Here is a 137,716-nt window from a genome sequence, read left to right as displayed (position 1 = left end):
CGTGCCACCTTCTGGACAGGGATGGGCAGAGCCATCTATGTGGCAGATCTGCAAATAGAAAGGCCATGGCTTATGCAGCTGTGAGCAGAGGTCAGCATTGCATTCCTCTTGAAGGTGAGACAGCCACACATTGGATCTGCACAAGGAGGAGGTATGGCCAGCACGTCAGCAGAAGTTCCTGTGCTCTCCTGAGGACAAAACTAACCCCACAGTTGGAGCAGGGTATGGCACCCTTGGGTCACATCCAGTACAGCTCCATGCTTATGGGAACCTGAGCTCCACATGGGCATCCTGAGCCCCACACCACCTCACTGCTTAGCAGCCTTCGCGAGAGTCTGCCCAGACATTTCCCTAAGGACACCTCCAGGTGTCCACTGCCTCCAAGACACCAGAGGATTATGGACTTCCTTTTCCATATCAGATTATTCATGACCAGTTAACTTTCATTTCTTCATGTGCCATGTGCTGAGGCAGCTTTCATCCATGGCCATCTTCCTCTGAAGTTAAGCAGTTTTCCATGGCTGTCACAGGGCTGCCCCTCCCACACCATGCAGTCCCTGTCCTCCTGTATTACTGTTAAGATGGGAACTGTCATCTTTATGTCCAGTAGTAGCTTGGTTTTGTCACAGTTCATCTCCACTTCTATTTCTTTGCTGTGCAACTCTAAGGAGAGTCCAGCTTTCTCATGTCTACAGCCCGTCCAGGGGACTCAGAATCACTGCACAGGGTGAGACTCAGAATCACTGCACAGGGTGACTCACTTGGCGAATGTAACAGTCATGCCATCACAGCCTTTATCTCACTAGGCTGAAGAAGCTGGGTTCATTGCTCAGACATGTTCCTCACCACATCTCATCCCAGCAGCATCTCAACACTCATCTCTGTACATCCTTAATTAGACTGCCCTGCTTCACAGTCATGTCAAGGCCACATGTAGAGGCACTTTGTGATCACCATGTGAGCACCACCTCAGTCCTCATCTTTGCATTTCACACTCTGCTAGTAAATATGGGAGAACACCCCAGCCATGATCTAAGAGTAATGAACCTGGTCTGAGGTGCATCCGAGGTGTTCCATCAAGAGCAAAAGGAGACAGGGCTCAAGACATGGCCACAACAGACACAAAGGGTCCATCCAAGAGACAGAATACCTACAGCATGGTGCCAGGGTCTATCCAGAAGACAGGGCTGGAGACAAGCTGTCTAAAGCCCAGGTCCAGAAGAGAGAACAGAACACAAGTACACCTACAACAGGAAGATTCTGAAAACCCAGGGATGAGCTTAAACAGTGCTCCGGAGCCATGCACAGCCATGTGGATGGGGCCCATGTGTTGCTCATCAGGGAAATTAGGGCTATTAGTACCCTTAGGGCCCTGCCTCCCTCCAGACACAACCAGGAGTGATGGGAGTGCCAGAAAGTTGCTTTGAGGAAGGCACACAAACAGAAGCTGAAAGAGACCTCAGGCAGCGTCTGCTTTTCTTTCTTTGCCTAGGGGGTTGGGCTTCCCACATTGTTTGTACCAGGGCATGGTCTGAGGTCTTCATCCATTCCATTCAGGGCACATCTTGTGCTGTCTTGGCTTGGGCTGCTGCAGAAATACTGTATGAACTCCTCCATAGAGCTCAGGATAAAACCAAAGGTGCTTGGACATCTGCAACTGCAGGCTGCCCCCATCGATTGGTTGTCACCTTTTCCAAGGACATAAATCCTTGGTGGAAAGAATAAATCCACGTGCTTTCACCTCCAAGAGGTGACGGGGAATCAGTGGTCCTGTTCAAGATGCCAGAGCCAGCAGTGTCCCTGGGCACATCCTGGGCAAGGCCATGGAGATGCTGCAAGAACCCTTGTTTATGGCTCCTCTTCTCTCTCCTCTCTTCTTTCTCATTTCCCCTTCCTCTGTGTCCAGCAGGTCAAGGGAGGGCATTCTGCACTCTGGGGAGATCCCCTCTGCAGTTCTGCATCCAAAGGTGGCCATGGAGCTGCTGCGAGGGCTGGAGCAGCTCTGCTCTGGAGCCAGGGGACAGAGCTGGGCTGGGGCAGCCTGGACAAGAGAAGGCTCCTGAAGGGGAGACCTGAGAGCAGCTCCAGTGCCTAAAGGGGCTGCAGGAAACCTGGAGAGGGGCCTGGGACAAGGGATGTAGGGACAGGCCAAGGGGAATGGCTTGAACCTGCCCCAGGGGAGACTTGACATGAGATATGAGGAAGAATCTCTCCCCTTCCAGTGTCCCAGGAATGTGGGGAGCGGACCACACAGATGCTGTGTTCCCACATGGCAGTGGAGGTCCATAAGTTCTTCTCATGCCTCTTGCTGCCTGATCCATCCCACAGTGTGGACAAAAGACTCTGGAAAAAGGAGGGGACACCCCAATTGTGTGAAACCATTCCTGCCACCACGTGCCTGTCCGCTTTCCACCTCCCATGTCCAGCTCCACAGCATAGACCTTCTCCTGGCCCTTCCCTGCTTTCAGTGTGGGACTCTCACAGGGAAACATGGACATTGCACTGTCCTGGTGACTGTCAGTGGCTTGCAGCGAGCATCCAAGCAAAGGAGCAGGGTAGCTCAGGCAGCTCTGGGTGTCCACAGAGACCAGGATGCACCCCACAGTTTCACCCTGAAATCCACTCCCACTGATCTTGATCAGAGCAGGAAAGCAGTTCCTTCTCCCGCTGCTCACTCCTGCATCTCTGACAATGCAACATCACAGCATGTGAGATGCAGGGCAGGAACTGTGCTGTGCCTGGTGAGCAGAGCTTCAGTCTCACACTCTCCCTCTACTTGCACAACCACAGTAAACAGCTCCCCATATGAAAAAGTTGTGAGAAGCATGAGAAGAGAGAGGAGCTGTTTCTAATTCTGGGCCAGTTAAAACTCTCCCTTGCTGGAATGAGGAGGAAAACATGGTCTTGATCCTGGAGATAAGGGCAGCAACAGTCAAGATGTGAGATGTCCAGAAGGATTTTGTGCCACTGTGGTCACCGCAGCGGAATGAGGATGTCACCAACACAACCGGCACAGATCAACCAACAGCTCAATGGCTGTGATGGATGCTCAGGGTGACACCTGCTCCCTTCCAGCACTGCAATGGAAAGGTGATAGGATGGCAACTTTGTCCAAGAGGTAGAGAAACTTGAGCACAGGAGAGGCCTGAAGGTGGAGGGTTTATTCTGTACTGCTAAGGGATGCCAGGCTCTCCTCGGGCAATGCCAGGGCTCTCTTTCAGAACCTCTCTTCACAAACTGAACAAATGCTAAGCATGCAAGCACGGTGACCAACTTTCCTTCTTCCAAATCTGAGGCATCTCCCAAAGCTCTTGTCTCCAGGCTGCAGCCCTGGCGAAACTTAAGAAGAAGGCAGAATCTCTGTGGCCATCCTAGAGCCAGGAGCACAAGGCTCCTCCCAAGCAGCAGCCCACCATGTCACAGAGGGAGCAGACCATCTGCTGTCCGGGCTCACCCAACACAGGGGCACTTCTCTGCAATCTGACAGAAGTTCTGTGTGCTGTTCAGTGGTGGAACAATCAGAGCCAAAAGTGTAGGGAACAGCAGTCTTTCTCCATCCATGGCTCTGCCAAACTATCCACAGCTGTGGTACAGGCTGAGAAATGGGTTTTTTCTTGATATTCTTTTATCAGAAAGCCATAGGATCAGGGAATAACTTGGTTTTGGAGACACATACAATGTCTCTAGTTCAGTTGTGCTCAGAGCATGGTTAACTCCAAAGCTGTGGAGACAGTGTTCTCACAGGAGAATGGATATTTGGTACATGAGCTCTGAATAACTCCGAGGGATACAGCAAGGCCGTGGGAGGCCTGAGGAAGCCTAAGCAAGCAAGATAAGAAGAAGCTGGAATTCACTGAGTGATGAGAACTGTGGACTGTTGGCAAGTGTTCGAGGTCAAGTTCTCACACCTGTGCTTAACCAATTCTATGTTAGTCACTAAGGGTCTTCAAGACAAGTATCCAATCATGATATGCCAAATTGCTGTAGGTGTGTGTAAGCAATAGTATATAAGGAGTTAATGTTTTGCAATAAATGGCTTTTTGTCTGATCATATTGATCTCTGACTGAGTCCGTTCCACAGCACAAAGCCCAATCAATTTGTCTGTGATCAACCTGCCCTGGCCCCTGTGCTAGGGCTGCACAACACATTTTTTCTTGTGTCCAGTGGTACCTTCCTTGCTTGCAGCTTCTGCCTGTTGCCTATTTCCCCCTTATTGTTCACCTATGAGAAAAGTCTGGCTCTGTCCTCTCTACAGCTTGCCTTTACACAGAGGGAAAGGCAGTCAGATCCCCCTTTTGACCTCTCTCCTCCAGAACAAGTGACCCCAGCTCCTTCAGCCTCTTCTCATACACCTTCCCTCCAGATGTTGGATAAGCTCTTGCTAACAGAGCACACCAGTTTGCTTTCATTGCATGGAAAGCACACTGCTGATTCATGGTCAACTTGTCTACCCAGTCCTTATGTCCTTTGTGGCAGAGATGCATCCAACCTAGTTGGTTCCCAGCCTGTCCTGACGCATAGGGTTGCTCCATCCAAGATACAGGACACAGTATTTGTCTCTGTTGAGCTTCATGAGGTTCCTATTGTCCCATTCATCCAGCTTGTCAAAAAGACAGAGGGACCTCGAGGTCCCTCAATGGGCTCTATCTGAACCTCAATGCCTGTTTCCTGCCAGTGAGTTTTCCTAAACAAAGAGCTGCTGAACTATTTGCAAGATCATTGCTGCCTCCATTTTCACAGACCAGTACAACATTCGCTCCCACTCCAGACTTACAGACAGCAGTAGCTTTAATGCTTCATTGACAGAGCAGCTGCTACATTTTTTGCCTCCCTGAGCACTCTCAGCTCTACCATGTGAATCTGGAGTTTCTTTGTTAACATATTGTTTTGTTCCAGCACTTTTTCTTCTACTAGCTCGGGACTAAGATATATGTTTGTGCTGCAAACATCTGGGATGGGTTAAGAATATATTCCTTCTGGCTCATCAGATGGATCATGGAAGCACTCTATCTGCTTCAGTGCAGTCACCTAAGTTAAGTTGAATTGTCAAAAGGCAGTAGTTGGGTTTCCAGATGCCTCTGCTGCCAGGAAAACCTAGAGGTGTTCACATGTCCTCTTCTACTGCTGAAGTTATCGACAGGATTCTCCAGTGGAGTGAGAAAGGAGGAAGAGGCAAATTTTACCTAGATCTTGTTATGACTCCATTTCATTCCTGGGCAGTGTTCAACACTCCTCAAGCTAAATCATGACCCTGGGGATGCTGGTTCCTCACCAATGCAGGCAGCCTAGAGGTGCTGCAAGGTTTCAGAGTAGATCAGAACCTCTTGCATGTCCAAGTGATACCTCTGCTCCAAGGAGCTGTCCTGGGCTCACACTGGCTCCGGGAGGCTTGTGGTATCCCATTGGAGACACTGAGATCTCCCCTTGACTCCTGGTTCCTTTCACTGCTCCCCTGCCTCCTCTGGCCCTGACAGGCTTAAAGTGATTCTTGTTCCTTCCCTCTTTCTTCACTCAAATTTTGGGATCCCTCATTGGCTTGTACAGATGCTGAAGCAGCCTCTACATTCATCTGAAGGACTTCAATTTAATTCCTTTTGTCCTTTGGGCATTTTTATCAGCTTCCTAATTCTCTTGAAAATCCCCCATCTCAGAATGATCCTCTTTTTTTCTCATGGTTTCTCCACAAAACATTGACACAATGTTGGAATGTCTGTTACTTGGAGCTCAGTTTTCATTGCTATAGCATTTTGTCTGTAGTTACTTGAATGTCATAGTTAACAACAGCTCCATAGTTAAGAGTCACCACTTGGACAGACTTCCCTTGGTTTCTGTAGGTTCTGGATCAGGAATGACATTCCAGCCATTGCCAAATATTCAGGTATGTAACTCCTCCTGACACTGGAAAAAGGTGAGCACCCAAGTGTCTGGGAGACCACCTCTCCTCCAGGGCACATCATGGGAGGGAACATTACTTCTTCATTCCTTCATGCAAGAGGAAGTCCTGCGAGCGCATGATCTGCTGGACCAAGGCATCACTTCTACACTGACTTCATGAGAAACCCTTAACCTTGGACCATGTTATTCTCCAGCCTTGGAGTTGTATTCCAAGGATATTTCTGTATTCACGTCCAACAGCTCTGCCCCAGCCTGGTGATACTGGCACAAAGTCTGCTCATCCACCTCACCATGACCGGGCTTCCTTCTACAATGACCAACACCTATCACCTCTTCACCTGGCCAGATCTTGAAGTGGAAGTCTCTCCAAGACTGTGAGATCTCACTCACTTCTCTCCTGAAAACACAATCCACCAACTAACGGGCAAGGGCACAGCACAGGGAGCAGCTCCAGCACCGCCTGCAAGGTAAGTGTGCAGTGAAACACACACAGTCTCTGTTACTCCTTATACTCCTTTTACTGCATGGTCTGTGCAACAGCATAGTACTTACCCCTGTTTGCACAAATACTTATGGCTCTTTTCCACATCCTTGTTCAATATCTATTTATTTAAACCCTCTGGCCAGCCCCTTCTTGCCAAGCACTCTCAGAAGGTGCCCAGTGCCAAGCTGTGGCCTGAGGCCCCTGGAGATCACCTTCAAGGACATCAAGGTCTGCACATAAGAGCTGTAGTCCCTTCTGGTTTCCTTGTTCCCTGAGGGGGTCTTGTCCAGCTGATGAGCAGGCTGGGTCCTCCTTGAGAGTGAGGCATGGGCTCAGTACAACACTTCCAAATCATGAAGCTGATTTGGAGCTAACAACTAGCAAGGATGAGAAAAATGTTTGAAAAGAGGAAAACATAATTATTCTGGTGCTTACATAACAAAGGAACAGCTGAACGGGTTTTGTTCAAACCATCCCCAAATAATTTTTACTTTTTTTGGGTTGAGATCAAGCACGAACAAATTTAATCCAAAAGGATATTTTTTGAGCGATGTATAAACAACTGAAAATAGGGGTTTCGGCTGGAATGTGTGTCTCAGCCGTAACTCGAGTGTTGCAAGAGCGGTTCGTCTGTGCTTCTCCGGGGAATGCGGTTTGGCTGCAGTGCACAGGACTTAGCTCTCCAGTCTCTCATCCTCCCCTATTGGAGAGGGCTCCTTTACTCTAAACTTAGAAGTATCTTACGGGATCTGTTCCACTCCTGATGGGGCCTCACTGGCAAGCAGCTCCAGTGTGTAATTGTCCTGTCTGGTAGAAATGTTCCCTGTGTTTGACTTCAGACTGGCCCCTGCTCCATGCCAGCATGTTACTGTGATGCTGTCTGCAGCCTCCCCCGTGAGCAGCACCCGGCTGCATCCTCATTGCTCGCCTTTTTTTACACTGACTTCAGATTTCCCTTCACCCTCTCCCCGTGTTGGCCACTATCCAGGTCATGGATTATTCCACTCCCAGAGTCCCTGCTCCTAAGCAGTGAGGCTGAAGCAGGCAGACAGGACACATTAGAGGGCAGGAGTTTGGGCCACCTGGTTCCTTGCAGCCAGCCTACTGCCCTCCTGCCCCCAGCACCAGTGCAGGGAGAGGCTGATGGGGCTGATGCATGATGGAGGAGGTCCCAAGCTGTGGTCCTCTGCAAAATGGTCACCAGGTTGTGGTTGGCCATGAGCTAGCCCAGAGAGCATCTGACAGGCAGGAGGTCACAGCATTGTCTCTGTAAGTCCTTCTTTATCTCACTGGAGTCCCAGGAACCAAACCAGTCCACCAATCCCTCTGCTAGGTCATTCCATTTCTTTAAACCTGTGAAGGTCCTGGCCAGGGCCAGCTCTGGTGGTCACCAGTGCCCAGCATGGCCCAGCACAGGCCATGGGCTGGGGCCAAGCAGGCTCCTCTGCCTCTTCCCTAGAACAAGCACAGAATGGTCCCGGCCACAATATTTTGCCTGGCATAGACATGCTCTAGACGAATGCACTTGTTATTTCTGTCTGCTCATCCTGACTTTGTAATGATGACTAATGCTTGTTCTGGCTGGGATAAGGTTTAGGGGCACGTTAGCAAAGTGACTGCAAGGAAACTGGCATCTCCTCTAATCCCCCATCACTGGTGACACCATTTGACCCATTTATCCAGACAGGAGGGATCTGGTCACTGGTCTCATTGTGGGACCTACAGAAACCATCATCTGGGGCACAGTAGGGGATATGGCACCCCTGACCTGGCAGCTGGTTCGCATGGGGCAGCCTGCCCTCAGCAGCGTGTCCAGGCAAACACTGCACTCCTGCATCTGGAAACCTTCCGATGCATCCAAAGAGACCAACCATGGTCTCAGTCCAACACCAAGACCATGCTGGAGCCCATGGGCTGAACACAAGGCACATGTAATAAACAATTCCAAGGAGAAACTTGAGGTAAAGTGCTGGAAACACTCAGAGCTCTCGGAGCTGCCTCCAAGTCCCGTGAAGGGGCTTGGCACAAAACCTGCCAAACCCTGGCACGAGGTGGGGAGGATGGGAAGCCAAGAGGCAGGATGACCAGATGACCCCAAGCTGTATCTTCCTCCTGTGCCCTGAGCTGCACTCTCTCAGCCAAGCTTGTGTTGGGAATGAGCAGTACACATGGGGCAAGGAGAAAAGGCTGATCCAGGCAGAGCAAGTCTGGTGGCAGGGTGTCTGTCTGTCAGCAGTGTCCTGTCATGAGTAGGCATCCCAACATGGTGAGGAGATCAGATTTCTTTCAGAACTTGGCCTGAAACAGTGACAAACATGAACTTTTCCACTCAGAAGACTGCTCAGCACCACAGGATAAGGTGAATTTGGATGAAATTCAGGAACTAGGGTCCATTTCCCCCTTGGACAGTGGTGCATCCTCTGCTCAGAGGTGGTGCAGAGGAGGTGGCATAGGGGACTGCCAGCTCTCAAACCAAGGCTTTTCCAGCAAGCAGAGACATAGTCTTCTCACATGGAGGGCAAAAGACAGATTAGTCCACTGTCTGCAAGGTACCTCTGCAGGCAAAGACCATGGCACAAGTGTTTTTCGGACTCCTCATCCACAGCCCAATGTGTTCCCCAGTTCTTGCTGGCTGGAGGACCCGCAAAACCATTGCAGCAAAAGCAGATACTTCTGTATTGTCTGCCAGGATCCTAAAGTCTGTAGGGACCCAAGAGTGACAGTTGTCCTCAGGCTACAAGCAGTCAGGTACTGCCAGTCAAGTCACCTTTCCAGTGGCCGTCCCAGCTCACATCCTGGCTTGGCTGGTTTCTGCCTCCAACACGTCTGAGGTTGCTCTGCTGTCAGTGTGGCCTCCACTGGCTCCAGATCACCGCTTCCATTCCCAGCTCCTTCTCTGCAGAGGCCCACACTGGAAAAAGCCCTTGGCTCAGCAGCTGCTTTGGGTTGTCAGGAGTGTGCTCCAGGACGTAAGGATACAGAGGTCAGGATCTGCACTGCTGCCTGATTTCCAGGGATTTTGTTCAGGAAAGCAGCAGCCCTTCACGTGTCATAATCCAGCCCAAGCTGCGAATCCTGCAGCCCTCCTGCCCAGCCCAACTCTTGTGGGTCTGTGCACCTCTGACCCAATCCCTGCGAGTGGGGAGGTCCATCCCTATTGGAGACAACCTGACAGCTTCCCCTCTTGAGACCTCTCCTCCCCATCACCTTGGAGTCAACACCCAGCCAGGCTGTTCGCACCTCTCTCCTCCTTGCAAAGCAGCCCTGTGCCTGGCCTGCCATCATGCAAGGCCTCCACACCCTCAGAAGATGGTTTGAGTGATGCCCCACTCTTTCTCCCCCAGGTTCCTTTTGGCAGCTCCAGATTCATCCCTCTCATTGCAGAAGTGTTTGGGATTCCTCTCATCTCTGAACATGAACTGCATTCATGTGCAGGAGATGTCATTTGATTATATTCAACTCAAATTTAATCCCTCCGTATAAAGCCTCTGTTGTGTTCAGTCTGTACTGTTGCCTATGTTAGGATCTTTTCTGAATTTCATTAGAGGAAAGACTTGCTTAAGCAATTTGGGAAACAATTTGGAAATACTTTTACTTATAAAAGCAGTGATTTCAGCGTGCTGTCAGTCATGGATTTATATCGCCTTTGTTTGTGAGCATCCAGATGGTATTCTCTGACTATTAAAATGCTTTTCATGATGTTCACAATGATTATTCACTTAGAAATTCCCACAGGAAGCTGACAACCCACAGTCTGTCAGTCTCTTTGAAAAGCCTCAGCCTGTCCGACAAGGGGCTGAAACCAACCCCAGCCCTGCAGGTGTGACTCCTCTCGCCCAGCAGGGACCATACAATGCACCTCACAGTGGAGCATCCCCCAGCAGCAGGCACCACTCCGGCAATTCAGACAACAGCCAAGCAGGTGATGCACTGGGTTCCCCTAGATCCCATCTGGACGTGTCCCCTGCGAGCCACAGCCAGTCCCACTGCAAGCCTGGACTCTGTGGTGGCTCCGAATTAGAGCTGGCTTTACAGAAAGCCTGGCCCTGGCTGTGGTGCTGAGTGCTGGGAAACCTGGCACTGAGCTCCTCTGAAATCTGGCTCTTCACACTTGACTTTCTCTCCTACAACGTGCTCTGTTATTTAACTGGGAATAAAAGTCGGATGTTGATTGCCAGGCTCACTCTCTGTCCTTCGGTGTTTCTGAAGCTGTTCTGCATCAGCATCCCTCCCACTTTCTGCTGGTTTTGCCATTGCTCATGATTTTACAGCAGTGTAGTGATGAGTTCCTTGGGCAGTTTCTGTGCTCCTCTGATGCCTGACCCCAGCCTTAATGAGCTGCACTGGGATGGTTTGTCCACCATCTGTCTGGTTTGCTCTCTGAGTCAGGACAGCTTGATGCCAACCAGACCTGTCTGTGAAGCACAAGAAGGTGTCACATTGAGCAATTGCCCTGTTCCCCATCCTGATCCAGGCACAAGGAGCCGATGGGTTCCCTTATTGCTCCTGCCAGAGCATGGTATGCTCCTGTGGCTGAGCCACCTCTGCCTGTCTGCATGCCTCATGTCTGTCTGTGCCACTTCCAAGGCCCCATGCTGTCAACCACCATTAGTGCCTGATACCTGGGGACTCACCGTGCCCCAGACACAGGGAGCAGGGAGGCTTTGTGCCCAGTGCTTCTCTGCAGCATGCAGGAGTGGTGGGAGGCTTTTTCCAGGGGTATTCAGGTGCATACCCACTTCCTCTCCCACCCTCTCCCCTTTGCCTCTCTCCCTGACTGGGCTCAGGATGGCTGAACTTTCACCAGCACTGGAAAGCAGCTTCACCGCCACAGAGACAGTGTTTCCTCCCCTCCAAAGTGCTGTACAAACAGCCGTGAGCTGGCTGCTCAGCTCACAGACTGGCCATTTCTGCCCAAGACCCATGCGTCCACATGTGCTGCGCTGAGATGCCATGCGCTATAGCCTTGCTGCCCTTCATCTCGCTCCAAGCATCCCTGGACCATCCGGTCAGCGCGCTGGACCACCCTTACTTCCTCCTCAGGGGAAAGCAAACAGCCCAGTGACTGCACATGGGCAAAGTGCAGCCTCAGGTGCCGCGTTGTTCTGCCACTCACTGGGCTGGGAAGTGGCTCCAGGTGGTTTTGCTCAGGTCTCTGGTGCAGGAAGGGATGCTGTGAGGCAGCGGCTGTCTGCTGGGCCAGCACACATCACACTTCATCAGCAGCCCAGGGAGCACGGCGCCGTGGGGGACTGGCTTCCCCCTTCACACATCCCGGTCAGGGTCAGCTTGGTGGAAGGAGGGAGCAGAGACCACCATCCTAGGAACAGCAGCCACACATAGAAAATGGTTTTCAGCCCTAAATGCGTGTCCAAAATGAGAACGGGTCCTGCAGGGAGCTGGTCACATTGCCATGTGAAGGTGTGCACATCACGGGTGGTGCAGGCACGCACAGGCATCCCCTCGTTGCTGAACACATGCCCCGTTATACAAACAGCACTTGGACAGCCAAGGAACACAGCACCACTGGCCGCAACATGCCAGAATGAACACACACGTCGCGGAGCACACCTCATTTACAAAACAGCCCCAGACACACACTCTAAACACAAACCACATGTTGGCCGGTGCGTGCCCGCCCTGGGCTGATCCCCAGACGTGGGTCCACACGTGCTGCCCCACGAACTCACCACAAGCACACGCTGTGTCCCTGCAAGCCTCACCGCCCCTGGGACATGCACACCTCTGGCCAGCCCCATGCTGATGGTGGAGATGCTCACCTTGTGGGGACATCTCCCATCCTGCCCAGCTCCCCCATGGTACCACTACCAACAGCCAGGGATGGGAGAGCTCTGGGTGTCTCCTGCTCTCTGGTGTGCTGTTGTGGTAGGAATCACCCATCCTTGGGGTGAGGGACAGCAGCTCACACAACCTCCAGGCATCAGGGCACTCTGCTCTGCTCTTCTGCCAGTGCCACAAGTGACAACAGGGGTGAGAGATATCTCTGAATGACCTTGAGGACCATTGGAAGCTCTCAGCAGAGGAGGAAATCCCCAGTCCCTCTAATGTGCATGCAGAGGAGCTGATCCTACAGTGGGAAACTGGAGCAGGTCTACACCAGAGAACACCCCAGCACCACAGCACCAGGAGCTGTCTTGCTGTAGACAGGGCATCTTGTCCTCCACATGTCCAACACACCTCACCTGGGTCTCATCTGCTTCTGGGCACCACCTCAACTCTCTTTGGTCACATGCACACACACACCAAGCCCAACCTCAGGGCTCCTCAAGCTTCGGTCCATGCAGCCCTCCACTGCAAGAAGAGCTGGTGGAGCTGCTCGAGTCCCAAGGCACACGCACCATGTACCCACCCAGAGCTCCTCAGGCAGCTCAGCATTGGCAGAATACTCCTGATGCTCATCAGAACCCAGGTGGAGAGTCTGGACCTGGGCTGAGCCAGCACAGTCACACCTACAGCATCCCTGTGCCTTTGAAGAGCTTTCTCCTTCAGCAACAGTCAGGAGGAACAGTGAGAAAGCCGCCGCACGAGAGCTGGTCAGAAACATTTAGACAAGACATTTCTCCATTGGAATGTGCTGGCTTATGACAGTGTTTTGTGGAGACAGTTTGATTGCCGTTGAACTCTGCCAAGAAACTGCCAGACCTGCTGCCTGGCAATCCTCTGCCTCCCCATGTTCCTGAGCAGCTGCCTGGGGCATGGGCAGCAATCCAAGAGCCTCCAGAGTCTGCAAGCCCCAAGTCCCCACTCACAGCTCCATGAGAAGCTCAGCTTCCATGGCTGGCCTGGGTTTTGGCTGCAGGACAGAGCAGCAAGAGGAGTAGCGTGAAGTCAGAGTTCCCAGGAATTCCCTGGGCCTGGGCGTCAGGTCCAAGCCCCCCACCTCTGTAAAGGAATCTGTTGACTGCAGAAGTCTGTGCCTTGGGTTCATTCTATGTCCAAACGAAACCAGATCTCCAAATGGCAGATTTTGGGGGTGGAAGCAGACTTGTTGCTGTCCCTGGACCCAGCTTCTGCCAGCGATGTGCTGGTACCAGGGCACAGGAGCTCCAGATCCCAGGGCAAAGTGTACAGACCCAATAGGAGAAAGCTGCCGCCTGTGTCTGCTAGCTGAAGGGGTGACAGTGCTCCCAGGCAGGCTCAGAGACAGGTTTTGGATAAACAGTACAGAAAAGCTGTGCTAAGCATCAGCTACATTCATACATCCTTCTGATTTGAAGAGGTAAAGTACCTGTGTTGTCAAGGCACTGAAACCAGGACTGGATCCTCAGCCAAAAGTCCTTTGCAGCAGAGGAGAAAGAATTCCCTTCTCTTGGTAGAAAAGCAGAGACCGTGCATGTTTTTGGCCAGGATTTGGGGGTGTTTATCCCTGTGGCCAAGATGCAATATTGAGTCTGGGAAGGATCCCAGTGTGGGGACAAGCAAAAGAGGTGGTGAATCTCCACTCCTGGAGGCTTTCAAGCCTCAGGCAGACAAAGCCACATCCAACCTCACTGAGCATTGAGGATGGTCCTGCTGCGTATCAGGCTCCAGAGAACCCTCCCACCAAATCTTGGGGTTTCTGAGAGAACCACTCCAAGAGGATGCTTTCAAAGGTGAGATCTTTCCTGATGGGAGACCCAGATGCTCTGCACGCAGCTGAGGTCCATGTTTCTCCACCCCTGCCAACCTGACTTCAGTAATGGGCAGCAACAAGAGAGGCAAAGAGACTGTGATTCATGAGACACGCATGGACATCTGACAGGCTCCAAGCCTCTGCACAGCTGCGGGTGAGGGATCCTCTCCAGCAAACACGAGGGTTCTGCAAGGCTCTTCTGAGGCAATAGTTGTGTCCAAGCAGTGCACTGCTGTGGGACAGGTAATTCAATCCGGCCCCAGACTTCAATTAGAGACTAAACAATATAAAAGCCACATGGCATACATGAAATGTAATTGAATGCTGGCTGGGGGACAGCTCTCAGGAGCAGCTGAAATGAGGCCCATCACTTGCGAGTGAGTTCCTGCAGTCCCAGTCCTCTGCTGTTTAATGTGAAGACAACATGATCACAAGTGATTAATGGATGGAAAACATGATTAATGTTGTCTGGAGATGGCACAGGCTCTGGTGGGAGACAGCAACCACTGTGCCCTATGAGAAGCAGCATGTTTCCAGACGTGTGGAGCTACTCTGGCAGGAGCAGAGCATGGACCAAGGGCTCTGGCCCCGTATTGCAGACCAAGGGTCCTGACAACCATTCCCAGCAGTTGGGGGGCTTCCCCCCAAAGGGAGCTTGGGCATCTGGAAGCTCATTTGTGATGAGTCTGCCCAAAGAGGTGACACATGGGAGCTGGAGTGGAAAGGGTGTGAGTGTCCTGGTGTGCCCGCACCAGGGGCTGTGCTCAGCTCACACCCATCACAGGGGACACTGGTGGGATGATAGGTCAGGGAACAGTCACAAAACATTACAGAGAAGAAAGCAGAGGGTGTCAGGAGTCCCTGAGCTGCAGGGGACTGAAGGCTCCATGGCTTTATTCACAGTCATGTTTGCAATCCTTTCAGAGACCACTTGCATTAAGCAGCCATTCTTGAGGAGTGACAGGGAGGGAAGGTCCCAGGTAGAGGAGGATGGGCATGATCCAGCATCTCAGCAGTGAAAGGACAGTTCTCCATGGTCAGCTTCCACTGCTGAAACCCTCATGAGGTAAAGGGTACAGATATGGAATCAGAGAGTTCCAGCCTGGTTTGTGTTGGAAGGGACCTTAAAGCTCCTCCAGCTCCAACCCCTGCCATGGGCAGGGACCCCTTCCACTGGAGCAGCTGCTCCAAGCCCCTGTGTCCAACCTGGCCTTGAGCACTGCCAGGGATGGGGCAGCCACAGCTGCTCTGGGCACCCTGTGCCAGCGCCTCAGCACCCTCACAGGGGAGAATCATGGAAAACCTTTGGATAGACCAGCAGGACAAGTATTCGGAGAGCAAAGTGAGTTGTGTGAAATGCAACAGCTTTTCACCCAACAGTGCTGAGGTATCTGGCAACAGGCAACTCCTCCTGGGAGCACTGGGTAAGTCCCAGTGCCCTGCAAGTGGTCTAAGCAAGGGAACTGGACCTGCACAAAACTCCAGGCAGGACCCTGCAGCTCTCCTCAAGTCAGAGACCCCTGAAGAGCAAAGGCCACCCTCCAGCACCCTACAGCCACCTGGGTGCTCATGCTCTGCTCCCCCAGGAGTGAATGGGACCAGCAGTGACTGTTCCACAGGAGGTGGCCTTAGGGCTCAGCAGCATGTACCAACCATGAGTGCCACAAGGGCAGTGGGAGAGGCTTTACCGGCTGCCCCATAGGGGTTAGCGTGACTGAGTGGCACACTTGGACAAATATCTTCCCTGCAAGAACAGTGAGCTTGGCCAAGGCTTGCCACATGGGGGGCGCATGGCTGGGGGTGCATGACCTCACCTGGAGCATTGTGTGCAGTTCTGGTGTCCTCAACATGAAAAGGACATGGAACTGTTGGAACAAGTCCAGAGGAGGCCACGAGGATGATCAGGGACTGGAGCAGCTCCTGTATGAGACTGAGCTGAGAAAGTTGGGGCTGTTCAGCCTGGAGAAGAGAAGCTGCATGGAGACCTCATAGCAGCTTCCAGTGTCTGAAGGGGGCCTACAGGGATGCTGGGGAGGGACCCTTCATTAGGGACTGTAGTGACAGGACAAGGGGTAATGGGTTGGAACTTAAACAGCAGAGGTTCAGATTGGATATAAGGAAGAAATTCTTTACTGTGAGGGTGCTGAGGCACTGGAATGGGTTGCCCAGGGAGGTTGTGAATGCTCCATCCCTGGCAGTGTTCAAGGCCAGGTTGGACAGAGCCTTGGGTGATATGGTTTAGTGTGAGGTGTCCCTGCCCATGGCAGGGGGGTTGGAACTGGATGATCATAAGGTCCTTTCCAACCCTAACTATTCTATGATCTATGATTCTATGGCTGCCTGAAGGTCGTACATGGCTCCCTGTCCCCAGGCACCACTGGCACCCACAGGAAACAATGGTGTCACTGGTGCTCATGGCTCTGTTGACAAGAGGTAATTATGAGCAAGGCTGGAGGAGAAGGAGGGTGACATAGGATCATTTGGGCTATAAGGGAAAGGACAGGGTGTGCTGAAGGGCCAGACCACAGCAGCTAGCAGAACTCCTTACAAAGCCAGGTCATCAGCATCCGTGAAGAACAAGAGGCACAGGAAGGAATATGGTGGGTCAGGAGGCTTCGGAAGGATAGCACATGGGTGACATTGAGAACTGAAGTAGAGAACATTGGTGTAGTGTGATGCTGCAAGAAGATTTTGCACTTAAAGCCATCCATGGGGCTGTTCCATAAGAGGTGACTTTGTCTGGTGGAAGCCCCCATGCCAAAGACAGGCTGCAGAGGTCAATCCTAAGGCAGCAATGTGAGTGACATGGCTGCGACAAGAGGATCAAAGGGTCAAAAGAATCCTGAGGTTATTGAAGTTGGGCTCCTGGGATGAAGAAGATGAGATCCTGGGGGATGGGTTCTGCCACCTCTGTACAGCCACTTGTCCAACATGCATCCTGGTCCTCTCCCTGTCCTGGGAAGCACAGACCAGAGTGAAGCTATGCACAGGCCTCCATTCCCTGAGGTCCTGGAGACTGGTCACTATCTCGTGGCTATCCCTGCCCAGCTGCTGATGCTGGAAACAAAGGTCTGGAGCACCCAGGGAGGACAGAAGTACTGTGTGGGCTTGGCTCACTGGAGGCATCTGATGGCTGGGGTTTGATCACTGCTTCCAAGGAAATGAGACCTTGGCAACTGCCAAGGGATGAATCAGATGGGGGATAGGCACCTTTCAAGTGTCCATATGGAACTGGCCCATGGGATGGGCTTCTGGAGGATGCACACTGGGCATCTCAATCACATGGTAGGGCCGAAACAAGCTGGACTGCTCCTCAGTCAGGGGAGACTAAAACAGGAGACACTTTGCTGCGGAAAGGACTCAGTCAGAGAACATTTTCCTGTGAGAACACTGTCTCCACAACACCTGCCTGTATCCTAGTCAGAAGGAAGGCTGTGAGAACCCAGGTGTCCCTGCCCATGGCAGGGGGTTGGAACTGGATGATCTTCAGGTCCTTTCCAACCCTAACTATTCTATGGTTCTATAACCCACCTTGCTGCTGGGAGGTCAAGAGGGCACAGGACATGAGAGAAAGCTACAGGGCTATGAGCTAAGGGGCATATCAGCCACAGGACATTCTGGGTAGCAGGTATCCCAGCCTGTACCTGGGACATCTCCCAGGTGGGGAGCGGGGCCAGCCAGACCCAGGGCTAGGGATGGGGAGGGTGATGGCAGCAGTTCTGGGCCACACATCTGCCAAGGCAAAGCCTGGGTGAGAGTTTGCTTTCCTTTGGGAGGTGAGCTCACGGTGCCGGCTGCACACACCCTGTGCCCATGGCAGAGCACACCCTGTGCCCATGGCAGAGCAGCCATCCCTGCAAGGCAGCCCATGGCAGGGCAGGAGCTGGCACGGGGAGAAGCCTTTCAGGAAGGCTCACCCGAGCTGCTCTCCAGGACTCACGCTCTGGCGCCAGGAGCCAACTTCCAGGAACTCCTGGCTGCCTGGGAAAGCCTCGGCTGCCTCACGTCTCCAGCCTTTTAAGGAGCTTGTCCTCCACAGCTGAACTGCCCCTGCGCCCCTGAGAGCATCCCTGATGGCATGACAGGCACAGCCATGCGCTGCCTGCATGGGGACCGGCTGCCTGCACTGCCATGGACCCAGGCTTCAGAGGCAGCAGGTGGGAAAGAGCCTGGCAGGGATTTGAGGGCTCTCTGGATGTGAGCACAGACAGTGTTAAGGTGCATCACCATGTGATGTTAAGGTGCATCAGTGTAGTGCCCAGGTAGAGCAGACAGCATCACTCTAGTGCCCAGGTAGGGCAGACAGTCACTGCATTGGGGCTGGGTGTGTAGGGACAAACGCAGTAGGTGACACAGCAGGAGGGCATCCGTGCCTGTGCACACACTGCTGCACCTCCTCTGCACATGTGCATGTGTGTGGACGTGGTCCCACTCGTGTATGTCTGCCTGGTTGCTTTGATGCACAGTCCTGGTCCATGTCTGTGTCCTGAGATGTGCACAGCTCATACCTGTGCTCACATGCATAGCCCTGTCTTATGTCTGTGTTCACACGTGTGTCCAAGCAGGTACATGCGTGCAGCTGTGCATGTGCAGCTCTGCCATCACTGTGGCATGGGGCTGCACAAGGGGAAGGGGAGGGCACAGCTCCTGCTGGGCTGGTTGGGACCGTGCTGGTCCCCGTGGGCAGCATCATCCCCTTCCAGTTGTGACTTCCAGAAGAAATCCCAGGGTTTGCTGCAGGACACGGCTTCCTCCAATTGTCCCCTGAGCAGCAGCACTGGGCTGGGCACAGGGCTGCGATTAGCCCATGACCTTGGCACTGGGGACACCAGGGCCAGCACTGTGCTAGGTGGGGCAGCAAGATAAGGGGCCCAGATGCAAATATCAGCAAAGCCAGGCTGCCAAGGCACCAGGATGGGAGATTTCAGTACACACACCTTCGGAAGGGGCACCTTGTCCTTAACAGGGAGGTCATGGCCAGGGAATGTGTGCTGGTGCTGTGTGTCCTGCTGATGCTGTAGGCTGCAGAGCAGGGTTAAAGGGTGGGGGACAGTGGAGATGAGAAGCAAGAAGAAGCCATTGCCACTGGCCTCTGCCTCCATCTGGGGCACAGACCCCAGGGCTTGGCACTGGGGTGCAAAGACACTGGGTGCAAGGCACCAAGTGGGGTTTGGAGGAGGGAGGAAGCACTGAGTGGGCTGAGTCCTCTCCAGCCATGGGAAGACTGGAGCCATGGGAAAACCCTGTGGTTTTCCTAGCCAGGGAGAGAGGCTGGGTCTGTGCTTCTTGCTCCCAGGAAAGCCCATACCAGGCTGGCATTGCCCCCCAAGCATGTGCAAAGGGCAGCAGGCACTGTCAGTGTGCAGGCAGTGCTGGCCGAAGCCATGTGCTGAAAGCAGCCCCATTGCAGCAGGCACAGGTATCGCTCTGCTGCGTGCCTCTGGAAGAAGCTGTTTGAAGGCATTGCTCATGTTCCTAAGCATGGCCGTGCATTGCTGAGATGCCTGGACCCCCTTGTGCCCTGTGGAGCCTGCCTGCTGCTGAAGCTGGGGTCACATGCTGTAATGAGGAGCAGCCAGGACCCAGCAGAGGGCTTAGGAGGGCTGTGGGCAGCTTGCCCCTTCCTCTATCCCGTTCTGACCTGGCCAAGGACCCAGTGAGCAAAAGGGGAAGGCTGCAGGGATCTGATGAAGAGTGTGGACACAGGGATAGCTCCAGGCTGTCCAAGCTGAGCTGCGGTCACAGCCGGGATCCAGGGTTGGCAGCAGCTGATGGATGCTGAGGGGCACAAGGAGGGTGGCTGGGGCATAGGCACAAAACTGCCTGACTGGCAAAGAGGGACCATGGTGTCCTCAGCCTGTAGGGATGGTGTCCCTGCAGCCAAGACGAGCTCAGTTGCACCTGCACCAGTGCTCAGGTCCCATGAGCGGTCTGTGCTTGAGACATGAGGATGCCAGTGCAGAGGAGCTGTGCTCTGCCAAGGCCACCTGCACATTTGCTCTGTCCTCCCTCCCTGCTAGTAGGGCCCCATCGTTTGGAGCTGCAAAAGGCTTTAGCTGGAGCCTGGTGGTCTCTGGGCTGTCTAAGACACCTGAGTCAGAGGCTTCCTCCTGATACCCTCTAAATGTGTGCCCAAGATCATCCCCATCCCAGCACCATGCTGCCTATGAGCAGTGGCTGGCCAGCTAATCCACCACTAGTTGCATGTACTTGAACCTTCACTCCAAAGGCAAGGGAATGGTCTGGCACAACCACAGTTGGGTTGCGTGTCTCAATTTCCCCACCACCTTCGACATGGGCAGATGGGACACCAGAGCTTGAACATGGTTTGTGTGGCCTGAGTAGAGCAGGGCTGTGGGGTAAGGCAGTGGTATGAGACCCACAGCACATGGCAGTGAGACCAGAGCCGAGATGGCAACCAGTGGCTGGCAAGTGGGATGATGCTGGCTGGTGCCAGAGCTGTGGGCAGGGAGTTGTGGGGCAGTGCTGTGCCCAGCCTGGTTCTGGCTGCTAGATTTCTGCCCCTGTGCTTTCCATGGTGCCATCCACTGGTCAGACCATGAGCAGGTATGCTTGTCCTGCAGATTCCAGCACCTTGTGCTTCCCTGTAGAGCATCCCAGAGGATTTCCTTCCCCATGGTGCCCTGGGGATCCAGCCCTGCTGCCAGACAGGGTCTGCTCAGGGCTGCTGCTGGGATGTGCCTGATGCTGCACTGCAGCACCTCTCATCCCCACTCCAGCAACCAGAACAGACGGCGCTTTCGGAGCCTGCCCAGCCCCTCTGTGACCCAGACAGGCCCTGCTGCAAGGGAACAGGGGGTCAAAGGCCACACAAACATCTGGAGGGTGATGCAGCCCTTCCCACACCCTCACAGGGGGCTCCCCACGGACATGGGGACCAGCAGGGTCCCAAGGGCTGTGCCTCCAGCCCCTTGCTGTGGCCAGGGTGGGGGGCAGCATGCTGGCAGCGTTCTATGGGCACAGCTGGTCCAAGGGCTCCCAGCAGCAGCTCACATCTGGCTCGCTGGCCACCAGCACGTCTGAAGCTGCTCACACTGCGGAGTGCATGTACAGCAGCAAGAATAGGACAACACCTTGATGCTCTGCATCAGGCCAGGCCAGGCTTGGGGCAAGCAGGGTGACACTGCATCCCATAGGGCTGCTGTCCCCACTTGCTCCCTTGCTCCAGCCCTAGAGCATCTCCTCTCTTTGGCCTGGCTGATGGCACGTGAGGTTTGGGCTGCAGGGACCGGCTGAGCTGCAGAGCCAGGGAAGGCTGCTGCAGGAATGCCATGCCAGCTGTCTGTCCAGGGGAATGGGCTGCCAGCACCCCCTTGTCACCCACAGGTGTCTCCTGGAGGGACAGAGAGGGTGGATGGACAGGAACAAGGGACATGAGCAGACTGCCAAGGGAGGCAGGAAGGTGTGCTGGGGTGAGCTGCCCCTTGCCTCTGTACCTTGGTGTTAGTATCTGCCTATGTCTTTTGCCTGGGCTTCCTGCATGCTCCCAAGCAAGGAGCCAGGAAGATTTCAGTCAGACTTTGGAACATCTGTAAATGGCCATCCTATGGTGAGGGGCCATGTGGGTGAGCAGGGCCACCAGGACAAGGGAAACTTGTCCCAGACCCACTCCTGCCCAACAGCTCCACCAGCAGCCCAGTGGAGAGCCCCACCATAGACCTCCTGCTCCACCATCTGCTTCAGAGCAAAGGGTCTCAATCCATGTGGTTTCTCCATGACAACTCACTGTGCCTGTGCTGCCTGCGGTGGCAGCGGGACCACCTCCAGAGCATCTGCTGAGCCAAGGACCCACCCCTGCCCATGGAGCTGTCAAGGGAAGGGGAGTGGTGGCCCAGTGCTGGAGTACAAAACATTGTTAATGAAGCATCAGTAGCGCAGCAGGGGAAAGCAAGGCTGTTCTCAATTAGTTCAGATCTAGATTAGGCAACAGAGGTGAGTAAGAGAGTGGGTTGGACCAATGTAAGGTTTTGGCTCAAATAGACTGAAAAAATAAACAAAACAGAAAAAAAAGGGAGAAGAAATACCATATTCAGGTTTGTTTATTCAGAATAGAGAAAATTAAAACATAAGTACTAGGACAAAACATGCCAGCTCTAAATTCTGCCTGAAATGATGATTTTATTAGCAAAGAATCTGGATCTCAAGTTATGTCTCAAAACAACACAAAACCAGATGCAGAGGTCAGTACTCTCATCCCTAATAATGCTTTCAGTGACATCCTTAAGGAAGAGATGGACTCAGAATTGCAAGAGACTTTTTAAACCAACTTGGACAGCAAAGACAGCAACATTTTGCTATTAGAATCTGCAATTTAGATTGAGACAGAGCATAATGAAAGATCTGTTCCAAATGCAATCCCATGACATCACTAAGAGTCAACAATTAACATCAGCTGCTTCCCAAGTAGTTTGAAAAATGGAGATAAATTTGTAACTCATCAGCTAAAGTCATCCCATAAGAAAAGTCAGCAGCATCCTGAAATAAAAAGGGGGCATGAAGTCTCAACCTAAAGCCATTTCCAAAGGGAATAGCAGTAAAACCAGTAAGAAATGAAGTGTATGTGGAAGTCACACAACTTGAAATGTTCACAATAGAACTAAGACAAATGTAATAAATACAAAACTCTTTCAGCAGGATCAAGTTCTCTGGTTGAAGCACTCTGCACCGAAGAAAAGATGCTTTGAAGGTCTCTAGGAGCAGATCCTAACTTGCCAGGTTTGAAAGATCTACCCGCTTCCAGAGAATAACATGGGCACGAAAACAATGTTGTTTGCGTTAAAAAATATATTAAAAGAAACCCCAAAACCTAAAGATTGTCACAGAAATGGTTAAGAAACCCTACAACAAAAACTGGGGCACTGGGACCAGATGGCATCTATTATCTGTCTTACAATCTTTTCATTGCACTCATTTGAGTGCAAAACCTTGCAAGCAGTCCTGCAAGGAGGAGGTTGCAAAGTGACACATGGGAGGTGAGAGCTGATGCTGGAAAAGGAAGATCCGGGCAGCGATGTGTCTGCCTCCCAAGTGTTTAAGAGTTGGGATTGACTGTATGGGAACTGTGGCCACTTTGCAAACACCTGGGAACACAAATGGAGACTGATGAGCGAGACACTCTGCAGATCTGGTTGCCTGTCAAATGCAGCAGCTCCACATGGATGTGACACAGGTGTCCACTCCAGCTCCACTCCTATGGATGTAAGAGGCCCTGCGAGTACTGCCAATGGTATTATAGCTTGCTTTCAGTGAGCCAGATCTCTAATCCAAAGCTGCAATCTAGACATGGCTCATGTCTGGCAGAGTCTCCCGAGAGGACTTTTTGGCTTTGCTTGTTGTTATCTGTCCTGGAGGAAAAGTTGATGAGGCTCCACCACAAAAATGCCACTATTGGTCCCAGCTCAGTACTGGCATTTAAGATCCCATAGCAACATGCCAGTTGGAGAAGATACTGAGACCTTTTGTAGTTTGGAATGGACAAACACGGTAATACAACTGTTATAAAGGTGCTCAGTGGGGGTGGGAACAGAGAACAGAATGGGAAACCCTCTCTTATCTTTAATAAAAACTACAAATAGATAGCATCTGGCATTTTAGATAATGTTTAACAACAATGCTGGTGGTAAAAAGAAACTCCTTTCACTCTTGAAAGCCAAAAGTGGGGAAAAAACCATTTCAGGCACTTTGTATTGCTCTCCCACTTGCAGCCCATGTCCCAGGAGCCTGGCTCTGACCATGTCCTTTCTAACAGATATAAAGTCCATAGGAACTTTTTCCCACCTTAAAGATACTGATACTTTGCCTGGGGAGGGAAAGGAGCTATGAGATGATCACTGACCTGGTTGCTTGGCTTCCTGGAGGCAAGCAGGCAGCTGATGAACACAACTGAGCAAAAGCCAGCAGCAGAGCTCTGTTACCATGCTTGCAGATGCACCACATTTATGGCAGGAGACCATAAATGTGACTTGAACATCAGGGGCCTGACAAAGCTGCCCTGTGAGCATTGAGATAAGGAACTATCTTTTGGCTTAAGATTCTGCACCAGAAAGCCTGCATGTGGCGATAGAGAATCCAGCCGCTGCCCTCTGCAATTAGTTCCAGTCATGGTCAGTTATGAAATACATGCTAGTCCACCTTTAAGCAGGTCTATTGTTAACTCCCAGCACTTGGCTCTCGTTATATTATTTTCTCTGCTAAATAAAAGAGCTCCTGAGTGGTATGTTGTGTTTTGATTTTGCAAGGAAGCAAACCTTACAGAGTCATATGTCTGCTCCTCATATCTTCCTAATGTGTGAAACCAGTCTGACAGACAGCTAGTGGCCTTAGGAGGTAGCTATTAAGGCACATGTGTGGGAGAGAAGCTCTGCTGATTTCTCTCCCTCCCCATAAAATTCTTCCAGAGCAGAATGTGGAAAAGGATTTCATTGGTATCCACATCCTCACAGAGCAGATGATCCGGGAGGGAAACAATTACTCAGACCTCCATTATCTCAGTTAAAATGTTGATCATTCAGGAGATATCCCCTTGCAAACCTTGTGCGTGAAACAGGGCATCCACTCCAAGAGTTGCTCCTCACCAGCCACTCATCATCCTTCTCCCACTCAGCCCAGGCTCCAGCTGCTGCCTCCGGCTCCTCTGTGCATGGTCCTAGGGAAGCACTCACACCCGGGACAGTCTCAGTGCTTGCACAATGCATGGATGCTCCATGTGCATGAATCACCACTCGTGCAAAGGAGATTTTCCAGGATAAACAGTTGAGATGAACTCATGGAACAATGTGGTTGGTTAACCCTGGTTTGCAGCCCGGGAGCTCCAGGTATCCCTGCAGGGACAGCCTGGGTCAGGTTTGTAGGGAGTGCTGCTGGGCATGAGGTGCAGGTGACCAAGGTGCTGGTGTTTGAGGTGGTGGTGGGGCTGGCAGGGCTGGACATCTTGTTCTCCAGTCTTTCAGCTGAGTTAACATCACCTCGGAGGATGAGATCATCATAGCAGCCAGACAGTCTGGGAAAACACTTTCACAGCTCCAGGAGGATTTCCTTTTTCCTCTTTTCCATTGTTCCTCTGTGCTGCCTCCCTCCCCCATCCATGTCCTCAAGCCTCCTTTGCACTTGTGAGCCTGCTGTGCTCACACTATTCCAGGAGGCAGCCACAGCCTGCGGGAAGGGGCATGGGTGCTGGGGAGACCCTGCCTGCTCTGCCTGTGCTGTTGCATGGCTGTGGGAAGGAGGCGGCTGCAGAGCTGCCCCTGGGCAGCCCCAGCAAACACGTCCCATCCCTGAGAGTGATGGGAATGACAGGGCCAGTAGCTCTGTTCTTATCCTCTTCTTTGTCACCTGTTTAAGGACAGTGGTGTCTGCTCAGCGTGACGGGCAGGAGGACCTCTGTATTTTGCAGCCCACGGAATGGTTGGTTTGGAGCACTTGAAGGACAGTGTTTGAAGAGCTCATGGCTTTCCAAATGATCAGACTCTCACTCTGGGGCACCTCTTCATTCAGATATTGAAGGGGAACACACAGTGTGGCAAAGACACCGAGTAAGAGGGACCCTTGGGGTTTGGTATCCTGCAGCTACCCATGGGCAGAGAAGGTTCTGACACACTTGGGCTTTGGAGGGTAGATGTGCCTGCAGAAAAGACCATGTCCCACAGCCATCATCTGATGGTCTATAAAGCATCCAGGGAAAGCAGATCTCCAAATTCACTTCTCCAAAGGAGCTGCCAGAGCTGCCCATGGCTCCACCATGGCTCTGGGCTCTTGCACTCAGTGCTGCCTCATGCTTTCTGCACAGTGTTTATCCCCATCTATGTCCACCACCTCTCCTCACCTTGGAAAGTGCTCCCATATGCAGCATTGCTTTCCCTTCTACCTCACTGCCTACCCTCTGCTCACAGCAAGCATTCCAGGCAGAGTTTGCCAGGCTGCTGTCAGACATGACCTCAGGCCAGTGTGCAACATGCTCCAGAGGTGCTGTTTTCTTCTGGGGTGAATCCACAGAACAGCTCAGATACAGGGATACACAAACCCCTCTGATACAGTCAAAGAATTGCTGAGCATCTGTAAGGACAGGGAAAGAAAAACAAACACATGGATGAAAGGATTCCTGGAACATGACAAAGAGGAAAGAAAAGGAGACAGGGATGAATAAGGCCACCCAGACAGTTCTCAGGTTTTTATAGAGCCCACCATCCCCTTGTAGAGAGGTACCTCAGCACTTGCTCTGTGGTCACTGTCCCTTCCATTCCTCCTCTGAAACATGCAGCCAGACAAGCCATTTGGTGCAACATCATCAGTGAAGAGCTGCTTTCTGCAAAGCAGGGACATTGCTCCTTCACTGTCCAACCTCTGCCTTGATCACCTGGAGCAGTGAATGGTTCTGCAGCTACTGAATGCGCCTCCTGTCCCTTTTGTATCCTCCCTAAGGAATCCTTCTTTGCCCTCTCAGCATGAAACATGCAGCCCAGGGCAGACTTTTCTTACTGCCCTTGCCACCAGTCACACCAGACGCATCCATCCCTCCTCCAGTCTTCCAGGGCTCACTCCTTTACTACTCAGAAGTCCCTCAGATATTGTTCCACTGCTCCTTTTCCCTGCCCCCATATCAAGCACATGGTTTCATCCATCCAAAAGAGGGCAACCTGTGGTCTTCCAGAACAGCCAGAAGACCCACAGCTCTAGCTGTACCCAAGGAGCCCATTGGAGGAGAATCCTGAGAGCAGTTCACATCCCTTAGGAGATGCTCAGAACTGGTCCACAAACTCCATGGTGCAGTGCTGATGTCGCAGCCAAGGGTAACACTCCAGTTCTTGTGCTGTGGAAACCCCCATGGTCCCACGAAGCAGGGATGGGGCTGCAGACTTCTCAGACAGCCTGAAGTCCTGTGTGCCCTATGGACCTTCCACCTGCAGCTTTCCCCACAGGGCCCAAACACTGCTGAGGCAGGGATGGGTCTACTTGGTATCCCCTACTCTCAGTTGTCCTTATCCCTTGGATTTGAAGCACTGAGAGCCATTGCTCAATGGTGTGAGGATCAGGCCCACAGTAAACATCTGGCTCGCAGAAAAGGGAGATGAGAGACGGTTGCCCCCTTGGTCCCCATGTGCAGGCAGCAGGGCTGCAGCCAGAGACTGACCACGGGGACAAAAACAGGTCTGCATTGCCCACAGCCAATGCTGCCTTCATGGACAGAAGCAGAGCATGGGCACGACTCACTCACTTTTGCAGTGCACGCACCTCTGTCACATTAAGGATGCTATTTTAAAGCACTGTCAGTGCTTAATTATGCCAAAAATGGGAGCTGAAAATGGGAGGTGAGCCAGCAGGAAAGGTTTTGCTATGAGGACTGGTTTTCCCCTCACTATCTCAGTGTTCCATCAGACAAGGAGGTGCAGGTGGGGTGGATGGGAGGCAGTGGGGAAACAGGTCTCCAGGCAAGGGAAGGAGACAGACCCTTTTCGTGACTTTAGGCTTTGGACAGATTTTGCTGTCTCATAAAACAAATCAAAATGGGCTTAGGGGATCTGTCAGGTCTGGACGAGTGTTCCTTGAGAGAACCCATGGGAGACTGGAAAATGGGACCAGAACAGTGGAAAAGAAAGAGAGGAAGGAACCAGCACCAGTGGGACACTGCCTGATCCTGAGGGGCTGAAGGCTCTGGGGCACATGGAGAGCTCAGAGGCACATAGGCAGCTCTCTATTTCCCATGTGCAACCCCAGGGCTAACACCAGGTCCAGGTCCATGACCAGGTTCAGGTCCAGCTACTTCTCAATGCATGACTGGATAGCAGGTGCCACTGGAAAGGGAGCACAAGGCATAGCATGCCATTGGAACCTGGCTAACATGGGGATAAGAGGATGATCCTGGCAAGGAACCTCTCCCCACCACTTCTGGCCCATGTGTCCTCTCTACAGGGATACCTCAAGCACTCCTGTTCTTATCTGCTCACTGCCCACAGGACCTAGCCCCTGCCCTTGTCATTATCCCACCACTGATGTTGGACTGATGAGTCCAGCAGTGAGCTGCTGTCCAGGGAATGCTGTGTGGCACCAAAGCCTTTTCTGTTAGGCTGGGTGCTATTTGACCTCATGAAGATGAGATCTCCTTGGGTCCTTCCCTGAGAGGGATGAGCAGGAATCATGCCTTGATGTCATGTGCAATGGCAATACCAGCTTATGAGGACAGAAAGCAGGGCACAGGCAGCACAGCACACAGACTGAGGCTCAGCATCACTTTCTGGGCTGCACAGAAACTCTTGCTGCGATGTCCCAGGCTGAGCTCTCGAATCAGCAAGCACCAGGACCATTAATAGTGCAGTGACAGTGTTTAAATTGGAGCTGCCACAGTTGCAGACACAATAACTCCTCAAGCCCAAGGAACTGATTAGCAACAGTCCCATGCTGCATTTTCCATTACCCTCTGCAGAGCAAGTGAGGGATGTGGCTGGAGCGGAAAGGGTGCGAAGGGCTATGGCCCACCCTGTCATCACCCTATAGCAATACCTCTGCACCCTCTTCCTCATGTCCAGCAGCTGGAGCCCCTTCTGCAGAGCTTCAGGGCTGCACTGCAACTTATTGTCAAGTGTTTACTGTCATTGCCGGGGAGACATTAGTTCAGATTATGTCAAAACAAAGTTATTCCAAGCTCAATCCTAGAGAAAAATATTATTGTAAGCGCTGATTGGCGAGGGGCAGTGTGTCTGCTGCCAGCAATCCCGAAGCCCAGGGGGTGGGGGGAGATAGGATCTTTGTTTTCAAGCCAGGCTTGCAGCCAAGAGCAGCCGAAGCTGAGGTAGAAGGGAGATGTTGTGAGGCAGCCAGAAATTCAGGTCAAATCTTTGTTTTCTAACAAAAAAAAAGCTTTTAAACTGTAAAGAGAAAATCCTGTTCCAGCCTCAGCCTTGGCCACAGACCATGTGTGCCATATCGTCCACGAATTGAATGTAAGGAATCCAGATATGCCATGTTATCCAAGAAGCACATGTAGGAAATCCAGAAGTGACTTGTTATCTAGGAATTACATGCTGGGAAGCCAGACACATCTTGTTAGACGGGGACTGTATGCAAGGAATCCAGATGTGGCACATCAGATGGGGGCTGGATGCAAGGAATCCAGATGTGCTGCATTACCCTGGAACTGCAAGGAAGGATGAGAAGCAGACGAACACATGCAGACTGCACCTAGTCTGAAGGTGCAGGTACCCAGCTGGCTGCAGCCTGAGCTCACAAACAGAGGAAAAGCAAAAAGCAGCCTCAAAATCAGGGGGTAGGAGCAGGGCCAGGACAGGCACAAGGTTAGAGGGTGGGGGACCAGGTGGGCAGCTTGCAGCAGGGCAGGGGCTGGGGGTGGAGGCAGCTCTGTGGGTTCAGAGGCCCTGGCAAAGAAAAGGGGGTCAGCAGGGAGAGGGGATGGACCTTGTCAGTGGTGTTGAACAATTGCCCCAGGGCCATCAGAAACGGTCCAGGAGCAAGAGAGGCCTTGAGGGCAGCTGGCAGAGGGAAGGAGATGCGCCAAGGAGAGGAGATGATAGAAGGGTATAAATGAGCCTGAAGAGGTGCAAATAAGGACAGCAAAGCCCAGGCAAAGTCTCAGGAGAAATTCCCAGACAGTGAGATAGAGCAGGCAGTGGACACCTCTCCCCAGGGCTGGATGGGAGCTATGGAGCTGCTCCCCAGGGAGGTCAGTGGGATGGAACCGAGCACAGCACTGCTGAGCTGGGCACCAGGTGCTGGAAGCCACCAGCAGAGCCCTGGGGAGCCAGGCAAGGAAATCCCAGCACCACCAGGACCATCCCCAGGTCCCAAGCCAGGCTGAGCAGTGGGGCAGGGGGTGCACAGCCCCAGGCAGGGACACAGGCACTGTGGGAGGCTGCATACACAGATGCGAGCCAGTATGGTGCTACCACCACCCTGGGAGCCCTGCTACACCCCAGAACAGGGATGTGGGAAAGGACACCTTTCCCAGCACATTTCCACTGGGTCCACCAGTTTGGACCAGTTTGGCTGGAGGACAGGCACTGCTGCAGGGCCACAGTCCCACTCCCAGCTGTCCCTGTTCTGCCAGGACATATTCCCAGCAGCAGGGCAGAGCTTTCAGAGCATCAGGTACTGTCCCCTGGCACTGGAGGCTCAGCTGGTCCCATCCTTGGTGGAAACTGGGAATGGGTCCCATCACCCCACTTGCTGGGGTGATTCAGTGCCAGCCAATGATCCAGTGCAGTGAGCTTCCTACAACAGTGCCCTATGGAGCTCAAGTACATTGGTGGATATTCCAGGGAAAGAGACACACCAGGTGCCTGATCCTGCCTGTGCCATCTTTTGGTCACTGCTGCTGGGTGGACACAAGCGGACGGAGACTGTTTCACACCAAGTGAGCTGCTTTGGCTCAGCACCACCAACTGTACCCTCGTCCCTAGTACTGTCTGCTGCTTATCTGAATTATTGTGTTTGGTGGCTTGTATTTCTATCCCATAGCATCCTCCATTCCTCTGCACGGTCTTCTCCATCACCTGCATCATTTCCAGTTTCCACTACCATCCTGGTTTCATGGTCCTCTGGGAACCCTGTGGCCCAAGCAGCTCTTTGCTACTGGATGTGGACCTGGACCTACTCTCCTGAGCAGTGTGACTCTGCTTAGCTGGATATCCCCTACCAAAGGGTAAAGCACTTTTCCTCACATTAAAACTGCTCAATCCCCTCTTGGAAGCCTGTCCTCACCAGGGAGGATAGGAACACAAGCAGGCACTTGCTCCTGCTCTGAGAATCTCCTCCATGCATCCTCTTGCTGGTCCTATTGGACGGCCTGGAGTGGCTCTCAGTGATGTGATGCTGCTGTGGCTTGTGAGGAGGCACCATGCCTCCCTCTCCTGTGCAGCATGTAGCCTTGCAGTGACCTGGCTGAGGCACTCCTATGTCTTGTACCCTGGTGCTGCCTGGAACCCTAAGGCTGATCAGAACTCTGTGCAGACCATGAGCACACCAGCCCGTTCCCCACAAGGGTTATGGAGGAACAGGATGAACACCATGATTTGATCCTTGTCAGCAAAGGTTACCTGGAGGATTTCTCCTACACAATGGACCAAAGCCTGGCTTGCAGGAAGACCTCGTGCTGCAGGGCCAGAGCTCCAGGCAACAGTGAATACTCCCAGCATCTAAAAACCTCCCCCGGTGCCTGACAACCCTCAAGGAGTAGGAAACTGCAGCTTGTTTCGAGGCTGAACTTGTCTAAATTAGGTTTCCAGCCAGTGGACCATAGCATGCGTCTGTAAACACTCCCAAACCTCCCCCACCAGGAAACATCTTTACACACAAGTACCTATAAAACTGATCACGTCACCTCCCAGGCTTCTCTGAGTGAGAGCAATAAACCGAGCCCTGTATCCTGCAGCTCATTTCCCAGCCCATGAGATCAGGGTCCATGATTAGTGGACACTACACTTGGTTGCACATCCCCTCCCCTGCCTGGGCCATCAAGCTCCTGGCAGGTCTCCATCTCTCAGTATCATCCTGTCTTCCCAAGGCTTGTTCAGTGTCAGCATTTCAGGGCCTCTTCCAGCAGCTCATTCCTAGCTCCAGGGTGTAAGTTAATCTTCCCTGTTGGTCTGTGGTTGCACAGCCTCCTCTATTGCAGATGCTAATTTCTTAAACCCCCGCAAGGATTGAATATGTCTCTGTGGTTTGACTCAGGCACAGACTGGAGTCATCTGTTGAATACTTACAGGTTTGCTTGTTACAATTAAACTCCATTTGTTTTGCACAGGGCTGGAACTGGGGGTTTGGCTTATTCTAAATGCAAACTTTCAAAGACTTTTCCCTGCCATTAGCTAGTGACAGTTCATTTATTTATTTGGCTTCCCTTTTTACCAGCAGTAGTTCTTCATGTGGCTTCTGCCATCCCTTTTCACCAGCCTCCCTCGGGTGCTTCACTTTCTCCAGCCCATGGGTTGGACCCTGGGTTTTGATACATCCCAGGCTCTCAGCAGGAAGCATATTCCATGTAGGAGACAATTTCTGCCTGCTCAGCATGAGATGGCAGCACAGATGGGAGTGGGTTTATCTTGCTTATCCCACAGACCAGAGGGTCTTTGAAATGCTAACCATGGGTATTTCATCACCACACCTACAACCATAATCCGTCAACAGCCTTCCCATGTGCATGGAGCAGACCCTAACCCTAATGGTGGCTCTGCTGGGTCTAAGGGCAGACGCTTTCTTCACTAGTCTTCACTAGCTGCCATTGTCCTGTTGTCCCATGAGATGCCATCAAGGTCTCTTTTCTCATTCGATGACCACTCGCTCCAGACCACCAGCCATCCCATCATCTGCAAAGCTTCTGCCCTTGGAGAATTATTTGGGCTTGTTGGGATATCCTTGAACAAACCCAGTTTTTGCTAGCACCTCCCACTCCCAGTTTAGAGACCCAACTGGTCATGCTGGTGGTTGTTTTGCATTTAAGCAAACTGATCTTTCAGATGGCCAAATAAACACTGTGCACACTGTGTATTGGTACCCAAGGTGAGCACACCTAAGGACCTCCCATGTCTGAGCCCAGCAATCAGCACGTTGTTAGCAAGGCAGAGCTGCTCGGTCCTCACCCTGACAGTGTCCAGAGCTTTCCCTAATGACCATCTCTAATCTGTGACTTTTAGAAGCTCCCAAACAAGAAGTTACGTTTCTGGCTGCACATGACATCCATTCAGCCCCTACTGTGCATCTCCAGGTAAAGACCTCTCTCCCTCACAAGCCTTTCCTGTAAACTGCAATCACATTGCCTGTAAATAACCCCATCTCTCATGAAAGAAGCTAGGCTGTGTGCTGGGCTGTGTGCAGATGCCAGAGCCATCAGAGTGGTACCTGCTCCTCTCCTGCCCCTTTGCTGAGCCCCACAGCCACTGTGTGCTCAGGGTCATGGTGCTCATCAAGCCTGTTTATCAGCTGTTCCCATGCTTGAACAACCCCTCCTGGCCACAGCGCTTCATTCATTCTTCATCCCCCTTTTCCCTCCCTGTGAGGCAGTAAAATACCTTTGGGTTTTGTGTTTTCATTACTCACCACAGACAGCTCTGAAGACACCCTGGGCTCAGACTCGTCCTTTGCTGTGTATTGGGAAGCCCAGAGGACCAAGTCCCTCCCAAGCCACCTTTGTTCAGAAAGAGCTGGTTTGTTTGACGTAACTCCCACTATTTCTGGCGATAGTTTCACTCAACTGACTGCTGACACTATATTTGTATCCAGTGTTGGGTAATAGCATGAGGAGACTTCATGTTTCTAAAACCAGCTATTTTTGGGACACGTGCATAGAGATGCTGCAGCTGAGGTCAGACACCAGCCATGTGTATACACTGACCTCCTGGAGACTCCCCTGCCCCATCCCACCTCGTGGGACATGCTCTGGCATCCTGGCACCCCAAACCTTTGCCAAGGGGCTCAGGTCTCTCACAGTGGGGACGATACAGCAGCAGCTGCCCCAAGGTCCTGTACACGCCTGGCTCCCCTCACTCACACATAAGGCGCATACCAAGCTCCCAGGACATCCTTGATCTCCCAGGTGATGGGAGGAAAGCTGGCAAGGTTTGGGTGCCAGATTTCTGAGGTCTCCACAAGCAGTTGGGCACTGGGCATGCTTTATGAGGCATTGGAGATGATGTGGGTAATGCTTTCTTGTTGGTCACCCAAAGAACTGCTGCTCAAGGAGGTGCCCATCCTGTCTCCCACCCTCATGTTACCAATCACCACATGTCACTGGTCCATCAGCAGTGCCCTAACCTGTCTCCAAGCACAAACTGCATGGGCCATTCCCTCTCAGAGCACACCTGGGGTGTCTAGAGCCTCTGTGGGAATCAGCCAGGACAAGAGGATGGTCACCTCCTTCCTCATGGAGACACATCTCTACCATGATGGTCTACATCAGGCCAAAATGTCTGCATCATGCAGGAGAGAGTCACCCACCACACCAGAATGGACACTGCTGACAGATGCTCCCACAGGTGGAAGGAAAGGATGCTGTAACATCCCTTGGATATCTTTCCCACCCACACAGAAGGGATGGGAAAGGCCACGGGTTCCAGCACAGCGCTGGCCTTCTTCAGGAGAGACCTTGTCCCACAGCGACATGGGTTCACCTTGAAGAGCTGCAGCAAGTGTTCTGAGGGCTGGAGCCAGGGGACAGAGCTGGGCTGGGGCAGCCTGGACAAGAGAAGGGGAGACCTGAGAGCAGCTCCAGTGCCTGAAGGGGCTGCAGGAAACCTGGAGAGGGGCTTGGGACAAGGGATGTAGGGACAGGCCAAGGGGAATGGCTTGAACCTGCCCGAGGGGAGACTGAGCTGAGCTCTTGGGCAGAAGCTGTTCCCTGTGAGGGTGCTGAGGCGCTGGCACAGGGTGCCCAGAGAAGCTGTGGCTGCCCCATCCCTGGCAGTGCTCAAGGCCAGGTTGGACACAGGGGCTTGGAGCAGCTGCTCCAGTGGAAGGGGTCCCTGCCCATGGCCGGGGTTGGAGCTGGATGAGCTTTAAGGTCCCTTCCAATGCAGATCAGTCTGCGATTCTATGTCACACTGTCAGACTCAGGACCCTGTCAGGATGACCCAGGTCCAAAGGACACGGTGGTGAGTGCTGTCAAGGCTGCTGCTGGCAGCAGAGATGTCCAGAGGGTCTCGTCAATCCTGGTGCCCATGTCCACATGGGTGTGGAGCAGCTCTGCTCCGGGTGTCCATGGCACATTCAACATGGAGCAGTCCCTGGGCCACCGCGCAGGGTTTTGGAGGAGCCAGCAGCAGCAGTGCAGGCGTTGGTGACTCATGGAGTGAGAACAGGGAGTTCTGCAGGACCGAGGAGCCCGGGGAGACAACAACAGTCTGAGATTGATTCCACAAAGCAGCCTGAAAACAAACCCAGGAATGTTTATTATTTTTCCTATGTGGCAGGGAAATAAAAGCACGATTGTCTCTTCTGGAAATGCTGGCATCCCCACACACGGCTCCTCCGCTGAGATAGCGGCTGCAGCCGGACACTCCCAGCCCTGACTCAGGGCTGCCCCACCATGCTCCGTGCTGTGGAAGAAGGGAGATTTATGGAGTGACTGAATCCCTGGGATGGAGCCCACTGGGAAAGGTCATCCCAAGCCACAGGAACACCTGCCAGGGGGTTTCGTCCCCTCTGGCATAGCCCCTAGGCTAAGAGTGATGGGTGTGAATCAAGGGGGGACGCCATCATCCCGGTTCCCAGAGCTGCTTCCCCCCAGACCAAGGGCTGGGACCTGCTGTGGGGCTGCTGCGTTGGGATGCTCCTAACCCCACACCCTGTGCAGCAACTTCATCCCACAGCCCACTCCCTCTCCTTCCCGGACCCAGACACACCCTCCTTGCTCCAGCAAAGGCCAAGCAAGGTAACACCTGGGACACCACCACTCAAACAGCACCCACCCCAGCCCATATCCTCTGCAAGGAGCAGCCAGCAGTGCTGGAGGCACTGGGCAAGATGTTAGAGATGGTGGTGACTAGGGCACCTCCAGCTCTAGTGCCCAGACACCACACAGACAGCACAAATTCACCCCAAACCCCAGCTGGTCTCACCCTACACTACATCCCACACAGATGATCTCTTTCACTCTGTTAACACACCACTTCCAAGAGACACAAGCCTTTACATCCCTCCCTGGGTCTTGTTCCCCAACGATGCAAGTGCTGCACCCTCCTGGGGTGCCATTCCCCAAACCTCCCTTTCTCAGGACTGGATCTAGTAGCACTGAGGCTGGTATCAATGGGTGTATGTGGGCATGGGGTGGACACACGGCCCTGGGAAGGTCAGGGATTGGCAGCATTCAGATTAGCACTCATCTGGATGCTCTAACACATCTGTGGGCAGCCTCACCAGGCACCCAGGCTGGGAAAACAGAGCACAGACTGCCCCGAAGGATGAACTGAACCCACTGGAAGAAGATGGCAGGAATGTGGAGTCATAAAACTCCCAGATGGGGAGACAAAGGACTATGTGCCCATCAGCAGTGCTGCTGCTTTATGATTCCCAGAGGTGAGGGAGCATGAAGAGAATCAAGGCTGTGGGCAGTGCACAGCCCCTGTGGCCACCCCAGCTCATGTTCTCCACAGCTTGAGGAGCCGGGCACAGGCCAGGCTGCTGCTGGCCCCGCACCTGCCCTGCAAGCGGCTCTTGCAAGTCATAGAATCATAGAATAGTTAGGGTTGGAAAGGACCTTAAGATCATCCAGTTCCAACCCCCCTGCCATGGGCAGGGACACCTCACACTAAACCATATCACCCAAGGCTTCATCCAACCTGGCCTTGAACACTGCCAGGGATGGAGCATTCACAACCTCCCTGGGCAGCCCATTCCAGTGCCTCAGCACCCTCACAGGAAAGAATTTCTTCCTTATATCCAATCTAAACCTCTGCTCTTTAAGTTCCAACCCATTACCCCTTGTCCTGTCACTACAGTCCCTAATGAAGGGTCCCTCCCCAGCATCCCTGCAGGCCCCCTTCAGACACTGGAAGCTGCTTTGAGGTCTCCACGCAGCTTCTCTTCTCCAGGCTGAACAGCCCCAACTTTCTCAGCCTGTCTCCATACAGGAGCTGCTCCAGTCCCTGATCATCCTCGTGGCCTCCTCTGGACTTGTTCCAACAGTTCCATGTCCTTTTCATGTTGAGGACACCAGAACTGCACACAGTGCTCCAGGTGAGGTCTCACAAGAGCAGAGCAGAGGGGCAGGATCACCTCCTTTGACCTGCTGGTCACACTGCTCTTGATGCAGCCCAGGATACGGTTGGTTTCTGGGCTGTAAGTGCACACTGAGCTGCTCATGTTCATTTTCTCATTGACCAACAGCCCCAAGTCCTTCTCCTGGGGCTGCTCTGAATTCCCCTTTTGCCCCCAGTCCTGCTGCAGTACCTGCAGGCTCGGAGGGCTCAGGAGGGCTGGAGCCAGCCCTGCTCCCAGCCCCGTCTCACAGGGACTGGCCCTTCACGGATCGAGAGTGTTTATTGAACACAGTCAAACCCAAACAAACAGTGAGAAGAGCCACACATAGAGCTAGGGAAGCCCCAAGACAGCAAACGGACACAAGTGTGATCCTGAGCTTCAAAAGGGCAGGCAGAACCAGGCTGTGCCTCATAAAGTAATGAGTGACTATTAGGAAAAGATCCTTAAATACCGCAGATAAAAAAAAGCAAAAGCATCTGGCACAGACCATTCGCAAAGAACATCTCTTGCCTGAGAAACTTAATTGTTTTGTCAGGAAGAATTACTGGAAGAGGCCAATTAGAGCTGGATTTTGGTTCCATGCCTGGTCCGATGGCCCTGAAGATTAGCACCCACACACATCTCAGTGTCCCGAGCTGCGTCACACGAGCACTGGATCTCATGGCTGGTCATCCTCTGAAGGGTCTGAAAAACTGAGATGTGGGCTTTGGAGAGCTGGAGGGTTCAGTGTGGAAAGACAAGTGTGCAGTATGATGGAGCAGCAGGATCCTCCCTGGCTGTGCCCATCACGACCTGCTCTGGTACCTGGGTGAGGATGTGCAACTGCAGCAGCAGACCTATGCTGAAGGGTTAGAACCATCCAGGTGCCAGAGCCAGTGGGAACATTACATCCCAGGCACTGGAAAAACAGCTTTAACCAGTCTGCATTGAACAGCCCAGGGCTGGGTAATGAAGTCTGGGTCCCAGGGCACCCCCACGGAGCAGCCCCATCCTATGTCATCTCTGCACCTGTTTGCAAACCTCCTTCATGGTTTGCCCCTGTTTTGGCAGCCCTGTTGGTGCCATCCCTCAGCACCATCAGCCCCTCTGGCACAAGTGTCTCCTGGACCAGCATCCCTGTGCACCACTGGCTACATCACTCCTGGCCAAAACAGACCCATGCCTTTGCCAGGGGATGTGTGGCTGCTGGGGACTGGTGGGTCCGGGTCTGCAGGTCCATGCTTCCTGGGAGCCTTTACCCTGCCTGCACTGCTGGGGCTGTGGGCTCAGCACCAAAGGGAACGCTGGGGTCTGTGAGGGCAGCATGTGAAGTGGGAAAAGGCAGAGACAGGGAAAGCTTTGGAACAGCCCTTGCTAACAGAGACACCCATTCAGCAACCCAAAGCGTGAGTGAAACCAGACCCTGGCAGAGAGATAACAGCACAATTACAGTGAAACTGGAATGCAAACCATAGCTTGCTGTTGTTGGGGTGAAAGAGCAGACAAAATAACAAAAGGGCTACCACACACACAGGGCCTCAGGCACCATCCCCTGTCCGCTGGACACTGCCCCAGAGAGCCAGGAGCCAGGGCCAGGGGCATGCCCATAGTCAAATAGGGCTGGTAGCACCTGAGGATGCTTCCATGGACCTCTGCAGAGCACTGCCAGCTTGGGGCTGAGCAAGCATCCTACCCCAGCCCAGAGCTGTGCCCCAGTACCCGCACAGGCTGTGGGAAAGAGGGGTCTGAGACCTCACACACTTCCCCACCATTGCCCCTCACAGCAAATGGTGCCCAAGGCTTTGCTATTTAATGAATGCCTGGGGTTGCTTTGCAGACTGGCTGCAGTGATGGAGTCTGACCCTGCCAAGACACAGCTGCACAGCTCTGGCCACGGCGGGTGAGCTGAGGCAATTCACCCTTTCAGGCTGCACCCCATAACTGTACAAATTCTGCACAATCAGGATGCTGAGGGCCAAGCCAGGGGATCCAGAGTGGGCCCTAAGCAGGAGCAGGAGCAAGGAGCAGGGGCAGGGTGGGACCTGAAGGCGCATGGATGACAGAGCCTCAGAGCATCCAGGGATGCAGCCCTGAGCTCTAGCCTACCTTGGCCTTCCCACTGCCTCAAGCTGGGATGGATGTTTGACAGGGCTGGTGGGAAATCAGCTGGTCACCCCCAAAGCTCCATCAGAGAGCTCAAAACACCCTCAGCCCCAGTGACCATCAGGTATCCAGGGCTTGGTCCCCACCACCATGCCACTTGTGTCCATTCCGCCACCAATACCAGCCACACTTGCAGAGGGCAATCAGGGACAAGCATGAGGACTCATTGACTCATTGACTTTGCTCTGAGAGGGATGCATTGACCTGAGCTGTACATCACTGGCACATTCAGGCTCTTATGACACCATTTAGGGCCATGCATCTGTGCCTACCAGCCCCACACCCCTGCCCAGCAGCCTCACAGCAAAGGTCCTGGAGTACAGCCTATCCCCCCATCACAGCAGTGACAGACCCTGCAGACAGATGTACATCAGGGATGGGTTTCCCTGCCTGGGTAGGTTTCTGGTCTGGGAAGTACCCATCACACCAGCCTGGGACCTGGGCAGGGAGGAGGCTGCAAATGTGGGATTATGGGGTGGAATATCAGACCCCCGGTACTCCCATCACAGGACAGAAAGAATAAACTAGTCCCTGGGAAAATACATTGAGGAGGGGGCTCCTCATCCCCCCTGAACCCCAGGCATTGCATTGGCAAGGGGATGAGGCAGCTCCATGGGACACTGTTGGCTCCAGCCAGCACGAGGTCCCCACTCCCGCTCGGTGCAGAAGTGCACTGTCCCAGGATGTGCTTGTCAGGAGGAGGAAAGCAGACCATAAATCACTCCAGCAGTGATGGGAGCTGGGTTCGGGCCATGACCGTGGCAGCCCCTCCTGCTCCTCTTGCCAAAGGGAACAAGCAGGGCACTGGGGTGCTGGCTGTGCTGCCACGAGACGCAATCCGTCTGCAATGCTGCTTGTCCAGCCAGGGGGCTGGGCAGCTGAAGTGTGTATTTATATCAAACAGGATTGTGTTATTTAATTGTTTTATATTTCTTTAAGTACAGCAGGAAATAGCTGGGATAGTTCCGTACCTGGAGAGATGGCCAAGGATCCAGGGGCCAAGAAACAGATTTGGCACCACTCAGCGCATCTGTGCTGCGCACAGCTTGAAAGCTCTCTGTGTGTCTGCATGCCTGACAGGGGGCAGGGGATCAGAGCAAGGACCCCCATGTATGGCCAACACATTGGTGAGCAGCCAGCATGTGCTGAGTGGCTTGAGGTGAAGCACTGAGCTCCATCCACCCAGCAAGGAAGCTCAGCTCTCCAGCAAGCTGCAAGAAGCCCACGGAGCACAGCTACATTCCCACCCTGGGGCCAGGCTCAGACACATCCCCAGCATCCGGTTTATCCACTGACCCACATCCCAGGAAGGGACCAGGCTCCTCTGGAACCCATGAGGACTGTTGGAGAGAGGTCCAAGCCAGGAGCTGCCCTTGTGCTCCTTCCTGTCCCAGCCAGGAGCTAGGGCACTGCCATAGCTTTGAAGGATCATTTCTTCCACACAACAGGACTATTCTGAGCTCTGAGTTGGTCCTTCGAGGCTTCCCAAAGGGTGGTGAAGTCCACAGATGCATGGTCTTCATTCACGGGGTGTTGAGGCTTGCTCTTTGGGAGCCACATCTGCACAGAGGTCATAATAGTCCTGGGTGATTCAATGTGAAACAGCATAGAATGCCTTCCTGCAGCCAAGGGTCAGCCATGGGGGTTTCCACATGCCTTATCGCTGGCTGCAGGAGGTTCATTCATAGAGAAGGAACACTGTGCTGCCCCAAGTCACTGCGTTTTCCTGTACATCACCAGTGGAGGTGAACAGCAGAAGCACAGGACCCACACAGGGTGACACATCCTCACATGCTTTCCCAGCTTACATCAGTTCATGGACCTCCTGAGCCAGAGCTGAGCCTGTTTGTGTGATAATCCCTGGTGGGTTTTTCTTCCATGAACTTGAGCTGAACTCACCCTTTGAACCCATGTGAGCTCCCACTTTGCTTGTTCTCAAAGGTAATCCACAGGAGTGGATTTCATGTTCAGAGTGCTCCAAGACAAAAACCCCCATACAGCATCTGAGAATATGGGCTTTATCCCAAGGCCCTTTGCCCAGAGCTCCAGCCCAGCCCTGCCACCATGGTGCCAGCTGCGCTCCCCAACAACGCCTAAGCAGAAGAGGTAAGTAACCAACCAGCCACCCCAGAGCCATGGTCACACCTCCCCAGGACCACTGGGACAACAGGGACCCCCTTCACCTTCCCTGAAAAGCCTTGGAATGTATGGGCCATCTCCAGCAGATCGTGCTGCATCTGCCCATGCACTCATGTTACCCTGTCTCTAATGGTTCAATGCTGTTTCCACTGTCTGTGCCCCTCCTCCTTGTTGTTCAGATAATTACAGATTCCTGGCCTCTCCCTTAAAGCTGTTCCTAAAGGACCAGGCAGCTGTGCTGCCCTAGGAGTTATTACATAGCATTTCTCAGTCCATAGACTTCATTTTGCTGCTCTCCTTCCTTCCTTCCTTTTCCAAGACATTAATTGCACATCCTTTTCCAGCTGCAACTGTAAGTTAGGATAGAGCCACCACTAGACTGCCTAACCAGGCCATTTGGATCAGCATGGACTGGAGAGCATTCAGACAAGCAGCCCAAGCCAGGAAATCCAAAGATGCAAACCCCTTCAAACCTGAGATCCTGCAGCAAAGGGAGGGCAAAACTCCACAGCCACGATTGACATCCTATCAACCATAAGAGAACGTGTCCCCAAGCTCTAGGACAGACAAGCTCTCAGTCCATGGTCACCATCACCCAAAACGTCTCAGCCCATTGCTCTCTGCTGGTCAATCCAGGCTCAAAGACACTTCTGTATTTTCTGTGCATGCTCTGACTGTGACACATGGTCCATGAGTTGTGACTTCATTCCAGTTGGAACTGGTAAAGTTCAGCTCCGGTTCAGCCCAGTACAAGAAAAAACAATGGTGTGACCTATTTGGCTCCATTCCCCAAAGGAACCGCACAGTCCTCATCAGGCAGGATGGGCAGGGGTGAAGCGACCAAGGGATCCTTGTCCCTCCTAAAGGCGAGCTTCTGGGCTCACAGCAGAACTGGAATTCACAGACCCCCCTGTCTTGGCTCCAGGAGATAATGCAAGAGCCTGGGATAAAATAAATAGGGGCAATTGGGTGCAGCAGTTCATCCTCCTTCCTATCTGTAAAGCTGAGTGCTGGTGGAGGGGATTACAGAGCTCTTTGTAAGATTCAGATACTCAAATGCCACCTGAACACTGGTGCAGGCAGAGCTGAGGTGGTTTGACCCCACCAAATGGCCAGAAGGGTTTCAGGATCATCACGATAGCATCACATCACATCACTGTGTGCTTGGGCTACAGCCAGCCCCACTGAAAGCACTGAGTCACAAGAAATCCTTTGTTTATTTATGGCCACTAATCCTCTCGTTAACTCCTGCTTCAGCGCAAGTTTGCACCTTATTACTGAGCTGAACTTTATTGACTCCCACTTCCACCCTCTGGATCTCATCCAGCCTGTGCCTGGTGCTTCCCAGGAGGTGGCAGTCACTTCCTGACGTACAGATTCAAAGCAGGGAAGTCAGCGGTGAGATCCCGTGGAGCCAGGAGTGCCAGAACCCAAACTGACCCTGTCAAGCATCTGTACCCCTGCCTGACCCCAGGGAAAGCATCCACCCCATCGCCAGACCAAGAGGCTGGAAAACACCCAAGTGCCAGGCTCTGAGCGCCCATGGGTGCAAATACTTTGTTCCCACCCAGTCGTCATGTCTGAAGGCTACATGCAGAAGCTGAACGCTCAAATGCCGGCAGCATTGTGCTGTTCTAGGGGGGTCTTTTGGTCATCGTGGTACCCAGGACCTGCCAGGCCCTTTGTCCCAAGGAACTGTGTGGGGCAGAGCACCTCCAGGGCAGGGTGATGCAAGAGGCTGTGGTGCTGGGGTGAGGGATGGGGTGGGAGGCACCTGGGAGGGCTGGCAAAGTACAAGCTGAAGGGGTCTGATTGCTCCATAAACTCCAGGGATGGATGTGGGTGCCAAGGCAGCCCTGGCAGGGGAGCAACTGGGCTAGGGCTGGTGCCTCTATGGCTCTTGTGAGCTCCCAGCAGCCGCTGACAGCAGGAGCTGCTCGGAGCAGGAGCTGGACACACACAAGGAGCTAACAAGGATGCTCATTGCAGCCTCCAGCCACATTCCATCCCTCACCCCACAAGCAGAGCCATCACCGGTGCTGATGGCCCAGGATGCAGGGGCATATGTGCGATGGATATCATCTCAAAGCACTTGGACGTGTCAGGGTGTCCACAAGAACACAAGCCTCATGCATGTGCCTCCCTCTGTGGTCTTGCTTGGAACCTGCTGTCCATGGCAAGTGATGCCACTGGGCTCATGCATGGCTCTGTGGACAACCCAGGAAGACTCTGGGGCACACAGGATCATGGGACCCAGCATCCTGCGGCTCCTGAATGAAGAGCCTTAAGGACTTCCCTCCATAGAGTCACAGAATCACAGTCAACCAGGTTGGAAAAGACCTTTAAGATCATCAAGTCCAACAGCACTGCCAAGGCCACCACTAACCCATGGCACTGAGGGCCTTGTCTACACGGTATGTGAACACTTCCAGGGACAGTGATTCCACCACTGCCTTGCGCAGCCTATTCCAATGCCTGAGCACCCTCTGGGGAAGGAATTGTTCCTAATATCCAAAGCAAGCACTGGTTTGCCCAGTCCCACCCTGAAGGTTATGAGTGTCCTGCACAAGCCCTGAGTAATGCAAGCACAACCACATATGCCAGGTGTACCGACTGCCACCCCACATCTTCCCTAGGGGTCCACGATGGCTGGGATGTGGGTCTACAGGGAGGGGAGAAGGCAGACAACATGACTAGAGCTGGCAGAGCCCAACCTGGAGGTGCCTGGCCCAACAGAGGACACAAACTCAGCTCAGACTTGGTGTTTCCCATCCCCTGTCTCAGCTGAGTTGCAGGTTCGAGGACAAGAGACCTGCCTAAGCTACTGTTCCTCCTCTGCTGAGTGATAATGGGGACATCCCATTAGAGCAGTGGCAATGGCCCAGCCCCAGCTCCAGGGTCCCAGCAAGACATGGCACTAATGTCATGGCAATAATGTACCCCACACAGCCAGCACAGCCAGGGCACAGCCAGACCTGCTGCCCCAGGTATGGGACAAAGCACCCCAAGAAACTGCACCATGGCAGCAGGATGGCACATGCCCGAGCAGGAGCAGGGCCACATGCCAGGATAAAGTTCCAGCCTCAGCACTGGCACTGGCCACAGGGAAGCTCCAATCTGCCACAACCTGCTGCCCCCACCACCCTGCCCTGCATCCTCAGGGGACATTCCAAACCCAGACTGTCCAGCACTGATTCCAAGGCAGCCCAAAGCTGCTGTGACATGGGGTGAAGCTGTTTGCACAGCTGTGCTCTGCACGGCTGAGCCAGCCCCAGGAAGGTGATGTTTGGAAAAACGCCAGCTTATCTGGGGCTGGGTATGTGCAGATTGAAGCTCGGGGAAGGCACGACCCAGGGGCAGCCTGACGGGCAGTGCAGGAGGATGCTGGCCGTGTATCCTGCCTCTGGCTTATTTTGTGAATGAAGGTCGGACTTCAATTAGTGGTAGGAACCATTCTGGGAGTCTGAAAGCCATTACCAGAGACCTAACCCAGCCGCATATGTGATGCCAGAGAAGGGGATGCCCCCAAGCTCGGGAGCGGGATCCTGAGTGCCTGTGGCTGCAGAGGGGACAAAGTGCCCATGAAGGTGGCAGGCACGGTGCTCACCGGCACGGTCCGGGAGTCACCCGTGTGCGCTCGGCGTGCGGGGCAGGGTCCCCGCTCCGTGAGTCCGACCCCGCCGCAGCCCCTCTCGTCTCCGCCGCTTCCCCGAACGATGCTCCCCCGCTGGTCCCGGCGGTGTTACCGGAGCTCCCTCTCGAGGCCCCGGGCAGCACTGCCGGGCCAGGGGCAGTGCACCCGGCACGGAGCCGCGGACCGGTCCCCGCAGGGCTGCGGCCGTGAAGCGGCAGCTGCCGGGGACAGCAGCGGGGCAGCAACGGGATGTCCGAAGGGTGGTGAGAGCCAGCGGCTCCTTCAGGGCACCCCCATTGATCAGAGCCGGGTTTCGCTCCTGGAAGAAGCCGAAAGCCAAGCAATGGGTTACAGCAGCTGAGGGGAGTCCCCCACACAAGAGCTTGTCCCTCGTCCTCCACTATGAACATCGACAGTTGATTTAGCAGAAGACATGAGTCACTCCCAATGTGGCAGAGACTCATTCAGCAGCGAGTGTACGGCCTCTGGCATCCTGTCTGCCCCAGAGCTAACAAACGTCTTCTCTTAATCATCTGGATACAGTATGTTGTGAATGCTGGGCACCTGTATCAGGCATTCTATGGGATGACCCAGAGAAGACATCTTACCACCTCCCCATGCATCATGTTGGCACTCACTGATGTTTCTTGTCCTGCTCCCCATGAGCAGAACTCAAACTTGATCTAAGCAAGATGTTCCTCCCCCTTTCCAACCCGAGGTCCACACTCCTGTCCTCTGTCTCTGACCATACATCTTCTCCCTGGGAGGGAGGACAAGCACCCACGGGAGCTGTTGGGCGGCTGGAGATGGACGGATGCAGCAGGACATGAAGGACCAGTGGTGGGTGTCCTCCTCCACAGGGGCTGGAAAGTTGCTCAGTGTCATGATGGCCCAGGTGGTGGCAGAGGAGCTCAGTCACCACTCACTCAGCACCGGGTGAAGGTCCAAGCATCTGGAGAAGACACGGATGGCAGCACAGAGGTGACAGCACAGCACCAGGGAGCAGGGACCCTGCCCAGGACAGCAGTGACCCCCACCCATGACAGAGCAGCAGTGGGGTGGGACAGGGCCAGATGACACCTCAGGGAGCAGGTGATGGCCATGGCGCACTCGGTGCCATAACCACAAACACTCCATCATCCCCCAGTGCACTCGGTGATGTCCCCCAGCTCATCCCCTCTTGCACTCAATCCACCTGTGACCCTTGGTGCTGCCTCCCCAGGACCCTTGGTGCTGTCACCCCCGGGGCACTGGTGCTGTCCCCGCTTGGGACCCTTTGTGGACCCCCCCGGCGCACTTGGTCGCGCCCGGGTCACCGCTCCGTCTAACGGAGCTGGACTGCGGCGGCCAAAGGGGAGCGGGGGCGTGACCGGGCCGGATACACGGAGCCAATAGAGCGCGGGGGGCGTATCCACGGCAGAGGGTGCGGAGCCAATAGGGTGCGGCGGGCGGGGTAACGGAGCCAATGGTGTGCTGGGGGGGGGGGGGGGGGGCGGGGCCAATGGGGCGCACGGGATGCTGCTGGCGGCGGCGGTGCGGGAGCGGGTGGCGGCGGTTCACGGGGGTGTGGGGCTGCCCGAGTGCTTGCGGCTGTACGATGGTTGGGCCGCCCGCTACGAGCAGGTACCGGGCCGGGGGCCGGGAGGATGCTCCGCTCAGCTCCGGTCCCCTCGCCTCTGACCGCCGTGTCCCGCAGGATGTGGCGGCTCTGGAGTACCGGGCACCGCACTTGGCCGCCGCTTCGCTCGCCTTCGCCTTCCCCACACCGCCCGCTGAGGCGCGGCTGCTCGACGTGGCCTGTGGCACCGGGCTTGTAGCACGGGAGGTACCGGCCGGAACGGGGATGGGGATGGGGAGGGCGGCGATGGGAGGTAACGGAGCCGCCTCTCACCGTAGCTCCACCGCTACGGCTTCCGCTGCCTGCACGGCGTGGACGGCAGCGCGGGGATGCTGGAGCGGGCACGGAGCACGGGACTCTACCAGGAGCTGCGGCAGTGCGTCCTGGGCAGGGAGCCCCTGCCCGCCCCCGCAGGTAACGGGACGGCACCGGTGGGGACGGGGCTGCCCCGGAGGGTGCCCACGGTGATCCACGTTTGCCCCCCCAGAGCACTACGACGCCGTGACGCTGGTGGGGGCTCTGGGCGAGGGGCAAGTGCCGAGCGCGGCCGTGCCGGAGCTGTTGCGTGTCACCAAACCGGGTGAGGGGTGTCCCCCATTGTCCTCTCCCCACCGGGACCCCACGACAGGAACACGAGTCCCTGGTCCCCGGCTGGGCACTGGTCCGCGGGCACAGCCAGGACGTGGCCTTGTCCCTGCCGTCGGGTACAGGCAGGGACTTACAGCGGCTCCCTGGCCCTGCCTGCTGGCAGGGGATGCGGCAGAAGGCGGAGGTGGCACTGGCGTCCTGCCTGTCCCCTGCCCACAGGCCTGGCAGGGTCTCGCTGCCTCCCCATGCTCCCCCTTTCAGAGGGGAGCCATCCCCAGTGGGGAACACTCAGCATCAGCGTCTCTCTCTCTGCAGGAGGCTTTCTGTGCCTGACAACCAGGAGCAACCCCTCGAACCTGCGGTACAAGGCAGAGCTGGAGGCGGTGCTGGAGGAGCTGGAGAGGCAGGGAGCCTGGCGAAAGGTGCTGGCGCAGGAGGTGGAGCGCTGGGAGAAGGCCACCTCCGAGGAGGAGAGCACGCAGGGCACCGGCTACATCTCTGGTGTGGTCTATGTCTATTGGAAATGCCCTGTGCCCCCTCTCGAGGAGGGCTGAGAGCCAACGGGCTCTGGGCTGGGGGTGAGCACTTGGCCCCTTCTGAAACCCAATCCTGCAGTGGGGCAGCTGCTGGGGGGGACAGCGATTTTGGGGAGTCTCCACATTCCCTTCCCTGGCTCCCTCCCGTGGAGGTCTGGGCCCTGGGGACCTTGCCTGCTTTTCAGCATGGGGAGGGTCTCCTGGGCTCTGACATTCAGGTGCTGTCCCCAACACTGTGATGTCTCACAGACCCACCTGGCTGTCCAGAACCATCTCCAGTCTGGAATGTCTTCTGCATATCCACCTCTCAGCCCTCATGGTCAAAATCTGGATTCTTCTTCATCTTCCCCACCCCAGACCCCTGTGGTCTTCACCTGTGGACTGCTGGAAGAGGGTCCTGTGGTTTCCCACCCTTGTATCCCCAGGAGTTAACCCAGCACACCCTGAGGTGCAGGGGAACTCCACACCCAGACCAGGAGCTGCTGTGCCAAGATGACACCCAGCCAGAGAACCTTTCAAAGTGCCACATCAGCCTTTCACCCTACAGCAGCTGCTTAAGCTTCTCATTTTCATCCTACAGCTTTGTAGTTAATGGTCTGGGTGGGAAATAAGGTTGGAAGGGACTTGAGGAGCCGCCCAGCGTCTCCTGCCCAGCCTGTTTCCCAAGCCCCTCACCATGCTGCCTCCACTCTTCCCCTCCACGGCTCCCTTGGGAAGCTTTTTACCCAAATCTCTTGCTGGGATATTCCTTTTTTCCCCTTGTCTGTTCCCCACACCTGTTCCTGCTCATCCGGTTCCCATGGCCCTGGGGAACAGGTTACTTCCTTCCCCACACAAGCTCTTGTGCCTGTATCTATCCCCATCTCCCAGCCAGAGCATCCCAACCTCCCAAACTCATGCTGCCCATGTCATTCCTCCCCATTGCCCCCCACCCCCCCCGACCAGATCTTGGGGTCCCCCTCATGGGTAGCTGCCCTGCTTCCCTCTCCCCCCTCTTTGTCCCCAGCACTGTCCCCTGGGCAGCTGGGTGTTGTGGCTGTCCCCATCCTTGCACTTGGCTGTTTAATAAACCCCTTATCTGCCACTACACATTGTTCCTGCAGCAATGGGGCTGTGGACCCTGTGGGGATGACAGCCAGGAGCCAGGGAGGCCTTTTCCTGGGGTCCCCTCCCTGTGTCTGGGGCCCAAAGGATGGAGCTCTGGGAGCCTGGGGTCCCTCCATACCCCTCTTGTCCCTCAGCACCCCCTCCCTGCCTCAGTTTCCCTGCAGGGAGCACTCTGCCTGACTGTTGTCATGTCCTCCCCGCATTGCACTGATCAGAACCAGCTCAGGCAGCCTCAGTGGCACCAAGATATTTATTGCCCACGGGAAGCAGAGCACCTGCAAGCCAGGGAAGGGCATCCATGGGAAGGACGGTGCTGAGGGTGCAGCAGCATAGGGATGGGCAGGAGGAGGCAGTGCATGGTCAGGGGCTGGGGTGTGTATGCAGGATGGGGGCGATGGTGCTGTCCCTTGGGCAGGTACCCAGGTGCGGTGGCTCACACGTAGTCTTTCATGGCATAGCCCATCGGGGTGCAGGGTTTCATGGTTCTGTACTTCTTCTGGTAGGGGTCCTGCTGGGATGGGGGTCCTGCACAGCACAGGATGCCCCCACCAAAGAGCTGCAGGGCACTGGAAGCCCATCCAATGTAGAGGGCAGCTCCCAGCTCTCTCTTGAGGGCCTCAGGCACCATGGGGTTATAGAAGCGGTTGACGATGCTGTTGGCAGACCAGGAGACAGGGATGAGGAGCAGGATGCTAGCCAGGACAAAGGTGGCACCTGCCACCACAGAGATCTTGGTCTTGGTGCTCTTGTCATCCACGCAGCGGGTGCAGTCTGCTCCCGAGATGGAGGTGAGGAAGGCAAAGAAGGCCACGAAGATGGAGGTGACCACCAAGGCACGAGCCGCTTGCATGTCGGAGGTGAGCTCCAGGAGGGAATCGTAGCCCTTGCACTGCAGCTGCCCTGTGCTTTCATACACACAGTTCATCCACAGCCCTTCCCAGAAGACCTGGGCCACAACGATGTTGGAGCCGATGAAGGCCGTCACCTTCCACATGGGCAGTGCGCAGGTGAGGATGGAGCCGAGCCAGCCCAGCACAGCCAGCATCAGCCCAGCCAACTGCATCGTCACTGTTGCCATCAGCACCTGTGGGGACAGTCACAGCCATCACTCGAATGGCCACAGGCAGGGGCTTCCCTGCTGGGTGCATCCTATACCCACCTGCATGGGAACGGCTGAGACCAGCGTGGGGATGTGTGGGGCATGGGGAATTGCTGCAGGATGGCATGAGGACACTATAGGATGTCGCTGCAACCCAATATGGGGACACCTGTGGCAGTTAGCACTCAGATCATGAGGAGGCCGAGATGCAGGAGCCCCCATGTGTCATGGAGCCCATACAATATCCCCACAGATCAGGGCAGTTCTTTGCCATTGCCCCATCTCCCCCAGGACAAGGGCATGGCCAGTGCCAGGGAGGGGATGGCTTCCAGGGAGCAGAACGATGGGCTCATTGTGTCCATCCTGGCATGCTCTCACCCCACATCCTGCTATGCCCAGCCCCTGCCCTGCTCCACCACTGGTGCTTCAGCCTTCCTGTCCATGACAAGGACATGGTACATTACATAAAAACAGACATTACAAAGAAGCTGTTCCCTGTGAGGGTGCTGAGGCGCTGGCACAGGGTGCCCAGAGCAGCTGTGGCTGCCCCATCCCTGGCAGTGCTCAAGGCCAGGTTGGACACAGGGGCTCAGAGCAAGCCCTGCCTGTGGCAGGGGATTGGAACTGGATGAGCTTTAAGGTCCCTTCCGACCCAAACCAGTCTGTGGTTGTCTGACTCTATGAGCATCACGCTGGGGGCCACAGGCAGCCCCTGCCCTCACTGCAATAGCGTCTGCTCCCTGTCCAGGGGCAGGTTTTGCTTTGCCCTTGGCAGCCACGCTGCAGCACCCTTTGGACCTGGGATTTCCTCTCTGGGGCGCTGGAAATGGGTCAGAGGCCAGGCCTGAATCCTTCCCACCGGGAGCAGCACCAGGAGCCCCAGAAGAGGCTGCAGAGCCCAGGGTCATGCAGGCATCACCCCTGTAAGAGGTGGCCGGTACAGGAAGGGGGGATACATTGGACACAACGATAGCTCCAGCACAGTCACACACAGACACTGTGGGCCCTGGCTCAGCCCAAATCCTCGTTCAGTCCCACATGGAGCAGGGCCCAGTGCTGCCATGGGGCAAAGTGCGCTCTGCGCCCATGGGTGCTTGCGCCCGCACTTGGCAGCTGCAGCCGGTGGAGTATTTATGAGCCCCAAGCAGCAGTGGGGTATCGGCTGAGCCTGGCACACCCTGTGGCATGTATGGCAGGTTTCACCCTCCTTTCCCTGATCCCAGCTTCAGTTTCTCCCACGTCTCCTTCCTTATTGCAGCACCACTCCTTCCCCAGCACCTTCCATCCCTCAGCATCCTGATGGATACCCAGTACTGGAACTTTGCCTCTGCTGGTCCACAAAAGCCCCTTTGGACCAAAACTAAAGTCACTCTCCCCAGGAAAGGGAGACCAGCTTCCAGGCAGGCCAGGTAGCCATCCCAGGCATCCTTCCCCAGCCAGCAGGACCTGGACCACAAGAGACACCCAAAATGGGGTGCATGCCTGCCTGCCTGCAGCAGGTCAAGCTCTTCCCCTCTGGATCCTGGCAGGGATGCTCACAGGAGCATCACTGACATTTCCACCCAGCCACCAGCACCATTCCCATTCCAGGGATGGGGAAGCTGGGACGCCTCCAGCCCCCACACCCAGATGAGACGCCCAGAGCCAGGCAGCCAACATCTCCCCACATCCCAACATCTCCCCACATCCCAACATCCCCCGAGGCGGATGGAAGGTGTTCCCAAGCCTGCACCCCAGCACAGCCTGCTGTGCCGGAACTGAGATAGGCAAAACACTCAGCGTTGCCCACGCCAGCCCCGGGGTGCTCCCAGCACCCAGTGGCACCCAGTACCAGTGCTTCCCAATCCACCCTCACCAGTGCCCATCACCTTCTTCCTGGTCAACGGGAACATCCTGCAGGGACAAGCATGCGGCAGCCGCAACCGGCACCGCCACGGCATTATGCTGCAGAGGCACCCATTGACATGAGGAGGGGAGCAGTGGGTGATGGCAGCAGGGGTCGGCACCGTGGGAGGCTCCAGGAAGCGGATTTGGGGATCTCAGAGGGATGGGGTCCATGGCACCGTCGCCAAGGCCGGTTTGGAGAGGGTAAAGAAAACGAAGCACAGTGAGGTCTGAGCAGCTGCCCGTTTAATGTGGGAAGGGATGGAGGGCAGCAGGACAGGGGGCATCACGAGCCACCCACCCCTGGCCCAAGCACCCCACTTGGGGAATGCCAAGCAGGACCATGGGGCTGGGTGCACCCCACAGGACTGGATCGGGCTGTGTGTGTGCACAGCCCTGCTTCAGTCCCTGACCGGTTCTCCCAGCCCAGCCACTGCCTTCCCACTCCCAGGATAATAACGCTCCCACCCCAGGGAGCTGCTGCCAGAATCCCATCAGCAGAGCCACTGCGAGCCCTAAAACTAGGTCAGCCACAACGCAGGGTTCTAGCAGGAGAGAGCCTCTGCTGCCCCTCAAAACCCTATGGGGTCTGCAGAGCCACCGTGTCCCCATGACCACCGGGACAGGTTTCCCGTCCCACCATCACCATCACCCCACCACGAGGGACACATCCCAGGGGAGGTTTTACCCATTGAGCGTCCTGTGCCACCCGCAGGACCGGCCCCGGGAGCTGTGTCACCATGCGGCACACCCCGATACCGGGAGATGCTCCAGGGAGGGGATCGGGTGGTGCCTCGGATGCTGGGTGCTGCGTGGGGAGCGGGACCCCCACCGGGGTGGGCAACCAGAGCAGGAGCTCCTTGTTCCCCGACTCAACTGGGATTGAAGGACCAGCTTCAATCCCCCGTGGAACAAAGGCAGCTCTGTCTGCCCTCCTCGCAGTGGGGCTGCTCTCCGCCGGTCCCCAGCCCGGGCAGGAGGGTCCCTGGTGCAACGGGTCCAGGCAGGCGCAGCGGCTCCTACACATAGTTGCTGGTTGGCAGCGAGCGGGCGGCTGTGAACTTGGCAGAGTAGGGCTTCTCTCCACGGGGCGGGCAGGAGCAGCAGAGGATCCCCCCCCCCAGCAGCAGCAGTGCCGAGGCTGCCCAACCCACGTAGAGGGATGAGCCCAGGTCCCGCTTCTGTGAGTTGGTGACCAGAGGGTTGTAGAAGTCCTGGATGATGCTGTTGGCTGACCAAGAGATGGGGATGAGGATGAGGATGCCGGATATGATGAAGATGATGCCAGAGAGGACCATGACCCTGGCTTTGGCGGTGTCGTCCTCTACGCAGTTGGTGCATTTGCCACCAGTGATGGAGAGCAGGGTGCCCAGTATGGCCGAGATGATAGACACCACCACCATGGCACGAGCGGCTTGCAGGTCCTGCGGCAATGCCAGCATGGAGTCATAGACCTTGCACTGCATCTGTCCCGTGCTCTGCACCACGCAGCTCATCCACAGCCCTTCCCAGATGATCTGGGCTACCACAATGTTGGTGCCGATGAAGGCCGTCTCCCTCCACATGGGCAGTGCGCAGCAGAGGATGGATGCCAACCAGCCGATGACGGAGAGAGCAATGCCCAGCACCTGCAGCCCCATGGAGGCCATCGCTTGCTGCCTGCACCCCTGCCCGCCTCCCACAGCGCAGTGCCGGCCGTGGGACCACGGCAGGCATTATATGCCTTTGCCGAGGGAGGAGCACCACCACTGCCGCCGTCCTGCCGCCAGCACCGGACCGAGGGGTAAAACCAGTTTCCCAGGATTCTTCCACTTGCATTCATTTCTCCCTGCAGCAATGACACTTAATATCCCGGCTGCTCCCATGGAGAAGGATGCCAGCGACGGGGATCAGGCCACCCAGGCAGGGGAACGTGTTCCACTGCTGCTCACAGGTGGGCAGGAGATGCCAACGGCAGCCACCGGGGCTCAGCCTGGGATGCTGAAGGAGAAATGTCTCTGCCATCACTGCCAACCCCTCCTGCCCCATCACTTGGATAGGGTCTCTTCATTCTTTCGTGCCTCAGTTTCCCCTCAGCTCCAGCAGCAATCCGGCCCCCCATGGCCCTGCTGTCCCAGCCCCACTGCCGGGCTCCGTGCCCAGGCAGGACACAAGCAGCTCTTGTTTGTTGCTTGGCGTCTGCACCAGTGCTCCCAGCCCTCCGCCAGGCCTCGGGCAGGAGGTGTCACCGCCCAGACCCACAAACCGGTTGGAGCAGCTGCCGGCTTCCCGCAGAGGAGAGACTGAGCTGCCCGGGGCCATGGGGGTCCAGACCCCAAAACACATCCCTGCCGAGCCAGCGTTCACACACCCACGGCTGCAGCACCCCTCTGCCTGCACTGCCTGCACTGCCTGCGCTGCCTGCGCTGACAGCCAGCCCGAGGGGTCAGGGCTGCAGAGGGACAGAGGTGGCTTTAAGGTGGAATGGTCTGGGTTGGAAGGGACCTTAAATCTCATCCACAGGGACACCTTGCACTCAGCAGCTTGCTTTAAGCACCATCCAACCCAGCCTTGAACATTGACAGGGATGGGGCACCCCATTGTGTTGGTTCATTTGGGTACAACCAGCCATACCCACCGGCCAGGCTTTGCTGATGCCAATTCTGATGCCAATACTGATACCAATGTTTTGGCACTGCCCAACCTCTCCTCCTTTAAACCATCCCACTGCACATCCCTGCCCTGCTCTCTCTGAAGCCCCTCCAGCATCTGCAAAAACACAGAATGAGGCTAGACATACTGCAAAGCGGACATTGCACTGTTCCACCAGCTCAGCTTAACCCCGGTTCTCTGGAATAGATAAGAGGGCCTGAGATTATCTCGGTTTTCCTGAGCACTGCCGTTACTGATAGCACCCACTTGCTGTGCTATTTGCAGCAGCTGCTGCCTGCACCGGGATCTCCCTGGGCAATGTGCCCCAGCGGGATGAGCCAAGTGGTCCATGCCCTGCAGTGATGTGAGGTTGCCAGTGCCCAGCACAGTGGGAGCAGGCACTCGGGGATGCTCGGGTCTCACTGCCCACCCTGACTCGTGGGGATGAGGCAGGGTCCTGTGTGACCTGTGCTGGAGCAGCCACCCAGGCACCAGGCCACACTGGGATGCTCCATCCATCCGTCCTTCTGGAGCACCCGCATTGCTTGCATTCCAGCATTCCCACCCCAGGGCCAGAGCCTCGTGGTCAAGGGCTCCCTTTAATCTGCAGGTTTCGGAGCACTCCTGTCAGGGCCCGAGGCTGAGCACGGCTTTCACCTCCCAGCACTGCCATAACCATTATTTGGGGCTGAAGAGGCACGCGCCCTCGTGGTGGATGGGTGTGCATGGGCCCTGTCCCCGCAGGCACATGGGGACATGCCTCTGGGCTGGGGACAAATAGCAAGGTGGGGACAGGGACTTCCCCGCGTGCAGGGCATCAAAGGTCTGAGCTGCTCCTGCTCCCCCTCAGAGCCAGGGCAGGCGCCAGCAGGGCCCTTCAACATCCCAGTACTGTAATTAAAGCCAGAACGTGACATATATGCAAACTGGTGTCTGCCACCCAGAAACAGTTCCCATTCCTTTCCCCACGTCCCCTGGTGAGGCACTCACCAGCCAGCCCCATGTCACCAGCAGGACAGATGGCTGCAGGCCTGGAGGGGAACAGAGGCAACAGCCAACCCTTGGGGCAGCATCCCATGCCCAGCATCAGCACCTTGTCCCCAGCACCCACCAAACCAGAGGATGCAGCACTGGTGGGACTGGGCACCACAGAGCCATTGGGGCCATCAACGCACGGGCACCAGCCCCACAGCCCCATCCTGGCTGCCCATGCCTGATGCATTGTGCAGGATATTCACCCCAGCTTTGTCCAGAGGCACTTGCAAGGAGACACGGCACAGGCACGTGTCCTGATGGACTACAGCCTCCTGCTCAGAAGGGATCTCCTACACCCCAGAACTAAGTGCTCATCCCATACCAAGCCTTTGCTACACAACGCTTGCCCCAGCAGCCATCTGGATGCCCACCCTGCCCCACATTCAGAAGGATGTGTAGGATGACGGGGTTCTGAGCCCCCATCCATGCTCCACTGCGCACTAATGGGCTTAGTGACAACAGAGCTCCCGTCATGGCACATCAGCCACCAGCCCTTTGTGGCTCAAGAAATGCCTTCCACTGATGGTCCCTACTTCATTGGGATGGGGATGTGCTGCAGCCCCATGGCTGGGCAGAGAGGCCATCCCCGGGCAGGGAGGAGGCATTAAACCTGGTCACTGGGCACACAGCAGAAGCTGCACCACCCTGACCTTCTCAGGGCAGAGGATGCCCCACAGCGAGAGGGCTCTGGGGCTATCCCCTGCCAATAGGCTTGGGGACATCCCCACCTCACCCATACACAGCTCTGGCTCAGACCCATGCTTTACCGAGAGCCACTCACTCCCCAGCACCCACACATGGACTCTCTGCCCCGGCTACCTTGAGGTCCCAGAAAGGTGGGTGACAGTCACCAGCAGCAGCGATCCACCAGGATCTCCAGCTTCACATCAGCCCTCCCCCTTTGCCAGCAGCTGGGAATTAGTTACCTGCAGCCCAGAGAACAAACGTTCCCAAAGCAGAGTCCTTGCCCAACATAACCCCCCTGACCAGCTCAAATCTGTGGAGTCAGGTTGTTTCCCACTATGGGAAAGCAAAGTCTGATCGGCGGGGCAGGAGAGGAGCTGTGGGGTCCCTGGGAGCACACTGCTGCAGGAGATGGGACCTTCAACCTGAAGTCACTTTGAAAACCAGAGCCCAGCCCAATTTGCTGAGCAACGAGTGGCTCTGAATGGCAAAAATACACCCGAGTGCTGCCATGGTGGTTGTCAAAGGGATGAGGGAGACAACGGCCGTGGCTCAGGACACGGGATGCGAGCGGTGCCATGGGGGTTCCCCTGCAGGTGATGCTCAGAGGAAGGGGGATGCTGCGGCAATGATCCGAAGCCATCGGGGTGGGGAGGCCCCCAGCACACCACATCATGGGTGAGCAGCTGGACCACAGCCCCCACCACCCTCAGCTCCATCCCCTCCCTGCCAGCAGACAGAGCCACCATTGATGGTCGGAGTCGCCTTACCTGCTCCTCGCTGCAGCCAAAGGGACTTCAACAATGGGCTCCTTGTGTGCCCTGGCCGGGGCAGAGCCAGCAGCCCCACGCCTGAAATATAAGCAGGCAAGGCAGCACTTACCGCCCCTGCCCTGCTCCCCGGGGGCAGCATGCCGTCACTGCCCAGACCACAGGGGACTGGGAACACCCCAAAACCCTGTGCCGATTGTGGGCGCACGTGAGCGGGACACAGCCCCACACCGCCTGGGGCAGTTTCTGCTGTCACCTCCTGCTCATCCTGGGGTGCTGGGTACACGGTAGGGATGGGGGATGCCTGTACTGAGGTGTCCCCCCCGTCAGTGCTTGTGTCCTTCCCGCAGCACAGGTGCACCAAATCAGTGATGCTCCCGTGACCCTTTGGTCTGAGCTTCATCTAAGGTCACCACATCATGAGGATCAAACCTGTTCCCATGCAGCCACCCCCCCTTCTCCCCATGCTGGGGGACCTGCTGTGGGTGACACTCCCCACCCCTTCCCAGCTGCGGAAGACAAGCAGAGGGGCTTCACTGGGGTGGGGGATACTACAGCCGGAGGGATGGAGATGCTGCAGGATCCCACAGGGATGCTGGCCTCACTCCATTGCTGTCCGTAAACACTGACATGGGTTTCCTCGCCACAAGAATGCCGGTGCCGGCACCCCAAAGAGGGTGATTTGCCCCTTCCTCAGCTGTGAGTCAGGTGATGGCCACTGCCCCGGGCCGGTGCAGTCTGTACTTTGGGCAATTTGGGATGACAGAGCCGGGACGCGGCGTGTGGGGCTCTGATTGCAGGGTCGGGGGATGCGCTGCTTTGCCCGCCCCCTCTCATCCCATCCCCGCCCAAGCAGCCCCTACCCCAGGGGTATCCCCATTGCCCCATGCACCTGCCTGGGGTATTCCCCTCTTTCCCTGCTCCACAGCAGTACCCACCGGTATTTCCCCCTGCCCCACAGCCCTGCCTGGGGTATCCCATTGCTCCGCAGCCCTGACTGCAATATCCCTCCCTACCACACACTCCTGCCTGGGGTATCCCCAGTGCCCCCCAGCCCCTGCAGCCATGCCTGCCCATGCAGCGGTTGGGTACATGTGCTGGTGTATGGTGTGCGTGCCATGGGGCGTGCGTGTGTGCACTGGTACCGCCGCCGGGCGCCTGTTCACCTGTGTCTGCCTGTGTGTTGAGGTGTCCCTGCCGGCAGAGGGTGTGCGTGTGTGTGTGTGCGTGTGCGTGTGTGTGTGTGAGCGTGTGTGAGGGCGGGGGGAGGGGGGGTGGTGTGTGCGCCTGCGCACAACCCGCCCCCCCGGGGCTGCTGCACACATTCGTGCCTGCAGACCTGGCAGCCGTCGGTCACTTCAGACCCCGCTCAGTTCTGGGGGTGATGCAGCTGATACACCCACCATCACCTGTTGGCAGCACCACCATCATGGGCACCCCAAGGTGACCCCCGAGGGCCAGGACTCACAGCACCCCTGAAGTAACAAGGGCACAAGGCCCTTGGGTGCTACTTGCATGGGCTCTCCTTCAGCAACACGTATGGGTACCCCCACAGCCACCAGTCCTAGCTGGCTGGGGGGGTGGCTTCAGATGCCCTTGGGAGGTGATTAGGGTACAAACAGGTGGCAGAAACCCACCTGGGCAGACAAAGGATGGGTTTGGGTTGCCATGGGCTGACAGAGGCTAACCTGACTGAACATGAAGTCACAGGATGGTGTAAGTCAGATACAGGTTGCTGCAAGGGGATGAATACAGGGTGCTTGGATGACATGGGGTTACAACAGCTGACCCAGCCAGATATGGGATTTTAAGGCTCTGTGGACCATCCAAAGCCAAGCCCCTTGGCTGTGGAGTGCTATGGGGTACAGCCAAGCAGCCATGGAGCTCTCCCATCAGTGCCTGAGCAGAGAGGGCTGCCTGCATCCCACCGTGCTCTTGAGTAGTTAATAAGTTGTAGAGGAGATTTTAGTGCAGGCAGGACCAAGCCCATGTCCAGCAACCACATTCCTTGGGGGCAGGGGGTGTTGGGAATACCATCGCTGCCATCGACACACAAGATTGGGGGGGGGAGGCAGTTGACAGGGGACACTCATGCACCCCAGAGCCATGGTTGGAGCCTTGCCTACACCTGCCCTGTGGGTTTTGATTCCCTTCCTGCTCAGGGTGACAGGGTGACGCTGCTGGGGCAGTTACATGCATTATCAGCTTCCTTCAAGCCCGTGAGATGTGAGCAGGATGAGTAAAGAGATTCATCATCTGCATGGGGATTCCCACCAGCACTCCCTGCCAAGGCAGGGTGGGAGCTGGAGGGCGGCTGGGCAGGGGGTACCTGCACCCATGGGTGCTCCTCTGCTGACAGGCAAAGAGGTTGCCCTTTGCACAGTCATGCTGTTAAACGTGAGCGCTGATAAGAGAGCCCCAGAAATAAGCCAAACCATGACCCTCCAGTACCTCCTTGGGAAGGGGGCAATGGCAAAGCCGAGGGATTTCCAGCTCCCTGAGGAAGGGGTTTCAGAGGGTCAGAATGAGCCATCGCCCTGAAACCACGGTGATAGCCGTGGCTGGTGGCGTCTCGGCCCCCCCTCCCTCCTTTCTCCAGTCTAACCTGGCGCCATCTCTGCAAACAAAGGGGAGGGTGTGGGACACGCAGGTGATGGTGACGATGACGGAGAAGCAGGAGAGGAGCGTCCAGCACTGAAACCCCACCCGGGGCGGGCGCTGGAGCTGGCCCCGCCAGCCCGTATAAGTGCAGGTGCACACAGGTGTAAGCTGATCCCCACCGGAGCAGCGACCGGAGAGCAGCGCGGTCTCGGTCCGTGGGTCCTCCTCCGCCATCGCCCGGCGCACGGCAGCGAAACCGTCCACCATGTCGATGGCTTTGGAAATCAGCGGTGTGGCCTTGTCCGTTCTGGGTTGGTTGTGCAGCATCATCTGCTGCGCGCTGCCCATGTGGAAGGTGACGGCCTTCATCGGCAACAACATTGTGACGGCCCAGATCATCTGGGAAGGGCTGTGGATGAACTGCGTGGTGCAGAGCACGGGGCAGATGCAGTGCAAGGTGTACGACTCCATGCTGGCCCTGCCGCAGGACCTGCAAGCCGCCCGCGCCCTCCTGGTGGTGGCCATCGTCTTGGCCATCCTGGGATTACTGGTGGCCATCGTGGGCGCTCAGTGCACCCGCTGCGTAGAGGATGAGAGCACCAAAGCCAAGATCACCATCGCCTCCGGCGTCATCTTCATCCTCTCCGGCATCATGACTCTCATCCCTGCGTCCTGGTCGGCCAATACCATCATTCGGGATTTCTACAACCCCTTGGTGCTTGACGCGCAGAAGCGGGAGCTGGGCGCCTCGCTCTACGTGGGCTGGGCAGCCTCTGCCCTCCTGCTGCTGGGGGGGTCCCTGCTGTGCTGCTCCTGCCCCCCCAAAGACGACAGGTACACCACCGGCAAGGTGGCCTACTCCGCCCCGCGCTCCGCCGTCACCAGCTACGACAAGAGGAACTATGTCTGAGACCCCTCAGGACCCCCCTCAATTCCCCACCCCTCTCCCCGAGACCCTCATCACCCTCCGGGGGGACAGGAGACAGCGGCACCGGGAGGGGGGGGCGCGAAGGAGGGGACGGCGACGGCCGCAGGGTCAGGGCCGGGCTATGTAAATAGAGACGGTTTCGGTTAAACAAGAGGCAGTTTCGGGTCGTCGGGAGAAGCGGCGCCCGGTGTGCCCCTGCCCACACCTACGGGACATGATAGGGATGGGGAAAGGGATAGGGATGGGAACGGTGCTCCCCCCCCTCGGTATCCCTCCCCCCTCACTGCTGCCGTCCGGGCACCGTCTGTCCCTGTTACGTGTTGTTCTGTACCGGTTACATTTGTCAATAAACGTGTCCTGTTTTGGTAGCCCGAGTATCCTTGGGGATTGAGTGGGCAAGATCCCACCTGGTGCCGGAGGGAGGCCGGGATCCAGCGCCCCAGGAGCCGCTCCGCACCCTCTGCCACCGCAGATCCCGGCGGCACCGGGTTGGGGGCCGGGGCTGTGTGCCCGGCCCGGGGGTCTCTGCTCCGCTCCGCCCCTTCGGGGGCAGCACAGTGGGGCCGGGAGGGGAACGGGCAGCGGCGCTCCCTGCCTGCGCGGTCCAAAGTCTGGCAGCGCAGATGAACACGGAGCCGCAGGGGGCGAGGCCGCCGCGGTACAACCGCTCCCCCCGCCGGGCCCAGCCGCGGCCCCGCAACGCTCCAGCGGGCAGGGACAAAGGGGAAGGAGCGACGCAGGTGCAGGGGCAGGGCCCGGGCCAGAGCAGGCAGCGGGGCCGAGGACCGGGGGCTCGGGGCGGCTCTCGGGAAAGCCCTGCCCGAGGGCACAGGTTCGCTGCCCACGGCCCCGCCGGCGGGTGCAGGCAGGAGCAGGCAGGAGCCGGTAACGGCAGCCCCCGCCCCCCCCTCGGGGCCCCTCCCCGTTCCCCGCTGCCGGCAGCGACAGCGCCCGTCGGGGCGGGGGCACGGCGAGGGGGGGGGGGGGGGGGGGGGGGGGCGGGTGCGGTCCTCCCGCCGCCAGGGGGCGCTCGGGGGCGGGGCCGCCGGCACGCACAGCGTCACTGCGCGCGCGCCCGCCGCCATGCTGCTCCGCCGGCTGCCCCGAGCCCCCGCCCCGCCGCCGACGGGCGCGCGCCCGCTCCCCGCCGCCGCCGCCCGCGACGTGGTGACGTAAGCGCCCCACCGGGGCGGTGGGGGGGGCCGGGGGGGCTCGGGAGGGGCGGGGCTGAACCCCCCCCAAGGCTGGACCCCTCCTCCCCGCGTTGACCACGCCCCCCGCGTTGACCACGCCTCCTCGCGTTGGCCACGCCTCTCCACGTTGGCCACGCCCCCCGCGTTGGCCACGCCCCCCAGCACGCTCTCCCCGCAGCCCCGTGCCGCTGTCCCACGGTGAGGAGCGGGGCCGGTCGGACCGGGCGCCCCTCGTGCTGCTCCACGGGCTCTTCGGCAGCCGCTCCAACCTCCAGGCCGTGGCCAAGGCGCTGGTCCGCGGCGGTACCGGCACGGTGAGGAGCCGGCCGCGCTGGGCAGGGACCGGGGGGTGCGGTGGCAGCGGTGACCGGGCCCCTGCACACGCAGGTGCTGACGGTGGACGCCCGGAACCACGGCAGCAGCCCCCACAGCCCGCTGATGACCTATGAAGTGATGAGTCTGGACGTGCAGCATCTGCTGAGCCGCCGGGGCATCACCAAGTGCATCCTGCTGGGGCACAGCATGGGGGGCAAGACGGCCATGACCCTGGCCTTGCAGCGGGTGGGCAGGGGCTGGGAACAGCGGGGATGGGGGCTGCAGGAACGGGGGTGGCACCGGGGGGAGCCCTGCTTGTCCACAGAGGCAGGTTTACCCCATCAGGGTCAGGGTGCTGGCCTGCTCAGAGCTGTAAGCACAGCTGCAGGAGCTTGCAGATCCCCCTTCTAAGACACAGGGCATCAGGGAAGAGCATGTGGAGCTCTCTGCCAAGGCAGGAGGGAGTTAAGAGGCTCCAATGAGTCACAGCCCTGTGCCACATCCCACTGGGGAGCTCCCAGCTGGCACCCATCTGCCCTGCTTGTGTCCCCAGCCGGACCTGGTGGAGCGCCTCATCTCAGTCGACATCGGTCCCACCTCAACCGCACCCGTCTCCGAGTTCTCTGCCTACATCTCTGCCATGAAGTCAGTGAGGATCCCGGATGGTCTGCCCCGCTCCGCAGCCCGCCAGCTGGCTGACCAGCAGCTGTGTCCGGTGGTCCAGGTAGGAAATTGTGTTCCATGGATGGGGTTTGTACTCCCAGCCCATCTCTGGGACCAGAGGACAAGGCTTTAGAGCCACGAGACTCCCATCATAGGATCATAGAATACTTTGGGTTGGAAAGGACCTTAAGATCATCCAGTTCCAACCCCCCTGCCATGGGCAGGGACACCTCACACTAACCCATGGCACCCAAGGCCCTGACAGAATCATAGACTCATGATAGAATCATGGGCAACTGGAGGACATCGTACCAGGGCTGTGAGGCCACAGGGGAATGATGGAATGGGAGGAGGCAGTGGAGGGCAGGATGGAGGATGGCAGAACAGCTTGAGGGCTTTTTGCTTCTACTGGAGAGTGTGTGATCCCCTTCTGTGGCAGCACCCACAGCTGAGGCAGTTCTTGCTCACCAACCTGGTAGAGGTGGACGGCCACTACGTCTGGCGAGTGAACCTGGACGCTATTTCCCAGCACTTGGTAGATATCATGAACTTCCCCATCTTCCACAAGCCGTATCCTGGGCCTGCACTCTTCCTGGGAGGATCGGACTCGCCTTATATCAGGTGGGGCTGGAGAGAAGCAGTTTGAGGTCAGTGATTTCACTGTGTGCTCTTCTGCAGCTGCCAAGGGTGGGAGAAAGTCCCTGAGATGGGGAAGGTTCTGGAGCGAGCTCTGTGCCTTCAGCAGCCAGTGACAACAGAAGTGCACTGGGAACCTGGGGGCAGCTCCAGGCTTTCCCAGCAGAGACTGGGACGTGGTCAGACCTGGGACCCCTCTGCCGAGGGAGGGAGAGGGCAGATACCTGGATGGGCCTCTCACCACACTTCCCATGGCATGTTCCCTTGTCCTGCAGGTCCGAAGACTACCCGGAGATCCAGCGCCTCTTCCCCAGAGCTGATGTCCAGTACATTGCAGGGGCAGGCCATATAGTCCATCAGGATAAATTTGGGGAATTCATCACTGCTGTCCTCAGTTTCCTGCAAGCCTCATGTGGGTCCTGAGGAGCTCCAGGCAGTGCTGCAGAACTCTGGGCTCTGCAAGAAGGGATTCAGCCTGTGCTGGCTGCCCACCTGCAGCCCGGTCATGCCTGAAAGACCTTGGAGTGGAGAGGCACATCCATCCCACTGAGCTCTGACACCTTGCAGGGACAGGGGGTGGTGACACAGGCCAGGGACACTGCCCTGCCTGCACAGCCTGTCCTGTCCGCACTGGCTTCACTGGGGTACCTCAGACAGTGGGCAGGGGCAGGAGAACCCTCTTGTTCTGCTGCCAGACCACTGGTGATCTGGCTGTTGACTGCAGAACATGCAATAAAGCTGAATCCGTGCCAAGGCAGAAAATGGTTTGGATCTGGCTGTGGAAGATGGGGAGCATTTGATGGGCGCAGGAAGGGGCTCTTGTGTCCTGGCAAGATGGGGTGATGCTTCTGGGCTGTGGGGACAGCACGTGTAAGACATGGGTTTCAGGGTTTCTTGGCTTCCAGGGGAAATTGCATCCTTGGGGTAGCAGGAGGATGAGGGAGTGAGGGAAGCTGCCTCCTGAGCAGGGAGATGCTGTGAGCTTGCAAGGGGGAAGCATGAAAATCCCCCTGGAGCACATCTGCCTCCCATAGCTCTCTCCAGTTCCCCACCTCCTGCTTGCTCAGTGTTCCCAGGAAGGCAACACAAAAGCAGCCACTGCTGGCCAGAACAAGCATCCACTGTGGGCTGTGGGCAGCAGTGAGGAGCCAACTGCTGTGAACCCCCCTTTGTTAGGTGATGGGGCAGAGGCAGCTCTGGGGGTGATGGGTCACCTCTGTCGCAACTGGGGACAGTTAAGAAAAACACCGACCAGCTTTTTGTTCAGTGCTCCAGAGCCAAGTGTCCGATGCTCCCTGCTTAGTTTGGGGTTTGGAGGCCACAAAAGGAAGGGAGGATGGGAGACCAAGGACTGTTTTATTCCAGGTCTGTTTGCAATTGCCTAGCAAAGGGGCACAAGCAGCTGGTTTAGAGATTTGCTCTTTCTGGGCTTTCCCTCTGGTCTGAAGCAGTGCCTCTCCGGAGCAGAGCCTTGAGCTCTCTGCTGTTACTTCCAAATTCAAACACTTGCTGTCCATGTATGGATTTTTTACCTGTGAAGAACATTAGACTGAGAGAGCTCCTGAGACAGGCTACCACAGAACTCCTCTCCTGTGACCAGCTGGGAGATGGGGATAGAGTCATGCCTGGCCCCAGCTACTGGCACACATATCCTTTGGGTATCCAGCTATGAGCTCTGGAGCCCAGGAGCAATGGGGAATTCCTCCCCTCCTCCATGCTGGCTGGGTACTGGGTGTGGGGCACACACAGAAGACTGCCACAGATGTGTGAGGTGAAGAGACTCACCATGGTCAGGAGATCACTGGCCTGGGAAGAGGTAAAACTTCCTGGACATTGTAGTTCGCTCTTTCGATGGCAACTGCTGAGGGAATTTTCCAAAGGAATATTGGACCTGGGGTGAGAATGACAGTGGGGAGAGATGAGAGAAGGTCTGTTCCAGGCATGGGAAGTGTGAGGCATCCCCAGGGGTACCTCCAGGCACATGTGGTGGTGCAAGGGACGCCAAGGGCTGCACCAGCACAACAGGCTCATGCATCCCCACCATGAGGCAGATGCTGATGCCTCCAGAGATCCAGCTGACCTTCCTGGCCAAACCAGACACATTGTGGACAGAGCCTGCTCCCCAGGGCTGAGAAATGGCCTGGCCTGAGTTCTGCTCCCAGCAGCGTTCCTGGTGGCTGCCACAGCTGCATGTGCCTCACCTTTCGGAATAGCTCCTCCAAGTCGCTGTTATAGGCATGGTTTCGAAACTGTTCTATCAGGTGCTGGATGAAAATGGATCCTGTTGTTGATCTTCTCCAGGAGACAGTATCTGAGGACACAGGAGATGCCCAAGTGTGACTTCACTAGGATCTCCCACTGCCACTGTGATCATTGGGAGCCGGAGCAGGAGACAGGTGCCTTCTCCAAGATCATTATATTTGGCTCATCCAACCCACAGCATGGAAAAGGACAGGGCACCCCAGGGAGGACAGAATGATGTATTTTCTTCCAGCCTCTCTGCCTTCCCATGCTCCCAGCACACCAGCTGCATGGCCTGGAGCCATCTGTTAGCCAGCAGGAGCAGACAGGTTCCCCTGGGCAGCCACTGTGGTAAGATCAATCGGCTGGGGAAGGAGCAGAGCTGATGGGGACAGATGGAGGCAGGCAGGGCACAAAGCTCTGGCCCTGGTGCCTCTAAGATGGATCTGTGGGTGTCCTGGAGCAGCTACATACACCAGCATTGGAGGACACTGCCCTCTCCAGAGGCTGTTAGAGCAATGCCCAAGCAGTCACCGGATGGAAGCCTGAGGAGGACATGTGGAGGAGACCCACGGCATCAGGAATAGGAATGCCCACTGCCCTCGCCTGCCCTCAGGCAGGGCACCTACTTCCAGGAGCTGCTCACCAGGTGTGGAGGAATGTAAAGTGGCAAAATCACTCTCCAGGTGGACTTCACAGATGGCGTCATCCTCCAGTGCCGCATGGGTGGTGTGAGCAGAGCTGGGAGCAGGCACGGAGAGGTCTGCAGCATCGCTCACCAGCACAGAGCCCACCTTGCCTGGGAAGGCAGGGCCAAGTATCAGTGATGATGGGTGTCCACCCCTGTCCTGCTCCTGGGGCTCACTGGCTGCTTGCAGGCACCTCATGGTGGGGACTCACCTCCACGGCAGGACTGGATGATGACCACTTTGGGTTTGCCCAGCAGCGCCCGGCAGTGCTGGTTGTTGAACTTCTCATAGATGGTGTTGAGGGAGAGGATGTCTGTGGCCTCGTCTCTGCTCTTGGTCCCACAGAGCCCAGCCCTGACCCCATGGGACATGAAGACCAAGAAGGTGCTGTCAGAGGTGTAGTGCTCTTTGCGAGCCGCAAAATCAGTCATGATCGTGGCCATCTCCTACAGACCAGCACAGGGAAGGAACATGAGGAGTGCCAGCCACCAGCTGTGGGCAGGAGCCACTGCCATCAGGTTCCCTGAGTACCCCAGCACCAGCACACCCAAAGGAGGGTCCCTGCGCCACTCCTGGGGCCAGTGGCAGCCCCTTTACCTCAGCAGATAGGTTGAGATGGATGTCCACCACATAGCCCAGCCCTTCCAGCAGCTTTGTCATCCCCTGCACATCCACTTGAGCCCCATCTCGCCGGCTCAGGTGCTCAAAGTCGATGTTGCAGATGAGGAGGGCCCTGCGTGTTCGCACCTCCCTCGGCAGATGGAGGGGATAGATCTGTGGGAAGGGAGGGAGGTGCAGTCAGCAGCTGGTGGGTGGGTGCAGGAGGGGCTTTCCTTGGGAGGCAGCTAATAGAGGAGGTGCAGTGCTGCAGCATCCACATCTCCCTGTCCCTGGGGCATCTCCCCACGTCTCCTGCCCTGCTCCTCCCTGGCTCCTCCCAGTAAGCCTGGCTTACTCCAGCAGGACGGCTGAGCCACCCTCCAGCTCTCCTCTCCTCTGCCCACAGCACCTGGTCTCCCTCTGTGGCCCTGATGTGCTGGTACTCGCTTAGGGAACACTGCCGGATCCACTGCTGGCCCTGGACGGCAACGAGGGGGCCGGGGGAAGCCAGCTGCGCACCGGAGGGCCCTGCAGGCAAAAAGCCCTCCAGTTACACTGGGATGAGCCTGCAGCAAGAGGAGCCTGTGCCAGGCCATGTACAGGCAAGCAGAGCCTTGGGGGCAGCCCCATTGGGGATGGCCACCCCTGACAGCCCTGTGCTGACTGCATGCAGTGACACTGGGGGTGCCCAGCCACCTTCATGCCTTGGACACTCACCAGGGCCAGGCCTGCTCCAGCATCCTGCTGGAGGTAATGGAAGCGCCAGCATGGGCAGGGACAGACCACGGCCCCTCAGTGCTCACCCATGTCAGTGGCCAGGCCCAGCTGCTCTGCCAAGGTGCCATCGCGCTTCCAGAGGCTGTCGATGAAGATCTGGCTCGCACGGGGCCCCTTCATGCGCACGCAGTCAATGAGGCAGCGAGCCTTGTCTGTGCGCACCACGTACCTGTCCTGCACCTCCTCCACCTCCCCTTGGTTCAGCACCCCTCGGGCCAGCAGCTCATCCAGCAGTGCGGAGATGAGCGCCTTGCTCGCACGCTCCACGAAGTCCAGCCGCACGTTCAGGAGCACCTTGTCTGCTGGGGGGACTCATCAGGGCCCAGAGCCCCCCACAAACCCTCCCGGTGCCCACTGTCCTGCCCCCCGCTCGGGGTGCTTCATCTTCCCTATTGCCCCTCCCGGTGCTGATCCCTTCCTCAACACCCCTCCTGCTGCCCCCCTTTCCCCATTGCCTCCCCCAGGGTCTGCCCCCTTCCTTATTGCCCCTCACAGCTGCTGATCCCTCCCCTGCCATCCCTGGCTGATTCCCCTCCTTCCCCTCCCATCTCCCTTTGTTTCCCACACACCCACAGAAAGTTCCTCCGGGGACATTTGCAAGGAGCAGGGCCCAGGGATGCCCCGTGCTGGACCCCAGCCCATGTACCAGTGCTGTGTCTATGTGCACAGGTGATGCTCAGCACCCCGGCAGTGCTCGGGCAGGACCCCATCCCACCACCAGCTGCAGCACCGGTGGTCGCACCCACCTGTCATCGCCCCTAGAGCGGAGAAGCTGTCCCGGCTTCTTTAGGGAAGCCTCAAAAGGCGTCTGTTCTGCTGGAGGGAGGAAAAGTGAAAGCTCAGAGCTTCACTTCCTGTTCCCTTGCGGCTGGGGCCCTGCTCCTGGGCTGTCAACGGACCCCCAAGCCCCTGCGGTCCTGCGAGTGCACTGTGCCTGGGGCCAGAGCCCCCGTGTCCTTTGCAGCCACGCTCAGACCTCCTGCCGGGGTGCTCAGCATCCCCCCGTGACGCTGGGGCAGCCAAACAGTGTGAGTGTCCCCAGCCCAGCTCCTGCAGGGCAAGGAGGGGCTCCCATCCCTCCTGCACCCCGCAGAGCCAGGCACGGTGCAGCTCCACTCGCAGCCCACAGCCCCACAGCCGAGCGGAGGTGGCCACGAACCAACATCCCCTTCATCCTCACCAGACCCCTCTGAGCCCGAGCTCGGCTCATCCTTTCCTCCTGCCCCGTCCAGGCACCGGTAGCAGCAGCCCACGTCGGGCAGCAGCATCCGGCTCTGCCCGAGGCTCCCCAGCCCTGTCCCCACACGGCAGCCCGCTCAGAACCCAACATCTATGACAGCTTGCGGTTCCCCATAGCGGGGCTGAGCGTGGGGGGGGAACGGGAGTGACACCGGCGGCAGTGAGCGGCAGTGAGCGGCAGGGACACGGGGAACAGGAGTGACACCGGCGGCAGTGAGCGGCAGGGACACGGGGAACGGGAGTGAGCCCGGCCATGGCTGTGCAGGGGCCGCGCCTCCCGGGGCTGTAGTGAGGGCAAACGGACAGCGCTGGGGCCGAGGCGGACACCGACGGGACCGGTTCCACTGCCCTCGACGGGGGGGGCGATACGGGTGCCGAGCCGGTCACGTGATGGTCATTTTACACCACCCTCCCCCCCCCCCGGTGGTTGTCGCCCACCCTGCTCCGAAGGGGCGGGTGACGCGGCCGCCGATTGGCTGCGGCAGGACGCGCTGTGATTTCTCATTGGGCTCCGGCCGCCGCGTCCCGCCCCTCGCCGTGCGTCGGGTCACGGGATAGGCTTACGGGCGTGCCGGAGGGCTCTGGGCGGGGACGCGTTCTCTGTGCTCATTGGCCGGCGGTGCCGGCGCCGCCGGGCGCTGATTGGTTGCGCCGCGCGGGTCGGTGGGGAGGGGCAAGGCGCGGAGCTGCACGCGGCAGAGGCGGGAGCGGTGCGGAAGGAGTCAGGTGAGGCCCCGCCGGTGCCCCCCCCCCCCGTCCGCCCCGCCCCCTTCCCCCCCCCCTGGTCCGGTCCCCTCCGGTCCCCGGCCCCGAGCGCCCCTCGGGCTTCTCCCCGTGGCCGCCCGGTGAGCGAGGCCTCCCGGGCCCTGCCCGCTGCCGGCACCGGTCAGGCGGGGCCCGCAGCCTCGGCCCGGCTGCGCGGCCGGTGCCTCAGGGCCCCGCCGGCCCTGCGGGGGCGGCCCCGAGGTGCTGCCGGGGGTACGGGCCTGATCGCGTTAAAGAGACGGAACGGGCCTCGGAGCTGCCGCCGGCCGGGCGGGCGCGGGGGCAGCCTCCAGATGGGCCTTCCCCCGCGGTACCGGGAACGGCGGTGGGTGTCCCCGGTAAACCGTGTCCGCCGCGGGGCGGAGCTGCGGCTCCGGCCGCGGGAGGGAAGCGGCGGCGGCGCGCACGCCCCTTCTGCCAAGGGCAGCCCAGGCTGGGCCGCGGAGACCCCGCCGGGTCCTGCCGGAGACCCCGCTTGTACCGGTGTCCGCGGCCTAGGCCGGGCACCGGAGTCATCCCTGCGGCACCGCGGACCTGCCGGTGCTGGGGGGCGGTGGTTCGTGGATGGAGACTGTTGCAGCTTTGACGTGTATTTACAATAACCTTTGGCACCCACGTGCTGTGCGCACCGGTTCCCTACAGCAGCAGCTACGATGCTTGTGGCTTTTCCTGCTGAGTTAAGTGAAGGGGGATGAGCTCGAAATAAACTATGTCATATTGGTGGCTCCCAGGATATTATATGGGACAAGGTCTCACAAAGATCCTACCACTGATCTTGTCAATGACCCAGAGAAAGTGTGCAGCTGGAGGTTGATGAAGTGCACAAGCAGCTCAGAGTGCTGTGCAAGGAACTGGAGATGGGGCTGCAACACGGTGGTCTGGTTAGGTTGGCCTTGTACTTCTGGTGAGGCCACACATGTACCAGGGAAAGCAAGCTGCTCAGGAGCAGTCTGTTATGTGAACAGTGAAACAAGGAAGAAGGGTATGAGGTCTGTCCTAGGTGGGTTTTGCCTGGCTTCCTGAATATGTTGAACAGAGGAAGCAGGGCTGGAGGCAAGCAGAACGTGGTCTCTGGTACCTCCCTGAGGAGGAGGAGGTACCAGTCAGCTCAGCTCCCACACTGGTGCAAAGGCAGCAGTGCCCAGCCCTGGTGCCTCTGTGTGATGTGAGGGTTGGTGGAAAGCTGGGCAGAGTTCAGAGGCATTGTACGAGAGTGGGATTAAAGCTGCAAAAAGCTGCCTTGTGGCGAGGAGAACTCCATGTGCTCCATCCTGCGGGAAGCCAAGAGGGGATTTGTCAGTCTGTGTGTACTTGGGGAGGGCACTGTGGACACTCGTGGTGGGTGGTGGTGTGCAAGTGTGCGCCTCAAGACCAGAGCCTGTATTTGGAGTGATACCGGTTCAAGCATGAGAACAAACCTGCCCGAGTCAGCCACGACTCTGCATTAGCTGCCAACTTTAACATGAAGTCTCAATGCTTTTCTTTTCTCAGTAAAAGCAAGGGCAAGTGCTGCTGCTTGGCTGCCAGCTCAGGGACTTGTGTGGGAACAGCCTGGGAGCTTGTAGGGTGCCATGGTACCTTTCAGGATGCTCACTGGAAGAGGAATATGTCAGGAAATGGGGACTAGGAAATAAATGTTCAAGCTTTACTTATAGCTATTAATTTCTAGGAACACACGGATCCCCCTTCCCTCAGCTGCATTTGCAAGAGGCTGTTCATGCTGGCAGTGACAGAGAGCTGATATTTCCTGAGTGAGCCTGAAAAGGGACATTTCCTTGGAGATATCATTGCTGTAGGCTTTGTGGCAGTGCCCTTCTGAGCATCACTTGGGCTGTCTGGCCAGCAGAGTCACTTGGACCTGTCTGGAGCAAGCTAAAAGGAAAAGGAGCCAAAGCAAAAATCAAACTCAAGGGAAGCCTTGGGGCTGTATCTTACCGTGGTACAGCAGCTTTGGAGCATGCTGCTCTGCAGTTGTTGCTCTATCTGAACCTACCAGATGTACTGCCTTGCTTTTGGCTTTGGTTCAGGTGGGTTTTTCAGAGCCACCCTCATCCTGGTGCTGGTAGGAGCAGAGGTGGTGGGTGCAGTGATTCTCCCTGCCGTGGCCTTGCAGCTGGCTGAGCTTTGCTCACCTGGAGGCAGCACAAGGCCCCCCTCACACTTGTGGCTGGGCCACCTCCTTGAGATGTTGCTTTAGTCTGTGCTGGTGGGGATGCAGCTGTAGCCACTCGTGCTCTGGATCCTCATCTTGGCTTTGGAGACCGCTGTCATCTGCAGGAGAGAGGATTTTCACTGGAGGCTGGGTTGAAAATGAGATTGTTTCTTGGGGGTTGTGTGGTTGCGTTGGAGAGGACTGAGCTTTGTTTCACAGGCAAATCAAGCTATATAACCCAACCCCAATTATTTCTACCAGGACAAAATGTGAACAGGAGGAAAAACAAAGGTGATGCATACCTGCACGTCACGCTCAGCTTCCCAGGACAAGAATGTTCCCTCAGGAATTAATAACTAGCAAGCAATTATGGAAGCAGTTTCTCTTCCATCCTTGCTTGCCCACTCCCCAAGGCAGCTTCATCCAGCCGTGGTTCTCTGCTGGTTGGTGTGTCCCTGGATCTTCATGCCAGCTCTTCATTGTGAGACTCCCTGTTGCTGCTCGCAGGAAAATGCCAGCATTTGCAGAAGCAACCAGAGCACTTTTTAGAGAGTGATGAATGGAGAAGAGAGCTATTTAAAATAATTGCTTTGCTCTTGGCAAATTAGCGTAACAGATTAATCCCTGCTCACAATCCCTGGCTTGCTCTCCAGGAAGATGCCTGTGCTGCTCTGGAGCAGGGAGGAATTTTGTCCCGGTGCTTTGGGTAAGCTCCTCACCGATGTAATTGCTTCCCTTCTGTTCCTCCCTCACAGTCCTGCAGAGACTGTGCAGTTACAAAAGGATAGGATTTCCCTTGGGAGGGATCAGATGATTGGCTTATAAATAGTAAATGCTTCTTCAGGCCTACTTCTGAGTACATGTTGGTCGGTTGCTCTGCTTGGTTGCCGTCTTGCTCTCTGCCTTTGCAACAGGTACAACTGCACCTGCACCTCGCAGAGCAGAACCCAATCCAAGGAAATCATGTGTGTTTCCCACCAGAGAGGGGGAATTCTTGTGTGGAAGGAAGCACCCTGGTGCAAGGTGCTGCAGCTTTGGAGCCAGAGCTTCAGACCTTGCAATGGATTTGAACGGCTCCGGCAGCTGTAACAGACTGTGCTGCTGTATGTGCTGGAGCAGTGCCTGGTTCCCTGCCTGCACAGGAAAATCAGCTCTTTTAACTGGGAATGTGAGCAGAAATGAAATTGAATCACATTCAGTGGTTAAATCCAGTTTGAAATGAGCCTGTTTATGTAGACTCATAGAATAGTTTGGGTTAGAAGGGACCTTTTTGAAGCTCACCCAGTGCCAAACCCCTGCCACGGGCAGGGACCCCTTCCACTGGAGCAGCTGCTCCAAGCCCCTGTGTCCAACCTGGCCTTGAGCACTGCCAGGGATGGGGCAGCCACAGCTTCTCTGGGCACCCTGTGCCAGCGCCTCAGCACCCTCCCAGGGAACAGCTTCTGCCCCAGAGCTCAGCTCAGTCTCCCCTCGGGCAGGTTCAAGCCATTCCCCTTGGCCTGTCCCTACATCCCTTGTCCCAAGCCCCTCTCCAGTTTTCCTGCAGCCCCTTCAGGCACTGGAGCTGCTCTCAGGTCTCCCCTTCTCTTGTCCAGGCTGCCCCAGCCCAGCTCTGTCCCCTGGCTCCAGAGCAGAGCTGCTCCAGCCCTCGCAGCATCTCCATGGCCTCCTCTGGCCTCGCTCCAACAGCTCCAGGTCCCTCTTGTGCTGCTGCCCCAGAGCTGGATCAGGACTGCAGGAGGGTATCCCCAGGGCACAGCAGAGGGGCAGGATCCCTGCCCTTGACCTGCTGCTCATGCTCTGGGGGTGCAGCCCAGCACAGTTTTCCTGCCAGAGAGTGTGTACTGGTAACAGGGAGCCTCCTCTTGAAGCCTGAACTCTCAAAGCCCTTTTTGGGCTGTCCCAGGAGAGGAGCATTACATGTCTCTATATTCTGTTTAAGCACGTATCAAGTTTCTGACTGCGGAGGCTTCCATTTATGTTGTATGTTTTTGTAGTGCCTATTCCTTTTAGTGTGTGATACAGAGCAATACCAACCTTCCTTCCCTTGTGCATCGTACTGCTTATCTTCTAGGTAGAGTGTTTGCTCAACAGTGTGTTGGACACAGCTGATCTCAGGCAATACAGACCCACTGAGGTCGGCTCTCCTGGGTGTACATGACAGTGTTGCTTTTCCCAACAGATGTTTTAATGGGGGTGGAAATACCACCCTGCCTCCTGCGAGGATGTGGGTCTCATCACACTGGGGAGGACGGGCGCAGCATTCATGGGGGGGATGTGGTTTACCTGAGCCTTGGGAAGGGAGTTAGAGAGAGATGAGGCACATGGGACTGTTTGGATAGCAAAGTACAAGCTGGATATTGGGGACCTCTGGCTGAGACCTAGCAAGAAGCTGAGCCTGCTGGCTTCTGCAGGGGCTGCTTCTGCATCAGCTCCATCCATCCTGGCAGCAGAGGCAGAGGTAGCCACTGATCACAAGTTATCTGCTCAGGGGCAAAGTCTTCTATCTGAACTTAAGCCCACATTCGTGGCAGGGTACTCTCTAGAGCTCAGCTTTCTTCCATTTCATGGCTTAGACAGCACTGACTGGAAAGCGGAGTCATTGTTCATTTTGCAACCTGACCAGTTCTTCATTGCAAAATGAGACTGTGGGATTGTTCTCTTGGGCAGAACGTGCTTGGACATGGCACTGCTTGTGAGTGACAGCTTTATGGTAAGGACCCTCAAAGCATTTCTACTTCACAGTCGGTTCAACTGCTTAGACTGCCAGTCTCTGAGCGTCTCTGTTGCAAGCAAGCCCTGCTCAGAGCACAGGGTGCAGTTTGCATTGTTCTTTCTGGAAGCTTCAGAGGGGGTTTTGTTCTAGAAACTTGTTGAAGCAGCCAGCTTTCCCTGAGCGGATGAGTGCCTTGTGGCAAGCCAGTATAAATCTGTTCATCACCTCTCTTATTTCAACTGTGCTGCCTGGATTCACAATAGATTTCTCTTTAAGCCTTTCAAAGTCTCTTGTGGAAGTGCACTCTGGCTGGAGCATGGCTGGCACATAGCTCTTGGTGCCACAGCACGCAGCGGGGCAGAGCCAGGTGGAGCTCTGTCTCACTGTTTTAAAGGGAGCATGGGAAGCTGTTGTTCTTTCAGGGTCTCATGGATGAGGCCCCTGTACCCGGGCTGAGAACATTGCACGAGGGGACTTGGCTGCCAGCTCCAAGCTTGGGTCGGTGTCTGCGCTTCCTCAGCCAATGGGTTGGGATGTGCAGGGTTGGGAGAATGTGAGGAGCCCTGGAGCCATTGCTTTTCACCTGGTCAGCATCGTTTGGCCTTGTACTGCTTTCTGGCTAGCCTGCAGAGCCCCCTCCTGCCTCCCACCAGGTCAGGGCTGCAGCTGCCCCAGGGCCAGAGGCACTTCTGCATTTCTTCCCTAATGATACACTGGATTTCCCAATGGCTGGAGTGATTTGTTCGTACTGGGAACTGGAGCAAGCCCGTGGCATCCGGCTGCAAGCCAAGAAACCTGTGCTGCACTGGAGGGCAGACCTGGGTGAGGGGAAGAGTCTCTTCAGGCCCAAGGCTTGGGGAGGCTGATGGGAAGTGGAGCAGCCGGTGTGTGATGGGGCAGAAAGCAGACGGGGGAACTCCAGCTGTAATGTACTGGGGGTGGTGTGGTTGGAGGATGCACAGTGACGTGGGATTTGGTGAGCTCATCTGGAAGCATCAGAGATGCTTTTAAAAGGGTTGCTTGACATACCACTGATGATGCCGTCTCTGCCGTGTGTTGCCGGTGATTGGAGGTGTTGTATTTTCCCTCTGGCTGTGCTGAAGTACAGCTCATGTTTCGAAGTTCTGTTGTCAGCTCTCCTGCATCCTTGGGGAGGTCTGGGCCCTTGTCAGCTCCTCATTCCTTCTGCAGTGTGATGAGTGGTGACTCCAGGGTCTGTCACAGCCTGATGCTTGAACATCCTCTGTATGTGGGAGCTATTTCCTTTGATGCTTTTATTATTATGTTTAAAGCTGAGGCCCTCATGGCTTGGGGAGCTGCAGCTGAGGTCTGGTGTGGGGAGGATCTGCTGCTCCTGGGCAGCCATTTCCCTGCAGTCCCAATGGGTTAGACAGCAAATGGCTGGAATCCCTGCAGGGGGATTAACTCTTCCTGGGGTATCAGCTTTTCTTTCTGTGTATTCGCATCCTCTGTGCCTCTACACAGTGTGCTTGGTTCTTCTCAGTCCTCTGCAAACAGACTCACCTGCCTGAGGCTGTTTACCACCTGCCTGGTATGGGGAGAGATCTGCTTCTGGAAAGTGCCAGTGCTTAATAGTCAGGGGAGCTCCTGGCTTGTGGTTTTCATAGGCACATCCTTCCCAAGCAGCTGACAAGAAGCTCTAGGAAAGGAAAGCTCCCAGTGCCCCCAGTTTCTGCACACTTTCTCTGGCTACCTGGTGTTATCCAGAGGTGGATGTGTGTGCAACCCCAGCAGGCAGCTGTGGGTATGGAGGGAGCCTGGGCAAAGGGAAATAGCATCTTGCTTGCAGCAGGGAAACCTCTCTGTCTGGACCTGGTCTCCGTAAGGTGTCAGGGTTGTGTGTGCTGCCTCTTTTCCTTCTGCAGGAAGCAGGAATAACACTGTGTCCAGGGAAGGGGACAGAGTAGAGGTCAGCAGTGCAGAGAAGTGGTAGCCTCACTGAACTGATGGGCTGTTAACCAAGTGGCTGAATTTTGGTACTGCTGCTCACTCTGGCACTGCTGTGCTCGGGTTGGTACTAATGCTTGTGCAGTATGGTGCCTTTAGAAAGTAGTTTTATTACCACATTTAGGGAGTCTTGCCAGGATAAACCACTGCTGTATGTCCTTTCTCTTCCTGCTCCAGCACCCACACTGCTGCCTTGCCCAGGGCCTTGTTATCTCTTAACTCAGGCAGGTGAAATGCGTATTGGGCTCTGAATGTCTGTTATTGTACTCTGGGCTTTCATGTTTGGATTTAACTGCCTGCTTGATTTCAATAGAGAAGTGCTTGTTTAAGCTGTGAAGTCCCTGTTTTCCAGGGGATTTTGAGCCCATAGTGCATCGTCACAGTGGCAGTTGTTACTAAAGGGCACATGATAACAAGACTACACAATCTTTTCCTTACAAGTCCTGTGGTGAGGGCAGAGGCCGTGTGGGAGGCTCCCAGGTATCGGAGCCTTGTGCAGGAGACCCAGGAGCAAGTCCCAGGCTTTCCCTGTAGCTTTGCCACATTGCACCATCTTATGGGGCAGTGTCAAGTGCCCCTCTGTCTGCAGTGGGCACGGGACCTTCAGCAAAGCTCCTGCAGCAGCTTTGCTCTGATCCTGCTGCTGCTGCTGGCTGTGAGAGCTTTGTTCCTGTTCCCCAGCCGAGCTGTCGTGGTCCTTCCAGTGAGCATCTGCAGTGCTTGGTGAGAACACTGGTGGGAGCGGGGGCAGCATCTCTCAGAGAGGTGACCTGGGCAGAAGTAATCTTCGCCTTTAACATTAAGTGATGCTGTTGGTTCTGTTCATGAATAGCATGATACCAGGTGTTACCAGGGCTCCAACTCTAGAAGAGCAGATGCTTTATCTTTGCAGCACAGCTGGTTGGTAGCGTGAAGAGCCAGGTTGGGGCTTTTCTGCTGGCTGAAGGTGGCGGATGAGACTTGGTGGAGGAAGTACTGATTAATGGAGTTGCATCAAGCTGAGATCTGATGGGCTTAAAGAGAAGCAAGGTCTGTGGGGAAGCCCCTGCAGTGCCTTCAGATGAATAAATGATCAGAAGAAATTAATGGCCTGGCATGGTTTTGTCTGAAGAATTGGTGATGTCCTTTCTTGTGCCTGTGGCTGACTCACTCTATTGGCTGTTCCCATTAGAAGAGCTGGTAGCCTCTAGCATCCAAGACACTGTGCTGCACCTAGGGCTGCCTGCAGACAGCCTGTGGGCAGCTGCAGGGGGAATGTCCTGTTACCGGCAGGCAGCCAGCATGGGCGGATGCAGACCACAGGGGGAGTGGATGCGAGGGCTGGGACGTGCCAGCAAGTGAGCCACAGCCTTCGCTCCTGTCCTTTGCACTCCTCGGACTGGCATAGAACTGCTTCGTGCCTCGTCTGTTCTTTGCTCTTTCTCCTTTCTGGAACTTTAAAAGTGAACATATTCATTTTGCTCATACTGCTCCCTGGGAAATGCCACCCCCAGCCATGGCAGCCAACAGACCATACCTTCCTGCTGCCTGCCTTGCACTCGAGCAGGAGGAGCGCAGCCAAGCACTTCTGGATGCTGGATAAGGTGATCTTAGAGCCCGTTTGTTCAGCAAGGGGAGTAAATTGAGATTTTAGTTTCATATCAAACACTTGAATGCAGGCGTTCTGTGCAGATCTAACTGCCTCATTAGGAAACAGTGTGCAGAGCTTCCATTGCCATTGCTAAACGGGGCAAAAGAGGAAGCAAAAGAGTTTTCATCCGGTGAAGTGGGCTACGAGTTTTAGTTTCTAATCAAATACAGACTTGATGGGAAGTGAAACCCCCTTCTTCCCACCGTTCTTATTCCTCCCCTCCCCGCCTGCATTTGCCCTTCTTCAGTCGGTGTTTCTATTAGAGGAATTTCCAGAAGTATGTGTGAAGCAGTCCCACCTGTGGGCTTGGCTCCTTTCATTGCAACACAGGAGGAAGTTACTTCTCAGAAAGCATTCAGTAGGGTTTGGAGCAGAGGAAGTCACATTTTCAGCGTGTTTTCCTGATGACAAAGTAGACAGAATTGAGGCTTGAGCAAGCAGATGGTTCATATGTCAGGGTTCCCTGTGGGAGCACAGTGGGCAGGATCCCACCGTGTGTAGTTGTGCCGCTTTCTCCCACCCCAAAGCACTGCAGAACAAAGGGGTGTTATGGGGTGATAGAAGACGGGGAGTCAGATGCCTTGTCGGGTGCTGGCAGGAGGAAGGTGACCATCTGGTACTTCAGCAAAGATGATGGAGACTGAGCTGAGCTCTGAGGCAGAAGCTGTTCCCTGTGAGGGTGCTGAGGCGCTGGCACAGGGTGCCCAGAGAAGCTGTGGCTGCCCCATCCCTGGCAGTGCTCAAGGCCAGGTTGGACACAGGGGCTTGGAGCAGCTGCTCCAGTGGAAGGGGTCCCTGTCACGGGAGTGGATGAGCTTTAAGGTCCCTTCTGGCCCAAACTAGTCTGTGATAAAAGTCCCCTGCCCCTTGGGTTTAGATACAGGACGTCAGATGCATTTCAGGTTTTCCTAAACATTTCAGAGGCAGGGATTTGATCCGTAATGAGTTTCAATACAGTTATTAGAGGTCAGAAGTCCCAGGCTGTGCCCCTGGCACTGAACACGTTTCTGTGAATGGCAGCAGATGAGTATAAATCCTCAGGCTCCATTCAGTCATGTGCCTGTCCTCATATCCTGTCCTGGTGGAAGCTGCCAGCAGGGAGGGGACAGCGCGTGTGGGTTTGTGCAGCTCTTGCTGCTCAATAAGCAGGGCACATGCTATATATATCCAATTGCCTTCTCTTTCCTTCTATTGATTGCTGGGGATTTCCCTTTCTACGAGTGCCTTTAGAGAGGATGTCATGCACAGGGCTACTTTTAGCACCAGCTGAGCTCCTGGTGGAGGGCCTTAAGCTCACCTGAACTTGCTGTGCTGTTGCTTGAGGTGAGCTTATTAATGAAAGCAGGTCAGTGTGCAAGGCAGCTTCACGTGATTTTCCCCTGCTAAAGTGCAAAGCAATGTTGAAGGCTCTGGGTGCCAAGAGATTAAAGACCAGAGGTTCCAGTTTAACCTTCTTAAACCAGAGGTTTTTGGGGGTTGGGGTGGGAAAGGGGAATTGTTACAGGCCAGGTTAGGTATTGCTCACTATAGGGAGGGATACAACCCCCTGGAAAAGCCTCAGGAAGCTTGCCTGTGCTTAGCAAACAGTGACATTTTGAGCACACCGTCTAATCACAAGTGAGCTCTTAACTTACTAATACCAGTTCTTGAGGGTTTTCCTCTCATCCTGTGGTCTCCTGTCTTCCTGTAGCTTGATGGTGGAAACCCCGAGCAGATGTTCATCACTCTGCTTTAGAGCTTCCTTACCGTGGCAGGTGGAGTTGTGTGCTTCACTGGATAACAGTGCACTTATTGCCAGTTTGAGAGAGAAACTGGGTTTCCAGCAGCAGGGAGGAGCATCCAGCACAGACCTGTGTTCACAGCCGTGTTTCAGGTGTTGCAGTCAGTGCTGCAGACCCTGGTGCAGGATCCTCCTCGTCGGTGCAAGCTGATTGTGGGGAGGCTGCCAGGGAAACTGGGCTTGGCTTGGGTAAGTCAAGAGAAGGAATCTTGATGCTGTGTTATCCTCTCGGACATGCTCTGGTTTTGGCCGTAGCTTTTTCATGTACATGTTTATGTGGGTAGCTAAAAAATGCTTCGTTTTATTCCCACGGAGAAAGCAGGAGGCCTGGGCAGAGCTGTGGCTGTGCGGGGCCATCCCACCCCTGAGGAATGCGATCGCCTGCAATAACAGCAGCACTTTTCTTTCTTTCAGACACTGTTTCTATTGACTGTCTGTCCCAGGGGTGGGTTCAGGTACTCGCAGGCAGGTACCAGTTTAGTCTAGTACCTGTCTGGAAGCCAAAGGCATCCTGCCCAGCCTTCAACTGCCTTTACTGGGGATATAGTTCCCCCATTGGTCATGTTCTCTGTCTGGCTGCAGGCAGATGCCTTAGACACCTTCAGGCTTCTAGAATAACACCAAATGAGTACATTTACACACCTGTATAGAGAATCGTCACAGACTGCTTTGGGTTGGAAAGGACCTTAAAGCTCATCCAGCTCCAACCCCTGCCACGGGCAGGGACCCCTTCCACTGGAGCAGCTGCTCCAAGCCCCTGTGTCCAACCTGGCCTTGAGCACTGCCAGGGATGGGGCAGCCACAGCTTCTCTGGGCACCCTGTGCCAGCGCCTCAGCACCCTCACAGGGAACAGCTTCTGCCTCAGAGCTCAGCTCAGTCTCCCCTCTCTTGGGCAGGTTCAAGCCATTCCCCTTGGCCTGTCCCTACATCCCTTGTCCCAAGCCCCTCTCCAGGTTTCCTGCAGCCCCTTCAGGCACTGGAGCTGCTCTCAGGTCTCCCCTTCTCTTGTCCAGGCTGCCCCAGCCCAGCTCTGTCCCCTGGCTCCAGAGCAGAGCTGCTCCAGCCCTCGCAGCAGCTCTGTGGCCCTTTACTGGATTCAGTCCAACAGCTCCACATCCCTCTTGTGTAAAGGAATAATAGAAGTGATATTTGTAATAGCAACAGGGCTGAAATTGTGTTGCTGCTGTTTGTTTGAAGTTGTTTAAAATACCCAGATGGTGATTATAAGCATATGGCAGTTGGATGCTCCAGAGAGCCCTGAGCCAGGCTGGGAGGGCTGGTGAAAGGTGGAGAGCAGGAGCAGTGCTTCAGGGCTTTATCTTTTGCTTTCTGGTGCATTTGGGTCACGTATTTGAGACCCTTTTCTGCAGCCACAGAGTCTGCCTTTCAAAGAAAACTGCAGCTGTCAGAGACTCCACAAGTTGATGAGAATCAGAAGGCTCCTGATGGGTAAGGAGTGTTTGCACAAAGACCAGTTCAGACTGGGCTGCTCCAGCCTGGACACTTGGGATCTGACCTTAGTAGCACAGGCACCATTTCCTTGAAGCCGTTGTTGCTTCCTTCCTGAGCCTGAGTTAAAATCTGGTGTGGAGAGGGGCAGTGGCAGAGCAGGAGGAAGCCCAGGACCCACATCCCTCAGGCTGCCAGCAGAGGACCCAGGGAGCAGGCAAGAGCCTGGACTGCAGCTGAGATGAGTCCCTCTGCTCTGCTTTGGGTAGGGACCAGGCGATTGTGCTTGAATAAAGGCTTAATTGTGAATCCCAATGTCCCAACTGCCTCTTTGTTTTGTTTTGTGTTTTGTTTGTTTTAAGGAAAGCAAACAGATCTGGAGAACTCTGGGCCGGAGTTCCAGGGACTTGGGCAATGTTTGCCAGAGCCGCGCTCCTCGTCTCCCTCAGTGCAGTGGTGACGAAGTTCAGCTTGGATCCCTCCTCTGCCAGCTCAGGACGAAAGGCCAGGAGGGTGGGGGAGTTCAGGGGCAGCTCTTTAAGGTTGCACCAGTGCCATTGGGATGAATGAGGCTCTGTCTCGCTCTCCGCTGGTGCCGCAGCTTCTCACTGGCCAGGATGGGAAGTGACTCAGCACAGCGATGGCAGCGCCTTTGCCAGGCCTGTTCTCTGCCAGTGCTGGAGGAAGAGGAAGGCAAGAACATCCCTGGGTGCTGCTGCCACCTGGTGCCACCAGCCCCTCAGAGCTGTGCTTTCCACTCTCGCAGCACTGGTAAGAGGAAGGTGATCCTGAGTAACACACATCTGTAGTCCTCACTGCAGAACCTGGGGCTTCCTTCACAGTTTCCCCCTTGAAATCCTGATTTCACTGTCATTAATGTGAAGGGAGGAGCCAGGCAAGCAGGCTGCTGCAGTTCATGATGCTTGCAGTAACTGTGGTGCTGGATAGCAGTGTGCATTAGGGGCTTGGGCTCCGTGCTCTTCCCTCGTAATCCTCCACAGTGCAGGGACATCTGGCTGGCATTGCTGCAGCCAGAGTCCATCAGTGTCTGCCTGCCCGTGCACTGCCGTCTGGCACATGGTGTGCTCTGGTTCCTCTGTGTATCCATCTCTCTTGACTGCTGGCTGAACGAGGTGTGACAGAGGGAAAGATGGGACAGATGCAGTAGTGCTGGAAAAGCAGTCCTGCAGTTTGGGTTGCCCCATAAGGCTCTCTCCTTCCCCTGGTTTTTCATTCTTCTTTAACACAGGTTGTTCTTAGACCGCTTTGGTTGTCACCCCAGGCCAAGCTCTCCCTTGGGCAGCAGAGTGGGTGCTAGGCTGTCACTGCCTGTGCATCTTGGCCCTCTCCTATCCAGTTTGGCATCTTTCAAATTCGGGTGGACTTTTTCTTCCCCCAGCTCTGGTCTTGTTTGCCCATTTCCCCCCCTGCTCTGTCCACACACTCTTCTACATTCCCGAATCCTTCCTGTTTCTTCCACTCTTAGCAGTCCTCATTTCTGCAGCACTCACCAGCATGAACCCTCAGACTGCCTGTGCCCTGGTGCCATCCTAGTGCCTGCTCAGCTCAAGCAGTCTTGTTTCCTGTTGCCACCAGCCTCAGGGTCTGCACTGCACTTCCCAGGCTTTGCCATCTCCAGCCTCTCTCCTGACACTTATCCAAGACTTTTCAGGTTCATTCCTGCTTTGACAGTGGTGTTTCCATGGAAGAGCTCTGGCCTCGGCCTGCCGCTGTGCTGCAGGCTCAAGGCTTGGGTTGGATCTGATGTGGTCTTCCCTAAACAGGAACTTTTGTCAGCACCAAGCCCATGGCTGCTCGGGGCACACCTCTGACTTCTCCAGTCTTCTTTCTCCTTGCTTTCACTGTAAAGGAGGGGAAAAGACAACACACACAATGCTGACATCCCCTCCGGCCTCAGGGATTGTCCCAGAGCTCTTCTTCCACTGCTTCAGGCACAAGTTCTGCTTTGTTTTCTTGCCCCTTACCCTGTGCTGCCTCTTGCACCATTCCCCTACCCCCTTATTCTCAATGTCTCACCAGCTCCGAATCCTTCCCTGTGCTGTGCAGTATCTCCCTAGTAGAGGCAAAGCTCCCTCTGCTCCTGCTCTTCCTGTGGCTGCCTTTTCCCCCCCCTCACCTGGTAAGTCCCCTCTGCGTAGGCCATTCGGACCAAGGTCCTTCATCTTCTCAACCTGCCTTGCCCACTGCTCTGGAGCTGCTGCTGCAAATACCTGGAGCTTGGCAAAATCTCCCACTTGTTTTCACCCCCATCACTGTTCAGGAGGGGTGACTCCATCCAAGCAGCTGTGCATCTGAAATGCCTTCCCTGAGCTCGCTCTGCTGCTCCTTCAGCACTTCCATAGGGATCTGCTCTCCCAGTGCAGCTCTGGTTCCCATCCTGCTTTTGCTCTGAGCTCTCTGTACTCTTACCTGGGCACACACTCCTCTATAGCTGGCACATGCGTGTGCTGTTTCCCTCCTTGATGCCAGGTTGTCAGCCCAGCAGGGCTGGGTCATCTGTTCTGGTCTTAACCCCATGACTGATAACGGTGCTGGCTCAGACGTGGCCTCTGGCATCTTCACTGGACATTCTGGGAAAGCGCCAGTGGCATCACAGAATCCCAGAGGGGTTTGGGTTGGAAGGGACCTTAAAGCTCATCCAGTTCCAATCCCTTCCCATAGGCAGGGACCCCTTCCACTGGAGCAGCTGCTCCAAGCCCCTGTGTCCAACCTGGCCTTGAGCACTGCCAGGGATGGGGCAGCCACAGCTTCTCTGGGCACCCTGTGCCAGCGCCTCAGCACCCTCACAGGGAACAGCTTCTGCCTAAGAGCTCAGCTCAGTCTCCCCTGGGGCAGGTTCAAGCCATTCCCCTTGGCCTGTCCCTACATCCCTTGTCCAAAGCCCCTCTCCATGTTTCCTGCAGCCCCTTCAGGCACTGGAGCTGCTCTCAGGTCTCCCCTTCAGGAGCCTTCTCTTGCCCAGGCTGCCCCAGCCCAGCTCTCTCAGCCTGGCTTTTTGAGGGCCTTTCTCCTCTGCTATGGTGCTGTGGAGTCAGGAGCATTTCTGGCCACAGCAGCTCTCCTGGTCTCTCTGCAGTTCTGCAGTGAGCTGCCTTCTGTGTCCTGCTCTGTGCTCTTGAGTGCAGTCCCGTATTTGAAACATGAATGTTCCCGTTTCAAACACAAGAAGAGCCTGATCAGTCTTCAGAGAGATCTTGGTCATTTCCAATATGAAGGCAAGCACTCTGAGGGCAGGTGAGCCAGGGTGGCTCCACTCTTGGGCACTGTGGTTCTGTATCGTGGGCTCAGCAAGGTGATGTCTGTGTCTTGCTCCTTGCTGGTCTGAGACCGTGCCTTGGTACTCAGGGTGGGCAGTGCATATGCAGTGTCATGGCAGATGTTCCCCTGGAAGAACAACTCTTGTACCCTCCCTGCCCCTCACAGCAGGTTGGCTTTGAACATGAGATGTGCTCTGCGCTCCCGAGTCTCTGACCTCAGGAAGGTGTAGGCTGTGTTGAGGGCATCACCAGCTCTGCGTGCCCAGGGACGTGTGGGGAGTCAGGAGTCCAGACATGGACAGGAAGAAATCCCCCAGGATCTGATCCATTGACATGGTGTGAGCAGTAGAAAGGATAGCTGTTTTCATAGGCTTGGTGGGATTTATCTAACTCTGAAACTTCATCTGCAGTAATTGGATTGAGCTATATCCTTGTCAGCAGAGTTACCCAGAGCTGACTGTACTTTGCATAAATACTTAAACATATCGAACATCTCTTTCTTTATAGATGTATTTGTTAGGCTGCAGATGGGAGCTTGTTTTGCCTTGGATCACCGGGTGGGTTTTGTCTCTGTGCTTCAGACTTGCTGTCTTAGCTTTGGCCGCCTGGAGGCAGCTGTAGATATGGCCCTAACATCCTGAGGACAGCATTCCCCATCTCTGCTCTTCTCCGTGTCCAGCAGCCCCAGCAGAGGTGGTTGTGGGGTCTTCCAAGGTGCGTTTCCAACAGCCCTTCACCTGTGGGTCATCCTGGACCTCCGAGTTCACACCTTGCCTCTGGTTACACCCCAGTGCAGTTACATTAGGATCACTCAGTGCTGCAGGGCAGTCTGAATACTTTGACAATTTCTCATCATCATCTGGTATTGCTGTGACGTTCCCAAGCTCCGGTAGCCCAATCTTTTCTTGTTAATAGTTACTCAGCAGTAAAAGTGTTGTTGTTGTTGAAGGCCAGCTGGTAGCTGCCTTCATTAGAGACAGCCCTTGGACCTGTAATTGTGCTTAAAATAACAAAGACCATCCCTTACAATTAGCCTTGCACATAACTATGTGGTCTGAGTATTACATTTTAGCCTTTAATTAGTTGAGAAGCTTGAGATGGTTATTCTGTTTCATCTGGGATCAAACCAAGGCTAGTCAGGGTCCTGATTGTTTCTTCTAACACCCCTAGTTTAATATGGGGACGTGCTTTTCCCCAAGAAGCACATCAGGACTAACTCTACCGTTTGAGCTGAGCACAGGAACCTCACTCCAACTGCACACAATTGGCAAAGGTTTATGAGCAATTAAAATGGAGCCTGGGACTGCTGGAGGGGGCACACACCTCACCCAGGACAGGCACGGAAACCCACGTCACAGCAGAGCCAGCAGGGCTGGAGCTGCAAGCCTCATTTGCTGCCTTTCCCACCTTCCCAAAGCTCCACGTGCCCTAATGAGCATCCTCCTTTCTGCCATCCATCCTTCCCTCCCTCCCTCCCAGGTGAGTGCAGGAAGCACCTGCCCCGTTCCCTGTAATTCAGTGTTTCCTGGCTCGCTGTTGTTAATCTGTGCTCAAGGCCATTAAGCTGTTCACAAGCTTGTCTCTGAGGCTGCTGTAAGCACAGGCTGGTGAAGCAGCACCGCCATGAGACGTGTTCCATCTGATTTCTCACAGCCTCATGTTTGCTTGGAGAGTCAGGTTTGCCAGCACATGCTCAGTTCCATCCACCCTCGCTGGCCTTGCAGCTGAGACACAAACTGGTGTTTGAGTCTAGAGCTGCACTCAGGAAGTGGAGAACAGCTTCTGGTGGTCTGTGAAGTGTCACGCTCAGGTGGAGGCTGACGATGCTGCAGGAGGATGGGCGCAGCTCCATGGGCTGCTCCGTCCTTCCATCCAGGCTCTTCTCACAGCCCCTGCATCTCTTCCAGCATCGGGAGCAGAGGGTTCAAGACAGCCGCTGGTTCGGTCACTGCCAGTCTGTTCAGCACCGGGAGAGGCAAAGATCCCTGCAGGGAATAACGTGGAGGCAACAAAGTGTACGATAACGCCCAAGGTACACAGAGAAGTGGCCATGGGAGAGCACACTCAGGGTTTTATGAGTGTTCTCAACTCTGACACTTATTATGAGAGGGCTTGGCCCAGAGATAAACAGTTCCAGGGTATAAACATGCTCAAGTGAAGTGAGTTGTTTCTCTGCTTCCCCACCCCAGCTGTGTCAGGCAGCATCACCCCATGGCCCAGCACTGCTAGTGCTGCCTGTGCCTCCTGCCCTCCGGCAATGGGCCCCAGCCATGGGGCATGAGGCCCACACTCTGCCCATGTTCATGCCCCCCAGAACAGCACAAGGCCCTGGGCCATGGTTGCCACCCATGTGTGGAAAGGCATCATGCTCGTTTTATCTCTTCACTTTCGTCCTTTTTGTTTTGTTGAGGTCTGGTCCCCTCTTCAGCCTCCTTGGCTGCACACAGCAGGGGACCAGCTCTACCCCATTCCCTGTGACCAAGGTTTTAGGGGAGCTTCTGACCTGGACTTTGGGGACTCCAACTTCCTGCATGTGAAACAGCTCCTTGAGCAGGAACAGCAGTAGATGCCAGCCTGGAGCAGTGTTGGGCAGTGGAGCTGGGTGCACTGGGCAGCTGCCATCCTTCTTCCTGAGGGAGGGAGACTGGATGGATGCTACAGACCTGGCAGCCTTTGGAAGGAGGAGCACTGTAGCCAGTGCTGAAACAGGGGGATGCATTTGGGATGCAGCAGAGGAGCACGTGGAGCTGCACAAGTACAAGAGGAAGGTTAACCACAGATGAATGGGCTGGGGCAGGTGTAATGTGCATACTGTTGGAGACACACAGCTCTCCTCGGTGCTAGTAACACCATTGGGTTTCTGTGGTGTCTCCTGGCTTCCTTCATCCTGTAAATCCTCAGGAGCCCCTTCAGCTTCATCCTTGCCCGACCGGGAGGAGGAAGCCCTTGGAGGTGGAGGAGCAGCCACATTCCTGTGGGATGAGCTAATGCGGCTGCGGGAGTCCCGGCTGCCTTCCTCTTGAGCAACTGGCTTTCCAGAAGAGCCTGGGGGATGGGAGTGAGCAGGAACATCCTCAACCATGACGTAGGCAGGGAGCTGCAGTTGCTACTGATAACTGGCTTCTATGAGGAAGGAAGGGAGAAACTGAAGTAGCCATTAGCAATGACTTAATGAATTAGTACGAAGTGTACTGCAGGAAAACACTCGTGTGGCATCCAGGGTTATCAATAATGCAGATGGCTCCAGACCAGTGAGCAGAGTTTGCTGAACATTTTACTTCCCCTGCTAATAGTGCTCTTCACTTCATTTGTGAAAGTTAGTTGGCAGCGACTCTTGCTGGTGGCATCGTAATCTGCTGCAGGTTATTTCCTCCCTGTGAAGCCTGATACATGGTCATTGTGCTAAATAGTGGGGAAAAGGCTTCTATAGTGGAAAAGAGATGGGCTGGGTCTGGGTTGGAAGGGAGATATTGCAGTATTTGTCTTTTTCTGTTTTCCTAGGAAGAAAGTTAATTCCCATTGTGGGTTTTTTCATGTTTTCCTGAAACTCAGTGATCTGCTTTTAAACGTAAGGTGATACAGTGCACAAGTGATGAATCTTTCTGAATCCCATTCCTTTCTCCAGTACTTTCTCGCTGAGTGCATGGCAGGACAGGAGACATGACCTGAAAGCACAAAAGTAACTAACTACTGCTACCTGGGTGCTGCTGGAGCAGGATGGGTGCTGCTGGAGCAGGATGGGTGCTGAGGGACTTGCCTGCTGCTTGCTCACCATGAGGATTACATCTCAGAAAGGACTCCGCAGTGCTGGCATTCAGCCTGGCTGCTGTTGTGTGGTCCAGCCCCTCTTAATTTGAGGCTGGGAGAGAAACCCCTGAGTGGAAGGAAAAGCCTTGAGGAGGAATTCAGAACCCTAACCCTATAGGCAGCCCTGTTCCTCAGTGGCAGCAGGAGGAGTGGTTCTCAGCCGGAGTATGTTGTGTGAGAGTCAGGCTCCGGTCCCACGTCTGTGACGTGTGTATTTCATCTGTGAAGGAACAAGGTTAAAAATAGATGGTGGCAAAACTTCCCAAAGACCTGGAGCACTCCTGGAGCTTTGGCACGTGCTGGCCATCGGCAGGAAGCAGGTTTGGTTGAGGAGCTGTAAGCCAACTTCAGGCTACACTGTAATCCTGAGCATCCCCACTGAAAACACTGCTACGCTGTTATCTACTGTGACACATGTGCTGCTTGTGTGCAGCCGGGTGAGCAGCACTGGGGCTGCCAGCCCATTCCCCATGGTGATGCTTAATGGTGTGTAACTCAGTCCCTGGTGCGGGGCTGGAAGGGCAGAGCAGAGGGCAGAATGTGGACAGGTGAGAGAGATGTTGGTGATCAAGTGATCTCATGTTGGAGAGATCTGAAAACCTTGAGGAATGGTCTCTTCCTCCATGCAGCTCTTGTGTCCTGCCCTACCTCCTTGGTAGGACGTGATGTGATTTTAGAGGTGAGTTCCTCCTAAGACCACAGCAATCTTCTCCCAGCACTCGACTTTCATGTGAAGGATCCTCCCTGGGTCCTTGAACCATGATGCCAAGGTCTCTCTTCCTCCAGCTCCCTCTCATGCTCCCCTGAGGTGTGTTGTTTGTACCTTAGGAGTACTGGCTGCTCTGTGCTGCTGGATCCCAATGCCTTGAGTTGCAGCTGACCAAATGGTCTTGGTGTCTTCTCCGGGACACTGAGCTGACTTCCAGCAGCTCCTGCAAAGGACACTGAATGGAGGTTAGCAGGGAGAGATACAGGGTATTGGCTTCTTGGGCTCTTGATTTTGGGGGACATTTTCCCTCTATGCTCGTACCGAACTGTCATGACTGTTGATCTAAACTTCTGCCCTGGGCTGTCTCTTCTTTGCTGCAGGTGAGACTAGTGAAAGAACAAGAAAAGGCTGGGTGTGATTGAACCAGGAGATTTTGGACTGTGGCTGAGGATGGTGAGTATATGTTCTAGTCTGCCTCTGTGGGTGGTTTGCTGCTTTCTTTGTCCGAATCTTGTTCTGCTGCTAAATGTATGAGGCTAAATACAAGAACGGGAAAGAAGAGTGCTACAGCATTGAGCACTATACATAATAATAGAGTTTTTATTACTATCACCTATATGCTGTTAACACGATAAGTTTACCCCTAAACTTATTATTAGAATATCCCCTTCTGCCTCCTTGGACTGCTGACATAGTCATCCGGTTCTTGTGGGTTACTGATTTATTTTGACTTTAAAACTCAGTGCTGGGTTTCTCATTCTGTTCCTCTGTCACCTCTCAGTGAAGATTTAACACTGTGTTAATCATGTGCTCTGCTGCTGCCAGGGTAGCAGAAATATCACAATAGTTACTCACAGAAGAACATGATATAAGGAATCTGGACAGACTGAAACACAACCAGATTGCTGATGAACTCAGGTAAATCCTCTGATGCCTCCAGCAAGAAATACCCCCAAATGTGTGTGACCTGATGATAGGAAGAAAGCTGAGAGCAGTGATGTTGGCAGCTGTGCTGGAGTGTTGCCAGGGAGTTTGAAGGCACCAGGGTGATGTGCATGTTGGGCTGTGGGTGGCAGGGAGCCGGAACAGAGCTGCAGTGACACAGTTTTGTCATCAGCGTCGTGCCCACCCCTACCAGAAGCAAATCCTTATGTTGGAAGGAGCACAGAGGAGAACAGCAGGAGCAGTCCAAGGGCTGGGAATTCAAATTGAGCACATGAAGATTTAGGTTAAACATGTTAAAAATAAATAAATAAATAAATAAATAAGCTGTCAGACTGCCTGAGGAAATAGTGACATCTCCCATCGGATTGTCCCCCCGTGGGGTCTGTTAACAGCTGGAATAGAAAAGGAAATGTGCTCTCTGCATTAATTGAACTGTCAGCTCTAGTAGTTATGCTGCAGCACTTCTGATGTGGTTCCTATGTTCATACTGCCTCGTTTTACCTCAAGATCTTATGTGCAGTCTGTTGGAAGAGCTTCTTGCAACTTCAGGTTGAGGAGCTTGCTCTAAGGTGGAGAGATGGAAGTATGCCCTTGTAACCTGATAAAGTGTCATACACTTTCAGTTGGAGTTACTCTGGTGTCAGCTGGAATTGTAAAAACCCAACAACCTCTTGGTATAGGATTGAGACAAGTGGTACAGGTGCTGAGGCGCTGGCACAGGGAGCCCAGAGGAGCTGTGGCTGCCCCATCCCTGGCAGTGTTCAAGGCCAGGTTGGACAGGGTTTGGAGCAACCTTGGTCTACCAAGGGCTCATAAAACAACACTGAATTGTTTCTGACTTACCGGGTCCCTGAGCTGCAGACCCTGACAGGTGAGAGCCCACAACAGGGAGATGCTTTCCCCAGACTCTCCTTGTGACATTCGCCAGTGCCCCCCATCGCTGGGTATCTGTCTTCGATGGACCCAGCCAGGCCTTGTCCACATTACCTGGAGGGGTTTTTCAATACATTTTCCATGTGTTAATTCACTTTTTAATCATTATATCTGGCTACATGGAATCCCAGACTGGTTTGGGTGTGAAGGGACCTTAAAGCTCCTCCAGCTCCAAGCCCCTGTGTCCAACCTGGCCTTGAGCACTGCCAGGGATGGGGCAGCCACAGCTTCTCTGGGCACCCTGTGCCAGCGCCTCAGCACCCTCACAGGAAACAGCTTCTGCCTCAGAGCTCAGCTCAGTCTCCCCTCTGGCAGGTTAAAGCCATTCCCCTTGGCCTGTCCCTACAGGCCCTTGTCCCCAGCCCCTCTCTTACTGTTTTCACTGTGCTTCTTCCCAGTGTATTGACAGATACTTATCCTGACCTGGCCTTGATCCACCCTTAGTTGTAACCACAGATGGTTTGGTTTCTTCTAGACAAGAGAGTTCTGCTTCTTATTTAAGACCTGAAGATGACTTTACAGTTTCAAAAGACCTGAAAAAGATATATGGGGGTGTTATATTTTATTAAATTGTTCCTTTGATTTTTTTTTAATATATATATTATTTTCCTTTTGGAAGACAAAACCAAAACACAAACCAAAACATAAACCCCACCCCACTCACCCACTGTTTTGGGAAGGGTGTAGGCTTTTGTTCTGCCATGCCAAGGGTAAGAAAGCAGCTTGTAATTGTGAGCTGTAGAAATAAGCATTTACCTCTTCCTCCTTACCTGAGCTGCTGTCAGCAGCTGAAGGTAGGGAGCTGATGTGAACTCCTGACAACCTCCTCTGAGTCCTTCTATGACCTCCCTGGAAGGCTGTGGCTGGAGTTAGAGGTAGGGATGGAGGTGGGTTGCTGGTTAATGGGTGTTTGTTGCTGGTTAATTTGAGCTTCGGGCCTGGACTTCAGGCAGCTGCTGGGAGGGTTGGCTGGAAAACCCATTCCCTGCAGGCATGTGGAGTGCCCCCGATCACCACAGTCAGAGGGCACAGCAACAATGCCCTCTGCTTAGCAAGGGCATGCCCCAAAGCTTCTACGTTACCTTGAAGCACCCCAAATGTGGATCTCAAGCTGTGTTCCCCTTTCTGCTCCTACAGAAAATGCTGGTTTCTTTCTTTCTTGGTCTAGTGCCGGTTAAGAGTTTTGTTTGCTTTGATTGTAAGACTTCTCCTTTCCCAAAGAGTAGCTTCTGATGAAAATGACCTTCAAGATAGCGCTAGTGGTGGTTTAATCCTTAACTGGCTAATGGCAGTCCTAATGAGAACCCAGTACCGTAATACATTACCTAAAACTCGCCTGGCTGGTGAGTGCAAGCTGCTGCACTGCTCTGCCAGCACCTCTGGCTCACTGAGCATCTCCCACAGCAGCATTCCCTCTCCTTACTGCGGGGATACTGGGACTAAGGACACCCGGCTTTCCATGATGGTTCACACCCCTTTGAGGGGACCTGGGCTGTTAGTCTAGGTGGGTTTTGCAGGGCACAATCCCTTGTCCCCTCTTAACGGGCATACAGAGTTGGTAGCCCAGTCAACAGCCCTCAACTCCTGTCCTTTCGTCCCTCTTCTCAAAGGCTTCTTGCTTCATATGTCTGACGTGCTCACCTCACAGCAGCTTTCTGAACAAATATTACTTGCAGCATGACAGATCTGTAAGCTCTTCTGTCGTCCTGTCCAGATGAAAAGATGGCACTCACCATCCCAGGCCTGATTTACAGGGTGTAAAATCGTAACTTCACACACATCTAGGGGTTTATTTCTGGGAGGTAACCTCAGTAGCTCAGCAGCCTTTCAATTTACCCAAAGACCTCCTTAGGCTTTGAGGAGATGAAGTGTTTTCATAGGGTGACCTGAAACAAAGATGCCCTTTGTGCAACAGAAGTAGAAGAGGCAGGACAAGATGTCCCTTTGGCCACAGTTAGTCAGCTCTCTGCATCAGCTTATGTTGATCTGCTGATCTCCTGCCTAGACAATGGAGAGAAATAGGGATATATGTCTGAGTACAGTTCATCTGGTATCTGCTAAGCAGAAAGGATGAATTCTGTTAGGATGAGATAAAGCATACAAGTCTCTCGCTTCCCCTCGTAAAAAGTTCAATAGCCAGTTCCTACCTTGATGTTCATTCAGAATACTCAGACCTGGGCAGATACAAGCTAGAGTGCCCTCATATCACCTCTGCTGCTGGGAGTGTCTCAGCCTGCCCTGCCCTAAAGGCTCAGTGCCTGCCAGAGCCCCAGAGCTGTCCTGGCTCCCACAGTTTGCTCCTGACATCCTGAGCTACATCCCCAGTACAATCAGCTCTTCCTGCCAGGTTTTCTGTCATTCTTCTCCAGCTGGATGCAGGCATGGGCAGTCTGTGCAATGGGTGTGCTACCAGGGGCATGGCTGTGCATGCACATCTCTGCCATCCGTGGCCATAGCCCCTTGCTTTCCCTCCTCCCCATTTGCACCTGCATAATATAGGTGACAAGCCTGCCTATAGTATTTAGAAGGGATGGAAGTGGTGCCCTCTGCCAGTAGGAGGAGTATTTACTGTATAAAATTGTGTACCTGAAAAGCAATAGAAGATAAAGGTATGTCAAGGTAGGGAAGGGCATGCCTGTAGTGGGAAGCCTGAGTCCAGTGTGCCAGTGGTAGAACCTCTCTGCAGCAGATGGGACCAGTTTTCCTCTTCCTGTCCTTTGGCTGCTTGCTTCCATCTTTCTGCAAGTGATAGACTCTGCCAGCACCTGTATTCCATAAGGGGTTTGGTCTCCTCCCATAAATTTATGTGTCATTCAAACTCTTTGAGGCACTGGAGATCTTGACTTGGGTGGACTGGGATTTTGAAGGGGAGAGATTGAGCTGCAGACCCCTGAAGAGGAGCTGGAAGTGCCTGGGCAGGGCGGCTGATAGCTGCTCTTCCAACAACCTGCCTTGCAGAAAGCTGGGCTAGCCCTTACAGGAAGATGTGGTTCAGGGTGTTTACTGGCTCCAGTGATTCCAGCACCTCTGTGGTTGTCCCGTGCTCCCAGTGCATGTACCCTGGGCAGCTCATCCTGTGAATCCCTGTGCTGCTGGCTGGGTCCTGGTGCATGCAGGCATGTCTCTGTCAGGAATATTGTCTCCCTTGACTGTTGCAGGATGGCCCCTTAGCACCTGACTTATCTTTCCCAAGCCCTGTGCTATCTCAGAACCTCCAAATCCCTTTTGAGGCTTTGAAGAGAGGTTACAAGCCCTTTACCTGCACTGTGTAAGCAGAGACAGAGCAGTGGGAGGAGCAGCACAGGAGAAAGCAACTCGCAGCATCAACAGTGCAGTGCAGGTGGGAGGAGAAAGGGTTAATTACAGCCAACTGGCCTTAAGAACAGGCTACCCCTGTTATGTTCAGCTCCCCTCTTTCTCAGAGCACTGAAACCTTTAGGATTGTGGTGACTGGGAGAAAACAAGGGAGGTTTCTCTCTCTCTTCACATCTACACAGCACTTGGAGGAGCCCAGTCATGTGGAAATAACCTTCTTCAGTCCAGTGGTGGTTGATGGTGATGGAGCTGTTCAGGCAGGAGGCTTCTGAGGTGCATTCAGGACATCCCCTCAGCTAAGCCAGCAGGATGAGCCTGCCCCATTCCCAGCGGACTCACTGCCACCACTGCTGTCGTCTGCCTGGCTGGATGGAAACAAGAGCAGGCGTTTTGGGAACGGCTGGAGGAAGAGGTGGAAGTGGTGGAGTCTGAATCCAGCTCCTCCTGAAACTCTGGTCACTTCTGAGATGCTGCTGAGCTTCAGGGCAAGGTCTAGTTCTGCTCTTCACCAGGCTCAGCGCTGGGACAGATGTTTGAGCCCTGTGTGGGTCTTCCTAATGCTAAAAGTGCAAAACACATTTAGTTGAAAGCAGAGATCTATTTGTGGATGTTCAGGTCAGCTTAGGCTGGAAACTCAAAGTAATGCTCTGATGAGCAGCCTTTTAATGCCACTGCAGCTTAGGGATACAAAGGTTCTTCTGCAACTTGAGCTGGAAACAGTCATAGTGCCAGGCCTGAGGTGAACACTGATCCTAAAGATATTGCTGTGGGTCAGAGCTGACCTTCTCCATGGGTTGGTGTTAGAAGCACTGGTTAGGTGTTGTGTGCATTTAGTACATAAAACAGTGATATGTGCTCTGACTGTACAGACTTCTCAGTCTGCTGTTAGTGACAGAGATGCTTTGATGCTTTTCTCCTGCTACAGATCAGTATAACAGGCTCTTTGCAGTTTTTGCTGCTCTGGTTTCTCAGCAGACCTCAGGAATTCACCCTAGAGAAGAGCCTATGGGGAGCAGGGCACCTCTCCTACCACTTGGTCTTGGCCAAGAGAAATCCATAACCTTGTCCATAGCCCTCTGTTCCACTTGTGTTGACTCTGTACGTAACACTAACACATTTTGGTTTGTGGGTGCCCCCACAGCTGGAAAACGCCTGATGTTTGCCCACCATCCACCATGTGAATGGTGGAATGGGATGAAGCCAAGGTGGTGGCTTCTCTCCACGCATGGTCATGTTTCCTTCTAGGGCTTCTAACCCAAATAGCGAAGCCCGTGTGGCCGTGGTCTGTGGGGTTCTTCCCATGCGTATTTTCTCAGTGAAAATGGCTTTTTGCTGGGCACTGCTGCCCTACACTGACAATGGGCAGTGGGTCTGGGGGTTGCGAAGCTGTCCCTTGGTCAGCTCTAACCCTAAGCATCCAAATCTTTTATCTGACCTGATTAAAGCCTTTCAAGGTGCTGTTGGTATGGCTAAGTAGAGCTGTTGGTGGTATCTTTGGAGCAACCACATCTAAGAGGAGCTTAATGACTACAGGTTGTGCTCTGTTTTGGTGGTCTGGGAGCAAAAAAGCTAATGTGATTTAAGCAAGATAGTTGGGCCTGGGTATTGGAGGAGTAATGATGGTCTAGGCTTTAATTCTGTGTTCTGAGTATGAGATTGCCACTCTTTCTCAGTGGTGGGAGGTAGAGAGCAGAGCAGCGGCTGATGATGGAAGTGGAGATGGCATTGCCCAGGAAGCTGCTGTCCTGTGGCTTCGGTGACAGGCTGTGGCCCAGGGAGCTTGCGGTTTGCTCCTGGACTTGACAAACAGGCAGCAAAAGTCAGCTCCTAAGGGGTTGGGCTGGAGCTGGGTGTTCATCCACAGTGTGTCCTGCACCCACGGTGTTGCCCAGAGGTCTGTAAGCATTGCTGAAAAGGAATTGGTGACACTTCCAGCAGAATTTAACTCTCCAGGGGGTAGGCCCAGAGAACCTTGTCCACACTGGGGACCATACTCTGGCATGTGGATGGTGGTGAGAGCTGGAGACATCCAGCTACTCCCTGCACACACTGGAGCTCCTGGGAAGGACGGCATAAGGCTTGGGAGTATTAGGGCCCCCCAAAGTGGCTGACAGGAAATCTGGACAGGGACTTTTTGCCAAGGGCATATAGGGACAGGGCAAGGGGAATGGCTTGAACCTGCCCGAGGGGAGACTGAGCTGAGCTCTTGGGCAGAAGCTGTTCCCTGTGAGGGTGCTGAGGCGCTGGCACAGGGTGCCCAGAGAAGCTGTGGCTGCCCCATCCCTGGCAGTGCTCAAGGCCAGGTTGGACACAGGGGCTTGGAGCAGCTGCTCCAGTGGAAGGGGTCCCTGCCCGTGGCAGGGGCTGGAGCTGGAGGAGCTTTAAGGTCCCTTCCGACACAAACCACCCGTGGTTCTATGATGCAGCAGGAAGGAAGCCTCAGGGCAGCCCCTTTGTCCTGGGCCGGCGGGAGGATCCCAGGCTGTGGTTTGCAAGCCGAGGCTCCCACTGCGCTCCGCACACCTCCCCGGGGCGCTGCGGGCACAGAGCCTCCTCACCGCTATTGTTCGCGGCCCTCCGGCCGCACGGAGCCGGTGCCAGCGGAAGGACCGCGGCCGGGGCTGCATCCCCCGGCGGGGAGGGGGCTGCGGCGCTGCCGTCCGAGCATCGGCAGGGTGCGGATGCGGATGCGGATGCGGATGCGGACGGGATAGGGAGGGGTTGATCCCTGCGGCCGCCTCTCCATGTGTGTCTCCAGTGTGGGGAGACACTTGGATGGCAGAGCGGTGCTCGGCGGCCTTGGGAGGTAGGTGGAGTCTGCCCGTCCTCCGCCCTCCCTCCTCCATTGTCAGCGGCCGCACCTGCCCGGCCGCGGGCAGCGGGATGGATGCTCCGGCCCTGCGCGGCGGAGCGCGGCGGCTGCGGCAGTCCCGGCGCGGCGGCTGCGGAGCCGGCAGCAGCAGGGCACCGGAGGACGGAGATGCTGCTTGAGCGTGCCCGGCCCGGCCGCCGCCTCGGGGGGTGAACATGAGTCTGCCAGGCCGCGTCTCCTGCTCCATGCTCAACTGCTTCGTAAGTGCTTCTGTTCTTCCCCCGCCCTCTCCCCTCCATGCAGGCAGGGCTGGGATCCAGCTTCCCCATCCAGCTCCCCTGCAGGCTGAGGCCGGGCTGCGTGCGGATCCTGCCGCCAGGCCTGGCTCCCCCCCCTGCCCCCGCAGAAGTGTGTCCCCTTCTCCTCCCCCCCATGTGCAGCCGGAGGACACCATGGCCTCTGTCACTGCCGTGCTGCTGCCCTGCCCAGGCCCAAGGGCACAGCAATGTCCGCATGGCGGGTTGAGCTGGCTGGAAGGCCTGCTCAGTGTGGCATGGCGTGCTGTGCTGTGCTATGCCGTGCAGGGCTGTGCTGTGCAGTGCTGTGCTGTGCCATGCTGTGCTATGCAGTGCTGTGCAGCGCTGTGTTGTGCTGTGCAGTGCTGTGCTGTGCAGTGCCATGCAGTGCTGTGCAGTGCCATGCAGTGCTGTGCAGTGCCATACAGTGCTGTGCTGTGCCATACAGTGCTGTGCTGTGCCACACCACGCAGGCTGCAGCCAGTCCCTGCCTGGAGTTGGAACATTACGTTGTGAGCGGAGCCACCCCCAGGGGAGCTCTGTGCTCCCACCGTGGCTGTGGCGTGACAGGCAGTGCTCTGCAAGTCCTCCTCTTACACCGGTGCTGCCAGGGTGGTGTGGAAGGGGAGGGGTCCTGAGCTCCACATCTCTGACACCTTCTGGGAAAGGCATTTTCTTGCTCAGAGGCTGATGCCCCTTCCTGCAGAACCCCCCCCCCCCCTGCTGCCCCAAAGGCCTTGTGGTCAAATGGGCACTGAGGGCTTCAGGGGATGCTGGCAAGTGAAGAAATCAGAGCTGTGATCCCACTGCCCTGCTGGTACCCGGAGACAGGGCTGTGGCAGGAGACTGCTCAGCCTCCTGCCCGTCCCCGTGCTGCAGGCGAGGAGGGACTCAAGGACACCCAAGCCAGTGGAGGGCTTAGGCTGCCCTGTTCCAGTTCCTGCTGCTCACTGGGATTTCTTTGCAAGCTGCAAAGTGAGGATCTCTGCTCCCCAGAACCAAAGCAGGATGCAGCTTCCCTTTGTGCTCACTGGGCCAGTGCCTCGGCTTCACAGCACTGGTAGGAGAGGCCTCTGAGCCCCCTGCAGTCCCCGGTAACCAGTGGCTGCTGGAGCAGATGCCAAACCCCATGTTCTGGAGCTGGAGAGGAGCTGAGCTGAGCTGGTCTGGCTGCCCCAGTCTGAGGTGCAGGGAATGCTTCAGGCCAGGCTGTGCCTGTAGGTGCCAAAACTGGAGAGGATGCCAGCGACTTAACAGGATTCAGCATCATTTTATATATAACAGAGTCAAAAGTGATGGTTCTTGCTTCTTTGGATTAAAGTTTGGGGTCATGGCTTGGGTGACTTACCCAGAAAGATATCTCATTCAAAAGTATTATTTAATGCTTACAGAACAGAGTATTTACTAGTAAATGCTGGAGCCTAGAGGAGCTATAGTTAGAGAACAAAGAGGCATTCTGAAGGAAACATACATCAAATATGTGTGGAATTAACACTCACTTTTCAAGGGTGGTGTGTCAAAGTTCCGTGTGTCATAGAAACATAGAATGATTTGGGTTGGAATGGGTGTTAGAAATAGTCCGGTTACAAACCTGTGTCCTCTGGGACCACTTCTGAGGCCTCTGTGACTTTGCAGAGTGTCTTTGTGGGCAGGTCAGGAGGAATGCCCTGGGTGCTGTCACCAGTCAGTGCCATGTTGTGAATTGGGTGTACTGAGATGCAGTTCTTACAGGGTTACATTGCAGCCTGATGTACTGTCCTCAAAAAGCTTCACTTTCTTCCCAGATCCCTTTGGGCTAAGAGTGAAAATGAAAACCCCCAAAAGTAAGCAGTCCTTATCAATACAGAAGGAAGAGTTGGTCAAAGCTGAACTGTAGATGAGAACACTTTTGTGTCACAGTGTTTCAGCTTTGGTGCAGTAGTGAAGGTGATGAGGTAACATTTGATGTGACAAATAACACTATCTCAAGATCCTGTGCATGGTCCAGGTGTATCTACTTGGCTTTCCAAATGCCATACAGTTGGAAGACAGGACTCGGAGACCTGTCTCACTCTTTCACTGTGCTGTGGGTGTTCTGCATCAGCCAGAGGAACTGCTGGGGTCCTGTAGTGCAGAGAGTGTGGTCAGGAGGCAGAACAGCCATTGCCATGCACAGGCCCAGGGGATCCCCAAGGTATTAGGGTACCAAGAGCATCCAGCATCTTTGATTTTGGGCTTTTCATGACACGTGCTGCCTGGGGTTTGTCTCAATGTGTGTTTTGTTTGTAATGCAGGGTGAGGAAGGCCCTCCCAGTTTGGAGTATATCCAGGCCAAGGACTTGTTCCCACCAAAAGAGCTCATAAAGGAGGAAGAGTCATTGCAGGTAAGGAAGTAAGAAACACAAAACTTTGGGATGCAGCAGCTGTGTCAGGATCAGCTGTGGCAGTGTGAAACTCAAGGGCAGTTCTGCAGCCCAGGACGTGTTCTGGAGTCGGTGGGCCGGCCAGAACTGTGGGTCACATTTGGACCAGCCAGATCCTTCTGTGTGCGTGTGTGGAGGCTGCTGATTGCCATCAGCAATGGCTCTGTGTGCCCCAGCCCAGCCTTCCCAGCCCTGCCAAGGTGCTGCAATCCGCACAGCATCTCCTCTGCCACTTCTAAGTGGCATGATGCAATCCAGCACTGCGCTGGGTGTTCCCTGTCTGTCTGTGCTGGCAGGCAGGAGCTGTGGTGCTGCCTGTGTAGCTCTGCAGCAGGTAGATGCTCTCTGGGACAGGCTGAGTATTGGGGCCGGGCTGTGCTTGGTGCAGCTCTAGTGTGCAATGCAGTGGCTGAGCTGGCCCTAGTACACGTTGCTCCTGGCATTTTCCTGCAGCAGAAGTGTTGGAAAGAGAAATCTCCATATGGTGCCAGGCTCCCACTGCAAAAAGCCCTTGAAGGAGACCTGGGTACTGCTGCTGCTGTGCAGAAAGGCAGTATTGTGAGCGGAGGAGCCAGAGCCTCCTGGTGATTGTGGCTTCCTGTAACATTGCCCAGTGCTCATCATCCTCCCCATGTGGCTGGAGCCAGGCTCAGTTGTGTGTTCTCGCTGCTGCTGCAGTATTTGGGTTTGCTTAGCGATTGGCATCACCTTGGTGAATGGTGCTGATAAAGGCAAAGACTGGAATGTGGCAGGAAGGAGTGGATGTGGCTGAGGAGTTGCACAGAGTCAGGGCTGCAGGCCTACAGCCCTGGGGAGGGGAAGCCACTGAGAGGAGTCTGAGCTGAGATGGCCTGGAGAATGGAATCTGCTGTGGTCTTCTCTCCAGAGGACCATAAAGTTCAGCCCACCCAAAGGGTAACTTGCCTTCAATCAGTTGTCACTTTAAGGTAAAATGCAGTGTGAAAGGCTTGATAAGAGTAAGAGGCTGTATTTGGGCACTTCTCAGTTTATTCCAGGATTTCCCTCTGTCAGTTCTTGCAGTTTTACCATCCTGTTTCTAATCTGTCTCCCTTCTGTTGCTGTGTGAAAGAGCCACATAAGCAGAAGAAACACATGTCAACTAAAAACAGCTCTAGCGAGCATGCATGCATAAACTGCAGAAATAAAAGAGTATATTCTCTTAATGTCAAATAATTATAATTTTTAAAGAGTATTCAGACAGATGCCAGTCTAAGGTTGGTTTTTTTGTACAAGTAACTTAAGGGAGAAGTTAATAGTACAGCTCATAGAATCATAGAATAGTTAGGGTTGGAAAGAATCCTAAGATCATCCAGTTCCAACCCCCCTGCCATGGGCAGGGACACCTCAAGCCTCAAGTTCAATCTTTAGGCGGCATACACCCAAGTGATAGAAGCAACTTAGAAATAAAGACAAGTTGGCTTGACTTGTGCTAATTACAGTGTAATGAATTGTTCTTTGAGGTGCCCTGTCGGGCAGGGAAAGGGCTCTGGCTGGAAGGAGAAATCTGTGTCATTTCTTCCATCGCTGGCTAACAGCATCACCTGGTGTTGGTGACATTCAGGGCACACAGGAGGCTGCATTTAGAGGACACAGGCAGCAGGATCACATATGGGACACTCTGCCTTGGGGCAAATCACCTCAGGCTTTGCCTGGAGCTCTGCAGAGCACCCCCCAGCATCTGAGCTGTGCCTGAGGTCCTGTCCTTTATCATGCCACTTGTGCCAGGGCTGAGTTTACTCTCTCCTAAAGCAGGGACTATAAATCCCTCTGCCCCCACAAAAGACCCTGTTACCAGGTGCCCACAGGTAGTGTGCACAGCATTTGTTGTCACACCACCAGGATTTGATCCATCAGGAGGTGACTGGTGGCTCATAAGGCATCCTCAGAAGAAGATCCATCTCATGGGACTGCGTGGTGGTACCAGTGCTATTCCATGCTGTTGTCTAATCTCAGATTAGACATTCATTGCTGTGAAGTATTTCCTGCAGGAGATGCACTGTGGAGGCAGTAGGAAGAGGGACTCTCGGCATTTATGGTGTGCAAAGTACTCTACATGTATTGAATGAATGATGTCTCTCTTCCAGGTCCCATTCACTGTGTTGCAGGGTGAGGGAGTGGAATACCTTGGCCATGCAAACGACGCAGTGATTGCCATCTCCAACTACCGGCTTCACATCAAATTCAAGGATTCTGTGATCAATGTAAGTCTGGATATGCCTTTTCTGCCTGCTGAATCTCTCCCAGTATTTTGCAGGGGGGCATAAGCCATTCCTGTGATCTGTGATATAGGACTTGTGTTTCTTGAAGGATGCCAAGCCTGATGCTGTCTCTAGTTACTGCTGGTCATGCAGTTGCTGTTTTGCTGCTGCACTTCAGTGGGTGGAGTGGGTTTTCCTTTAGGTAATAGTTAGATCTTTTCTTTGCTGTTCTCTTTAAATTCAAGCATTAAACTTGGCAGTTTTAAGACTGTTAAGGTCTCCTACAAGCCAGTTTTAATGAGACTTCTACCTAGAGACCAACAGCCGAGAGCAGACAGTGGGAGCCTGAGGCCTCCTCTCACTGTCTTGACTTGCTATCTTTTATTGCAGCTTTTGTTTGGCTCAGTTCCTGCATTTGCCTGGGTGTGATTTAGTCAGGAACTGGCCCCAGGTGGGAGATTACCAAGGGAAAGAATAGAAAGAGGAATAATAATTGTTGAAGGAGGGTCTGTGCTGAGTCATGACACTTCATACATCTCAGAGTGGGTTTGTAGCTTGAGCAAGAAGCTCATGATTGTTGAAGAAGCTGTGACTGTGCATGATAGGCCTACAGGCAAGGCTGCAATAGATGTGTCTATGTGATGTGGTATGTGTTGTTATGCCCTACATCTCTCCCTTACAGGTGCCTTTGAGGATGATGGAAAGTGTGGAGTGCCGGGATATGTTCCAGCTTCACATTGTCTGCAAGGACTCCAAAGTGATCAGGTATCTCTTTTATTGCTGTGTTGTAGATGTCTCTGCAGGCTAGTTGCCATGATCAGCTCTGGTGTCTCCACCTGTGCTGCTCCTGGAATTGAGCTGTTCATGGCCAAGGTTACTCACAGTTGGTGCTTGTTCTGTTTCCTGGTTAAGCGGAGCAGAGCTGGATGTGTGTGCCTTGTCTCATGAACATACCTACTCATGAGAGTTTGGGTTTGGGTTTGCAGGTGCCATTTTTCCACCTTTAAGCAGTGCCAGGAGTGGCTGAAGAGGCTGACTCGAGCCATCGCCCGCCCTGCTAAGCCTGAGGACCTCTTCGCATTTGCCTACCATGCATGGTGCTTAGGAGTCTGTGTTGATGAGGAGGATCAACATGCACATCTCTGCCGTCCAGGTAGGCTCCTGGCCTGCCCCCTTCCTTCTCTTCTGTCCAGAAAAACTACAGTGCACTTTGAACTGTTGTTCATAAACTGATATCTGGCTGTCTCTTAAGCTCTGCTGTAGCCATAGCCCAAGTTCAGCTTACTGAGGGGCATCCTGTACCTGGCCTAGAGATCCAGATGATGGCCAGATGTGTCTGGATATCAGGCACAGTAAAAGAATAATAGTAATAAGCACAACAAGGAACATTCTGAGCCAGCAACACATAAGCAGCTTTTCACTTTCCCATTGTGAATGAAGAAAACCTCGCATATTTCAGTACTCTCATCATGGTGCTAGTGAGCTCAAGGAGGCTTGGCCCTGGACAGTAAATGTTGTTAGCCTTGAGGCAGTGTAATGAGTCCAGCCACTTCTCCGATACCTACAAATGCTGTGCCATTCCCGTGGCCAGCTCTGTCTGGGTCATCCTTACAGGCACAGCTACAATCCCTGAGCCCATAAAGAGAAAACCAGAGCTGTGGTGGTGCCTTTGTGTGAACTGGGAGTTTCCCTTCTCTGGAACCACAAAGTTTACTTGCAGTTGCTTTGTCTTTAAGCAGCTTCTTCATGAATGAAAGGGGATTAAAATGAGTGACAAACCTGGCTTTAAATGTAAAAATGTGCTGATACTAGAGGAGAGAATGAAATGTCCAAACACAGACTGGGATGGCAGGATAGGGTTGAATAGTATGGCTGAAGGAGACATGTAAGAGAAGCTGATAGAGAAAAGGTAGACTACATGTCCTTGCTATGTCCCACACCCCAGCATTTGGGAGATACTTGCTGTCATTCACGTAGAGAAAGTATTACTCTCTAGTATAAATAAACTGCCTGTGGAAATCATTGCTGCAGGATATGACTGAGGCAAACAGCTTGGCAGTATTTATTTATTAACAAGTTGTGATACTCAACAAAGGCATCCAGAATTTGTAAGGTGGGCTAAAACATAAGAGAGCAAAACCTGAGTCAGCCTCTGTGAGCGCAGGCTGGGAGGAGGAGGCACACTGGGTGCTCAGTACTGCTCTGCCATGGGGTTCCTGATGTCCATGTGGAAGCCGCCTCTGTCAGAAGGGCAAAAGTGGATTAAATTAACCCCCACACACACTCCCATATAGACATGAGAAGGCTGCTTCCATGCCACTCTGTGCCCTGGAACTGAGAGGTGATCTGGCTTTCAAACTAAAACCATAGGAACCCCCATGAGAGGCAAGTCTTTTTGGTTTTAGTGCAAGATCCCTGCCATCAGCTGTCTTGCAGTTCCTGTCCAGCCTGTGAGAGCTGCTATGGAGCTGCCACTGATGTTCAGATTTCCTCAGTTCTACTTAGCTGTCCTGTGCTCTATTCCTCCAGGAGACCATGTGAAATACCGGTTTGAGATGGAGCTGGTGAGGATGGGCTTTGACTTGCAGAATGTCTGGCGCGTCTCTGATATCAACAACAATTACAAGTGAGTGTTTCACCACCAGGCTCTCCCCACTGTCTTCTTTCTGTACCTTCTCCTCTCCACAGTCCCCATGCAGAGCAGAGGGTAAGTCAGGCTCTAGTTAATCCTCCATCCTGGCCTTGATAACCCTCAAAACATGAGCCAGATCTTCTTTCTGCCTTTCATATAGTGGAATTGAAGAAGGAATAAAGCCCAAACATCTAGTGGAAGGTGTCCCAGCCCATGGAAGAGGGTTGGGAGTGGATAATCTTAGGTTCCTTCATGAACATTCCATAGTTTTGTCAGAGCTAGCAGCACCTGCAAATGCTGACTTTGGTAATTTATAATGTGGTGGTCATAATTCATCCTTGAAGTCTTTGAGTCTTGAAGGAACCGTCCATTGTAGGGTCATCTTTCTGGTCAGTCACTCTCTCTAAAATGCTCACACTGTTTGAAATGAAAAACACAAAGGTTTCCTGAAGTCAGGCAGTGATTCAGCTCTCCTGAAAAACCGGGTGGTCAGTGGAGGGCTGTGAGGATGCTGAGAAGTCCTGGGAGCGAGTGACTCTTGGTCAGTCTGGTGCAGAAGAAAGGGGATCTGCTTGCAGCCTGCAGCTGCTGGAAGGGCATTTGCAAAGGTGATGGAGTGAAACTGCTGACAGTGACAGATATAACTGAACAAGGTGCAGCTTGGGAGGTTCAGACTGGACATGGGAGGGGAAAAATGCATTCCCCAGGATTGTGGTGCTATGCTGGGGCAGATATCAGAGGTGAGAGTTCTCCAGCATTGTAGCAGGTCAAGTCTTGGATAATCTGGTATTAGAGGTGGTTCCCTGTGAGCAGGAGGTTGGAGTGGATATCCCTAGAAGGTCTTTCCCACCAGCATGTCAGTGATTACAGCCTGTCTTCTCTTGGAGAATGCAGGAGCTCTTGGAGGAGCGTTGCTGCATTCTTGGCACCTGGTGGCATTAAGCCAACAGGATTTTATCAAGCTTTGACAGATATTTTCATTTCTGCCTTCCCTTTAAGCCTTTTCTTGAAATGACTCATATCCCTCAGTCTTTTTGCTCTGTCTCAGCTGTAAAGCAGCCCCATAACCTCTAGACTGGCCAGTTCCAGGTCACTGGTTTCTTGTGGAGACCATGAGAAACCTGGGGAAGTCCTAGTGGAATTCTGCAGTTTGCTGCCTGTTCTCTTTTCAGCAAGAATCCAGGCAGCAAGTGCTAGATTTGAGGGATGAATTAGAGTTCCTGCTTGGCCTTGCTGACCACATTGTAGCTCTTGGACTGTTAACATGACTTTGATGACATTTACACAGGTTCTTCCTGAACTGCTCCGTTTTGCAGTGCATGCCCTGTAAGACCCTGCCCTGGGCAGTCTCTGCATGTGTGTGAGAGCAGTCAGGCTTTCTGTGCTACTGGCTTCTGAGATGTGGTTCCTTCTGACTACTTCAGAAAGTTCAGCTTGTACTTACCATCTGTGGTTCACTTCCTGGCCAGTAATACACAGCCAGCTTCTTTAAAGACAGATGTTTTATTTCCAAGCAAACCAGGGAAGAAAGAACTTGAAACAAATCTCAATGAGCTGGTTCTGCTTCCGTCAACTTGCTGGGCTCCTACCTGGGGATTCCAGCAGGCTGCAGCTTCCTGCAGACATCCCGACATACAATTACAGAACAGTTAGGGTTGGAAAGGGCCTTATGATCATCCAGTTCCAACCCCCTGCCATGGGCAGGGACACCTCATGCTAAAGCAAGCCACACAAGGCTTCGTCCAACCTGGCCTTAAACACTGCCAGTGATGGAGCATTCACAGCCTCCCTGGGCAACCCATTCCAGTGCCTCAGCACCCTCACAGTAAAGAATTTCTTCCTTATATCCAATCTAAACCTTCCCTGTTTAAGTTTCAACCCGTTACCCCTTGTCCTGTCACTACAATCCCTAATGAAGAGTCCCTCCCCAGCATAACCTTCAGATACTGGAAGCTGCTCTGAGGTCTCCATGCAGCTTCTCTTCTCCAGGCTGAACAGCCCCAACTTTCTCAGCCTGTCTCCATACAGGAGCTTCTCCAGTCCCTGATCATCCTCGTGGCCTCCTCTGGACTTGTTCCAACAGTTCCATGTCCTGTTTATGTTGAGGACACCAGAACTGCACACAATGCTCCAAGTGAGGTCTCACGAGAGCAGAGCAGAGGGGCAGGATCACCTCCTTTGACCTGCTGGTCACACTCCTTTGATGCAGCCCAGGACACGGTTGGTTTCTGGGCTCAATCGCACACTGGAGCTGCTCATGTTCATTTTCTCATTGACCAACACCCCCAAGTCCTTCTCCACAGGGCTGCTCTGAATCTCTTCTCTGCCCAACCTGTAGCTGTGCCTGGGATTGCTCCCACCCAGGTGTAGGACCTTGCACTTGGCATGGTTAAACTTCATGAGGTTGGCATCAGCCCAGCTCACAAGTGTGTCAAGGTCCCTCTGGATGGCATTCCTTCCCTCCAGCAGATCAACTGAACCACACAGCTTGGTGTCATCGGCAAACTCGCTGAGGGCACACTCAATCCCACTGTCCATGTCAGCAACAAAGATGTTGAACAAGACTGGTCCCAACACTGATCCCTGAGGGACACCACTCGTTACTGGTCTCCAGCTGGACATTGAACCGTTGACCACAACTCTTTGTGTGTGGCCATCCAACCAGTTCTTTATCTCCAAGGTGGTGTAATCACTTGTGCAACTCAGAAACCAGTTCTCTCTTGCTGCTTTGCGGAGTGTGTCTTTAAATCCTGCCTTGGCTTTTGATCATTACCACCTGCCCCTGTTTACAGGGATTGGGTTACTTTTTAACCTTTTGTAGTCCTTTTATCTTTTACTTCCCACCATTGTCAAAACAGTATTGTTACTCCAAGGTAAGTGGTTTGTTCAGTGTCTTTCAAGTCTGTTCCAAGATGTCCTTAACTGGAAACTTACCTTCTTCCTGGCACCAGCCATCATAAGTTTAGAGCAATACAAGCATATAGTAACCTGGTCTTGATAGATGTATTCTATTTCAGCATCAAATGATCACAAAATTTTTCCATGATCTCTCTGTGGCTCTCACATCTTGGGCTGTCTGTACACCCTGAGACATGGACATGCTCTGACATTCCCCATCAGCATCAGGCTGTCTGAGACAGCAGCTGTTTCACATCGGTGGGTTTGGTGCACATGGAGTTCCTTCAAGAAGTCAAAAAATGTTCACCTTTGCTTCAGTGTTGGTGCTTGTTTTCAGCTTTGATCTTCACGGAGTCACAGAGTGGTTTGGGTTAGAAGGGACCTTTTTGAAGCTCACCCAGTGCCAAACCCCTGCCACGGGCAGGGACCCCTTCCACTGGAGCAGCTGCTCCAAGCCCCTGTGTCCAACCTGGCCTTGAGCACTGCCAGGGATGGGGCAGCCACAGCTTCTCTGGGCACCCTGTGCCAGCGCCTCAGCACCCTCACAGGGAACAGCTTCTGCCCAAGAGCTCAGCTCAGTCTCCCCTCGGGCAGGTTCAAGCCATTCCCCTTGGCCTGTCCCTACATCCCTTGTCCCAATCCCCTCTCCATGTTTCCTGCAGCCCCTTCAGGCACTGGAGCTGCTCTCAGGTCTCCCCTTCTCTTGTCCAGGCTGCCCCAGCCCAGCTCTGTCCCCTGGCTCCAGAGCAGAGCTGCTCCAGCCCTCACAGCAGCTCCATGGCTCCCTCTGGACTTGCTCCAACAGCTCCACTTCCAAGGCTGAGTACTGATCCAGTCCTGGGGATCAGTTACTCCTTGTTCCCAGCAGATTGCTATAATTTCCCCTGCAGAATCCACATTAATCTCTTCTTGTGCCTTGTCCCTTGTAGATAGAGCTTGGTCTGGCAGCTTCTCTGTGGGCTCTTCTGCTCAACACCAGCACCAGTAGTCCTGATGTTCTGCTGGGATCCTGTGGATCTATTAGACCTTGTGGCAGCAGGCTGATACCTGCAAGATGTTTGAGAAAAGTCTTCAGAGTTTTAATCTTTTAATGGGTCATTTCTCAGAAACCATTTGTCTCATTTCTACTTGTTTGGGTTTAGTTTTTTCTAACTGGGGTGCACAATTGGCTTCTCTCAGGCCCTTAGTTCTAAAACTCTTTTGTTCACTGTGTAACTCTGCCAGCCCTGTCTAATCTTTTGCTGCATTTTATGTGACCGTTGAAGAGCATCCTCCTATCTGCAGGCACCCTCCTTCTCCCTTTCTGAAACTCATTGCAACTGTCATGGGAGGCTTATCCCCCTAAAAATATTGGCGAATTCTGCTGTGTGCTGAATACTGTAATAGCAAAGTGATTTTTCAGTTACTCTCTTGTGGAGCAGGTTAGAGGACATGGCCTCTTATATTCCTCGGCTGACAGCACCAAGAAGCAGCTGATGGTGTCTAAAAACGTCACTTTTGTCTTACACGTTACTGTGATGCTTTTGTGTTTCATGTGGAGGCAGCACAAGTCTCCCATTGCAGTTTCTGTCCTTGCAGCCTTTCGGTGTCAATTCCAGCCTCTCATGGATGTTGTTACTGCCGCTGCAGTTGTTGGTAGTGCAGCCTCAGTGCTGTCCTGCTTCTCTCTGGGCTTGGGGTTTGCATCCATGCCCGTTCTGCATTGCTGCATCTTGGTAGCTCTGAGCCATGCACTTTTACCTTCCCATTTTCCTGGAAGATGCCACACTTTGCTCACTAGCTCAGCCTATTTTGGTCTTCCCAAAGCATGAAGTTCAGGGTACCACTAATAATTTTCCTTATACCCAGTTTCTAGGTTACTGTTACATCAGCAAACAATTTTTTATCCTGGCTTTTCAGTTCCTCTACTCCAGTTTTTGAAACTCAAGCCTAGAAGCACAAGTCTGTTTGTCTTGACCCCATCACTGGTTTTTATGCACCCTACTTAAATTTGGCTTAACTTGTGGAGGCTGTCCTGTTTCCTACCTTAGTGTTATCAAATTCTGTCTTACTGTTTCCCAAAGGCTACAGAGTTTTAGTGACTGGACTCTTAAAAGTTATGCTTCTGAACCTCTCCTGTACTGTCCCTCCCCTATTTTTAGTTTAAGACATCTCCTGTAATGTTTCATCTGAAGTGCCAGGGAACTGATTGGTTCTATTTCAATGAAACCCCTTCCTGTATAGACTCAGCTATTCCAAAAGGTCCTCCAGATCATAACTAATGCTAACCATCTTCCACATACCTTTTATGCTCAGTCACACTTCACTGCTGCTTTAATTTCCTGTCCAGCTTTAGAGAATCTGAGGCATTTCAGAGACATCCAGGCTTAGGTATCCTACCACAGACATCCTCATCTTCACCTTCTTACCTGACAGCTTTGATTTTGCTTCCTGGATTCCTCTTCCTCACCTTGTTGTTTTTATCCTGTAGACCAACCTTGCTTTGTGCCTGGGGCTCTCTGAGCAGCTGTTTAGACACTGGGTGAAGAAGTGCCATCTCCTCCCATGGCAGGCAGCTCCTTGCTAGCAGGACAAGCTGAGGAATAGGAAGTGCTGCATTATGCCTGTTGCCATCAGCTGGGATAGCCTGGGCTCAGGGAACACCAGGCCACTCTCTGGAGCTTATGGCTGGACAGTTTTAGCCCCCTCACTTTGCTTCCCGTCTGCCCTGAAACATTCTTTCTGAATGATGTGGGTTATATCCTAGAGCTTGAGCTGCTCTTTGATGTTTCTTGCCCTGAAGGGCTGTGTCTGCCTGGGCTGCTGGAGCTCAGCTGGTCCAGCACCAGGCTGTGCTTTGTCTCTGAAGCCTGCAACCTGCCCAGTTGCAGCCCTATGCTCCAAGCAGTGGGATGGCAGCTGCTGTAACCAGGAAGCCCCTGTGCTCCTGTATTTTCCCCTGTACTTCCTTCTACTTGTACTGCTCTCTCCTCTCAGCACTCTGGCTGGCCCCTTCTTTCCCTTAGCTTCCCTCTTGCCCTGTTGATAATGTACTTGCAGTTTGATTTTTATCAGCTTTGCTTGGGACATTTTCAATCCTGTTGCCTCCTCTCATCTTCCTCACCCTCCCTAGCTGAATTTCCATTTCAGCAGAGCTGCTTTGCACATCAAAGGCTCCTCTGGACCTGCAACTCTGTATGGTGATAGTAGGTGCCCACTGCTCTTAGCTGTGCATGCTGTGAGTTTCTTCCCTGCAGGACTAGATTTGTAGGGACTTGCCCATCACATTCCTCTTGCTCCTAGTATGCGTTCAGATGTGCATTAGAAATCTGATTTCTGGCACCCCACCAAACAAGATATACTCTTAGTTACCCCTCATGCCATTTCATCATAGCATACACCAAACCACCCTTGGCATCTTTCTGGGCAGAGTTACATCTTCCTTGCAGAAAGGTGTGTGAAGAAAGATGTAAAAAGCAGTGACCTGTTTTCTGCAGGCACAAAGCAGCAGATTGTCATTTACCAGTTTGCAAGTGCTACAGGAGCACCCAAACCCTGTACAGAATTAATGACTGTCCCCCTAAGCGGTCATGAATTCTTACAGGCATCCTTGGGAAGTGCCAGGGTGCTTGGTATGGGCCCAGAGGTGAAGCCTGGGGTGAAAGGAGGTGGACTTCTCTCAGCTCATTCCTGACAGTGTTTTTTAGGTCACTTTTCCATGTTGGAACTGTATTGATACAGATATGAAGAGGAAGAGCCAAAGTCCTGTGTGCTGAGTCTGGGGAGATGTGAGCTGCTCCTTCCCTCTCTCTTCACAGCTCCTCTGGAGCAAATTTCTGATGTCTGAGTCCTCACCTTGCCTTCATCCTTTCTCTTTTCCAGGCTTTGTTCCAGTTATCCCCAGAAGCTGCTGGTCCCTGTCTGGATCACTGACAAAGAGCTAGAGAATGTGGCATCGTTTAGGTCATGGAAAAGGATCCCTGTGGTGGTGTATAGGTAAGCATGAATCCAGAGCAGTGCTCTCCACCAGGAAAGCTGCCCTTTTCCTTGTTGTCTTGCACAGGGCATAGGGAAGCCAGGTCAGCAGAGCATGTGGACAGGGCTGTGGGATGCCTCCTGATCCTCACACTGTGTATTCTTTTTGCTTCCTTCCTGAAGATGTGCTGCTCCCAGGACTGCTTGCAGCACACACAGGGGCCTCCCTGAGCATGCAGCCTGCAGTGCTAGCATGGGGTGTTCTCCCAAAGGGGGAAACAGCGATGCAGTCAAGTGTGGCCTTCAGTTAGATCTGAAGACATGGGTGACTCTTCCTATGGGAGATGCAGCCAGAGCTCAATGCCACATTCCCATTCTCTTTCTTTGAGTTTCAAAACCTTTTTGCAGATTGTGACTTTGAAAAGAAATCTCAACCCAAATGGAGCTGTTGTAAGGCCCTGCTCTCAACTAAGGGCTCAGGCCTGGACATTCCTTTTAATACCCAACTGCAAAGCACTTCTGTTCTGACCCAGTTCTGAGAGTTCGACAACATCTAAGATAACAGAGTGAAATGTTTGCTTGTGGCTGGTAAATAGTCCCTGCTCAGCCTTCCAATAATAGTCTGTACTGGGGGATGCAGGAGGCCAGGCAGCAAATAAAGCAGAGCTTTTCAGGGTAGGGGTCTGGTTCCTCACTAAACACGTCTCCCAGGAGACTGATGTGTTTGAAACAAATGGGAGGCTGCTTGAATAGGTGCACACAGCCAGCGTGTGCGTTGTAAAATGTACAGTATGGAGTCAGCCTTAGACTGTTAGCAATTACTAAATCCAAATATAAGACTTTGAAAACACCAGAGCTGCACAACAAAGGACAAGCCTGAGAAGTACAAAAGCTGGGAAACAAACCCAGTGAATTTGTACCTGAACTCTTTATCTGCATGTTATGTCAGGTGGTTATGTTGGCTGTCAGATGCTGGTAAAACACACTGTATTACTTCCAGAAGAGCTAAATTCTAAACCAGAGTAACGGTAAATGCTGCATATCAGATAGAGCCTTTCCCTCTCTGCAGCCAAGTCAGCTAAGAAGTTAATTGTATTTGCAATTACTTCTGTCTCGTGCTGGAGGCTGTCCTGTTGTGTCTCCCATCCCCAGGCAAAGCCCTGTCTTTTTTGCTACTCTGACAATTATTTTGCTCCTTGCTTTATAATATCACTGGAATAGTACCCAGTAATTTACAAGCTGAGCTGCAGCCCTTTGCAGCCTGGGATCAGAGTAGAAGATGCTGCCAAGTGATGTTACAAGACAGGACGAGTGCTTGCCAGTGTGTATCTCTTAAAGTCTTTTGGCCAGGAGGGTCTGTGAGGGCCATGGCTGCTTCTGGAGTGCCTTGTGCTGTATGGAAGGGGGAGAAACGAAATGCCTCACTCAGCTCCTCCTCAGTCATAGTTCAGGAGAGAGCAGATAGGTGGGCTTGGGAGCCACAAGACTGATTGGTAGACTTCATAGGTTTTGGAGAGCAAGGCTGAGCTCATGTGGTCACTGTCAGAGCTGTAACGCGTGACACCAAAGCTACATCACCGGTTTTCTTAAAAAAACCCCAAAAAAGTATAATGTATTTGTTAAGCAAAGCAGAAATCCAGGTCTCCCCTCTGAGCCCACAGCGCTCGAGAGGCACAGGAGAGATGCAGCAGCCTCCAGGCACAATTCACCTTCAATGGCAAGGATACAGTGAATTATTTAGCTGACAAGAGGCCTGCCAGCCACTCCTGCAGTGCTCTCTGCACAGCCACCTTCACAAGACCTTGAGGCTGTAGTAGCAAGAGAGCTCTTCATGGTGCTCAGCAGTACCTTTGCCCATGTTGGTAGCCAGACAGTGGATATTGCTCCAGCCCCATGGCCTTAGTGCTCAGTTTTGGGCTTTTGAAGCATGACACAGACAGGAATTTAGCACAGAGACTCAGGGAATAAGGGCACTTACGCACATGTATCTCAGTGGGGAACTTTTAGGTGACAGCTCTGTAAAGTCTCTCAGCTCACTGTTGTGTTTTAAGCTAAGCTGCTGACTCTACATTGTGTATGAGCAGTAAACAGCCAGAGAGTGTCTCCAGAGATATTAGGTGATGTTTTCTGGATGATTGTTCTGGGTTAAATGGCATGTGTGAACAGTCTTAGGTGTGCTCTAGCCTTGTACTCTGAATAAATCTGGGAGCTGATAACTGATAAACTGCAAAGGCACTTCATACTCCAGCTGTGGATTCTGAAAGGGTCTCGTCATTAAAGCTAAACTGAGGATCCCTAAAGAATAAGTTAAACCACTCTGTCACCTTCTGCCTCTCCAGTGGCAAGAAAAGAGCTTTATAACTTTGAGGAAGACCTCCACAAAAATCCCCAGTAAGGAAAGACCTGAAATGTTTCATATGCTTATGCTCGGCTGAGCCATGGACACTCTCCTGACCTGGGAAGCTCATTGCAAGTTCAGTTATGGTTTTGGTTCACCCACTGGCTCCTTATGTACTTTCTGCTTGCTGATGACTTCATGCTCATCGATGCTGGCTGTATTTCTTTGTGTTTATTGGCATGTTGCTGTGTCTCTTGAAACTGGCTACCTCAAGGCCAGCCTCTGCCTGGCATTTGTTGCAGTGCTGGCAAGTTTGTGCCAGCAAGTTTTCTTAACCTAATGTGACTCTTGGGCAATGTTGTTAGCATTGCATTAAGCAGGCTGCTAACTTGGAGTGGCCTCTGCTCCCCAAGACAGTGTCCTCCATCCCAGCTGCCTTTCTGCCCCCCTGGCACAGAACCTGCCTTTCCCAAAACCATGCTCAGGTACTGGGAAGGTGTTGGTTGGCACAGGCCAGGAGCTATGGGTGTGCTCACAAACCAGCCTGCACCATCACAGGCAGGTGCTCGAGTCCCCACCTTGTCTCTTTCATTTACTAGTATAAACAAAGCCTTTGCTTCTGTCTGTGTTAACCATTCTTGAGTGATCCTGGAAGCAGGAATAGATCTGGGAATGAATGCTCCGTATGTCACCTTGCAAAACAAGACAGAGAGCACAAAAAGATCAAAGACCCTGCAGTTTAAAGTCTTCATTGTTGTTGTCTATGAGATGTCATTAACAATAATACATTTTCTGTGTTTATTGACAAGTTGCCTCAGGAGAATAAGCAGACCTTGTTTTTGAGAAGCAAAACCATTCCTGCAAACTGCAGTAGCTGCTGTGAGACACCACATACCACTGTTAGGAGTCCAAAGCCTTGATGCATTTTTGTGGTGTGCCTCCAAGAACAGGCATTGGAACAGCAGAGCCCCTTACAGGGGTGCAGCAGGAGAAGGATATCTTCAGGAGTGCTTCTAGAGCCCTCACTGCAGCTAAGCAGCCGTTGCCTAATGGGGTGAGGGTGGTGCTGGTGTGCAGTAGGATCTAGAATGTTACACCCCCAATTTGGCCATCAGAGCAACCTTTTCAGAGGTGCTGATCTACATATAAACAGACTTGGATGTGGTTAGTCAGGAGCTTTACATCTTCAACCTTACTGCAGCTCATCTGCAGAGAGGCACTTGGGGTAGGGAGAGTCAGGCACTGGTGTTGTAAAGAGCTGAGGTGTGAGGCAGGCTGGTTCATTATCCTGTCCCCAGGAGCAGCATCACAGTGGGATAGGTGTGCTGGTATTCTTCCCTGGTGCATCTCTGGAGCAACCACTATCTGAACTTTCCTATGACAGATATTGAGGAGAGTGTGGGCTTATGCTTTGTGGTTGCTTGGTAGGCCTCCATCCATGACTTTGATGCATTTTGGAACCAATTCACACTTCCACATTGCACTGTGGCAACAAGTGCACTGTCTGGCTTGCTGGCTGTCCAAAAAATACTTGTTATTTTTGTTAAGCATATGACATGATCATTCAAGTGCTTGCTTCCATGTCTGCTAGGGAAATATAAGACTAATCTTCCAAACCCACTTTTTATACCTTCATGACCTTTTATGCCTTTCATCCATTTGTGCCCTTCTCTCATGATGGGGAGCTGTTTCCTACTTACATTATCCCTGTAACGAAGCTCTTCTGCACCTCTGATTTGTCTGTGCCACCCTTCTCTGGAGGTCACAGCACTACTTTATCCTTCTTGAGATGGATGACAGAGAAATTTGTGTCATTTTAAAGATTCTTTAAGAGGTAAAATATTATATTTTTATATCATATTTTCTGTCTTATTCTTTTCCAAATGACTGCTAGTGTATTCTTAACCCTTTTGCTTCTCTTGAGCACTGAGCTGAAGCTTTTTGAGAGTGCCACAGTGATTTCAAAGTCTTTGAGGTATAGCCACTGATTTGATTCAGGCTGCTTCTTGTCACAGCTGTGGTTAAGAGCATCCAGTTCCAACCACCTGCCCCTTCCACGAGACCAGGCTGCTCCAAGCTCCCGAATCCAACCTGGCCTGGAACACTGCCAGGGATGGGGCAGCCACAGCTTCTCTGGGCACCCTGTGCCAGCGCCTCAGCACCCTCACAGTAAAGAATTTCTTCCTTATGTCTTACCTGAATTTACCCTGTTTTAAGTTTAAAGCCATCACCCCTTGTCCTGTCACTACAGTCCCTGATGAAGAGTCCCTCTCCAGCATCCTTATAGCCCTCTTCAGATACTGGAAGGCTGCTCTGAAGTCTCCATACAGTTTCTTTTTCTCCAGGCTGAACAGCCCAAACTTTCTCAGCCTGTCTCCATACAGGAGGTGCTCCAGCCCCTGAGCATCTTCATGGCCTCCTCTGGACTTGTTCCAGCAGCTCCATGTCCTTTTTGTGTTGATGACACCAGAATTACACACAGTGCTCCAAGTGGGGTCTCACGGAGCAGAGTAGAAGGGCAGGATCACCTCCTTTGCCCTGCTGGTCATGCTCTGGGGGTACAGTACAGCACATAGTGGGGTTCTGGGCTTAAGTGCACACTGAAGCCAGGTTATGAGAAGCTTCTCACCACCCAACACCCCAAGTCCTCTGCAGGCCGATCTGAATCACTGCTCCAGAACAGAGGCACAAAAGTAATCAGAGGGGAAGCTCCCTGGGGTTGTTCCTCACCTCTTCATTCGGGGTCTTGTTTCCTTTGCAGACACGTGCGCAACGGGGCAGTGATTGCACGTTGCAGCCAGCCTGAAATCAGCTGGTGGGGCTGGCGAAATGCTGACGACGAGTACCTTGTGACATCTATTGCCAAAGCCTGTGCCTTGAACCCTGGAGTGAAGGTAGCCGGCGGTGTGCCGCACGCCGGGAGCAGTGATGGCAGCGAGGCCTGCGATGCCGACTTCGGTGAGCCAGCTCCCTCCTTTCCACTCTTAAACACACAATTATTCCATGCGTACTACACCCAAGTGTTGCTGCTGACAGGGCTGTTACCATGCAGGGATTAAAGCCAGGATCCGAATGGATAATCTGGGCCCTGTCATGCCTTGGCAGCAGTGTGTAGGATGGGTTGCTGGGCTCGTTCATGGCCAGCATTGGGTGACCCTGGGGGCAGGTTGTAGGAGAGGGAGGTGCCAGGACCTCAGTCCATGTCTGTCTCTGCAGACTCATCCCTGACTGCGTGCTCAGGTGTGGAGAATGCTGCAACTCCTCAGAAGCTGCTGATTCTTGATGCCAGGTCCTACACTGCAGCCGTGGCCAACAGAGCGAAGGGAGGTGGCTGCGAATGTGAAGGTACACAGGGTTGAGCCCATCCCAGGACATCTTCCTGTTGGACCTGCTTCATTGAGTGGGGCCTAGAGCAGATGGGGGTCAGGTCAGGTTTTGGTACTTTGGGAGCGTGTTCCTTCTACGTGCTCGTGCAGAGTCTGTTACTGCAGATACATTGCTGCAGGTCCACAAGGCTTCTGTAGCCTGCCTGCCTGCTGGGGACCAGGAATTGTGTGGGGAGGAGACAGCCTTCACGTGTGTTGCTGCGATGGCAGCAGCTCTCTGAACATCTTCATCTCTGTTGTGTTCAGAGTATTACCCAAACTGTGAAGTCGTGTTCATGGGCATGGCCAACATCCACTCCATCCGGAACAGCTTCCAGTATCTGCGTGCTGTCTGCAGCCAGGTGCCAGACCCCAGCAAGTGAGTGACTTTTCTCTAGTTGAGTTTGATGCTATGTGAATGTCCTGGGACTTTTCCCTCCCTTTTCGTTTTTCCCATCTCAGGTTTCTGCCTCAGAAAACTGAGAGATAGGAAAGTGCTCACAGTGCTTGAATGCTGCTTTTTGGATCCCCGGTAATCCAGAGGGGATTGCAGCACTGCCTCAGTGTCACTGAGCTGTGTGAGTTCTCTGAGGGTTTCTCAAATGTGGCTGTATCTGGGAGAAAACTGAAATGAAGAGCTGGATTCTTTGCACTTAATCCCAGCCTGGCTGGCTCCTCTGGAACGTGTTTTAGAAGACTGGTTTTCAGACAGGTCTCCAAAAGGCTTAGATTAAAATTTGTCTTCTTTTTCCACTGGAGTGTGAAGCAACAGTTTCCTTGCTTTTTGCCCACGTTCTAGCTGGCTTTCAGCCCTGGAGAGTACCAAGTGGCTGCAGCACCTTTCTGTCATGCTTAAAGCAGCAGTGCTAGTCTCCAGTGCGGTTGACAGAGAAGGACGTCCGGTGCTGGTTCATTGCTCTGATGGCTGGGACAGGACTCCACAGATTGTAGCACTGGCCAAGATTCTTCTGGACCCTTACTACAGGACCATGGAGGTACAAGTGGTGCCGTGCTGCTGGTTCATGGCTGTTGAAAGGCATTTTTTCATAAAATCATAATAATAGAATCACAGAATGGTTTGGGTTGGAAGGGACCTTAAAGCTCATCCAGTTCCAACCCCTTCCCATAGGTAGGGACACCTTCCGCTGGAGCAGCTGCTCCAAGCCCCTGTGTCCAACCTGGCCTTGAGCACTGCCAGGGATGGGGCAGCCGCAGCTTCTCTGGGCAACCTGTGCCAGCGCCTCAGCACCCTCACAGGGAACAGCTTCTGCCTAAGAGCTCAGCTTAATTTCCCCTCTGTCAGGTTAAAGCCATTCCCATTGTCCTGTCCCTACAGGCCCCTGTCAAAAGCCCCTCTCCAGCTTTCTTTGTAGCCCCCCTTTGTCTCACAGTCCCCAGAGAAAGCAGGATTGCATTTGTTAATGAGCTTAGTGGCATTTCAGAGCTGCTGTTGTGCATGCTGGTTTTCTCCATGCTCACCTCTGCCTGTTTCCAGTGTACTGTACCTCACTGCTCTGCCCAGCCTGCTGAAGGGCTGCAGTAAATAGCCTCTTGTGTTCAAGGTTCAGCTGCTTCCTTACTCTAATTGTGCGTATTTTTCAAGCTACTTGTTGCATAGAAATAACAGCTGTGAGTTCATGTTTGGCAATCTCTGCCATTCAGGTAGCTTTCCTCCCAGACCAAGCGCTAGTGTAGCACTGAGCCTGCCTGGCACTGCTGGTGTATGGGATCTACAGCAAAGGGTCTTGCAGGTACATTTTCTTGTATACACAGGGCTTCCAGGTGCTTGTTGAATCAGATTGGCTGGATTTTGGTCACAAGTTTGGCGATCGCTGTGGTCACCAGGAGAAGGTGGAAGATCAGAACGAGCAGTGCCCAGTTTTTCTCCAGTGGCTGGATGCTGTTCATCAGCTTCTGAAGCAATTCCCTTGCCTCTTTGAATTCAACGAAGCTTTCTTGGTGAGAAATATGCATGCAAACTTCTCTTTTTTCTCCTTGCCAGATGTGAGCAGAGGTGGAGGGAGGGCCATGCAGTGAGATAGTTGAAAGAATACATAAACTGGATTCTCTAAAAATGGGGAAGTGTCTGAGCAGTGCTAGGGCTCTCTGCTGCATTCCTGACATCCCTTCTCTGTGTGGGTCCAAGCCCTGCCCTTTAGTTGTGATATTTTGACCTGGCTCTGTGTGTGTGATGCTTCTGTGAGCTGTTGGCCATTTCCTCCCCCTCCCAGGGGTGCTGCAGGCACAGAGCACCCAGCTGATTGTAGAGGGAGGAAGAGTTTATGTTCTCTGGTTTCCCTTCTTCTTCAGGTCCCTTTCTAGCCCAGATACCATCGGCAGTGCTGTTCTGATGAAAGCCTCATTTGTGTATCTCAGAGCAATACAAGTATGAAACATAAACCAGGGAATAATAGCTATTAATCTCTGTCCTATCAAATACTACAGGTTTGGGTTCCAGAGGGATGGGTATGGTATCAGTGGACTGTTGCTTTCACTTTAATGTAGGTGATTCCTGTTGCTCTCTCCTCTCTGCCCTGCCCTGTGTGGAAGAGAGGACAGCAGCAAAGTGTGAGCCATCCCAGAGGAGTGGAGGAGGTTTGGCCTGTACACGGGAGACACCATTTCCCAAGAGCTCTGACAGTTGTCCCCCTTCTGATGCTGCAGGTGAAACTGGTGCAGCACACATATTCCTGCCTCTATGGGACCTTCCTTGGGAACAGCCCCTGCGAGCGAGAGATGCACAACATCTATAAGCGTACCTGCTCCGTCTGGTCCCTCCTGCGAGCTGGCAATAAGAACTTCCACAATCTTCTCTACATGCCAGGATCTGAGCAGGTTCGTAAAGCTCCTGGCTCAGCTTTCCAGGCCTTTTGCCTACCAGGCAACAGGGGTAGCATGGGGAGAGGTTGGAGGGGTTTCCTTTTGCGTGCATTTCTAATCAGAAGTGATTGCTGCAGGTGCTGCACCCAGTGTGCCATGTGCGAGCCCTGCATCTTTGGACAGCAGTGTATCTCCCAACTTCCTCACCGCATCCTCTGGGACAGGATGATATGGACATTTACCCACCCCCTGGATCTCAGAGCCAGGAGTTCAGTGGCAGATGTTTGGACAGGTAAGAGCATAGAGCTCAAGGCTCACGTTGCTGCCCACTCACAGTCCTTTCCCTCCTTGCTCATTGTAGTTCCTCTGGTTTACCTGTGGTTCTCATCCTTCCCGTGAAGAGCCGGAGCCCCTTAGCATTGTTGCAGCAAGGAGCATGTTCCATCCTCCACTGGACCTAAAAGGGCAAAGGCCACACTATAGAGTTGTGCAGTTCAGCTCATCCTGCTGCTCCACCCCTCCCTGCCCACCCTATGATCTGCAATTAGGAACATTTCCCTTCTCTCATCTCAGGTTTGACTGAAATGAGGGAAGTTTCAGGGGTTTTGTTGAGATCTTTTTTCATTTTCTTCCACTCTAGATTACCAAAGACAAGATCAATGGATGACCTGCTCTCAGCCTGTGACTCCAGCAGCCCGCTGACCCGCACATCTAGTGATCCTAACCTGAATAACCACTGTCAGGAAGTCCGGGTGGGTTTGGAACCCCGGCACAGCACCACTGAGGGAGCTGAGCTGCACTTGGGTGAAGGCAGTGCGGTGGCTGCAGGAGAGCTGCAGCAGGTGGAGGAGGAAAATGCTGCCTTGCAAGCCAGTAGTGCTTGCAGCAAGCGTGCTGAGCACCAAGGGCACAGCAAGGAACTGAGCAGCTGGGCTTCAGTGCCAGCAAACAGTGTCTCTGCAGAGGCTGAAAAGGGAAATGGAACATACACGGAGGAAGAGAACAGCATGTGTCCAGCTCCAAATCCTTCTGGACAGGAAGATGTCAATAGTGTTTCCACCAGTTCTGGAAAGCAGTTAGAAATCTGTTCCCAGGAACTAGAAACCTGTCCCCAAGAACCTTTGAAGGCTGCTGGCATAGTGTCCAATGGAGGAGACTGCCCCAAGAGAAATGTCACAGGCCAAGATGCTTCCAGGCAGGTGTCCCTGGCAGCAAACACCCCTTGCCTGGACATCCCAGGCCCTGCCCTGACCATCCCCTGCCCAGATGAAGACAATAGCAAAGGTGATGCTGGAAGTAGCGTGCCCTGTGAGGAGCCAGCCCGGCTGGGGAGAGTCCCTCTGGAGCAGTGGCGCAAGCCCATCTCCCAGAGCCAGAGCAGTGAGTTCTCCTTCCTGGGCTCCAACTGGGACAGTTTTCAAGGAATGGTGACATCGCTCCCCAGTGGGGAGCCTGCACCCAAGCACCTCCTCTCCTATGGCTGCTGTAGCAAGAGGATGAGCAGCAAACCTGTGCGGGTACCAAGCCTGTGCCTCAGCAGCCAGTGGTCTGCCAGAGAAGGTGTAAAGCCCTCAGCCTGCCCTGGCCACAGCATGCATTGTGCAGGCTCCGCAGGGAAGCCCAGCCGTTCATGGCTACCCTGCCACCTGAAACAAGTGTCTGGTCCCAAGCACATGCCACCAAAATGTCCTTCTCCTGTGCCTCCTCTCTACCTGGATGATGACGGGCTGCCCTTCCCCACGGATGTGATCCAGCACCGGCTGCGGCAGATCGAGGCCAGCTACAAGCAGGAGGTGGAGCAGCTGCGCAGGCAAGTGCGAGAGCTGCAGCTGCGCCTGGACATCCGCCACTTCTGTGCTCCCCCAGCTGAGCCTCCCATGGACTACGAGGATGACTTTGTAAGTAACTGCTCCCCTCACACTGCCCTCTCTGACCATGGCTCTCTACCTTCTGGAGCGGGTGGTTCCTGTGTTTCCTCAGCCCTGTTCCTCTCCTGTCCATGCACCGTGTTCTCATGTCACCCAAAAGTGCTTCTGCTTCTTGAGGGCCAAGGAATGGCTCCTACATGGTCATGAATGCTTCAGTCCTTTGTATGGGGAGCTGTGGAGCCACCCGCTTGCCCTCAGCAAGCACCAAGTGGGTCTGGAGCAGGGAATGTGACAGAGGCAGCTGAGGGGTTCTGTGATTCTTTTTGCAGACATGTTTGAAGGAATCGGACAGCAGCGACACTGAGGATTTCTGCTCTGATCATAGTGAGGACTGTTTGTCAGAAGCAAGCTGGGAGCCTGTGGATAAGAAGGAGACTGAGGTACGTGTCCTGGTGCAGCAGCAGGAGAGGATGTTTCTTTGTGGCTGACTTTGGCAGCAGAGAGTGATCTGTAAGCAAGAGAGAGAACAGCCACCCTTGTCCTTTAGCACACCCTCTGGTGCTGCTGTGTCTGATAGAAGGCAGCCTGTGGGGTGGGCTCACTCTGGCTGACCTGTTGTGGTCCAAAGCCACATCTCAGCCAGCGCTGAGGTCCTGTGATGTGGCTGTTGTGGAGTTACAGACTGAGAGCTGATGAGGACTGGTGTCTGCCCTAGGTCACGCGGTGGGTTCCAGACCATATGGCCTCACACTGTTTTAACTGCGATTGTGAATTCTGGCTGGCCAAGCGGAGGCACCACTGCAGGTAAACATTATCCCTGTAGTTCCACTGCTCTTCTCAGCTTCTTCCTCACAAACCTCACTGTCCTGGGTTCAGCTCTAACAGTCATTTTTCTCCTTCTCAGTAGCTGGTGCAGTGCTGTGTTTTCAACTTTAGCCTGAGAACAATGCTGATAACACACTGATGATTCTAGTTGTTACCAAGTAATGCTTACCCCAATCAAGGACTTTCCAGTCTCATGCTCTGCCAGTGGCGAGGGGCACAGGAAGCCGGGAGGAAGCAGAGACAGGACACCTGACCCAGACTAGCCAAAGGGGTATTCCATACCACAGCACATCATACCTAGTATATGGACAGGGGAGAGTTACCCAAAAGGCCCAGATCACTGCTTGGGTTGAGCTGGGTATTGGCTGGGGGTGGTGAGCGGTTGTATTCTCTTCCCTTGTTATTTCCCTTATCATTATCATTATTGGGGGCAGCAGCAGTGGTTTGTGTTATACCTTAGTTACTGGACTGTTCCTATCTCAACCCGTGGGAGTTACATTCTTTCCATTCTCCTCCCCATCCCTCCAAGAATGGGGAGGAGGGGAAAAGGGGGCAGTGAGCGAGTGGGTGCATGGCTCAGAGTTACCCGCAGGGCTCAAACCACGAAACTCACCAAACACCTCCTGCAATGAATGTTCCCTCCACCTCTGAGAAGGAAGTTTTAAGTTTCTCCTTATTGTCCAGGCTTCATGAATTCCCTGCAGATTTCCTTTCTACATAGTTCCTGTTTCTTTTTTTCCAAGCCCTTCAATTCTTCTCCTGGGTGGTAATCATAGAATCATAGAATAGTTAGGGTTGGAAAGGACCTTAAGATCATCTACTTCCAACCACCCTTCCATAGGCAGGGACACCTCATGCTAAACCATGCCACCCAAGGCTCTATCCAGCCTGGCCTTGAACACCACCAGGGATAGAGCATTCACAGCTTCCCTGGCCAACCCATTCCAGTGCCTCACCACCATTACAGTAAAGAACTTCCTACTTATATCCAATCTAAACTTCCCTTGTTTTAAGTTTTAACCTGTCACCCCTTGTCCTGTCACTACAGTCCCTAGTGAAGAGTCCCTCCCTAGCATCCTTATAGGCCCTCTGCAGATACTGGAAGGCTGCTCTGAGGTCTCCACACAGCCTTCTCTTCTCCAGGCTGAACAGCCCCAGCTTTCTCACACATTAGTCCCCTCTTTGTGATAGCCAGTTAGCTTGCACTGGAGTCCACAGCATGTACTTTAAGAAATGTGTCGACAAGCCATGAGTAAGGCTGGGATTTCACCCCTGAACTGCATCCTTTGTACTTGATAAGGTTTTGCTGTGGTGTTCCCAGCTCTCTTTTCACAGGTTGTTTTTGCTCCTTGGCAGGAACTGTGGGAACGTGTTTTGTGCTGCTTGCTGCCACCTGAAGTTGCCCATCCCTGATCAGCAGTTGTACGACCCTGTCCTCGTTTGTAACTCCTGTTATGACCACATCCAAGTCTCTCGTGCCAGGGAGCTCATGAGCCAACATCTGAAGAAGCCCATTGCCACAGCTTCCAGCTGAATGCCAGCACAAGGGACCTGTCTAAGCCCAGCCTCTCCTCTTGTGGGTTTGACTGGTGACTGCCTCCACTGTCATTGTGAAGGCCTTTGGTGCAAGGCTTGGACACCAAGCTTGAATGCATTGTCTTCAGCAGTCTTACTATCAGTCTGGAGCAGAGGGCCTCAGATTAGAGAGTATGGTGTTTGTGTCCCCATGCTGGTACCATTGTAGCCTTGACAAGCTAGGGCTAAAGAGGGGATTGCAACCTCTTTCTTTTGTGGGCTGGAAAGCAATGTGTTCACAGATAGTGCCCATGCAAAGTACCCCCGAAGCAACAGAAATGCAGGTTTAGAACCAGCTCCCACTGCAAAGGTTGGCTGCTGTGTGAGAAGGAAGAGGGCAGGCTCCAGTGGTGCCATGGGCTGCGGAAGAGCCTGGAGCAGCTCTGGATTCTCTTTCCATGAGTGTGATTTGCGATCAGCTGGGTGAATAAGACTCATCAGCCATCACTAAGGGATCTTCTCTTGTGCGTTGAAGAGAAATTCACTGTGGCTGAAGAGGGGCCCAGCAGATCTTGCCTCTTTCCACGCTCCGCTGGCACTGGTGAATGCACTTGACTTTGCCCCTGCCCCCAGCACTGCGGGAGATGGGAGGTTGGCTTTCCACTTCTGCTCTGCCCATCTGCTTGTATGCGCTCATGTCACAGCCTGGTGCTAACAGGAATGGCACTCTGATCCTTTCCTGGCACGGAAACAGAACTCATGTTCCTCTGGTGTTCCTCCTCTCCTTTTCTGCCCTCAGCTCTCCACTTCGTACTGCTCTTTATCCTGAAAACTTGATACCTTGAGGGTACAGGCCATAATGTCTTGTTTTACCTCCTGAAATGTGCTGTCTGGTGTATGTGAGGGTTTCAGTTCAAATGCTGCTATATATTTCTGTGCACTTAATGTAACCCGAAGAAGGGAGAATGAAGCATGGATACCAAAACGGGGATGGGGAAGGACACTGGCTCACAAAGACACTGTCCTCTGCTTTTCACTTCAGCAGGTACAGCCAAGCTGCAGTGATCATGTGGATCTGTTCAGTGGTGGAAACTATCTTTCCAACTTACCCCAGCACTACCTAAAATGCCTCTTGAATTTGATTTGTTTCCTGTTCAGTGGTCAAAGTGCAGAGTTGCCAACTTGTAACTGCCTCTCTGCTTCTTTCAAGCAGAGAGCAGGAATCCCAACTGCCTCTGAGGAAAAGGAGCTGGGTTTAGAAAGAAAAAAGGTTTAGGAAGAAGGTGGCTTTGGGTGGGCTTTTAAGCCCTGGATGCCTTGGGCAGCACCCGTCTCACCTCCTGTCTAAGAGATCTGTGGTGTCAATGAGGAAGAAGAGTTTCAAAGTGCAGAAATGCAGAGGGGTGTTCCAGCTAAATGAACATGTCTGATAAATCCTGCACCTCAAGAGCTGACGCTTTGTGTGTGTGGGGGGGGAGGAGCTGTGAGGATGTTTGGTTCTACTGACGAGGCAAAGGACTTTATGCTGTTGTGATGTCCCAAATTCTTTGCCAATGGTTTGTCATCTCTGTGGGAGGAAGGGGAATAAGGACCCTTTCCTGCACTTGGATATGTCAGCCTCTGGTTTTGTGAATCCCAACAGTGCAAGCAAAGCATCATCTGAAGACCTTGTACTTCCTTGGACTCTGCTTCTTTTCCACACTGGGAACACCCAAGATGGCTTTGGGAAGAGAAGGCACCTTGCTTCAGATTCTTCCCTGCCTTCTACCATGCAGTCATTGCCAGACATGGGAGAGTGCCCATTGGGCTGGCAGAAGAAACTGGGTTTGCTCCTGTCTTGCACGTGTTGGAATGACTGCTTGCGATGGGGAAGCCAGAAACTAGGTACTCCTGGCCCTTCCATTCAGGCCATTAGTCCAAACTGCTTTTAGCTCTCGTGAGTTCAGCGTCACAATGTGCTGCCCAAAAACCTCTAAAATCAGTTCCATGGCATTGTGACAAACAAAATGTGCTGTACAACTCAATACAGTGGAAATAAAATCTCTATATTAGTGCTGCTGTGTTTGGGACCCTTTCTTTTGTTTGTGCTGAATTCTTCTGACGGTGCTCCCCAGGCTGCAGGCACTTGCTGCCTCTCCCCTTGATGAAGGTACTTGAGGGATTTCCTATTCCTTGTCACAAATCAGAGTGAAGGGTAGGACACGCAGCCCCCTGTGCTATGGTCTCCTACCCCAAGGCCCCCCATGCTCCTCCCAGCAAACACGCAGCTGCCTGGGACACCAGCCTCTTCCAGTCTCTCATGTTATGACCAAAGAGGGATTTTCCTTTTCCAGGGAAGGACTCGCACAGGATTCACCAGCTCTTCACCAGCACGTTTATACCAGATATACCAGTCTGCTACTTCTATGGTTGTGTTCTGCTCTGCAGAAAGACAGATGGGAACCGTCGTGCTTAGCTTGATGTGCCAATGGAGATGTTGGGAAGTTACAGTTTGTGGTGGAGCTGGAAAGAATTTAGAAAGCCTGTCATGAATTTAAAGCACCCAGAGAGCTTGTAATTAAGCAGATGCTCAGGTAAACTACTCCTTCAGGTCAGTGCTCACATTAGACAGGTGCTACGGAAACCTCACAACAGCCTTCCGAATACTTGAAGGGGCCGCCAAGAAACCTGGAGTGTCCTTTAAACAAGAGGCTGTGGGGACAGGAAAAGGGGGAATGGAGGAGATTGAGATGAGCTCTTAGGCAGAAGCGGGTGAGGCTGCCTGAGCCCCCGGGCCGGGGCCGCGCTGCCGGCGGGCGGTGCGGCGGGAGGAGGAGCCCGAGGGGCGAGGAGCCGAGGAGCGGAGCCGGTGTCCGGCGGCCGCAGCCCCCGCCGGGCCCGCAGCCGCCCCCGCCGCCGCTCCCGGCCCGTTCCGGCCCGGCCCAGCCCGGCCGCCGTCCTCCGCCGTGCGCCCGCAGCCGCTGCACGAACCTTCCCGAGCCGCTTCGGCTCCGTCCTCGGCTCGGCGGCTGCTGCGGACACGGCGCCTCCAGCCGGGCCGGCCCCGGAGCTCGCTCTCGGCAGCAGCCTTCGTTCGTTCCGCTTGGATCTCGCTGGAGCCTCTCTCGGGCTGCGGAGCTCCGCTCGCACCTACCTACCTGCCTGCTGCCAACCGACGGGAACCAGCCCTCGCTCTGCTCTGAGCCCTCGCCTTTACTGGGAACACCACAGCTTTTAGTTTCTAAAAAACTAAATGTTTTTATGTTTTTTAGTTTTTAGTTCTCTTTCCTTTTTCTTTCCAATCGCTTTTTTCTTCCCATTGCAGCAATAGCTGGAACTTCGTTTTAACTGACAACATCCTCTGCCCGCATCGTCCCGGCTATGAAGTCTCCTCCTCGACCTGATTTGTTCAGATGCACTCAGTGAATCGCTGGCGAGTTTTGGATTTAGCGCTAATGCAGCCAGTGACTGTATCAAGGACAATTCGAGGCTGTGTTTCTGTTGCTTCAATAAACAGCGCTATTCGGGATCGGGAATCGGGACAGCTCTTAATGAGCACGGCCCGCGGTTATCAGAGATGCAGCCGAGCCGCCCCCAGCCCCTCTGATCTCGGAGCTCTCGGTCGATCCCAGCGGCGATTTTGGGCCAAATGTGGAACCTCGGAACGCAACAGAAAACGTCGGCGTAGCCGCCCGCGGGATTGCCACGGATAAACTGCTGCGGGGATGGGAGTGTGCAGCATCCCCGGTGGGAATAGAAGGGGCCCCAAAACGTCGGAGAGATGGCGATAAAGTGGTGGAGCGGATACAGCGATTTCGGAGTCAGCGAAAAGGTGAAACGGGAAAGGTAAAGGAATAGTTTGTGCAGTGCTGCGGCTGTTCCTCTTGCGCTCAATCAAAGGCAATCAAATAGTCCCTTCCCCCCGAAACAATTGTCGGTGGAGAATCTCTTGCCCTGGAATCGGGAAACGAAGTGTTGAAAACTTGTCTGACTCCTGAAAAAGAAAACGGAGGAAACTTGAGGGCACGAGCTGGTGAGCTCACGAGTGAAACAACAACCTGAGAACGCTGCAAGCCGAGCCAGGTTTTCGGCAGGAACAACTGGATGTGTGGAGCCGAGTGCCGCTGTCGGGTTCAGCGGAACAGATCCGGCAATGAACCCGCTGTGCGGAGCCCGCAATGTGAGCTGGAGGAACCCGGCACCGTGACGGTAACGAGGAACTGGAGGAAGGTTTTGGTTGTGATCGTGCCCCAGAACCCGTATCTATGCGGCCCTGGATTAAACCCGAAATCGCAAAGGAGAAGGCGATGATGCCGGTACTGCTGCACGCACCATCCCAGGGGCTCCTGCTGAAGAGTCAAATTTGCAGCACCAGCATTCCAGGGGGCGAGTGGGATCCAAGTCGGAATGTGTGTGGTGAGTGTCCCTCACGGGAGGAGACCGAATGTTCCCGAGGGGAGCAGAAGCGGAAGATTATTGGCTTCCCAGAGCCTTTTGAACCACCTCACCGGCGACCCCAACTCTCCATTGAGCACAGGAGCCGCTTCCTGGGCCGGTGTTACAGACCCACAGGAGTGAGGGGACCCTCTCGGGATTAACCTGTGGAGTTCGGGGATCTCGCTGCAGCCGTGCGAGCGGCAGCCAGCAGCCAGCAATGGAGGAGAGATCCCCCGATGGATCCGGCCAGAGGAGCTCCGGCCGCCAGGAAAACGTCAGATCCACACACGCCCCCCACGCGCCCCAAAGGAAGCAGATCGTTCATCCTCAATCCGTGCCCTCGGCCCCAGAACGGGCTTCATTTGACTTCGCTCATATCCCGACCAAAAAGTGCCATCCCCGGGGCGGGCAGTGAGCCGCCCTGCCCGGCAGGGTGAGCAATGCAACGGCTCTTTGATAACCACCAGGAGCCCGTGCTCTCCATCCCGGCAGGACCCAGGACATCGTCTGCAAACTTCCTAAATGAGGCAGGGGCGTAGACGTCGGGAATTACTAACTGACCAGAAGCCATCTGGATAGGAAGCCAGTTCACTGTAAAAGGAACGTTCGGGGAACTGAGGGAACGATCAAAGAATGTCCCACTGCAGAAGTTGCCCTATGGCTCCCGATGAGCAGAAACTAACTGGTGCTCAAGTACCGGTTGTGCCGCTCATAGGAGCACCCGGGGGTTTGATCTGCCCTACGGCAGGATGTGGGAACTCCCCGGTGGAGCACTTTGAGTTTTGCTGGACGAGGGGATGGAGAATGGCCCTTCTCGATGCTGACTGCAATTGTAGAGTGGACTCCTGGGGACCAAACCCGATTCCATTCTCAGAAGTGTCCATCCTTGTGCCACCCCCGCAGGTCACTAACGCCGGATAACTTCCCTCGCCGGCTGCCGCACAGCGGGGAACTGACGGGTGACGGACCTGGGGAAGAGGCGTTATCACCCGCGCCCGTTCTCCCGACACTTGCCCTGTCTGGCGGCGGCTTCCAGCTGAGTGCGGGGGACGAAACGCCGAGGCCGCACCTTTACTAGGGGTAGCCCAGCGAGGTGGCACGGACAGACCCACCGAGCACAGCCGGGAACGGGTGGAGAAACCCTTACGAGCCCGGACAGACACGAAGGCGGCCGCTCCTTTGGCACCTTGTCGGGAGGAACCGGACGGGTTAAAAGCCCTGGAGCCGCCGCTGGGTGAGCACCGACCTAAGAACCAGTTCGGTGCCGAGGAATGGCCAGACCAGCATTTCTTTTCCCCTTCTCTGTCCCAGACAGCCCAGAGGACGCCTGCCTACACCAGCTCCCGCCTCGGCAGCTGCTCCCGTGGCACGGGACAGCTGCAGATGTTTTACATCAGTGCGGAGCTGCAGTAAGTCCCTTTCCGATTGACGGGATCTGTCATGAGAAGCTCTTTGTTGGTTTAGAGCTTTGCGCTGAAGAGAGGAGCAGAGAGAACTGACAGAGTTGGGTTCGGTGCCGTGAGAGCGCTGGAGGCGGAGGGCGCTCTGCGGTCCTGCCGTGGTTTGTGCCGTTGGCAGCAGCAGCAGCAGCAGGGTCTGGCCTTGCCGGTTTCCCGGGGCAGAGGGATGGAGCTGACGGGGCTTGAGCAGTGTGAGCCGGAGCCTCTGTACCAAAGGGGGTTGAGGCGACGTCGGGGCTGTGGGGCCGGGAAGCGGCTGAAGGGACGGCAGCGCTCAGGGGCCGTCGGGCGCTGGGGCCGCTGCAGGCCATGGAGGGACAGCGGCTGCCGGCGCTGCCGACCACAGGCACTTCCCGGCCGAGCTGTGGCAGCGGCTGAACAGCCCGAGCTGCGGCTCCGTGCGCTGGGATGCCCGTGGCGAGGGGCTGCTCATCGCCCAGCGGCTCTTGGGAGCTCAACCTGTACGGCTTCCGTAAGCTGGGGCCGGGGCCCTGCAGGGCTGCCGGGGGGCGATGCCGGCAGCTCGGCCGGGCCCCTGCTCCACTTCCACAGCCCCATTTCCGCCGCGACCGCCCCGACCTCCTCGTCCTGCAGGTGCCCAGCCCCCGGCCCAGCGCTGCCAGCGCCTGCTCGGCACGGCGCTGCACGGGGAGCCGCTGCCGGGCCCGGTGAGCTGGGCTGGGACCCGGAGGGTGGTGCCGAGCGCTGGGGGCCATGGGGTTGTAAATCGGGAGTCGGAGCTGAGGGGAACCTGAAGAACGTTACTGCTCCGTGCCCGGCAGTAGGGATGCTGCTACCTCAGCTGTTGTTAAAGGGGTGTGAAGCTGTGGCTCCTGTGCAGTGCCAAACAGAGCATCCCGTCAGCAAAGGAGAAAAGACGTGGCATTGGGATTTCTGCCAGGAGTCTCCATGAGCTAATGGGTTGTGATTAAAACCCAAAGCCTAATGGTAACCCCAAACTCCTAGGCCTACAGTAACACTTACCCTAAACCTAAATCATAACACTAACCCTAATCTTGACCCTAACACTAAATCTAACCCTAATCCCAACCCTAACCCCTAAACCTAAGCCTTACCCTAATGTCCCCTAACCCTAACTCGAACACTTTACCCAAACCCTACCCCTAAACCTAACTCTAATGGCCTCAAATGCTGTCCCTAATGGCTCATAACCTTCGTCTTATTCCTAACCTTAAAGTGTCAGGGTTATGATCATAATCAAACATTAGTATTATTAATAGCAAAGCAGTGCTTCATGATTCAGTTTTTATTGTAACGTCCTGTCTGCTGTAGTTCACAGCACTTCCTGAATTCCTCATGCTTGGTTTAGTCTGGTGCCACCCACTTTGATTTATAGCACATTTCTAACTCCTGATCACTTGTTAGTGGACGTTTCAGGGGACTGAATGGTCAGAGGCAGGTGTGTGTTGTCACAGCACTGCTGTGCCTGTTATGGTACTGGATGTTCAGGGGTAAGAATAAAGTCTGTTTGTGGATGAAGAACATTGGAGCAAAGGTGGTGATCCCAAAGAACATTGTGGAGCCTTGGCTCCTCATCCTGCCTCGCAGTGCCAGTGAAAAGTGCTTTCCTTAGCCCCTGTTTCCCTTTGTTTTGCAGGACTGGTGACTGGAGGACAGGCTCCTCAACCTGGTGGTCCAGAGAGCTTCTGTTACTGGGACAAAGCGACCTTGTGCCAGAACCCGGTGCTTTCGTGACAGAGCCTTTCCAGCAGACTGGGATCCCTTCCAGAGCATGGCAGGGCTCTCTGGGGCTGCTGCCAGGGCACGGGGCTTCCCCAGCTCTTCCAGGCCCAGGGGCTCCCTTTCCCGTCCTGCACAAGTGTTCCACAGAGGTCACGTACCCTCTGCAGACTGTGTTCTCGCTGCAGCGAGGGGCTCCAGCTGCGGCCGCTTCCCTCCCGCAAGGCAGCAGCCGCGGTCTCCAGGGCAGTGCTCGCAAGCCCCCATGCGACGGGTATGGCCAAAGTTCTGCACTTGCTGCTCAAGGAGTTATTGACAAGTGATGCTGGAAATGGTTTTCTCCAGTGTCTGTCCCCATGTGTGTGTGTCAGGTGAAAATTAGACAGCAAGTGTAAAGTCTGGAAAAGGAAGGGAGACTGTGAAAGGCCAAAGATGCTCTGGTTTGTGTTCCTGTCCTTGGTCCAGCTTCTGAGGGTCCCCTGGTGATTTTCCAGAGATCCCCTCTTTGGAGGCTCAACGACAAGGAGAAAACCAATTGGTCACAGACAGTCAGTGTTAAGCTAACTTGTATGGGGGTTTTTCCACCTCCCCCATGTTGTGTCCTACAGAGGGGGTGAAGTTTCCCATCCGTAGCTCGTACGGGCAGAAGTGTGTCTCTTTTTTGGCAATCCCCAGATCTCCATTGAGGCCGAGCCATCGTGTTTGATGGGAGGGGCTGTATCTTTCCCTTCATTTGCTCAGTAAATGATGATTTATTTCATAAGCTGCCGTTCATCCCCCTCTCGTTAGCGTTCAAATGAGACCCCTGTTCCCTGTCCCATACTTGATAACAGCTGGTGACACAATGTGCTTTAGCTGCTCATTTCTTGTGCTCTGATGGGTTCATTAATGGCAGAGACAGAAGAGCTCAGAAATGTCTTCTCTGCACTTCACAGGGTAGGACAGAAGTGTGGGAGTGCAGCAGGTATGTTTGTGGAATCTCGATTCAATTGGTAGACTTGAAGTATTCCAAATAAACTGACACCTTTGCCTTTGCTAACACTGCCCATCAGTAAGGATTATCTGTCCTGCCAGGAATGCCTTTACTCTGAGGATACATTTGCAAGTCAGCAAAAAATCATACCTGCAGAATACAGCTTCAGCTACAAAGCTGCTTTCTGGAATCAGATCAGTGTTTAATTGTGAGTGTGAACACGCAGGCCCTTCCTGCGTGAATCCTGTTTCTGTGGTATGTTGTGATGAGACAGTCAAGCGGCCAAATCTAAAAGGTGATGTTAAGCTCTAGAAGACCGTGACCATGAAGTTTCCCTGAGTGTGTAGATCAGTTTTACTCTATATTTTTGTAATCTGCATGCACATGTGTCAGAATCAATATGTTTTAGGGTGAAGAAATCAGTCTTGCAATCACTGGGGAGGTCATCACCCATTTCAGGCAGTGAGTTTACTCTGTGGTCAGTGCAGTGTTTAATCCAAGTAAGCAATAGAAGTGTGCACACTGGACCCCCGTTCTGGCAGTCTGATCTCTGTGTTTGAATGGACCGCAGGGTTCTGGGCTTGTGGCAGGAAGGAGAGAGGTTTGGGAATGGACCTGCGGGAGAAAGGGCAAGTCCTGGGGTTTCCCAATGCCCATTTGAGAGCAGCACTGAATGTGTCAGGGGCAGTGGCTGTCATGCAGGTGAGGTGTCAGGGCAGCAGCATCGTGGGTGTCCTCATTGCTGGAGAGGTTTTTCCTGTCTAAGTGTTATGTTTGGCTGCACCAGGATTTGCTTTAGTTCATGAGTCTCCGTTTATCTGAAGAATGTCCTTGCCTGCACAACAGGTGATTCTTGAATGGTACAGGAATCCTGGAAGCAGCTCCACTTGTCTGTCCCAGACAGCTTGCAGCAGTTGGTACAGTAGACAGTGCTTTGCTTGTGGATCTCACTGAGCTCTGGCCAATAATCAAATTACCTTATGGGCACTGTGGGGCAGGCACTTCCCCAAGGTTCTGTTGAGGGATGCAGGCAGCTCCAGCATTGCTCATCCTGCCCTGCGTGTGTATTGATCGTCAGAAACCACTTGCACAGCCCGTAGAAACAGCAATACCATGAGGTCTGACTGATCAATCACTGTGTGGTTTTGGTATAAACATTCCCTGTCTGTTGTTTCTCCCAGAGCCCAGCAGGGCAGCCACCTTCTGCAGGTGAATGCCTGCCCTCTGGAGGGGCATCTGCTCAAGAGAAGATGATGGAGGAATTCGATTTTGAAGCCGTACTTGATTTTCTGGATGAGATGCTTTCACCACCCAATGCCGAAACAGTGCCATTGGAACCTGTGGAGAGCGAGAAGTCAGCCCCTCTGTCTCTCAGAAGTCAGCCACTCCTGGTTAACAGTGGGAACAGCGACACCCCTTCTGTCACTGGGGAAAGTGAGCTGGCACCTGTGACACCTGCAGCGGCAGAGACATCATTTCTGATGGAAGCAGCTCAAGCATGAACTGCTGCAGAAGGCTGTGATGGAGAACTTGTCTTTGCTCCCGATGACACTGCATGCGTAGAACGTGCCGCTGCTGCTGAACTGGCCCTAGAACCTGTGGCCCCACAGGAAGCCCCTGAAGCAGGGAGACAACAGGTGGATCAGTGCCCAGCTCAAGGCCCTGGGATGTTTGCTCTGGAAGGACTGTTCAGTGCAGAGCAGGTAAGGGTGAAAGGGAGGTAAATGTGCCCAGGAATGGAGAGGTTTAGCTCATCGCTCCTGAAACGTGGGTTCTGGCTGGCGAAGGCAGTGGCCTACAGTCCTCCTTCCTCCTCCTAGTTTTTATGCCCAGGAATTGTGGTTCGAGTGTCAGGCAAAGGCATTGCTAGCCAAAGGGATTTCACAAGACCTTCTGAGCAGTCTTTGTGCCATACACACAGAGAGCACATGTCCAAGAAGAAGGAGCACAGTGCAGTGGGTATCGTGCAGGAGCAGGAGGTGTGTTGGGGGATCCTGGCTCTCCCCAGAGCATTCCATTTCTGTATTTGCACAGGCCTTTCGGGCTCTTATGACACAACTTTGTCAACAAACGTGGTTGTATTTCTATTACTGTGCACAGACATTGCCTTTTGTATGCGTAACACTGAGTAACGACAGACTCGAGGTAGGGAGTGTGAGGTTTGGCATCAGTGGTACCTCCTTCACAAGTGTGATGAGCTTTTGTCTGCTGTAAACTCACATGCAGCAGTTGTCAAAAGCTTTATTTTGCCTGACTAGAAGGAAACATTGCAGGCTCTGAAGAATCCTTCAGCTTCAGGCTGTTGATTCTATAGGCTATTTGCAGAAGAGACTCATACTCTAGAAGAGGTGATAGAGAGAAGGTCTTTCTGTCTACAGATGAAGTCCAAGCGCTTTACTTTGGGCTTTGACCTCCTCAGTGGAACAGAAACATCCCTTGGCTGGTTGGCTTTTTTCCTGTCCCTTTTTTCCCCTCCAGAGTTTTGCCACATGGCCATGGCAATGGAGCAGCTCAGGCAGTGGTTACCTGCAGAATAAATGTGGAGCAGCAGCAGAGGGCTCCAAAAAGCAAGCAACGCAAGTTGCTGCTGGAGTTCTTGTAGCTTATTTGTCAAGTGTCCATCTGGGGAGAAGAACAGTTCCTGGTTTGTCCCTGCAGCCATAACAAGAAAACGTTGGGGGATCTTGGGTTTCATTTCCTTGTCTCTGTGTTTGTTTGGTGTTTTTTAAAGGAGAATACTGGTGTTTGGTGGGACTCGGTGACAGAAGAGAGACAATTGACTTCAGGAAGTGAGGCAGTGAGCAAAGCTGTAGAAGAGCCAGGGTGACCTGTCAGACCTGGCTGCAGGAAAAGAAGACACAGCTGGGACGAGGGTAAGTCCCTGTGAGAGACTCTCCATTGTTTAGAGGTGGCCGAGGCAGCTGCTCTGAACCTCTTCCAGAAAGGGGAGATGAGAAGAGCTGAGGTATTGTCTGCAGTGTAAGTACCTCGGGAAGGGCCTTTGGTTGTAGAAGCCCTTGGTGTCCTTCCCAAGGTGTGGCTTTGGATATGCTGGTGCTAAGTGCCCTTCTGTGGAAAAGGGTAAAAATGAGATATGTCGCTGAAAGCTGAAGTTGTGGGGGTTGTGTCAGACCCTGGATGTCACAATACACAACACTGACATGAAGTCCAGAGATACGTTTGCTGGAGGGTGACAGTGCCACAAAAGAAACACTGCCTACTGAGGTGACTGTTGAAGCGAGAGGGCAAACCCCAGCACGCTGATGAAGTCAGTGCATGAGTCCAACCTTTTGGCTCAGATCACGGAATCGATCTTGTACCAGTCTGCTGATACTCGGGCAGAAAGACATGAGACAAACAAGCAGCAGAAGAGCTGAGGCCAGGCAAGTCACAAACCTACAGGTGACACCCCAATGGCCCCAGGTTAGAGAGACGTAAGAGGACCCAGAGAGTCCTCTGGGCCCATCCTGGATGAGAGGCTGGTGCAGCCTGCAAGTCTTGTGGGAAGCCATTTCCCTCTCATCTGTTCATGCAAGAGCTGATTGCAGAGTTTGAAGAGCTGTTGCTCACTTTAACGGGTAGTCCCTAGGTTCCAGATGCTGATGCTAGTTAAGAATGCAGCTCCAGATGCCTGTCCTTTTCAAACCATTCAGTAAGGAGAAAAGTCTTCCTGTCAGGAAGCTGAGAGGCAAGGTTGGATGCCATGGTGAGAGCAGACAGGCTTCTGTTTCAAATGCAGAACTGAGAGTTCTTGCTCAATGACTGCCTGGTGGCACAGACCCTTTCTGCAGCTAGCACCAGGGTTTGATAGCAGTTGATGTTTGGCAGCTGATGTCCATGGTGGCAAATGCAGAGATCAAGAATGGAGCTTGAAGGATGGGAGCACACTTTGTTTTTTGCTGTGTTTCTATTGACAGCTTTGAGAGGTTGGAAGAATTCCTGTTCTAAAGAGCCAGCCTCACTTTCCCAAGTCAGGGGCTGCCTTTGGGCCAGATTTTCCTGCACCGGATGGCAGCACAGTTGCTGTGCATGCTGCCAAGTGAGGCGGAGGCAAGGCCTGAGACTGACTCGGTGTTCCTTGCTTCCTAGATCCCCAGGAGCTGGGAGATGGAGCCTGCAAGCGAGGCTGCTTTGTGGAGGAAGGCACTGGAATGAGGAGGGTGTGAACATGTGGGTTCCCTCCTGAGAGTGCAGTGGCAGCAGCGCTCCGCACACAACTGGCACCTGCGATGGGGCTCACACCTCTTCTGCATATTTGTGAACATGGAAGATATTTATAGCTTTATAGCTTTATTTGTATCTTCAGATGTTATTTATAGCTTTATTTATGACTTTGTGTGTTATTTATAGCTTTATGGATAAGTTTATGGTTATTTATAACTTTATAGTTATATAAATTACATAAAGTTATATAAAGTTATATATAGTTCTATAGTAATATATATCCAAACGATTCATTTCTTGGATACTGTATTTATAGCGATAGTCGATTTTAAGGTTTGACTAGCTGTGCCTCTGTCTGGATGGGATGACAAGTGATGAAGTCTTAGTACTAGAATATTTTAGTATGCTAATTTGGAGTGGGATCTCCTGCGGTACAGCACTTAATGTTTACACATGCGGGTAATGCATAGGCTTAAGTAAGTTCTGTGATAAGACATTTTTAGCTCTGTTCTTGTTGAGGGGAAGAGGGAGGGATTTGTTTCACCTGGGGATGTTGCTCTCTCCCTCTGCTCAGGAGCAATCTGCAATAAACTGGATTTCTTAACTGCAGTGGGAGTTGCGTTTCTGTTGTTTCTGTTGTAATTCCAAATGATGGAGTGTCCCAGTTGAAACAAAGGCTTCCCATTTCAGTCAGGGTTGCTGCCACTTTAACCACCAGATAAATCTACACAAAGGTAAATTGAAGTGAGGTCAGAGGTGTATGTGTATGTGAGGGTTTCAGTTCAAATGCTGCTATATATTTCTGTGCACTTAATGTAACCCGAAGAAGGGAGAATGAAGCATGGATACCAAAATGGGGACAGGGAAGGACACTGGCTACACAGACACTGTCCTCTGTGCTTTTCACTTCAGCAGGTACAGCCAAGCTGCAGTGATCATGTGGATCTGTTCAGTGGTGGAAACCATCTCTCCGACTTACCCCAGCACTACCTAAAATGCCTCTTGAATTTGATTTGTTTCCTGTTCAGTGGTCAAAGTGCAGAGTTGCCAACTTGTAACTGCCTCTGCTTCTTTCAAGCAGAGAGCAGGAATCCCAACTGCCTCTGAGGAAAAGGAGCTGGGTTTAGAA

The 137,716-nt window shown here is 54.0% G+C and overlaps 7 protein-coding genes across 15 annotated transcripts; 4 read left to right on the top strand and 3 right to left on the bottom strand.

Annotated features, from left to right (window-relative positions):
• Positions 1-46,158: 46,158 nt before the first annotated feature.
• Positions 46,159-48,468, top strand: METTL27 (methyltransferase like 27). Its single transcript, XM_005139628.3, has 6 exons — positions 46,159-46,270; positions 46,344-46,472; positions 46,544-46,679; positions 46,753-46,845; positions 47,169-47,431; positions 47,639-48,468. Exons 1-5 carry the CDS (start codon positions 46,163-46,165, stop codon positions 47,405-47,407), a joined length of 705 nt encoding a protein of 234 aa, XP_005139685.2. The 5' UTR covers positions 46,159-46,162; the 3' UTR covers positions 47,408-47,431; positions 47,639-48,468.
• A 259-nt stretch (positions 48,469-48,727) lies between these two features.
• Positions 48,728-56,739, bottom strand: LOC101868057 (claudin-4-like). 4 transcript variants are annotated; one of them, XM_034069077.1, is made up of 3 exons: positions 51,464-51,596; positions 49,656-49,764; positions 48,729-49,580 (listed from the first exon to the last, which is right to left on the bottom strand). In XM_034069077.1, the coding sequence occupies exons 2-3, from the start codon at positions 49,659-49,661 to the stop codon at positions 48,930-48,932; spliced, it is 657 nt and encodes a 218-aa protein (XP_033924968.1). In that variant the 5' UTR covers positions 49,662-49,764; positions 51,464-51,596; the 3' UTR covers positions 48,729-48,929. The 4 variants fall into 4 exon arrangements, with proteins under 4 accessions (XP_005139683.1, XP_033924967.1, XP_033924968.1 ...); XM_005139626.4 differs by lacking the exons at positions 49,656-49,764; positions 51,464-51,596 and adding an exon at positions 56,600-56,739 and having other exon boundaries at positions 48,728-49,580; XM_034069076.1 differs by lacking the exon at positions 51,464-51,596 and having other exon boundaries at positions 48,728-49,580; positions 49,656-50,149.
• Positions 51,709-56,567, bottom strand: LOC101868226 (claudin-4). The gene has a single exon (XM_031042498.2). It carries the CDS (start codon positions 53,126-53,128, stop codon positions 52,499-52,501), a length of 630 nt encoding a protein of 209 aa, XP_030898358.2. The 5' UTR covers positions 53,129-56,567; the 3' UTR covers positions 51,709-52,498.
• A 2,649-nt stretch (positions 56,740-59,388) lies between the features above and the next one.
• On the top strand, positions 59,389-60,496 carry LOC101868390 (claudin-3). The gene has a single exon (XM_005139627.3). It carries the CDS (start codon positions 59,466-59,468, stop codon positions 60,108-60,110), a length of 645 nt encoding a protein of 214 aa, XP_005139684.1. The 5' UTR covers positions 59,389-59,465; the 3' UTR covers positions 60,111-60,496.
• A 786-nt stretch (positions 60,497-61,282) lies between these two features.
• Positions 61,283-63,687, top strand: ABHD11 (abhydrolase domain containing 11). 3 transcript variants are annotated; one of them, XM_034068853.1, is made up of 6 exons: positions 61,283-61,300; positions 61,500-61,635; positions 61,709-61,882; positions 62,190-62,360; positions 62,739-62,920; positions 63,211-63,687. In XM_034068853.1, the coding sequence occupies exons 3-6, from the start codon at positions 61,760-61,762 to the stop codon at positions 63,356-63,358; spliced, it is 624 nt and encodes a 207-aa protein (XP_033924744.1). In that variant the 5' UTR covers positions 61,283-61,300; positions 61,500-61,635; positions 61,709-61,759; the 3' UTR covers positions 63,359-63,687. The 3 variants fall into 3 exon arrangements, with proteins under 3 accessions (XP_033924744.1, XP_033924743.1, XP_030898310.1); XM_034068852.1 differs by lacking the exon at positions 61,500-61,635 and having other exon boundaries at positions 61,284-61,300; XM_031042450.2 differs by lacking the exon at positions 61,283-61,300 and having other exon boundaries at positions 61,506-61,635; positions 62,739-62,946; positions 63,211-63,333.
• Positions 63,688-64,376: 689 nt separating this feature from the next.
• LOC101868902 (caspase-1) lies at positions 64,377-68,053 on the bottom strand. 3 transcript variants are annotated; one of them, XM_031042476.2, is made up of 9 exons: positions 67,989-68,053; positions 67,269-67,544; positions 66,875-66,993; positions 66,463-66,639; positions 66,077-66,311; positions 65,823-65,975; positions 65,137-65,246; positions 64,721-64,826; positions 64,377-64,467 (listed from the first exon to the last, which is right to left on the bottom strand). In XM_031042476.2, exons 1-8 carry the CDS (start codon positions 67,993-67,995, stop codon positions 64,734-64,736), a joined length of 1,170 nt encoding a protein of 389 aa, XP_030898336.2. In that variant the 5' UTR covers positions 67,996-68,053; the 3' UTR covers positions 64,377-64,467; positions 64,721-64,733. The 3 variants fall into 3 exon arrangements, with proteins under 3 accessions (XP_030898336.2, XP_033924815.1, XP_005139687.2); XM_034068924.1 differs by having other exon boundaries at positions 67,269-67,541; XM_005139630.3 differs by lacking the exon at positions 64,377-64,467 and having other exon boundaries at positions 64,719-64,826.
• Positions 68,054-69,152: 1,099 nt separating this feature from the next.
• MTMR4 (myotubularin related protein 4) lies at positions 69,153-124,914 on the top strand. 2 transcript variants are annotated; one of them, XM_034068808.1, is made up of 19 exons: positions 69,153-69,207; positions 89,117-89,189; positions 99,311-99,400; positions 101,545-101,661; positions 102,341-102,423; positions 102,645-102,811; positions 104,188-104,284; positions 111,050-111,163; positions 116,242-116,438; positions 116,697-116,825; positions 117,113-117,224; positions 117,645-117,840; positions 118,619-118,804; positions 119,510-119,680; positions 119,803-119,957; positions 120,306-121,563; positions 121,863-121,973; positions 122,249-122,337; positions 123,715-124,914. In XM_034068808.1, exons 2-19 carry the CDS (start codon positions 89,187-89,189, stop codon positions 123,890-123,892), a joined length of 3,453 nt encoding a protein of 1,150 aa, XP_033924699.1. In that variant the 5' UTR covers positions 69,153-69,207; positions 89,117-89,186; the 3' UTR covers positions 123,893-124,914. The 2 variants fall into 2 exon arrangements, with proteins under 2 accessions (XP_033924699.1, XP_033924698.1); XM_034068807.1 differs by lacking the exons at positions 69,153-69,207; positions 89,117-89,189 and adding an exon at positions 96,913-97,001.
• Positions 124,915-137,716: the final 12,802 nt, after the last annotated feature.

Source organism: Melopsittacus undulatus, chromosome 13 (assembly GCF_012275295.1).
Source record: "Melopsittacus undulatus isolate bMelUnd1 chromosome 13, bMelUnd1.mat.Z, whole genome shotgun sequence".
Taxonomy (NCBI): Eukaryota; Metazoa; Chordata; class Aves; order Psittaciformes; family Psittaculidae; genus Melopsittacus; species Melopsittacus undulatus.
The sequence above is the reverse complement of the archived record's forward strand: the minus strand, read 5'-3'. Positions and strand labels throughout refer to the sequence as shown.

Excerpts from the sequence above, each read along its gene's own strand:
- LOC101868390 (XM_005139627.3), top strand. The coding sequence starts at position 59,466 with ATGTCGATGGCTTTGGAAATCAGCGGTGTGGCCTTGTCCGTTCTGGGT.
- LOC101868057 (XM_034069076.1), bottom strand. The coding sequence starts at position 49,817 with ATGGGGGCTCCTGCATCTCGGCCTCCTCATGATCTGAGTGCTAACTGC. Across the intron at positions 49,581-49,655 it reads TCTCAGCCGTTCCCATGCAG|GTGCTGATGGCAACAGTGAC; the intron begins GTGGGTATAGGA and ends CTGTCCCCACAG.
- ABHD11 (XM_034068853.1), top strand. The coding sequence starts at position 61,760 with ATGACCTATGAAGTGATGAGTCTGGACGTGCAGCATCTGCTGAGCCGC. Across the intron at positions 61,883-62,189 it reads TGACCCTGGCCTTGCAGCGG|CCGGACCTGGTGGAGCGCCT; the intron begins GTGGGCAGGGGC and ends TTGTGTCCCCAG. Across the intron at positions 62,361-62,738 it reads AGCTGTGTCCGGTGGTCCAG|CACCCACAGCTGAGGCAGTT; the intron begins GTAGGAAATTGT and ends CTTCTGTGGCAG.
- METTL27 (XM_005139628.3), top strand. The coding sequence starts at position 46,163 with ATGCTGCTGGCGGCGGCGGTGCGGGAGCGGGTGGCGGCGGTTCACGGG. Across the intron at positions 46,473-46,543 it reads CCGGGCTTGTAGCACGGGAG|CTCCACCGCTACGGCTTCCG; the intron begins GTACCGGCCGGA and ends CTCTCACCGTAG. Across the intron at positions 46,846-47,168 it reads GTTGCGTGTCACCAAACCGG|GAGGCTTTCTGTGCCTGACA; the intron begins GTGAGGGGTGTC and ends CTCTCTCTGCAG.
- MTMR4 (XM_034068807.1), top strand. The coding sequence starts at position 96,957 with ATGAGTCTGCCAGGCCGCGTCTCCTGCTCCATGCTCAACTGCTTC. Across the intron at positions 102,812-104,187 it reads TGCACATCTCTGCCGTCCAG|GAGACCATGTGAAATACCGG; the intron begins GTAGGCTCCTGG and ends CTATTCCTCCAG. Across the intron at positions 119,681-119,802 it reads ACATGCCAGGATCTGAGCAG|GTGCTGCACCCAGTGTGCCA; the intron begins GTTCGTAAAGCT and ends TGATTGCTGCAG.
- LOC101868902 (XM_031042476.2), bottom strand. Across the intron at positions 66,312-66,462 it reads ATCTCAACCTATCTGCTGAG|GAGATGGCCACGATCATGAC; the intron begins GTAAAGGGGCTG and ends GCTGGTCTGTAG. Across the intron at positions 65,976-66,076 it reads CATCCAGTCCTGCCGTGGAG|GCAAGGTGGGCTCTGTGCTG; the intron begins GTGAGTCCCCAC and ends CTGCCTTCCCAG.
- LOC101868226 (XM_031042498.2), bottom strand. The coding sequence starts at position 53,128 with ATGGCCTCCATGGGGCTGCAGGTGCTGGGCATTGCTCTCTCCGTCATC.